Genomic DNA, 144,179 nt, shown 5'->3' with positions numbered 1-144,179 from the left:
GCACAACACTGTGTGTGGCTAAAAACAACAGCAAAGGAGCTGACCCGATGGTGAACTTGAAAATGTTGAAAGAGTGACATCTGAATAAACGTACCTCAGGCTGGACCCTCCTGCTCCTTCTCCAGCAGCAGCCCCGGAGGAGGCTAAACCCACAGCAGGTTGAGGAGGTCCCGTCTTCCCACATAGCACATCTCCCCCATGCTGTCGCACCCGCAGCCCACTTTTACCTTCAGACGCTTCCTCCAGGCAGTTAAGGAAGAAGAGGATTCCAGGTAGTTTTGACCTTCAAGACGAAACATCCCTCTCTGATTCCCTCTCCATTTTTAGGTCTCCATCATCTTCTTGTTAATCCAAATTTGCTCCTATTGCAGAACTTTTTCTGCAGGTCCTTCACAGTCTTCTGCTGCGCTCTGGACTTCTCTGCATCACATCTTTATTTCAGCTGACGTCCTGAAGCCTCTCTGCTCTTCCCTGACAGTTTCCTCACATTTCTCTGCTCCAGAACGCCGGTGACAGACAGAAGGAGGATGCTGTTGCTATAATCACTGAGGAAAGAGCACTCTGTGGGTTCCGCTGCCAGTGACGCTCAGGTGGGACTCATCTGTGGACCCACCCTGAGCTGGAGGAAAGCAGCAGGGGGCCTGGCACTTGGTTCCCCGTCAAAGATGCTTCTGTGTTGGGGGTTTGGGTAGACAGACACACACGACCAGGGACAGGTGCTGTAGATAAACATCCCATCACACTCCCAGGTGGTGCTCCTCACAGGGCTGAGGAAGTCAGACGAGCAGGAGGCGCAGCACTAATGGGCCTCCCATGTGGCTCCTGCAGACGCCTGCGACTTTTCTCCGGCTTCGCGCTCGCCTCTGTATCCTGGAGACAAAGCCGGTGGGATGTCGTCCCACCTCCCCACCCAGCCCTTCCATCTCTTTTGCTGCTTTGCACAGCCACAGCCCGCTGAGGGATGCTGCGGTCTTGCTGACAAATAGATGCCCCCCCCCTGACTTTCCCCTTTCTGCAAACAGCAGCAGAAAAAAGTTGATTTGAAAGCAGGAATAAAAGCAGAGGAGGGTTTTTTTTTTACTGCAGAGTACAACACTAAAACTACTATTTGTTAAATTTTCTTTAGGATGACCAAACTATTCCTAAATGCCACTTGTCTATTTAACCTGTGGTTATCAGATGGGTTACAGAGCAGCCTTTAATCTGACATGATGTTTTCATACCAACAGACACTCCAGAAATAAATGCGCGGATCTTTTCTCGCATACGTTCCAGCTTCTCACTAAAAATATGAGCAGTAAATCAACATGTTGCGGTGACAGGAGAAATCTCGCTATTCTTGTATCGTGAAGCAGCAGGGTGTACTGTATTTCATTACTGCCACGTCAGCCAGTTTGGACGTGTGGATGTACAGTAGCTGCTGCATCTCTTCCCGTTGGGTCTTGATTTTGAAGTCATCAATAAATCAGCCTCGCTTTAAGTGCTAACAGTCACTCAACCTGCTGATGCCTCCCACAGGTGCAACTGCCCTGAACCATAAGGCCAGATTTGGCTCCACTGCCCAGCAGGTGGTTTGGACGCACTGCAGCCGGACAGATGATCCTTTTCTGAGACACCGTGTTGGCTCTGGCAGGTGTCACATAAGGTAAGATGAAGCGAGTCGGACGGTCATCCAGCACAGACAATGTGGGCAGCCTGACCTGGCTGGCCATCGGCAGATCGCGGCATCTGCAGGTTTAGCAACACAGCAGGTCTCTCTGTGACAACATGTCAGATGTAGGTCAGGTTCGCAGGTTGACACGCACGTACACTTAAACACACACAGCGGGCAGACAGCGATTAAACCGTGACTCCCACGTTAAATGTTAATGGGGCTGGAAATAAATTTAAATGAAGTGCATGTTGACAAAGTGCTTGCTGTAATGATTTCTTAGCAGTCTATAAAAGAGAACCTCGGATGATTGTCCTCTCTGAGGCTTAAAAAGTTCCTTTCCCCAAAGCAAAACGGAAACATTTCTGGCGGATTATGCATTCTTCTTTTTGCAGGACTGACCTCCTTCTGTTTCAGAACAGCTGGGTAATGTTTGGGAAAATCTCTGCACATGTGCTGGTGGGTGTCTCAGGCAAAAATAAAAAAAGGAAGCCATCCTCTGGCCATGACTAAATCTTATTTGTGGAGATTTTCTCCCCAACGGAGTGGGGAGAGCAAGAAAACAAATCAACTCCTCAAACAAGAATACTGCTGCAGCCAGTAGGATTATAAGCATCATGTTTTTTTTTTTACAAAAACGTTTCAATGAGTCTGCAAAACACCGTCCAGAGGCGGATTAGATGTTTACAGATCATCTCTGACTGAATAAACAGAATTAAATGTTTGCTCTTTCTCAAGGTTTTTTGCTGTTTTTCTGCTGCAGACAGAGATGGTGACAAAGTTCATCTCAATCAATCTCAGTGTCCTGGTTTCACTGAAGAGTGGACCGCAGAAATAAAAGTGTCAGAAAAAAAATGAATGAAGGCATGAATTATGACATTAATCTAAAGCGCACAACGTAAAGTTTCATTTTAATGCGGAAAATTGCCAACTCCAATCATTTTTTGATCTGTCATAAAAGCGTTCCCAGTAGCCTTTTAAATATAATTATGCTGTTTATTTATCAAAATCAGAAAAAACCTGTCGTTTTCTAGGACATAGTTTCTGCAGAGCGGCAGGAGTTTATTAGAAATTCACCTCTGGAAGTAAGCCTCCGCTGATATCCATCATCCCTGTGATTACATTCTTTCTCGCTAGCTAAGGACAAGCAACAGTAGAGCTATCCAGCTGGACAGTTCTGAGCCAGATGCCATCTCAATTGATGTATGTATTTGTCTGTGAGTGGATGCATCAGAATGGAGCAGAGCAGGGAGACTTGGGCCCGCCCATCTCTGTTGCTTTCTTCAATCTGCTCCTTATTCTTAATAAAGAAACACTCGAAAATACAGTTTCAATCCTAAATTCTTGTATATATTTCCTCAATCATGAGAAAAATGCTACAAGAACATGTTAAAAACACCAAAAACAAATTTTCAAAAAAGATCTTCAAAGCTTTCATACAATGAGGAACTTTTTTTTTGTAAACTCACAGCCTCTTTTATTGTGAAACTTAATGCATTTTACTTAAAATATGTTTTCAGCTTTAAACAAATGAATTTGTCAGAAAACCCCAAAAAAATGAATGCAGAAAATACGTTTTCGCTTATTTTTTAGATAATCTTATTTATGTATTTGTCCCACACATGTACTATATTTATAACGTTAAAAATACTTTTTTTTTTCTTAAGCTTTAATTCTTTGATATAAAGTCATTATTCCACATCAAGTTACATTTATTCTATTTCACAAAAAACCTCTTAATCCTAATTTTTACAATATGTTGTATATGTCTGGCATTTAGTGCAGTTGTAGTTAAACCAAACCAAACTATGATACTTCCACCAAATTAATAGTTTAAATGGTTCAGATACAGTTTATTGAGCAAAGTTTATCTCTAATAAAAAAGGTGTTTTTTCTTTCTTTCTGTGCGTTTGGAAATATTTACAGTTTAAATTTAAAAACTATTACTCAGGAATTTAGCTGCTTAAAAGTCATCCTGGACATAATGGACATCATTTACTTTGCTGTCCACATTGAACAACTGCAAAAAAAGAGAAATAAATGTGTATTATCATGTTAATATTACTGCTAATGTGTGCATAAATTTAAGAATGGATTTAAAATGTGTGGCTGATGGAATTAGATCAGAATTAACAACAAAAATACTTTTTTAAAGGTTCTTTTTTTCATTCTAAAGAGGATTTCTAAATGATATAAAAGCTTCAAAGTACCACAGCACACATGGGGTGAGATGCTCTTAATCTGAATGATAAATACAGCAACAAGTGGAACATTTTAAGGATATTATACATTGTGAAGAACAAAGATCAAGATCCCTCTCACCAGACAGTGAGCTTTATTTTTATGCTCCACAGCGTTTTCAGTCTTACCTCATCCATCCTCCTTTCATCTAAGATCTTCTGCTTTCCTGTGTTGGAGTGAGGCTGGACCCACGGCCCCATGTCTCCTCCTTCCCTCCACACAGTAGCTCTGATCAGATGAAGTTGGAGACCAGCCTGTGAGACAGCTGGGGCAGGTGTGGAAAGTAAATTCCCCCACTGCTGTGCATATCAGCACAGTGTTAACCCCAATGCCCCGCTTTCTGCCCTGCCAGGTTTAAGAACCTGAGGATGCAGGTGACGTGCATGCATCACCGGGCCTGTGCATGTAATGATGGCTTAACATGTCTAGCACCTTCGGTGCAACACACTTTATCTTCAAATGGCGTTTATATTGCATGCCGTCTCCTAAAAATATCCCAGCAACAGGGTGTAAGTCGCCACATTTCATTTTCCATTTTTACCTCTCCCAGAATTCCCTCCCTTGCTCAGCTTTCCTCTCTAATTGCCAGAACTGAATGTCATGGTTGCATCAGTTCAGGGATTTTCCCTCATGCTTCTCAAGCATCTGTGCTGCCACGCTGATGGACAAAGACGAGTCCATCTCCTCTTAGAGAGAAAAGGTGACACTCTCATGTCGCCTTTTCAAAGCAAGCTTTTGTCGTCTTGGCTACAGAAAACCCCATTTAATCAAATAACACGTGAGGCAGGTGTGGATTATGAGATTTGCACGTCTGAACGCCAAAAATAAGAGACCAGACTGTTCCAGCTTGGAGAGTGCAGCTAAAAAAATGAGATCTGTCCAGCTTTATCCTACCAGGTACAAGACATCTATTAGATAATTAACAGACATCCACTGTAGATATCTGCTGGATGTTTCAGACAAATCTCTTTCAATACTCTGTTAAAGGTCTACCAATATTGTTTTGAACGATATCCGCTTACAGAGGCCTCCTACACATCTACGCATAGCCGTCTAATCTTTGGATATTTTTAGATCCTATGAGGGTACTTTATTTAAAAATAATACCAGACGTGAGAGAAATACTGCAGTTTTACACCTATCCATCTTCAGAAGCTGCTAAATCCATTTCGGGGTGGACTGTTTATGAAAACTGGAGCGAGTGAGTCTGACGTCCCCCATAGAAAATGTTTTACTTCGAAAGAAAGTCGATTCAGTCCGTCCGTCCCCCCCCCCCTGATATGGCCATGGAGCAAGAAATCATCAGTAAACGATGATCGGTCCAAGTCGGTCTGAGTCATCGTTTCTATGGTAACCACGCTGGCCAATCAGGAGTGAGCTTGTTGACAGGCCACACCTCTACCACCTGAAAGCGAGCTACACGAAATCTATCAATCGAATCTTTGAACATTCGATGTGAGACCAGTTCACCTGTGAAGCATGTTTTTGGATCACCGTTACAATGTAAAGCAATGTTTAGTATGATTGTTTTAGATCGATAGATAAAAACCAAATGACTCATAAAATATAAAATTATGTAATTTTTAACGCACATCTGCAAATGCCCCTTTTAGTGTCAGTCTAATAATTGGTTTAATGCTACAAAGCATTCAACCTATTGCATTCAACCTATTGCATCAGTTCAGGAACCTATTCTTTTCCTGCTTCTCTCTTTATTATAGTATTTTCCACCATCTCTTGATGCTTAACTCCTACAATTTATCAGCTATTTGAACAATTTAACTATTCAAATGTTCAGCTCCTTCAGCTTTTTCCAGCGTTGACTTTTGGTCCTTCAAATCCTTGAACTTTTCAAGATATTCCAGAATACATGGGGGAATCCTTGAAAACCTTTGTTTTTTTTATGTGGTGCAGATGTTCGCTGGTTTGATACCCGGCACTGGCATTTTTCACAAAAACATCTTTTTTGTTATTGTGCTGTTTTCACTTTATTTATGGTCAACTTTGATAATTTCTGGGGGTTTTGCCAATTATTACCCTTTAAGTTTCATTTTCATTCTGGAAAAGCAGCTCCTTCTCAGTATCTTCTTCACACTAGTCCAAACACCTGGAGGTTTGGTTTTCTGTCCCTCATAAATCCAAACGCTCACTACTTATTCGACTATTGACATGATGGTGTTTTTCAGCATCATGTACCTCATGGTTCCTCACCACACCGCACATCCACAGGTCCAGAAGCTTCCAAATTTTTTCAATTCAGAACAGAACCTTTGAGGAACTCTGTGTTTTTCATGTCAACTTGGACACTTCTTATGCTTTTTGCATCCCCGTCCTTCACCCTCTTCACAGCTGCGAGCCGTTTCAGTGGACCTCTATGACCCGGAGGGGGATTGAGCAGGTACAGATAGAGAGCTGCTGACCTGTGCGCGTCCTGCAATGGGCGTGGATTCCCTCCTCATTTAGTACTCTCTCTCCAATGAAAATGACGTTTTGGGTGTTTTTAACATGTATTTCACTAAGGACATTTAATAAGAAAATTTAGTTTAAAATTGCATTTCAGAATATTTCTTTTTCATATCAAAAAGATCGCATTTGTGAGGTAAAAAATACGCTGGACGGGCCACAAGCTCCCTGCTCTGCCACGTTTTGATGCACCTGCAGACAAATAGATCCACGAACCGCTTTGTTTATCTCGTCTGACTGGAATCTCGATCAAACCTGTACGGTTGGATTGCTGTGAAGCCATTTTTTTTGCACTACTAATGTTAGGTTTGGGGGACTGTAAGCTAGCGGGAGAGCACATAAACGGAGAGCCCTCAGTTATGGATGACGGGTAGGGGGGCGGGGTTGCTCCACCAAAAGATGATCTTTAAGGACAAAAGTGTGACTAAAGCAGAGACCTATCAGAACCAATACTCCAGTAAAAAACAAAGAAGAAAACTTTTTACTGGAAAAAAAGACTTAGTTTTGCAGTAATAACATAAATAAGTTTTTGAAAATGTCCCATTTGTCTGTTTAAATGATTTGATCATCAGAATTAAATGAAACTGGCTTTGAAAACTTAAATGACTAAAAATGTGCAACTGAATCATTAATCCTGTTTGAATCCTTTTCTTCACTCTAAAACAAACATTTTATTTTATTCCAGATTCTGTTCAGGTTGCTTAACTTTATCAAAAGGTTGTGCAACAAAATATTAACTTATGGGAACCATCATTTTTGTCCAGCCCTATTCACTAGTTTTTTTTTAAATAATTCTGTTAATAAACAACTCAAAAGTAATGGCTGATTTTGATTATTTAAGTAAGGGTTAATGGCCGACGAAGTGTGCGGTTACTACTTTTTAACGCACGCCGTGGAAAGGACGGTTGCTTCCGCGAAGTGCGTTAAAAAGTAGTAACCGCACACTTCGAAGGCCATTAACCCGCTTATACCATGGTCACTTACAAAAGCAATACATAATAACCAGGTTTTAGTCCTTAATTCTTGTTTTTTTTTTCGATTTGGATCACTTTTCTCATAAACAGCGTACTATATGTTACGTGCGCCGCATCACGTAACATATAGTCCGCGTCGCGCAGCACCACCGCTGCAGTCAAGATTCGGCGATATATATATGCTGATCGTCCCGATGGGTTGAATAAAGCATCAATTCAGAGGGAAAGTTAATCGCTTACCGCTTGTTTTTGCCCAGATGATGAAGCAAAAGGTTGTTTTACAGAAGCCGGCGCAGTGATACAAATCATTTAAGCTAGCCGACCGGAACTTCTTTTTTCATCGTGCGGTTATCAGGTTTTAACATACCCAGCAGCCAATCAGAATCGAGTATTCAACCGGACCATGGTATAATTTTCAATAAACTTTTATTTGTTACTTTTGAACGTTTCAAGTCATTTCAGTGAGCATTGTGGACTTTCTTTCTTTAACTGAGGGGGTACCAACAATTTTGTCCACCACTGTAACTTAGCTGAACTACTTTGCAATGAACCCTTTTTTTGTGTGACAAAATGAATTCAAACTCAGCAGAACATTAGCATTTCTTATGGGATTTGAAAATATAGATGAGCCTCGCTCATCAATATTTCATCTTAATTACAAAGATCATAAAAGTGAAACCCCACAGTAAATATTTGAATCGAATCTTGCTCCTTGGGAAGGAAAAGCTGTTGCATTAACATTTTTAAACCTTAATGTTTTTCTCATAAACTGAACTCGTTTGACACGACTTTAGTCTCTACTTGTTAAAAAAAAACAGGTTGTTTTAACACTTATGAGGGAATTAATGAGTCAACCTCCTCTTATATAATGGAGCTTTAGCTAAGACCAGATTGCGCAACAATACTCCTGAGCCTATGGAGACGGAATGAGAGGCTCGACGGGGGAGGACGCTGGCGGTCCCCGAGCTGCATGATTCACTGTTAAAGAAAAAGCGACACTTGGCGGAACCAATCCATGCACTCATTAACCAAACTCCCTGGGGGGGCTGTTTCTACCCAGCATTCCTTGTAGTCCAGGGGACGTTTCTCAGACCGAGTGTCTGCCGTCACCTGTCTTCAGCTCCCTCCCTTCCCCTGCGGTCTGACCAGCACCGGCCTCGGCTGCGCGAACCGGACCCTGTCCAAGGCTTTCATGATCCTGTGAGGACCGTGTGAATAAATCATCCGTGGTGCTGAAGGTGCTGCCATGCCTGGGACTATTTCGGAGCCACATTGAGGCTCGGACGTTGACAGGCGCTGGCCATGTGACCGCTGCTGCTGCAAGCCTGCCGGCGGCACACATCACACAGCTGTGCTGAGTCAACAATAAAAGCGTGACAGCACATACATGTCCTCATACAGAGACAAATATGTATGTTGGTTCTAACATATCTCTTGCAAACCCACTGATGAGCAGAGTTTGGCCAGAGCCCTGAGCTCTCTGACAACTGATATGCAGCAGAAGGGAGCTCTTCCTCTGAATGACCCGCTTTAATTCAGTGGGTCAGGTGTCAAGTGGGGACAAAGCTGTGATGAGAAACCCAATCAGGCCCGGGCTCATCAGAATTAAAGGGTGACACACTCCACAGTGGGCGGCCCAAATGCATGGCTCTGCCCTGACAACCAATAATCCTCCACAGGTCTGCATCTAACGCCAGAAGAATCTTCCTCTGCTGTTGTTCAGGTCACAATTTAGAAGTTTTTGAAAATATGCTTTCTCTTGTAATTGTTTGTAGAAAATTATGAATAATTTATTTAGCCTTTTCTGCTGTGAACAGAGACAGACCTTAACTCATTTATTGTTGAGTTTTTGGAAGTTTTTTTGCTGCTTCTCCTGTAAACCTGCATTATTTATCATAAGAACAAATTAAGATTTTTGGTATTGAAAAACTGAATTTAGTACTGTCACATTAACAATTTTTAATTAGACATTTTAAATGTAGAACAATTAAATAAATATTATTTCTATAATAAAAATATATATAAAAACAATTTTTGGTTTATAAACAAAAGAAAATAATAGAAGGAACTTAAGTATGTATTTGTTTCCCTCTTTGTAAGCAAATTTTTCTGCTGTTGTCCACAGTTTTTCATGTTTAGTCTTTCAGATTAATGTAAATAACAAGAAAACTATTTCAAATAAGGTTTGACTACTATTAAAACTCAAAGACTTTCTGATAACACAAACTTTTACAACTTGACTGGAGCATATTTGCCTTCTAAGGAACTTTAAGTGAGGACTCCTCATTAAGCAGAAAACTAAGGTAAAGATGTTATTTCAAAAGGATTTCTAAAAGAAATCCAGCCTGTAAACTGGGTTATTACTTAGCAAAACCTAAAAAAAAGATTTGACAAGCTGTGGATCCACATTTTGAATATCAATATATGATATCTAACTCTTCTTTTAAAAGAAAAAACTTGAGTCACTGACATATATTTTTTTAATGCTCTAAACTGTTTGTCAAACATGAACGTAACAGAACTCTGTGATAAAAAGATTCAATAACAAATTAGTGATTCCAGTGGAAGAGACTCAAACAAAAAAAAGTGTGCAGACGGCTCACTTTAATATAAATAGAGTAAAAAACAATTGGAAAAGAAGAAAATGAATACATTCTAGCCGCTCAACATTACAAGACGTGTTTATTAAATTCAGGTTGTTTTCCTGCCAAAACTTTGATCTCCGTCAGTTTTCAAAGCTAGAAATCGCTTTTTTTATCATAGCTAACTCTTCGCTAACGACGCTTTCCTAATTTAAACCACTTTTATGGATATTCCCAGCTTCTAATTTATGCAATTTGCTTTGTTATTCGCTTCTTGGAACCCACTTTGAGCCCGAGTGAGCCTAAAGCTCCAGAACCAGAATCTCCTCCTGACTACCAGAAACAAAATTATGTTCTGTTAAAAAAACATTCTCAATTCACCAAAAACTACAAGTCCCAGATCCCCACCCCTTTACAAATGTCCTCTGTAGAGAACAAAAGGAGGTATTTGAGTAATATGCAGTGGATGGGAGATATTTAGGTTCAGAAAAGTCCTCTACAGAGGACACACTTGCATTGCCGGCAGGCAGTAGGATCTGCCCATGTGCGGCTGAGCTGAGAGCTCTCGGATTTTTCCAAGAAGAAAACACGATGGGGGTCACCTGCGTGTCAGAGCTGAACACCCACCCGGGGGTTTAGTAGTTTTCCTCTTGGGAAAAAATGGGAACAGGACACCTCTCAGATGGTTTAGAGATCCTGGCCAGGAACATCACAGGGCAGGGAATGTTCCTTCATAAATCACCTCTGCTGAGCTCGCACAATCGCTCAAATAACTTTTATTTTACGGCTGTGAGATGAAAGCAGGGTGTCTGGTTGCTCGGAGGCGTTCTGTCACCCAACAAAAACACGGTCAACGCATCAGCATGGAAAAGGTGACATGCGGCTTAAGAGCAAGGAAGTAAACAAATCAACAACAAGACAAAAGAATGTTTAACCAGCTCCTTACTGAAGGAATTCAGATGATATAAGCATCAGTTTAAGCCTAAATAGAATAGAACAGAATAAATATATACATTGAAAAATGAAAACCCATTCAGAAAACAAAGTTTATAGTTTCTGCTCCTGTGGATTTTCTGTAAGCTACAGGGACATCTTGTGGTCATTTCCTGTACATCACATTCTTGTCTGTTTCACAGACCCACTTTGCTGATTTTTCTTTAAGCCAAAAGCAGTGCAACCTTAAAAACTTTAATATACAAAATTTATTGAGTTATTCGAGATGATGTTCAATTTCAAAAGATTTTGTTCAAACTAGAATTTCTTAACTCTAATCAGCAGTGTGTGCATTTTACTTTGAAAGCGAGATTTTGTGCGACTCTGCTTAGTGCAGAGTTGTTGTCTAATTCCTTTAAAGATTAGTATTTGATTCTTATTTCACACGTATTCAGGTGTAACTGTCTTAAAAGTCCCACTCCAATTCTATTTGGAAACATTCCCGGTGGTCTTTTCATTATAATAATGCTGTTTTTAGCCAAAATCAAAGAACCTGTGTTGTTTTCTAGGACATAGTTTCTGCAGAGCAGCAGAAACTTACAGCCCCTCACATCTTCAACCTAATATTACCAGTATAACAAAAATGGCGAGCAATACTGGAGTCGTACAGTTTTAATTGGTATTCCAGCTCAGACAAGAAAAACAAAGACGTTCATGGATCTATTTATTTCCATCCATCAGGATGGAGCAGAGCAGGGAGCTTGAGTTACGTCACAAATACAACGTTCTTAAAACAGCTTTTTTTTGTTTAAGATTTAAAAGAAAAAATACTATGTAGTTACATTTTGAGATTATTCTTTTTCATTTATGTTCATCATCAGAAAAATGCCACAAGAACAAGATAAAAACACCAAAAACACAGTTTTCATCAGAGTGGGTCTTTAAATGCTTTTGAGCAAATAAAGACGGAATATTTTTATTAATAATGTTTATTTAGAATAAAAAGCACCGGTTACAGAAAATGGTTTAATGTTTCCTGTTTTCAGCTTATTCCTCTGTATGAAAGCACCAGATGAATATTAGAATTTATGACCAAAAACTGAAAGATGTACACATTTTGTCTCAAAATCTACAGAATATTTAAATACTACGAAGAGTTTTACTTTAGAACAAGAATCAGGCGTATTTCTTTTATCTTCAAAGAGTTTTTAATCCCTCTGAGAAAGAAAGGTTGTCTTATTTGAACCTTAAACCAAAGGATGAAAATAATCTGTAAATTAGAAATTTTTTGAACGGACATTTCTATGAAGAATATACAAGAAAGTCTGAATAAAGATGATTGTGGAAGTTTTAATGCAACAAATATGAGCAGATTTCTTTGTTCTCATTTGTTTAGGATGTGACAGACCTCAGATTAAGGTCAGAGCACAGACTTCTTGTAAACTGAGAAATAATCTGATGGGCACAAACATTTTAATAAAGAAGTACAGTTTTTTTTTTCCTTTTTCAAAAAAATATCAGCTTAACATAAAACTTAATGCTTGCAGGGAGTTTCCTCTATAAAATAAACTATTGATCAATCCCAGCACCCAGAGCAAATTTACCTGGTAAAAGTACGGGTAACAAGCGATAGAGCATGCTTGAACATTAAATTTATAGAGGAGAAGATCATCTGAAAAACCTAATTATAGCTGTGTTAGGCTCAAATCCTCATATTTTTTATTTCATTTATCTTAAAATTTAAAAAAAAGAAGCTATTTTTTGTGCTAAACATTTACAGCTTTGGTCTTTTCATTTGATACTCTATATTTTGTTCAGATAAATATGCATCTATATGGTTAATTTGGCTGAATAATGTATGAAGACGTGAGTTTTGCCTCCAACTTGTCATGAGACTTTGCAAAGAAGACGACGTGGTGGCTTGTCTTTAAAAAAAAACAAGTCAGATCTGGTCTTGGTTCAGGCCTGAGCAGATCAAACCAGAACGATTTGATGTCGGAGGCTTTGTTGAACATGTTCATGTGGGAACTGCCGAGAAAAAAGGCCTTGTGGTTAAAAAAAAAAAATGACACTGCTGACACATTTTAGCCCAGATGTTTGTTGTGATGTTTTTCAAAGCCGACAGCATTGGTGGAGCTGGAACCTGTGAAGGACAGAAAATGTCATTTTTTGACAAAAGTATCTTTTTTTGGGGTCACATTTTTTATTTATTTTTATTTTCAAAGCCTTTACCCAAGTAGTCTTTGTAGTCCTTGAAGTACTTGTGTCTCAGACCGCGAGCATCTGGAACAAAAAAGAACTGAATGACAAAAATCCGATCTCACAGAAGCTGCACCCAAAAAGGAAGCAGTGTGAGTAGAATGTGGTAATAAAAAAAAAGAAAAAGTGTTGTTTGTCATACCAGAGTTGGCCCTCTGCTTGATGCACTGGCCTCTGTTTGGGATACCAGCTTCAGGGTTTCCCGGGTTGATGATGTGGCACTCATAACCTGTGGGGCAGTGGAGAGGCTCGTCTCCGTCTTCTGTTGTACTGCAGGCCTCAGCTGAGGAGCAAAACGCACAAACCATGAAGAATACACGGCAACAGAAAAAGTAGAATCAAGAACTTTTGTGGATTTTCGTTTAATTTTTATTACTTCCATCCATCAATCCGTAGTTTTTATCCACTTTTGTATAACTAGGGTCTTACAGGTTGATATGTTTTATCCAATATAGTGCAGTATTTTCGTCTGTTTCTTTTAAGACTTGGTCTTTGCTTTTTTCCGGTGGTATTTGTACATGTTTTTTTGTCTCTACGTGTTGGATTTTTATTATAAAACAAAAAAATAGTTTGAGCTCAATTTTTGCAGTAAAAAATTGACAAAGTTTACCACTGGGAATAGAGCTTTTTTTGACAGTTTCAGGTCTATTGAGGAATGAGAAATATCGGAAAAATAGAAGCAGTTCTTAAGGGATGGATGTCAAGCATCGCCAGAAAAAACAGTTTTAAAGAAGTTAGTAGAAAAAAAAGCCCAGACTGAAGACCTGTAATATTTAAGAAAAAAAAAAAAAAAGATTTTTTTGAAGAGGCTTGCATAAAAACATGTCATGAAATACTTGTGTGCAGCTTTTTTTGTTGTTTTCTCACATACATACAATAATTTTTGCTAAAAAAGCATAAAAACTTAGCATGGTGGACAAAATTAAGCTTTTTATTCTCAATAAGTTAGAAAAAAGGATTGCGTCATGCTCCAGAACCAAAATCAGAGACAAAATCTGACTTTTTTTAAAATGTTATAAAAAAAACAATTGGTAGAATTCCAGGGTACAGGGATGTGCAGTGGTTGGCGCTCGAGAAGGCCCTGGTTTAAATCCCAGCTGGGTCCTTTCTGTGTGGAGTTTGTGTTGTGCATGCATGGGTTTCCTCTGGCTTAACCTTATGGTCCAAAAACATGCCTATAGCTCCATTGGTGTCTTTAAATTTCACCTAGGTGTGACTGTGTGTGTGCGATTGTGTTGCCCTGTGACAGACTGGCAACCTGTTAGGAGTGTACCCCGCCTTCACCCAACAGTAGTGACCCCGTGACCCTGAAAGGGATTCAGCGGGTTCTGAGGATAGACGGATGGAGTAGAGGTCCTAAATCTTAGGATGAGGTTGGATTGGAAAAGCCATATGTGGCATTCATTGATTTTCTGACTCTTAGCGTGTCTACTCACCCTGCAGAACCTCCTCAGGCCCGTCCAGCAGCCAGCCGTTGCCCCCCAGCCATCGAGGCTTAGGCTGCACCAGCCAGTCCAGCACTGCTCCAAACACAAAGAAATTCATCTTCTGTTGTTGAAATCAAACCTTTCTGGAAACGTAGAGCCAGTTTCCCCTGATCCAGCTGACCTGGCGGTGGCTGAACTGACTCCAAGCAGGCGTAGATGCAGCCGTTGTAGCAGCATCGCTTGTGGCGCTCGCACTCGGAGTCTGAGCGGCAGCCAGGAACCTCGCAGGCTCGCTCGGGCAGCATCTGCGGCGGAGGTGGACATCTGTCATTCTTCTGGTGGTGGGTGGACTGGGGATGACCAGGGTACTCGTAGTCCTAGTCATACAACAGAAACAGAGGGTCAAGGGTTGTTTTTCCTCTATTGTGCAAAGATTTTTATTGTTTTCTGTATTTATAGGTGATATGAAGAACATGAGAAACAGGAGCAGTGGTTTTGCAGCACATAAATATATATAAATATACAAAAAAGAGGTGCGTGGCAGCTAACGGGACGTTAACTTTAAGAAAATTATAAGAAAGCCTCTTTTCTCTCGTGACAAGTTTGAAAGTAAAGAACTTCAGTTTGTTTTCTTCCATTTAAATCTATTACAGTTTTAAACTAACACATTTTGTGATGTTTTTTTTTTATTTTTCTTTGTTTTAAATGAACAGGTTAAATGAGATGTGGAAGCTTTTCTGTTTGTCTTTATTTTCTGTGATTCAGATCCTCTGAACGTCTCTGCAGAGGAAAGATGCAAAAGTTGACGAGCTCGACTCTTTGAAAGTCCTTTTCTGACCTAAACTCTGGGTGATTAAAGATGAGCTGAATTTGTTGCGTCTTTGACGGATGTTTGGTCTCTGACTGTGGGTTCAAAGTGCTGCTCAGATGTAGGGATGCCAGGAAAAGCCTTTGTTTGACTGATCCTTCAACACATAGAGGTCCACCACAGGGAGCAAACAGGAAGTGACTGCAGTCTGGAAGGAGGCCCCGTTCATGCTGCAATCACTGTTTACAGTCTGACGTTTGATTTTTCCTACTTGTTACCGAATGTGAAGTAAGCGGCCCTGATGTGTGGTAAAACCTTGGAAGAAGCTGAAGTGTTTGTTAGCTGTTTCAAATGGTTAAGGTGTCATGTCTTGTTTTGTTGGTTTAGTACTTAGTGCTATTTTCAAGAGTGATGTTAACCTTTATTCATCTGCTACCTTTAGGGGGCGCCACAGTGAATCCCATCTGCTTCAGGCTAACTTTCTCCTCTGCATCCTCCTCACTCACACCTGCTCTACATCCGTGAACCTCCTCTTTCCTGGTAGCTCCAACATGCTCACCGTCCCTCCTCTGTCCAAACCATCTCCATCTGCTTCCCTGGATTCATCGCCAAAACATCTGCCATGAATTCTGAGGAATTCATTCCTGATCCTTCCCATTCTGGAAAATCTTCATCTCTGCCTCCTGTTTCTAAATCCACATCACAGCGGCTCTCCACAGCCTTTCGCACAAACACCATTTGTTAGTGCAATTGACATTAAGGAAAGAACAACAGTTGTTGCTCCTTACCAGCAGACAAAAGTCTCTGACTTTAATTAGATTAATGAATGGGTTACACAAAGTCTGCTCTGATTGGATAATTACATAACGAGCACAGTCCCCTCCCCTTGTCTCATTTCCGATCGGTGTCTCCTGCAATCCCAAATGTTCACGAGTGGCCTTCCTGTTTGTGTTGCAGTATTGTGTGAATAACACATAAAGGGACTCTTTGGTTTTGGCAATAACAACAACATTCTAACTTTCCAGTTAGAACGGCTCACTTATTTCCCTTCACTCTCCAGGCAAATGTGCCGCCTGTCCTCTGTTTTCATGCCGCTGCATGCTGAGCCGCCAGCGGTGCTCTGATCCTGAGCTTTATCAGACGGTCCTGCTCACATCCCTGTGATGTTCCACAGTGTTTATTTACACTCCTGTCTGCCCAGCCGTACAGGCGCCGCCAGCGGGCCTGTCTGTGATGTTCATCTGCTGGCACATCACTTCCTCTCCTCTAGAATTCTTTTCTTCCCTCTGCATGGTGTTGAAAAGCAGTGTTTGTGTGTTGTTAGCCTTCAGTAGCTCCTCTTTTTCAGTCTTCTGTCTTTTCTGTACTTTCGTGAAGCACACAGAAGGAGACCTTGTCTGGTTCCACGACTGCTCCTAAAGCTGGGATCAGGCTCTTTTCTGGCTAAATCCACAGAGCCTGGTCAAATACAAAACAGCTTCTACTTCCTATTCCAGCTCAGTGATGCACATGTGCTCTTACATCCTCTTTTTTTAATATTTAGTTTTTTTTTTTTTTTTTTTTTTTTTTTTTTTTTAACTTGTCCTGTCCAACAGCTAGGCAAACAGATGAGAGCTGAGGGCCTCTTGTGTTGGACATATTTTATTCTAACAAGAGGGGTTATTCATCTTCAGACAAACCAAAGGTATGTCTGAATAAACCCCTTTTGTAATTGAGGCCAAACTTTATTAATTTCAATCATGTTTGAAAATCTTTGGTGTTGGACCGGACGGAAAAGGAAAGAGGGGAACAAGAGAGAGGGACGTTAGAGAGAGGGGGGGTAGGAGGGTGATAATAGGAGGGGAAGGGGGGTAAGACCATGAAGCAGCATAGAGCAGGCAGGTTTACTGGTTGTTTATCGTTACGGTACGGTTCAAATGTAGTACAAAAAGGGCGGGGCCTGTTCACACACACTCAAATATTATCAACACACCTGCTAGCTGCAAAAATGTCCACATGTCAACATGTACACAAAACAGATAGTGTTCACGAACGCATACTTATGCCTTTAAACCAACTAGTGTGAAATCTTTCATTCATTCAATCATGCAAACTATTAGTGCAAAGGTGAGCTAACACCTGTGCTCAGGTGAGTGTTTATGTTCTTCTAAAATGGATGGTGGAATGTGAAAAGAAGGAGGAGGAGCGCCCAGCCACCCCCACACCCATACCCCCGCCGCAGCAGCAGCGGCAGCCGGAATTCCCCCAGCGCCACACGGGAACAGGCAGGGAACAACCGCCCCCCGGGCGACCAAGACCGCCACCCAGGCCAGGGCCAGCAGGACCGCCGCGAGGCCCCCAGAGCCAGAGAGCAGGGAGGCGCAGAGGGAAAGAGAGCGCCGCCCCAGCCCAGCCAGGAAAGCAGCCCCCCGCCGCGCCGGAAGAGCCTAACGCAGGGCCCCACCGGAGAGGGACGCCCACAGCCCCAGACGAGCACCCCACCACCACCCAGGAGTTCCGGGCATCCCCCCGCCCCGACCCCAGGTACGAGCCAGGACCCCCCAAGGGAGACCCGCTCCGCACTCCAGGCAGCCACCCACCCGGCCCACGGTTGGTCCAGGTAGGAGCAAGGCAGGGGCCCGCCGCCCCCGCCCAGGAGGGGGGAACCCCGGGGAAAAAAGGGCGGCCCATAAGGGATGTTATAAATATGGCCCGACCAGGCTCGGCCATGTTGGAAGTTTGGCGGGGCCCAGCGCCCAGGGGCAAGGACCAGGACCCACCCCCCAGGGACACGAACACCCCCGGCTCAGGTGTAATATGAACCCCCCCACCGTGCGGAGAGAGCACCGCCGGGCCCAGGGAGCCGGCACCCAAGGGACACGGCCGCCATCGCCAAGGGGCCCACACCCCCCACCAGGGACGGGGTAGGGGACAGATGGACCCAGGTCCCACCTTCCTTGTAAAATGTGTGTGCGTGTATGGGTGTTTGAGAGGGTGTTTGTGTGCATGTGTGTGTGTTTATGTTTGAATGTATATATTGAAGGGGGAGGGGTGTGTGTACTAAGGGGGGTGCAGTTAAAATTGGCGAGTAGGGCACTAAGGGGACATCTCCTGATTACTCACAGTGATGTCCCCTCACCCTCCACACCAAGGGGCCCTAAATGTCTAAGGTGCGGTTAAAATTGGCGGGTAGGGTGCCAGGAGGACATCTGCTGCTTGCTGGCAGTGATGTCCAAGCACCCCCCCTACCAAGGACCCTACGTGTCTAAGGTGCAAATAAAACCGAAAGAGGGGGGGCCCACTCCATACGGCAACCATAGGAGGGGGGCCACTCCCAAGTAGCCCCCCCCCCAAGGCGCATCGCAGGCTAAACCCCCCACCCCCCTCACCGTAATATGAGGTTATATAAGGAAGGGGGTAAGTTTTTTAACAAACAGATTAACACATGTCTTGCCTACAAGGTCGGCAACACTAAGAGCCATCCAGACCCTTTTTTTTACAGACCACAACCCAGAAGGAGCAGCAAAGTCTTACATCACCTTTATAAATTATTACACTATTTTGTATTTATGTAACTGTTATTTTACTATGATTATAACTAAACTTTTGCTTTTTGTGCACAAAGAGAAACGTAAATTACAAACAGAAACCAGAATTGTTTTTAAACAGCTCAAGTGGAAAAAGGGAATTCATCTTAGTAAACCTCAAGTCTGCTTTAGCGGGCTGGTATCTGTGGTGGCCCTGAGGTGCAAATCACACCAACGAATCAGTTGATGCAAAAACTTCACATTGACAATTAAAAAGCCATCATAAAACTGTTATTAGTAAGATGCATTTGTAAAAAGTCAAACATCAAAGATTAAATGTCATCATTCAATCAGCAATGTCCCATAATACCACGTTTTTAGATATACTTTTTTATTTGTTGCATTTCTTAACCTTTAATTTAGATTTCTGAAAATTGATTTTTTCCAAAACATTTCCCTTTTATTTATTTTTTAATTTTTTTGCTTTTATACTAGTTATTGTAATCTTTAAAATGATTTTGGGTTTAGTGCTTTTTGTTGATGTGATTTGCCCCTCAGGGCCACCGTAGGTATCCTTCTCTTCTTCCAACTATTGTTGTTCACCTGACTATAAACAGATCTTCACTGGTTAATTATCCAACAGAAAAAAGTGGATAACTATGTCCAAGTGAAAAAAAATCCAAATAAAACTATGTCCAAGTATATACATTTTTTCTTCAGGACATTGCTGCTTCAAATTTATTCTAATAATGAAAAGATCTTACAGAAGATGGAAGAAAGAGAAAAGCGCCACATGTGGTTCTGCAGACCAAGGTGGCGGATCCCTTCAGAACCAAAGGGAGATCGGGACGTGAGAAAACTCAGCTTTTTTTATGAAATACTTGAGATGAACCTGCTCTTCTGTCCCTCTCTGAGCTCCTCTCCATAACCCCTCCAGCTCAGTACCAAAGGTCAACTGATCAGGTCAAGAGGAAGCTCAAAAAGGGAAATCAAATCGTTTGTATAATCCACACATTCTGGTTAAATGGTAGAGGAAAATATCTATTTTTTGACCAGCGAGGTTTTTGCAACTGAAAAACAAAAAGCATGTAGTAGATTCTCTCCCTCATTGTTTTGCGGTGCATGTTTCCAGCTTTATTTCTATTCTGCTCCAAACCTGAAAAACCAGATGGTTTGTGCCAAGTTTCCAGACTGTAGAGCGATTGAAAATTGAGGTTTGTCATCCAAAATCTTCAGCCCATCATCACTACAAAGACAGTTTCTCTTCTAATAGCAGCTTCGGGCCAAATCAAAGGAAAAAAAAAAGAGAGAACAGAACTCACAGCTGGTCTATAAGTTTTCTGTTTGGATTTATGTAAATGTCTCAGTGCTGTTGGCTTTATATAACTCAGTACAAAAATGCATGGACAGTTTCTGCAGGAAATCTTCCTGCAGAGACTTCACTCATAATGCAGGACCTGTGCAAAAGTTGTCAATATCCTCTGATTTGGTAAAGAGAAAACATCTTTGGTGATTATTTGCATCGAGACAACTTATAAAAACGAAACCCGTATGTGTTTAAAAAAATACGTTGTTGTTGGTTAAAAGCTTTCATTTGTAATCTAGATACACAATCTCCAATATAAGTTTGCCAAACATATACGGTGCAGGTCTGTGGCCTTGGCTTGTGCTCCGTTCACCAATTTTCTTTTCAAGACTCGCCATTACGTTAAATTCTCGGCGACTGTAATTTTTCTTTCCGCACGGCTCCTTTATGAAAAAACATTGAGGGTTTGCATGTGTGGGAATGAAAAAAATGAGCAATGCAGAGATGAAAAAGGTTCAAACTGCATCTCCACAGCCTTCTCAGCGTGTTCCAATTACAGCCGCTTTGAAGCAGAGGCCAGGAAGACGGGGCTTCTGGCTCGTCCCGAGGAGCGTGTGGACAACGGAGGTCGGTGCACACGGGCAGGCGGGGAACGGGCGGAGGGATAACGATTTCACATCTGACAGGAGTATCAAGATGAGACAGAGAATGGGCCAGTCGGGGCATAAACAAGTCAGAAAGTGAGAACATTGAGGCATGAAAGGTTGCAGCGAGGAGATGAAAGCAGCACGCCACAGTGAGCCCTTGTTAGAGGCGATCAATCAGCTCAACTGAGCTGAGTTAACACGCAGAGGCCCGGTTCTGCAAGTTCAGTTCCTCCCCTAATAACACACTGCACAGACCCCATCTCTGTCTTGCACACCAACGGTGAATTTCCTGCATACCCCACAATTACTCATATGGAAACTTGGAAATTAGCAACTTAATTCAACCTGTTGCACTCCCCGCACTTCTCGTTGTAGGAACTAGAGGCACAGATGTACCTTTTCCATGTGGGTTTGAAGCGATATGTCCAATTTTATGCAGTGCTCACATTTTTTTGTAAAAATCCCAAAACTTGTGGACGTTCTTGGTTTTTTATGCATTTAAAAAAAAAACAGCATGAGAGCATTTAAGTATAAGACCAACGTGAACCTGCTGCATCGACGTCCTGCTTTGATTTAATGCAAAAATTCACACAAAGTGTGTAGCAGATACTGCATTTATGCAGTTCAGCTACATAATTAGTTCTTTCACTTTTTATATTCAGAAAATAATAAATCTATTTTACATATGTAACAGCCCCCATTTATAATGGGGTATTTATTGTCAGCTTATTTTGACTTTCTGTATAGATCATTTCCAAATGTGTTCAATGTTTTTTTTTGTGTGTTTAGACTCTTGGATCAATTTATGCTTTTCTCTCTCGTTTTTTTCCTTTTCCTTTTAGCTAAAAGCCTCAGCTCCACTTGACCAATGTCTCACCTCAGTCCTCATGCCGCTCTGAGGTGTGAAACATGCCTCTGCAACAGAACCAGTTTTGTCCTGCGGTGCTTTGAGCTTTCAACCACTTTTGCTTTGGGAGACAGTCTGAGCCACATGGACAGAAATCCACATTCTTCCAAACCGAAAAAGAAAGTCAAATAAAGTGCCTCACCTTATGGCTGAGCCCTCTTTTCCTCATTCTTCTGGCATAACTTCCTGTGGAGAGCACCAGCAGGGACAGCAGCAGCACCACAGAGCCTGGCATGGTCTGCGTCCTTCACCCAAACTCCAGTCTCTCGCTCTTGAAGTTCGTTCCCCCTTTATCTTCTTCTCTGATCCCAGAGTTTGTCCTCTCAGAGCGAAAGCGTGGAGTCTTCAGTGCTCATGCAGCCGGTGATTACACAAGCCTCTCTCCTGCCCCAACAGGAGCTGCCTTGATATCCGGCTGAGGAATGATGTCGATGGGAATGACAGAGAGGCGAAGGGGAAGGGGAAAGTCCAGAGGAGGTGAATAGAGGCGGCGAAGGGACGGGAGCTGTCTGGTAGCGCTGAAGCTGTCTGCTGGCACATGGGAGAGAGGAGGGGAGGTGAATGCAGGGAGGGGGAGAGCGTTAGAGAGGGCAGTGTGGGCGAGACCTCCCCTTTGCCCTCTTCTTGTATCTAAAAGCACATCTGGTGCACATTTGTCAGCATTGTTATTGTGCAGAGGGGGCATGTTTTAAAGAAAAAAAAAGTTTTCTTTCACAAGCGTCAGCTTCATAAAAAAGTGCAGCCGTTTATACTCCCTTAGGGATTTTACGGCAGGTAAACACCTGTAAGGGTGAACCTGTCCGTGCCGTTTTGTAACTTAACGTTTGTGCCGCAGAGGCTGCAGTGTGATTTCAGAGCCGCTGACCCATGCAAAATGAAGGCATGTGGTGCATTTCAGGGAATAGGGGGCCTCTCTTTCTCCGTCTTGTGCTTCGCTGGTCTTCTCTTCTTGCATATCTCCCAAGTTGCTTCCTCTCAAACTAGGACACCCCCCCCCTCCCCACCACCACCACCACCACCCCATCCAACCTCAACGTTACCTCAAAAACCATCCCCTCCCCTTCGCTCCATTCTCAGTGTCTTGCTCTGAAAGAATGCTAAGCCTGCACAAATCTGCGGCTTTATTAGTTTTACAGGAGCAGGGCTCATGTCACCAAGAGGCCCCCGGCTTCATTTACACAAAAGACAGAGTAAAGAGAAAGAGAGGATTGGAGGGGGGGGGGGGGGGGGGGGGGGGTTGTAGCAGGACGGGGATGGCGGAGGCTGCATGAATGAGTGTGGAAATCAGATAAGTGAACCAGTCTACACAGAATTTCTTATCAAAAACTTGGAGATGTGCTTTGAAGTGATTTATCCTTTAGGTGACCCTGTCAAGATACTGTACAAGTAAATCCTCTTATAGTCCCACTCCAGTTGTCTGTTTTCATTTCCATTTTTAGCCAAAAGCAAAAAAACCTGTGTTGTTTTCTGGGACATAGTTTCTGCAGAGTGGTGGGGAGCTTACAGCCCCTTACACCCCTAACATTAGAAAAAGATGGAGAGCAATCCTAGAGATATCCAGCCGAACAGTTTAGATCCAGATTCCAGCTCAGGCGAGGAAAACAAACACGGACAGCCGCAAGTGGATGCATCAGAAATGGGCGGAGCTTTTGGAGTATTTTCTGCGTATTTTTTTCGTCTGCTCCTGATTCACAATGATTTGAAAAAAGAAATACTCAAAAATGCAGTTTTAGGCTCAATTTTCTTTGTCCATGTCCCTCATGATTATAAAAACGTCACAATAACAAGTAAAAAACACAATTTTCGTCAAAATGGGTATTTTCATTGAAAGATTGTAAAGAAAAAGCTAAAAATAAAATAACAGGTTTAAAGAATTGTGAGTGCTCCATCACAAAACATTTTATTTTACTTTTTGTATTAAAAACCTGAGATTAAAAAAAATACAACAATCTCTTTTTTAAGATGCAGCCTTTTTTCAACATTTTCTGTGTATCCCCTCCAAACTGTAAAGATAGATCTGGAGGAAAATGTCTCCCATCGTTCTTCCCGAAAGCAGGAAGGCGTCTCCGACTCTGGCATTCTTTGAGGGGAATGGAATTTTCATGCCTGTTTTACAGCAGCAGCTGGAATGCTAACTTCTTTATCCTGTCTGGAATGCATGTCTGAAATGGAGTTTTACTAAAAGGAAACAATTCATGTACAGATGAGAGAGGACACAAGCTAATTGGTATGTTTAAAATCCAAATATGGCAAAGACAAGCTAAAGAAATGAACATAGAGACACGTTTGTCCTTTTTATTTCTCAGACTGGTGTTGTGAAAAGTCTGAACAGGTGGACACGTAACAGATTAGAGAGTGGAGGAACCCCTCAGAGATAAACGGGGCAAATTGATAATCGATCTGTTCCGCTTGAAAGACGCTTCTTTCGTCTGACAGGTTCTCCCTGGAGGCTGAGATGGACTATGCAGGATGGAGGGCGAGCCGGTTTCGTATCAAATGCTCCTCCTTTGTGACTGTCGGGATGAAGTCCCACCTGAGTCGTGGTGCAACAGTGTGTCGGTGCTCAGAAATGGGTCAGACTCAGAACTAGGCAGGTGTTCCTTGGCAGGTGATGTGCACGTGAATGTGTGCAGCACGTGTGTCATAATGGAGCCCAGCTTGTGCATATGCAGGAAACGTGGCCTTCAAGGACTCGCAGAGATGCTTCCAGAGGTTCTCCAGAACAATGACAGCTTTTCAGTTCGTTGGGCTGATTCATACGACAGCTTCCACCGTTTCACCAGAAAAGGCCCTAACCAACACGTGCAAGGCATTACATTCAAGTAGCATTGTAGTTTTTGCCACATGTAGTCTGCAGAAGCTTACGGTCAAGGCAGCGCGGAATCACACTGCTGGAGGAAACACGTGAAACAACGGAAAAGGGAAGAAAGCGCAACATAAATGTGAGTCCGATGGGCGAAAACCACAAAACTGAAACTCCTCCGAACTCTTAACTGCTGAATATTTGTACTTTTCTGTCACATAATGCAATGTCATGCTAATTAGGGAGATGTAGAGTAGCACTTTGAAAAAAAACATTTTTTTACCCAGCATCCATCTGAGCATCTGGGGTTTTATTATTTTTCCTCCCTGCTACCTGAAAACCCTCTTTTATCACCTGCCAGTTGCACTTTGATTCTCCCAATCTCTCCCATGTTCTTTCAGTTCTTCCCATCTATTACCCAGACTCCCTTTCTTTTCAATACTTTTTTTTTTTAAAGAAAGTGTATCTCTCGTGTTCCCTCTTTTTTTTCAGTTTCATTTCCTCATAGAACTGGAAGCATCATTTCCTCATCCATCCATTGTGCCATTCCTTTTTCCAAGCGTACGCTCTCCTCCTTCTTTCACCTCACTCATAGATGGTCTTCTATTCCATCCATTCCTTTTCCTCCTTTCTTTCCCATCAAGATGTATTGACTAGTAGTGAAACTAGCTTAAGCCTTAATCATATACATCTGTACAGGGGTCGATCCGTACACATTTTTCACCAGAGAGGGTTTTTTTAAAAATAAATTACATGCCCCTGCTTTATTTTGTTCTGGAAATGGAAAAGGCAAACATGTAACAAGGTAACTGAAAATGTAAAAAAAAGGCCTTAAAAAGATCCTCATTTCAGTGTCACAATACAGAAGCTCTTTAAGGTCCTTTGTGGTAAATCAAGGCTGTCATTCTGGGGTCAGAGGTCAAACTGAAAAGTCGCAGGTCAACTCTTACTGGTTGAACTTATGAAAGTTCAGCTTAGCAATGTCTCTGATATATTATGTCCTCCTTTCAGCATTCATGCAGTATCTGTAATTTGTCTCCAATTTATTGTGACTTTTGTCTAATTCCTTTTTTCACTTGACTTAAAAAAAAAGATTCATGAGAAGAATTAAGCGCAGTTTAACTCACATAATTAATTGTGAGGAACAATTAAAAAAAGTGTCTCGTTTCCATGAATCCTATTTAAAAAGTGAGAGCATTTGGCTTCAATGCAGTAATGGGATTCATGAGCAGCTGTTGTGTTTATCCTTGACGTAATCAGTGTGTTATGCTTTGTAATCCAGGCAATAAAACAAAAAAAAGGGCATAGAAATAAAAATAAACTTGACGTAAATATTGTCCTCTTGATTTTTGTAAATGTTTTGCCAAAAAACATAGAGAAAAATTAAAAAATATATAGCAGACTAGAAAACAAAAAACACATATGTGCTTTTCTAATGATAAAAAACATTATACGAGCTTTCAGTTATTAGTTCGGCTTTTTAAAAGTGTGAAAACACAGTGAAGTTGATAACACGAGTGTCTTAAATGTTTGATAGTTCAGATTTTTAACATAAAATAAAAGAAAAATCGAAAAAAAGAGTCTGGGATTTATAAGAAAAAACAAGATCATAGCAGAAACTCAAAGAAAAAAACTCATTTTTGGGCAATAAAAACTTTTGATGCCAAATTCTTGCGAGCTTAAATCTTTTGCTGGGCTTGGACAGAGATCAACGGACTAATAACTTTAGTTTCACATCTGCCTTTTCCCTGAGTCCGTCAGTATTGTTTTGGATCAAATCACATAATAATTTCCAGAAGATGTCCCCAAATGTTCTTCAGAGTCGGTCTTTTCCTGACAGCTCATGCCAGCAGAAAACCAAACGCTCACAAAACTTTCACGACTGAATCAACACTTTAGGATCAGGTGAAAGACTTTCTTGCTGGATTTAAAATCTCTTATTGCAAAAAAAAAAAGGTGTTTTAACATCTTGTAGCATTTGTCTGTTGCTGGAGGACATATAGAAAGAAAATTATCCTCAAATTTGAATTTCTGAGTATTTCTTTATTCAAATTGTTGTGAATCAGAAGCAGACGAAAAACTTTTGTTGGAAAAAGAGCTCATTTGTGACGCAGAAAATAAGCTGGGCGGCCCACAACCTCCATGCTCCGTGGTCTCAGCAACGTGGAGGAAAGGGGGGCGGGGTTGCTCAACAGCCAGAGGTGAATTTCTAATGAACTCCTGCTGCTCTGCAGAAATTGTTTCTGTATAAAACGACTATTTTAATATGGCAACACTTTGAAAATAGACCAGAAATAGATCAAAAAAGGATCAGAATGGGACTTTAGCCCTTGTGCTAACTTATGGAGTCCAGATGACCCCACCCTTACACTGACGTGTTCTCCCTACCATGACAAAGGTGGATAAAGGTGGAAAGATTTCATGCAATCCATGGACACCAGTGAAGATCATAAATCATTGAAGAAATAAGGTTCAGAGCACTGTCTAGTGGGTCTAGATGACCCCACTCCCAACGTTGAAGTACCTAGGATAGAACAAGGGTTAACTCGACAAAAACCACCTTGTGTTGCCGTTTTTCTACAGTAAATCAGTGTTTTTTAACCTTTTTTGAGCAGAGGCAGCAGGGCTCGACATAGCCATTTGCCCGCTGGCCAGGGGCCTCATTTATAAAACTTTGCGTGGAATTTGCGTCAGAAGTGGCGTACGGATGAAACACAGGACGTGTTTTCATATTTCACAGAAATATTTGGATTTATAAAACCGTGCGCACGCACATCCTACGTATCTTTCCCTTAATAAATCACAACCAATTCTAAATGCAGCTTCTCCGGCTTCATGACACACCCATAGTTGCCCATAAATAGTCCGTGAAACGCCCAGAAATGAATATTCATTGATTCCGAAACCATGGGACACACCGAGAGGAAATAAAAAAAATGTAACTTCACTCAATGTGAAGTAGAAGTTATCGTTGGCGAGGTGGAAAAGAGGAGAAAAGTGTTGTTTGGAGGGCACAGTGTGGGCATTACTAATGCCAAAAAGGCACGTGAGTGGCAGACGGTGGCAGACGCCGTAAATGCTGTGGCCTCACAACCTCGGACCGTGGCCGAAATAAAAAAGAAATGGTCAGACATCAAAGTCGAGGCAAAAAAACGTCTGGCGCTGCAGCGCCAGAGTGTGCCTGCCACGGGTGGGGGTGGGGGGTGGGGTGGGGTGGGGGGGAGGGACGACACCGGAGCTGACCCCTCTTGATGAGAGACTGGCGGCAATAATTGGGGAATCCCTTTAAAGTGGAGTGGTGACTGAGGCGCTGGGGGACACCGACGCGCCAGATGCACCGGGTGACACACCCCCAAAAGCCCGCAGAGGTCCAAGAGGACGGCTTGAGGAAGTCGGAACCGGCTCATAAGCCACTCGTCCTCGTTTGCCAGCAAGTCTTCTTGCTGTCTAAAGATGCGTTCACTCCGAATTCTTCCATTTGCCACATCTTCTAAGAGCGCAAGATCAGCCATTGTGCGTCATTACGCATTGTGATGGGGCATTTTATTTCCCTCCATTTAATTACATCTGACAAGCTACAGATGTCGGTAATAATCCACGTGGAAATGGGAAATTGATCAGCGCAAATGTAATTTCTTGTTCCTTTCTGAATGGTTGAAACATACGCCATACATTGTTTTATCAAAAATAAATCAAACTAAAGGCATATGCATGAATACCATAATTCTGTAGCTTATGAAGAAATGTTTTACTATGAAAACAACTTTCCCCAGTGGACAATTAGTACGTCTGTCTGTCTGTCTGTCTGTCTGTCTGTCTGTCTGTCTGTCTGTCTGTCTGTCTGTCTGTCTGTCTGTCTGTCTGTCTGTCTGTCTGTCTGTCTGTCTGTCTGTCTGTCTGTCTGTCTGTCTGTCTGTCTGTCTGTCTGTCTGTCTGTCTGTCTGTCTGTCTGTCTGTCTGTCTGTCTGTCTGTCTGTCTGTCTGTCTGTCTGTCTGTCTGTCTGTCTGTCTGTCTGTCTGTCTGTCTGTCTGTCTGTCTGTCTGTCTGTCTGTCTGTCTGTCTGTCTGTCTGTCTGTCTGTCTGTCTGTCTGTCTGTCTGTCTGTCTGTCTGTCTGTCTGTCTGTCTGTCTGTCTGTCTGTCTGTCTGTCTGTCTGTCTGTCTGTCTGTCTGTCTGTCTGTCTGTCTGTCTGTCTGTCTGTCTGTCTGTCTGTCTGTCTGTCTGTCTGTCTGTCTGTCTGTCTGTCTGTCTGTCTGTCTGTCTGTCTGTCTGTCTGTCTGTCTGTCTGTCTGTCTGTCTGTCTGTCTGTCTGTCTGTCTGTCTGTCTGTCTGTCTGTCTGTCTGTCTGTCTGTCTGTCTGTCTGTCTGTCTGTCTGTCTGTCTGTCTGTCTGTCTGTCTGTCTGTCTGTCTGTCTGTCTGTCTGTCTGTCTGTCTGTCTGTCTGTCTGTCTGTCTGTCTGTCTGTCTGTCTGTCTGTCTGTCTGTCTGTCTGTCTGTCTGTCTGTCTGTCTGTCTGTCTGTCTGTCTGTCTGTCTGTCTGTCTGTCTGTCTGTCTGTCTGTCTGTCTGTCTGTCTGTCTGTCTGTCTGTCTGTCTGTCTGTCTGTCTGTCTGTCTGTCTGTCTGTCTGTCTGTCTGTCTGTCTGTCTGTCTGTCTGTCTGTCTGTCTGTCTGTCTGTCTGTCTGTCTGTCTGTCTGTCTGTCTGTCTGTCTGTCTGTCTGTCTGTCTGTCTGTCTGTCTGTCTGTCTGTCTGTCTGTCTGTCTGTCTGTCTGTCTGTCTGTCTGTCTGTCTGTCTGTCTGTCTGTCTGTCTGTCTGTCTGTCTGTCTGTCTGTCTGTCTGTCTGTCTGTCTGTCTGTCTGTCTGTCTGTCTGTCTGTCTGTCTGTCTGTCTGTCTGTCTGTCTGTCTAATTGCACCTATACCTGCTCCGCCAGACGGACACACTGACGAGAATATCAGTTTTGTACATTATTTCGTTCTGTTAAATATATTATTTATGAGGATGAATTGCACAACATGCCAATATTGCAGAACATATTTCACTTTTCTTTTTGCAAATATGTGTTCATTTGAATTTCTGTTGTAATTTTCATTAGATTTTTTTTTGTTTATTTCACTGCTGATCGATCAAACGGGTGTTCGTGTAGGCTGTTGATTGTGAGACTTACTTTGTGAAGTCTTCATGTTATTTATGAGAGGTAGTATTGTCATTTTCACTTTCACGTGTTTCTTCCATCTGCCGACGGTGTCGCCGATTCTCATTTCACCCGTTTTTGTGCGTACGCCTGGGTCAGAGCTTGCGTGAAGGACCGCACATTTTCCCGTCAAGTTAGCTTTTTATAAATCTCAATTATTGCGTAGAGAGTGGCGTACGCCTTCTTTTGTGCGTACGCAACGTTTATAAATTATGCCCTGGTCCTGTTTCTCGAGCAGTACGGACCACAAGTATTTTTCACTTGTCCGCTCGGGCCTCTAAAATATCTAACAGTTAATGTATTTTTCACCTTTTTCAATAAAGTATATTTTGCGAAAATGTGTAGATTTTACCTCGTCTTCATCGCTTTGAAAGTTTGATGTCCGCCATGATTGTTCTGATCACGTGGTGCGCACGCTCCGCAACAGCGAACAGTGTTAAGGCCCCGTACAAACCGGGACGAATTTCGCGCGCGATTTTCGCCGACGTTTAACGCCTCGTGACTAAACAAAGGGCACCAACGAGAGTGTGCACACCAACGCGAAAAAACGCCACGCGTCAAAGCGTCAAAAAAAAAAACGCCTCGGGTTCGGTTTTTTTCGGGTTTTTTTCGTCGAAATCTGTTCGACCAATGAGAACGGCGCTTTTGCACACGTGTCTGGAGCCTCTGAAGTTACAGTAAAACACAACTTGGGGGCGCTCAAACACAAAACTGCCTTGCTGAGCACACATACCAGCGAAGAAGATAGACGCCGAGTTGCATCTACACAGCCGCGAAGAAATAATGACGGACATTCTAAAATATCCCCGAACCAAGCACCAGTTGGAGCTACTGGTGCTTGAAATATTCATGTTTTCTTTGTTTGATTCTGACAAGCGCGTAAATACTTGCTCTCATTAGTAGTATGGACAGCAAGATATTTAATGAATGCATTGAAGATGAAACTGTATGCACTAAGCTTTAAGCTGAATGTCATAGAATCAAAGGCAACTCCAAATACCTGAATCTCAGACTCAAATGCAGTAAAATGTCAAAGTACTTCATTTTGTTTTCCTTTACAACACTGTAAGCGGTAAGTATTTCTAGTCAAAAGCTGAATGATCTCAGTAATTTAATCTTATTTAACTTTTAAATTATTTAATTTAATTAAGTAACTTAAGTAACTAAAAAGTAAATGTAACTTTGCAACTTTAAACAAGTAACTCTGCAAATTTGAACAACATAACAGTAATTAAGGATCTAAAAAGTAAAAAAAAAATAAAAATAAAACTTCTTAACTATTGATTACGAGCAAATGTGAAATAGCAGTGATTAGAAGCAGCATGAAAACTTCTTCACTAGTGTTACCTACTACACTGCAGCGCTCTCTTCAAAAAATCTGAAACAGACTAGAGCAGATTTAAGTTGGATATGGTCTATTTTCAGTCATTGAAAAGTGTATAAATAAGTGCTAGATGTCACCAGAATGCACCAAATTGCACCATATTAAAATTGTCCAGGGGGGGTGTGCCCTAAAGTAGCGGCTTCCGTAGCTTGGGTGCCGCCTGCGCCGGCGGGTCACGCTGTGCGCGGTGTCGGGGCCAGTAACTTTCAGGCAGGGCCAGTAACTTTCAAAAACTGCTGGCCCTCTGGGCCAGTGCAAATTTCTGGGCTATGTCAACCCCTGAGAGGAACAAAAATTTGTAAAACATACTTAACCCTTTAGTTTGTATTAACAATACTCAGTCATTCTCATCAAAGTATTTTAATCAAAAATCAAATAAACATAAAGACATAAAGGTAAAACATTTTTTTTTTTATAATTATTCGTTTTTCTACCTCCTCAGTAGGAATCCTGGGCCTGTTCGGATGAACATGGAGCTGATATCCTGGAAATGTGAAATGTTTTTTTGGGACCAAATTTGATTAAATGTAATAATTGTCCATATTATTGTTTTGGAAAAAGAACGGCAAAAACGGCTCAAATATAATATTTTCCTCCACATTTTTTTCAACGTTCCATTTTTCTTTTCCGTAGCTCTATTTGAGTTCCTCATCTTTGTGCTCTCTTTCCTCCCACATCTTCTAATTTTCTTCTTTCTGTCGCCTCTCTGTATCGTGCTCTTCAACACGGCAGTGACTAACAACTCAGCATTCATCTCTGTTTTCTTAAATGTGCACACAGACAAATATGCTCCAGAGGAGATAGAGTGAGACAGAACGTGAAAGAAATCACAAATGTGTCATCGACCCTACTTAGACGTCTCCATCTGATCTTTCTGGGATAATATGAGCTTTTTTTTCACCTTTCTTGCAGACAGGTGTTCCTCCATACATTTAGGAGCCTAATTTTCTGAATTTTTGACTAAATTGAGACGGAAAGACAAAATGTAGACTTGCTGACAGGCCTGTTTTACTCTGCAAATATATGTTGTTGTTCAGTTAACCCTTGTGCTATCCTATGACCCCACCCTTCCATTGACGCGTTCTCCCTACCATGACAAAGGTGGATAAAGGTGGAAAGATTTCATGTAATCCATGGACACCAGTGAAGATCACAAATCATTGAAGAAAAAAGGTTCAGAGCACTGTCTAGTGGGTCTAGATGACCCAACTCCCAATGGTAAAGTGCCTAGGATAGCACAAGGGTTATTCAAACTTCCAAATATTGCTAACCCGTTGGCGGACCAATATTTAAAACAAGATTCCGATTTATTTAGAGCAAAATTTAACTACGTTTTTCCATATAGAGAGTGTACACTTAACCCATGGGTCACAAATATTGTCACTATGTTTTTGGATATTTGCGTCCACCAGGACTGCTTGTATGGGAATAGCGAGTAAATTCTCCTCCATGTCTTTCCATATAGGTTTATAGTTCACATCACACCAATTAATCACCGTCTTCAAGAAGCATTCTTTTTTAAATCTAACCTGGAATGTTCGCATAAGCTCAAACGGTTGTTTTGTGGCCGCATGTGTTTTGTTTATTGTGCTCCAACCCTCCTTAACTTCTTTGTAAGCTGCTTTTAAACCACTTCCTGGTGATATGTGGACTTATCAGAGACGACGTGTGCTGGTGTGAGTTTGTGTGTTTGGTTTTATTGTGGAGCTTTGATGAAACATGGATTCCGTCTTTGTTTCGGTCTGAAAGATCGAAGCCTGGTGGTGTTGTGAACAGATGTCGTTTTTGAAGGTTTCTCTCTGCTGTGTGTGTTTTTGGGGTGGTGGATCTTGTGTGTGTGTGTTGTGTGTGTGTGTATGTTGTGTGTGTGTGTATGGGAGGTATTCCAGTGTGGGCCACTGTTTGCATGCTTGCACTGAGAGTTTGTTATATTTCGGTTTGTGGAGGGTGACGTGTTTATTTTTGTGAGTTACTGGATATTTGATTCATTCTGGATTCAAAATGTGTATATGAGGTCATTTTTGATTTTGGTTGAAAGATGTTTTTTCTTGATGATTGCGCATGACAAACACAGAGCTGGAAAATCACAGGAGAGCTTTGTTCACTGGATGTGAGATGGAACTGCAACAAGTTAGAAAACGGTCATTTTGTCATTTTCAATTTTAACTGCACACAGAAATAAACACTCCAACACACACACATGCTCACTAAGACACATAAGGAAGGTGGGACCCCTTCTCTCCCCTACCCCATAGCAGGCAGGGGGAACCAGGCCCCTCGGCAAAGGCGGCCGTGTCCCTTGGGTGCTCACTTCCTGGGTCCGGCGGCCCTCTCTCCACACAGGGTGGGGGATCCCTGAGTTCTCTGGCAACGCCATGAGCCGCGGATCACACCACATCTGATCCTGGGGGTATCTGTGTCCCTGTGGTTTGGGTTCTGGTCCTTGCCCTCGAGTGCCGGCCTTCTCCAAAATTTCAACTGTGGGTGAGCCTGGTTGGGCCATGTTTACAACACTCCTTATGGGACCCTCTCTTCTTCTGGGGGTCCTCCTCCCGGGCAACAGGGATGTTTATTTATTTATTTATTTATTTAAGCTTTATTTAATAGGGACAGTGCACATTAATGAACATCTACCAAACAATGATAGGCGTAAACATGCTGGATTATAGCAATGATGCTAATTTGCATCCATAGTCCCTAGGCAGGAAACATAAAACAGGACAAAACAAAAGACAGAATCACAGATACAATAAGAACACAAGAAGGTGGTACATTATGAGAGTTAAAAGTCAGTGGCTACAGGACTGGTTTGCTTTCAGCCACTGCTTGAGCTGTGTTTTGAAGGTCTGTAATGTTTGACACTCCCTGATGTACAGTGGAAGACTGTTCCACTTGTTTGTAACACTTGAGTGTGTGTGGACAGGCCCCGCCCCTTGTAGATGTACTGTACATCTGAACCTGACTGTAATGAGTATAAACATCCAGTAACTTGTTGCTTTATGATGCTTTATGATCCCCGCCCCAACAGTTATTATGGGATTGGAGCATTTTGTTGCAAAGTGTGAACATTTTCAATTTTTACATTTTCCCACAATATGGGAAAAAACTTATTGGAGCGATGTTCATGAAATTTCATAGACGTCACCAGCTTTAGTCTACAACCACGACCTTTGACCTCAACCAGGGGCTACCATCTTGAATTTTCAAAAAAGCAGATCGCCTCCTATTTCCTCGAGCATCATTAGGAAGCTGCCTGGAAAAAAAGAAGGTTGGTTTTAAAGTTTGTAGGCGTCACATGGCGTTAGCATGGCGAGCATGCAAAAGTGGCTTCTCCCTCTTGCTCATCCCTTTTTTTACTCGAATATTGTGGAAATTTAATGCATGAGTCACTGTCTCAAGATGGACAAAATGATGTAACATACAATATAAACATATAAGGGATGTGGGCGTGGTTAACAAGAAACCTCTGTTGACATAGAAATCCAAAAGTTTTCTTTTCCTAAAAATTTCCTCGACCAGTTCACCCCCCCCAGACGACCAAAAAAAGAAATGGTTGCTATGGAGATTAAACCAACAGGAAAGCCGCCATTTTGAAAAAAGTTTTTTTTTTTTTTAAAGTAACCTGTTCTATGCAGTCCTGATTAGGGTGACAGCGGCAGAAGGGGTTGGTGAGAGGCGCAGATCCTCCCCTCGCGGCTCTAATTTAGTATTTCTTTTATATTTTACTTTAAATTGGCTTGATGTTCCATTTGGTTCTAGTTTTTGCTCAAACAATTAAACACATTTTTGAAAAACGTTTTTTTTTAAATTAAAAATAACATAAAATTGTACGAGCTGCTTGGATTTTGAGCAAAAAGCATCATCTCCACTTGTTCAATAAAGGAAGACCTGAAACAAACAGGCATTCATCGGTCTACCTAAATGACTCCACTGCTCTTAACCGAGTAATCTTATTTATACAAAGGAAGATATTCAACATGGAAGCAATTGTTTTTTTTGTTTGTTTCCGGAGTAAAGACCAAATCAAATTCCCTCTGGAACTCTAAGCCCTTCATTTTTTTACGGACTTTCACCGTATAAATTTTACTGATGCTGGAAGTTCAAGGCAAAAAAATGCAAAAAAAGACGACATGGAGATGGTATGTTTGGAGAAACTACCAGCAGAAAGTGTCTTTGGAAAACAGAAAAACTGTTTACCACAACTGAAAATTATTTACCTTTGACTCTTGGGTCTAAAGCGTCCTGTCTTTTTGAGACAGGCTGTTTTTGTAACACAAAGTCTTGACTCCATTCTGACTAAAAAGGTACTTTGAGATGGCGAAGTTCCTGCAAACTTAAAAAAACAGAAAGAAAGTGACCTAATTAAAAGGTTGAAAGTTAAAGGTTGACACAGTTGGAAATCTACTTTTATTTATAATAATAACTAACATTTTAATTTACTTTAATTTCAACTGAAGATGAGTCAATTATTGTACAAGAAAAGATGTTTTTACCCCTTTTTTGTTTTTTCAACTCTGGCGATACCAAGGAGGCTTCTCGGATTTTGAGGCTGGTTTGACTTTTATTTTGTTTGTTTTTGTTTGGGTTGCAGAAATGAACAGCAGCCAAAAAAGAAGGAGAAAAAAGGGTTGCTATCTAAATTAACATTTGGCTCCTCCATGTTTCAAATCTTTAGCTTCCAGCAAAACTTCTGTCAACTTGACCAGTTCTAGAGGATTTCTCTTTTTTTGTGTGTAATTGTTCTTTGTAGTTTGATAGAGTTGATGCTGTGCATTTATAGTATAACAGTCATCTATGGTATGTCTGTCCAAAGTTTACTATAATTTATAGTTTTCCTTATTTTTCTACTATTTATCAACTTCAGTTTTCCTGACAATTTTTGTCACTGATATGAACACAAATCTAGATTTTTTTTGTTGCTTGGTGTTGAATCATAATCTTTGTAATCCCAGCAGCAAACATTTCTGAAAGGTTCGTGTAGAAAATTGAACGCACCCGGATTTTCTCAAATTGCTCTAAACTTTGAGTGAGATCTGCCAAAAAAAGGTTTGCATCTTCACTGACCTGAAGGACGTCCACTTATTTTCTGACCAGATAATTCTTCAGCTGTTTGGTGATCCTGATGATGATGATTATTATTATTATTGAAAAAACATGTTTGGGAATTTTTAAAGCTTAGTTTAACCTATACGAAGCCCATTGAGACGACTCTTGTTGTGTATACAAATAAAATTCAATTGAACCTAGCTAAGAAACCAATTTAGGATTTGGCCAAAAAAGAAAAATATTAATGGAATCCTTAAGGGGCTTACGGATCATATTATTGAAATGTATTGAAACTAAATTTAAAATGGCATCAAAGCTTTATTCTTATTGTGTTTCAGACAATCCTACTTTGTTTGCTCACCACTGGGAAGACTGCGGGTTGCAGTATCAGCAGCTCTACACTGGGGGGCGCCAGAGTTCACCTTTAAACTTTGCAAATGTAGCAAAAAGAGGGTTGTTCATCAACAAAGTGTTTTTTTTATTACAGTGCAGTAAAACTTTCTTATGACCTTAACATTTTTTGTGACATTATGCAATAAGAAAATTTACACTATAACCAGTGTACACCAACAAAAGCTTTATAAACAAAATCTGCACAGAAAGAAGAGTTTAACATCAGACTTTGTGGTAAAGAAGCAGCACCCTTTACATGTTCTGTTCGAGAAAAACCTGCAGAATATTGTTAGCTACCAAAAGAGAGACATTTTTTCTGTTTGAGTGGTTAGAATGCTCCAAAAACGTGAACGATTCATTCATCTCTAGAGCTGTGTTGCTACAGTTATTTATTTGCATTTTTGTTGCTATTTTAAAATCAAAAACCTGAGAGTGTTTTCATGTCATGTCCACATCTTTTCCTTCAACTCTGAAACTTTGTCCCAATTCCTCTGTTTCCATATCGCTGAAGATGTTTTTTTTTCTCTGATCCTTTTGCATCATGAGATTTAAAACGAGCAAAAACAAAGCGGAGGTGAGGAGGGCCACTCCAGACATGAGGAAACCCGTCCCATAACTGTCCATTTTGTCAATAAAGAATCCTGAAAAACAAAAGCAGACATTAGTCACATGAAATGAACCATGCAGTTATTTTAAAAATAACGTGTATATTGAACACCTGCTAATAAAAGCACACCCCACGCGATGACACAGACTGTCAGAAACCAGACTTTTTACGGCCCTTTCCTCTTTTTATGGTCATAAATTGGCCCTTCTGTTTATAAATTGCACACTTGCACAACTGCATATTTGCACACTGTGACTACCTCTCATCTGATGTGTTCTGTTTGTCCTGAGCTGCTCGAATCCTGTTACAGTTTACATTTATTGATAATAAATGACGCTGATGATATTCTAACACAGCCTTAGGTTTAAGACCCTCAGAGTGCAAAAGTTTCATGGAGAAAAAAAAATCATTTTAAAGAGCCTCCATGTCAGAAACGGAGCTAAAAATAGAGCACTGCCTTGCTTTGCATCATTTCTGGTTCCGTTAACAGCGAACTATATGTGAGGTCACTTCCAGCCTGGAGCATTTAAGAAATACAACATTTACATATTTACATGAGGTGCTCCGCTGTGGAATTAACCAGTTAAACTAAATTCTGGGAGGAAAAAAACATAGCACTTTTAAAAAAGAAGGAATTTAGAACTTTTTATGATTTACTAAATGACATGCGTGACAGATTTACAAAAGGACATATTTTTGCGGTTGAGAACATTAGCTTAAACAAAATCGATTGCCTAATTATTCAGTGCTTTCTGCTGGAGTCGCCTCATTTTTCTTGTAAAGGCTGCTTTGACAACAGCACTTTGTTTTTACCCTCAACTGCTTTGCCTCCATTCAAAACAACCAAACTTTGAAAATGAGGAAAAACTTTGCACCGCCCTCATTATTCTGGTAATTAAGACAGCAGAGCAGAAGGGCTGGTGCTTTCGCCGGCACTTATGTGTAATTTGAACACATTACAGTGTGTGTGCTTCCACCATGTAATGTACTGCTGAGAGGTCATGGTCATTTCACATATTTCTGACATTTGTCACATACGACGGCCTCCTCCTGACCGTGCAAAAAGCGATATTTTCTGCCAGAGGTGAAAGTTCTGCACAGAAAAAAGCGAGAACTCGCATTACTCTTCCCTTCACTGCGTTTTTCTCGACGTAATAGACCAGCCTCATTGGACATCCATAAAATAGCTTTACATGAGCCATCCAAGCTTCAGATGTGTGAATGTGTGTCATTTTCCACCCAGTTGGAAGGGCTCCCCCAGCTTATTTACTGCTAGATGTGGTCAGAAGCAGGGCACTTTCTGCTGGGGCTGCCAAAGGAAGCAGCTATTTCCCAGGCTGTACTTACTGTAATTGTTTAGAGGATTGGGATTTGAACGTGGATCCATTACGACATTCAAATTCTTAGCTGTTTCTATGGCGGGGTTGTTGATAGAATGTGCTGCAGCAAATGAAAATGTCACTGGAGCAATGATTCCAGAGGAGTTTGGGATTTTTTGGGATGGTTTGAAGCAGAAAGAAGATAACCAACATCGCCTTGTGTATATTAATGGGCTCCAACTTTGCCAAACAGCCCTGTAAATGCTGACTGTGTCTGTCAGTCAGAGGTTTTAAAACATCTATCATGTAAAACGAACAGAATCCATAATCAGCTAGAGTCCCCTTTTGTTTGGCTCATTGTGCTGCAGATCCAACACTGAATGATGACTGAGCATGTGTATTGTCCAAGGTTTAATGTGCTGGAGGGACAGCGTCAACAAAATGATGGACTGCAGATCAGGGTTTGTTTCCAAAGCTCTTAAAATAGAAATGTTTGCATTTTCTAAATGAATGCAGTTGCTGGATAATCTCTGTTGCTTTGAGTTTATTTCCAGCCTGCACCAAACTGCAGTGAATCACAGGGGAATCTCTATCAAAGTCTCAAAGCTGGATTTCACGTCTCTTTGAACTGTGCAGTTGGCTGACTGAGTTTCCCGTTGGATCTGGAAGCTCACCAGCGATGGGCGGTCCAAGCAGGCCTCCGCTGCTGCGTATTAGCATGAAAAACCCCAGCGCACTTCCGAGCCTTTGGACGCCCACTACCTCCGGCAAAACTGTGATGTGGATGGCAACTGTTGCTCCATACACCAGGCCGTGAGCCGCGCTGAAGGCAACCAGCTCATAAAACGTGGAGGCCAGTGGGCAGAGGAGCAGCACAGCGCCGAGCAAGACCACCGTAGCTGTCAGCTGCTGCACCTGGATGGAGGAAGAAGACAGGTATTGCATCAGTATGTCAAAGGTCACATGAGAAAGTTCAGGCAAATTTTATGAGAGCATAAAGTTAACATCTGCTGCTGGTTACCTGTTCAGACTAGGGTCTCGATTTAAAGAGCAGTAGAGTACATTTTTCACACTGGATTATTTATTGGTGTTTTAATCCTAAAGTCTTATTCCTGAAAGTATTTTACCAACTTTTCTATTTGTACATGTGTTAGGCTTCAGTGACAACTGCCCTTACGAGGGGGAGGGGGGACACAGGTTGTCAACTGATAAGAAACAGTCAAACCTGCATGAGGCTTGCAGGTGACCTGCACGAAATTTCAAGGTCGTAGAACTGCCACCACATTATGGGGAGGCGTCGGCAAAATCTTCAAGATTTCAATGCCGCTGTCTGATTTTTGAAAACTGTTGGCGTGGTCATGAATGTTGACGGCGGCAGTCAGGGAGCTGTCAGTCAGTCGGGGATGAGGCGGCCACAAGGCAGCAGCAGCTGGATTGGCGAACCAACAATGGCTCTTATGATGTGTAAATGTCACACACAATTTGACGAAATCCTTTTTTGTGTTCCCTATTTTCATTTGGCCATTTTACACAAAATAAATACATGAATTTTATAAACTTGTGTTACAGGGGTGTCAAACTCAGTCGCACAGGGGGCCTAAATCCAAAACATGCTTTAGGTTGCGGGCCAAACCAGATAAACAGTTAATATTAAATTTACACAAAAGCTAAACATTTAAACCTTTAAAACTTAATGTTTTGAACATAAATCTGAAAAAAACCAGGAACCTTAATCCAGAATAAATCAAAGTAAACTCTAAATATTGTATAGTATTTTTCCCTCCAATAGATTCTGTCAAAATTATACAAATATAAACATGCTGCAGAACAAAACAAACAAAGCCTGGCAAAATTTATTATTAGAAATAACAAATCAAATTATTCCGTTTTCTTTGCTTTTTTGGCCATTTTTTTTAGAGCTGGACTCCTGTCATCATTTTTAGCAATAAGTTCATTTCTGCTTGGTGTGTGACGTCCTGTGTGTGTCTTTGTGAAATGCATCAGAGGGATTAGATTTTTAAAAACCTGTTATTGTGAATATAATTTTTAGGTCTTGAAAAAGTTTTGTGCAACAACAGTAAAAATCCTCCAAAACGCCTCAATGCATTCATAAAGAAATGATCAATTTTTTATTTATTATCTCAAAAAGCACAGCTGTTTTGCTGCCTGCATTACCTGCTGTCTTTATGTCAAAAAGGTTACTAACACTACATAAACAAAAGGCAGACGTAAAAAAATACATTTTATATGGAAAATAAAGAATCAAAATGTCTACAATAGTTAATAAAGAATAACATTAATAGCATCAGCAGAGTAAACTAAAGGCACGCAATAATCCAGGTGTTGCGCAATTGAGGCTGTGTTGCTCGCTCTCTGCGCCCTCGACCCCTCCCCTTTTTCTCCACACACATTTGCGACACCTTCTCAAAGACAGGTGAACGTGCAGCTGCAGGGGGCGCCAAGTCGCATGTTTCAGGCCGTTCCAAACTCTGCGACATAACAGATAATAGGAAACTAAAAGTGGCAAAGATTTTTTTGTTTTTCCAAGCACTGACTGGCCGCCCCCTTTAAATTGCCCGTATGGGCAATTGCCCGGGGTGCCATACCTAAAACTGTTACTGGACTGCCCCCACTGATTACAAATGCTCACACATGGCCACCTCCTAAAAACATGCATTTTGGTTGCCGCGCAGTGGCATTTTGGGATATGTGACCAAGGCGTAACAGTGACTAAGGGTTGAAGTGGGTGAGACACAAGCTTGTTGTATGGATCTTTTGTTTTTTTGATGCCTCCAAATCCAGTGGGCTGTGCAAGAAACCTGTCAGTGCTTTTTATGTGATAAATGCATGCTCCCTCTGTGCAGAGGGCACTTAAATGTAGCGTGCACACCCTGTGCGTGTGGGATTTGCTTGCACGTTACTAACAACTAAAGCAGCTGTGTCACAACTTTTTGCAGGGAGTATCAGATTTGGTGAGGTGGAAATGTTTGTGGGCAAACCTTCTGGCCAGCGTCCTTTGAATTATTTTAATAACATTAACCTCTTAAGACCAAAGCTTGTGTGTACTCGTGCCTCAAAAGTGTGTGTAACTTACATTACCCTCACCAATACTTCACAATACACTTACCACATGCATTATAACGCTACACTCCGATTTCATAACATCCCTTGGGGTAGCCTTGCAGGAACTGCAAGACACACCTGCGCTCCCCTTAAGATGCAGCCGCACTTTTCTATGACCTTCCTCGGTCCAGACAACCCAAAACCCACAGTACCGGTACGTGTGCGTGTCACTAAAGCTTAAGTAATGCTGTGTGTCTATCAAAATATTTGTCAGAGTAAAGAATTGTTGGACATACCGTCTCCACCAGTCTCAGGTTTGCCACCCAGCCAAAGACCACTCTTCCAATCAGGTCCAGCACAGCAGAAATGGACATGAGAGCAGCTGCCTGGTACTCCTCAATGCCTTTGCTGCGAGCGTATGGAACAAGGAACAGAGATGGGGCAAAGAAACCCAGAGCGGCAAATACTCCAAACATAGAGTAGATCATGAATCGAGGGTTTGTGATGAGGGTATAATCTACATATTGCTGGACTCTAGTCCTTAGATCTCGTTCCCTTAAACTGGTAGAGTCTTCTGCTAAACTGGGTTCCACCTCAGTATCATCAAGACATTTCTTAGATGTTTCCTGATTGGACTCCTCTGTGTATAGTTCTTTCTCTTCTTGAATACTTGACTTAACCTCATCCAATATGTCCTTTAAGAGCATCTTCCGGGACAGGCCATCCTCCTCTGCCTTCCCTTCATTGACACATGTGACGTCTCTGGTGGATTTTAAGGGTCTTAGTAGCAAACCGCACACACACAAGTTTAACTGCAAGGCCCCCATGATTAGCAAAGCACCCCTCCAGGAAAAGCTGTTTATCAACAGCTGGAACATGGGGGTGAGGATAAAAGTAAGGATGCACTCTCCGGCGCTGGCCAAGGCATTTGCCACCGGGCGTCTTTTATCAAAGTACATGCCCAGCATCGTCACTGTAGGGGTCCATGTCAACGCGTAGCCAAAACCTGGAGGAAAGTACATAGTGTTGAGCACCTTTGGTGTTTGTAAAAGAGTTGGTGTGTTGGTGTGATTGGATGTTACCATTTAGGAAGCCTACTGTTAAGTAGAGTTGAACCAGGTTGTTGCCAAAAGACCCAAGAATGGCTCCTACACTGCATATGAGTCCGCCTGCTATCACTACAGAGCGATGGCTGTAGCGGGAACTCAGAGCCGACGCCAACGGCGCTGTGGAGCACAACCAAAACATAGACTTGTTTCTCTGACCAGGTGTCAACTCAATTTGGCTGCAATTTCATGAAAGTGACCACTACGATCTTCTTTTTGTTCTGTTATTCAGAATTTTTCCACTTTTTAAAAAGCAGTTACCATAGCAACTGTTCTTTTGTAGGACAACATTTCTTTCATTGTTCCCAAGTAGAACTCTCTAGAGACTCATGTTCCAATAGAAAACAAAGTGGTTACCTGCAACGTGAATGGTAGCCACGGCAATTGAAGTGATCCATGATGTTCCAGCCGCTGTGGTTCCAAAGTACTGCTGGATCTCTACATAGAAGACACCGAAGGACTTGACCACCCCAAAGGTCAGGCCGAAGACAAAGAAGCACGAGACCAGGATGAACCAAGCATAACCGCCGTCAGGTGCCACTGCCCGTTCCACCTGGACTTTTTTGTTCCAAGCTTTCCCTGGAGGGTCCATGTTGAATTGTTGAGTCTGAAATGAACATCTATCTAAAAAAACATACGAGGATGTCATTCAAGGTGCATGTCTGCACTCCAGAATTCTGTGTGGTGTATGGCACATAAAGAAGTTGTGTGTTTCATGCAAGGATGGAAGGGCAATGACCATCTGTCTCTCCAAACAGAATCAGGAGGCCACACTATTAAGATGGGTCACTGACAACTACTCCTAGATTGCCAGAAGAAACTTGAAACCTTTTACGTGACAGTCTGGAAAGAAGGAGTGGTTGGAAAGGCCAAAGGGGTGGAACTGGGATCCATTTCAAAACTGTTTTTAGATGTTTGGATTTTAAAAATACAATTAAAGCTTAAGGATTAAGTCTGATAATAAAAAAAAAATGTGGATACTTTGAAAGTATTTACCTTGAAAATGTTAAATTAGAGATTATCCGTGTAAATTTGACCCAAACTACAACAATTTGAGCAGTAAAAAGTCCAAAGCCTTTATAATATTACATTTTGCTATGTTCTTAATTCATGTTGGCTGCAATGTTTAGGGAATGGATTTGCAGCTCTTACGCAACAGCAGCACAAAAGATGACAGGACTAAAAACAAATGATCAGGTTACACGGCAACCTCAGCTGTCCTCTGTTACCCTCATGTTTATGCAATCAGTCATGACACACAAATGTAAAAAGCAACCCCCGTTACTTTTACCTCTGTTAAGTATTCTCCTCATTCTGTCCCTTACAAAATCAGGGGACATCCACCTATCTATAGCGAGAAAGACTGAACGCTTGAAACATCAGAACGCAGACAGTCTGAGTCCAGCTCAGACTCTCTGTCTTATTGTCAAGTAGCTTTACGTTAAATTGCTAAAGATCGCAGCAGAAGAGTTAAATAAACACTGCTATTTTGGAAAAATCTTAAAAACTTCTTAACACTGAAAATAACATCAGAGCAGATTTTAAGTTTAAAAAAGTACCCAAATGACGTAAAGTCAATAAAATGCACATAGAATTTATATTCCGACATTTAGGAGATGCATTTGACTAACACATGAGGTTAGTAAAGAAAAACAAAATCAGAGTCAAACTACATTAAGCGGTGTAGAAAAATTTGGTTTAACAGCAAGATATGCTACGAAATATCAGAAGTTTTTTGTTTTTATTATAGGGACATATTAAGCTGCTGAGATGTTCTTCACATAATATATTATTTTGGTTTACAGTTTTTAGAAGGCAATTGTGCACGTATGCATCAAAGCGAGATAGTTCGCCCCAAATCTTAGGTGGGTAGAAATATTATTTGGGTCGTTTTTGAGCTCTTTGATCCAGACACCATCTAGAAACAAAAGTTAAAAAAGTTCAAATCTGTCATCAGACATTGAAATCTTGGTTCAAACCAGCTTAAGTACAAGGACAGCGACCCTTCTATGTAAGCGCTATTACTGTTCACTCAGCTGAACAGCAGAAATAATGTGCTGAAGTTCTGCTGCGGTCAAGTCAAAGTCCAGAGCCTAAATGAAATGCAACGTTAGGATCTAAAAAGAGCTGAGCTCTCAGTTTAACACTCTGCTTATGTAGTTTAGTTATTAGAGAACATTGATTTGCTGCAGGGTTACATGTGTTGTTTGTACTTCACGGGAATTCGCAAACAGGCCCATGACCTGTGGAGCTGAACGTGTGCGGACTCGCTCACCTCAAATTTGCCATCTGACACATTTTAATAGGACTCAGATGTCGCAGCAGCATGTCAGTGAGGAAGTGTTTGACAATCTACAGGCAGGTAAAGAAGTCATTAAGCATCATGACGTAAGGAAGCTGCCGCTAAATATTTCATGTAAAAACAGTCAGCAGAAGGGGAGGAAGAGGAGCTTCCCCTTCTTTTGTCTTAGCTAAGAAGATACTTGCTTGAGTCGGGACAAAGTTTTTTCCTCCTTTGATATAAGGAGGAAATTTAATTAGCTCTGTTACAGCAGCTCAACTTCTGAGCAAAGTTCTGGAAACCACTTAAGTTAATCTGTGCTTTTGTCAGTAAGGGTAACAGCAACTATTCCCCATCCAGTTGGTTAAATTAATTAAATAAATACTTCTGTTCTTGCAGAGTTAGGTCTTTTTGTTTTAATGTGATGAGAACCACATCATGCAAATAATTAGAACAAGGTTGATTGAGCATCGAAGGACTGTCAAGCCCGAACGCAAAATTGAAAGTGTATAATACTAATCAATGTGATTCAAAGTAAAAGTCACAGTTTTATACCACCTGGCATTGTTCTGCTTTACCTGTTGAGGTCAGTTTGAAAGCATCCTGCTCCTCTTTTCAGGCCAGCAGCTCTCCAGACTCAGCCGGACATGCAGGTTTTCCCTCACAGGCAGGCAATCAGGGAAGGGGTGGTGATGGTAAAACCACGCTCAGCTGGAGGTGCAAGTCGTCCTCACAGGCAGCTGCGACAGCAGGGGCTTTAGGAGAATATTAAGTAAAAAAAAAAAAAAAAAAAAAAGGGTTGATGTAACACGTGGCCAGCTTCCTCAGTCTGACCTTTGAAACCCGTTTTCTCTGTATTCCTCAGTGTGTCGACATGTTGATTACAGTGAGACGGACGTAGGTCAAAGTTTTATCAGGACTTTTGTAAACGTGCACGTGTTTGTGCGTGTGATTCAGTCCAATGCCAATAAAAAAGAGGAGTTTTAAGGACAGATGTTATCAGGGATTCCCCTGCCTAAATATAGAGTGATAAGAGACGTAATGAGATTACTTTCTTCTGTACAGAGAGCTTTTATCACATCTAGTAAAAACGACTGAGAACAAAGATTAAGACTGATACACTCAGTGAGTTAAGTAACCGGGATTTTTGAAGATGCATTTCTTTCTAAACAACCAAAATTTCAGTAAGCTGTGCACAAATTTTATATCTGTCTTACCAAAAAGGCTTTTATGCTTCATTTTCATTCATGCCTTTCATATTTGCACATTTCATCAGATGCAATCATTTTAATCTTGTTAGCAGGATGATGCCACTTTCAGCTAATAAAAGAGCTTTTGTAACCCTTGTGCTATCATAGGCACTTTAACATTGGGGGTTGGGTCACACTAAACAGTGGGCTGAACCTTTTTTCTCTTTAATGATTTGTGATCTTCACTGGTTTCCATTGATTAAATGAAATCCTCTCCACCTTTATCCACCTTTGTCATGGTAGGGAGAACACGTCAATGTAAGGGTGGGGTCATCTAAGATAGAACAAGGGTTGAAAACAGTTCATCAAACAAAGAAAAAAAAAATCCCCAAATGTTTTAGCGTTTCTTATTTTCGACCTAATTTCAGGCTAATCCCACTTTAATTCAAAACTCTGGTTAACAAGTACAAGATGAGTGCAGGCAGGAAGGGATCAAATAGGTTCCAGCGACTTGTTCAGCATGAAGCGACTCGACGCAGTTGGGAGCTCAGAGAATCCTGTCAGAGGTGCTAAGTTTTTCCGTGATCACCCCAGGTGGCTCACATCAATCTATAGATGGATCGCAATTTAAAATTGTCAAATGTTGGATTTGAGGAGCAAACCTTTAAATATATTGCTCTTTACAGTGATGTTGGTTCCGGTTAGACATCATTGTGAAGTTCTGCAAAATGTGGCAAGTGAGTGTTTTATTTCTGGAGCTTGATTGTCATGGTTAATGAATTTTAAGGCCTTAGGCGCTACCTGCCCATGCCCTCGCCACCCCACCATTAACACCTTTTTACCACCCTCACTGGTTAAGGGGCTCCTTCACACCCGTCACTCTCCTGTTCTGCCCCTGCCACCCTGGTCAGAGCTGCGCGTTACCATTTTTTTTCCCATCTCCATAGCAACAATTATATTTTTGGGTCGTCTACAAACAGGTATATGTCATTTTTAGAAGAATCAGCAAAAGTTAATTTTTGGATTTCCTTGGCAACGGAGGTTTTTGTTAACTACGGCCAAATCCCTATTATTTTTATATTGACTGTCATATAATTTCATTCAGCTTTAGCCAACGAGCTATATATAACATTTTCACAATATTCCAGGACAAAACGTGTAAACATCAGGGGAACATTTTTTTCCTAAATAGCTTCCCTAGTGATGCTCAAGGAGTTAGGAGGCGATGGATCAAAATAGCTAGAAAGAGTTCAAATTTGTACCTGTTTTAAAGGTGGTTTTATTGGAAAAATTTAAGATGATGGCCTTTTCCAAAGGTCAATGAGGTATTACTTGTCATTGTAGACTGTAGCTAGCGGAGTGTGGCCCCTTTGCTACGTTTTCAACAGGTACTAGGTGTGTAAAATATTATGGTGAGATTTTCAGTATGTGGCGGTAGTCTATTTCTTTTGCATAAACTCGCAGTAAGAAAGAAGAATTGTGAAAATAATCTGATGCTTAAAGTTCAGGACATAAATAAACAATAGTTTCGTGGAACTCCACACTTCTACCTGATTTCTTTTAGGTTCGTGCAAAGCTGATTATTGACAAAAATGTAAAAAACATTGTCTGTGCTGGTACAACACTTTGACTTAATTATAAGTTTCAGGTTCATAAGGTGAAGTTAGTTCCTGAAGACCGGCCATGTTTACAGCACATAGTCTGAGTCAGCAGTCAGCTTTAGGAACAGTCTGGGTTTCTTCAAGGGAGCCTGACATTCTTCACGGTCAGTTGGTTATACAATAATGTTCCTCTGGAAGTGTCAGCAGAATACCAAACCAGGGAAAGAGGGCACATTTGGGGCATCCAGCGGGCATCTGACAGTCAATACATGTCACGTGCACACCTTGTGCTTGTGGCAGTCGCGCGCAGTCACTAATGGGCCAGTATTCGCACCTTACTAACGACTGGAGTGTGGCGTGTAAACGTATGACTGCATCATCTGTATGTCACTAGTGCGTAAAGCTAACAATATCCTTCCGAATATTTCATGATATACTTACCACACGCATCACAAAAGGTAAATTCCGATTTCAAGATGTCCTTTGAGGTCAAAGGAAACAACAACATACTATATTGTATCAATATTGACATCCCAAAAATGTAGATTTTCTATTATTGTGATTATTAATACCCTCCGTTATGTGTCCCATAATGTATGCAACTTAGTATTAACATGTTTGAATTCAATTTATATAACAATTATTTGTTAGTAGGCTGCCAGAAGTTAGGAGCTGGGGAAGGTGTGGTGCGCTGGGGTTCTGTCCTCTTTTCTTATTTACTTCTCCTCTCCTCTATTCTTGATCCGTTTGGTGCAGTGTGATTCATATATTGTCCCTCTGTTATGAAGAGTGGTTTAAAGGCGTTGTTCTGAAGTTCGCCACTAGAGGGCGCGGCCGTTTTTTGAGTTAATAAATCATAATTTGTAAGCAGAGGTGAACAGAGGAGCAAATGGCGATGTTTCCAGAGCAATTCAGTTTAATTAGCTCGTGTGTGCGTCCATGAGAGCGGTGAGCCCATTTTTTTGTGTTTATATTAGGGTAAAATATGTTGTTTATTGGTGTGGATATTTTCTGCTAACTTAAAAAGTTAAGCTAGTTTTGGTTAGAAGTTTATTGGATTTATTTAGCTCCTATTATTATCATAAGTATTCTTGGTATAATATTTTGAGTATTGATGCTATCGAGGTTTGTGGAATGTTTGTAAAGTGCAGATATAACAGGCTAAGTTGTTATTATTAAGAGTTATTATTATTGAATTTGGTTTATTATAATTGTATTATTTGTTTTCTTCATTCTTTGTTTAGAACCACACACACATAAACCCAAACCAGAAATATACATGTGCTGGACTGTAAAGCCAAACGCAGATTAAAAAAGGAACAGAAAAAGTCATCCTCTGGTCTGTCATTGCTTGGGAGAATACACACACTTGACCAGTGTGCTCTCTGCGATCATCCAAATCCGAAACCCTTAGTAAAGACTGAAGTCTTCAATACAAATTCTGGTCCTTCGAGCCGGATAGGTTGATTACAGAGAGAGAAGATGGATTATGATCCCCAACAAGAAGGTGCACGTCCTAAGAGGACAGTGCGTCCACCAAGATGGATGACTGATTATCAAACATATGCACTCCCTTCTTCTGCTGGTTTGGAACAGCATCGATCCAGAGAGGGTTATGCCGAGATGACACCCCTCATCCAGACTCCTAGCCCCACTGGCGCTGTGGGGCAGGCACCAGTTTTCCCCAGTGTCCCACAGGAGTTCTTAAACATAGTGCAGAACCTGCAGGAGGACAACAGACGACTCCAGATGGTGGTTTCAGACATGAAGAGGCAGATGGATCGTAACGCTGCTTTAAATGCATCAACTAGCCTGCAATTTAAACAGCGACCAGAGGGGGGCATTTCAACTGAGGAAACTTGGATCTCCACAGGTCTGCCCACACAGTTGTCCTCCCTGCAACCACTGCAGCCCAATTTACCCCCCACAACCGATGCAGAGGAAGAATGGCCGTTACCTCCACCTCCAGTGTTCCTGCCAAAGGACTTGTATGACCCCATGGAGGTACAAATGTTTCAAACTCCACAGCCACCAATCATTACCCAAGAGCTCAGCCACCACTTACAAGGATTACAAATACAACAGAAATCAACTGCAACAACTGCAGCTCCTGCATTTCAATCACATGCAGCTCAGTCCACACCTGTATTGCAACCTCAATCTGGACCTAGTCCAGCTCCTAGCATGCAGTCACAAGAAGCAGTGTTGGCTCCCATCATGGCCACAGCTACAAAGGAGAAAACCTACAGGGGACCATTACCCTCAATCCCAGAGTTCACCAGAGGTGATCCAAGACAGTTTGCTAGATTGAAACTTGCTCTGGACAATATTCTCCCAGCTGATGCCACAGAGAGATTCAAGTACCAGGTGCTGTGTGACCATCTTAAGTTTGAGGAAGCTCTACTCGTTGCTGACTCATACAGTAACTCACCTCGTCCCTATTCAGACACGATGGCTTCTCTCACAAAACACTATGGTCAGCCGCACCAGCTGTCACTACACAGAATAGCAGAGCTGATGGATGAGCCTAACATTCGTTCAAATGACACATCAGGATTCAGAAAATTTGCATTAAGAGTTCGTGCTTTGGTGGGCATGTTAGAGCAACTTGGAGATGATGGACACATAGAGCTGCAATGTGGGTCTCATGTAGCAAGGCTTGCTCGTAAGCTACCCCAAGACCTGCGTGCTGCTTTCCGTCGTTACCTCTACCCACAGAAAGATGGAATACCATCACTAAGAGACTTTGCAGAGTGGCTGGAATATGAGCTGGTTATCCAAGAAGGTGGAGATAATTCAGACAGAGTAGAAGAGTCCCTTAGAGATAGAAACAGCATCAAAAGAGATAAGAGAGCAGCTAAGAGGACCACCACTGTTCTGCATGGTGCAACACAGAAAGGCGCTCATGAAGAGCCCTCAGCTACAACCTCCACTGTGTCAGAACTTCAAGAAAAGCCCAAAGCCTACTGCCCTTATTGCAAAAACACACTGCACTTCTTAGACCAATGCAGCAATTTCAAGATCTTGACAAAAGACCAGAAGTCCACTTGGATTAAATCCAATAATCTATGTTGGCGGTGCGGGCGGCATCATCAGGCTGCTCAGTGTCGACTTAAAGTGCAGTGTAAAATATGCCAAGGGAAACACCTTGAGGCCTTACATGCGGTGAACCTAAGAGCCGCTGTACCTAAACCACCAACAGAACGATCTACTGAGATGGAGAGGTCATCTACAGATGTGCTCTATTTAGACCGTCGAGCTGGCTGTAATCAAGTACTGTTGAAGATAAGCAAAGTGCTGCTGAAGAATGGTAAACATACATTGGAGACGTTTGCCATTTTGGATGATGGATCAGAAAGAACAATCCTTCTTCCAGAGGCTAAGCGAAAGCTTCACTTACAAGGCACCGCAGAGAGTCTCACCCTGCGAACAGTAAGACAAGGACTAAGAACTTTGCATGGAGCATCTGTGAAGGTCAAGGTCTCTTCAGCCAGCCAACCATACAGAACCTTCTCTATTGAGAGTGCTTTCACAGCTGAGGACTTGGGGTTAGCGGAACATTCTTACCCTGTGGAAGCATTAAAGAAAAGGTTTAAACATTTGAAAAACGTCCCCTTAGAGCCATTTACAAATGCCAAGCCATTACTTTTGATTGGCTCTGACTGTCCTCACCTCGTCACGCCCATAAAACCTGTCCGTTTGGGCCCACCTGGAGGTCCAGCTGCAGTCAAAACTAGATTGGGTTGGACACTACAAGGACCAGTTCCCTCACCCCAGCAAACTGTGCAACCGCAGCAGTGTCTCTTCCTTTCAACCGTTTCTCCACAAGCAGAACTGTTCAGTCACATTGAGAAGCTTTGGCAACTTGACACTCTACCATATCGAAGTGAGAAGTCAGTGACCCGATCTCGAAAAGAAAAGGAAGCTGTGAATCTGCTGGAAGAAAAAACGATAAGAGTGAATGTAGACGGAATACACAGGTATGCTACCCCCCTTCTTCGCGTCAGCCACATGCCAACACTCAAAGTATCACCTGAAGCAGTCCTGCCAAGTCTGCGCAGTACGGAAAAACGCCTCAGCAGAGATCCAGAAAAGGCACGAGTCTATCAAGCGGAGATGACAAAGTTAATAACAGCAGGCTATGTCAGAGAAGTAACAGAAGAGGAAGTGAGGACATCAAAAGAGTCATGGTTCATCCCCCACCACATGGTAACACACAACGGAAAGAACCGTGTTGTGTTCAATTGTTCATTTACCTACAGAGAGAAGAACCTCAATGTGCTGCTGCTACCAGGCCCAAATCTGGGGGCCTCTCTTCTTGGCGTCCTGCTGCGCTTCAGAGAACACTCCACCGCCATTAGCAGTGACATCAAGGGGATGTTTCACCAGGTAAGACTATTACCTGAAGATCAGTCATTGTTACGTTTCATCTGGCGTGACCTGCAGAGACATACTTACCCTCAGGTGTACGAATGGCAGGTGCTCCCCTTTGGGACAACATGTTCACCATGCTGTGCAATCTATGCACTTCAGAGACTTGTACATGAAAACAGTAACCAGGGAGATTATGTGCGTGACTCCATTGAGAAGAACTTCTATGTAGACAACTGGCTGCAGAGCTTTCCATCTCCTGAAGTGGCAAAAGACCAGGTGGAGAAAGTGCGCTCCCTATTATCAGAAGGAGGATTTGACCTAAGACAGTGGGCCAGTAACACTCCAAGTATCATCAGCCATCTGCCAAAGGAATTCAGGTCAGAGAGCAGCGAGCAGTGGCTGAATCATACCGATATGGATCCTCAAGAACCGGCTCTTGGTTTGCGTTGGATGTGCAACTCTGACACTCTGCAGTACAAGTCCCGACAGATGGGGAGCAGCTCTCCTACGATGAGGAACATCTACAGAGTTTTGGCCAGTCAGTATGACCCCCTTGGTTTCCTTATTCCTTTCACCACGAGAGCTAAAGTACTGGTTCAGCAGTTGTGGGGCAAAAACCGTGAATGGGATGACCCACTGTTACCAGGTGAGCTGCTCTCTACATGGATTGAATGGGAAGAGGAGTTGCAACAGCTGGAGAACATCAGTCTACGCCGTTGTTATTCAAGCCCAGAGATGGACAAAGCAGACAGTCAGCGAGAGCTTCACATCTTCTGTGATGCCTCCCAACAGGCATATGGCAGCGTGGCATACTTACGAACACAAGATGTTGCTGGAAACATTGAAGTTGCCTTTCTCACTGCTCGCTCCAGAGTGGCTCCTAAGCGGCAGTTGTCTATGCCACGCCTGGAACTATGTGCGGCCCTGACTGTAGCTCAACTTGCCAGCCTGCTGACTAAAGAGCTCACTCTGCCATTGTCCAGAGTTGTTTTGTGGACAGACTCTACAACTGTCTTAACATGGATTCAATCTGACTCCTGCCGTTTCAAAGTATTCGTGGGAACTCGGATAGCTGAAATTCAGGAACTGACAGAAAGCCAGTCGTGGAGATATGTGACGACTTCGGAAAACCCAGCAGATGATCTGACAAGAGGAAAACGGTTGCAGGACCTCACCAGTCAGTCCAGGTGGGCCTGTGGACCCTCATTCTTGCAGCTGCCTTCAGATCAATGGCCAGATCATCCATTTTTGCCATGCGCAGATTCAGAAGAAGAACAGCGAAGATCCACAACTTGCTTAGCTGTTTCTACTGACCTGAAAACTCTGCCTGATGCCCAACAGTTTACCAGTTTTGATCAACTGGTGAAAGAAACTGCCAGGTGCCTTCACGGGGCGGCTGGTGACAACCTCACAACAGAGCATTACAAAAAGGCTGAGCTTAGTCTTCTGATATCTGCACAAAGAGACAGTTTTCCTGATGAGATTCAGTGTCTGACATCTGGAAAACCAGTCAGCTCCACCAGCCGTTTGGTTACATTGTCTCCAGAGTTTGATGAGTCACTTCAACTCATCAGAGTAGGTGGCCGACTCAGACGTTGCCCTGATTTGGAAGAAAATGTGATTCATCCAGTTGTCATGGACCCAAAACATCCTGTAACCAGACTACTCATTCGACAGGCTGACAGTGATTTAAAACATCCAGGAGCAGAGAGATTATTTGCAGAGGTGAGAAGAAAATATTGGATTCTCCGGGGCCGTGAAGCAGTAAGGCGTGAACAGCGCTCCTGCCCCGAGTGCCAAAGATGGAGAGCACAACCAATTACCCCGAAAATGGCTGACCTTCCTCTGTCACGGCTCAGACTCAACCAGCCACCATTTTTCTCTACCGGTGTAGACTGTTTTGGGCCAATGCAGGTGAAGATTGGTAGACGGAACGAGAAACGGTGGGGCCTGCTATTCAAATGTTTGACAACTCGAGCTGTTCATATCGAGGTACTTTCAAGCATTAACACAGATTCCTTCCTGATGGCTTTAAGAAGATTTGTCTCTCGTCGTGGGAAACCAGCTGAGATCTTGTGCGACCAGGGCACTAATTTCTGTGGCGGAGAACGGGAGCTACGAGAAACATTCAATGGTTTACATCCCACATGAGAAGCTCAGCTGGCAGAACATCAGATAAAGTTTCGTTTCAACCCCCCGAATGCTCCTCACTTTGGAGGATCCTGGGAGCGCGAGATCAGGTCCATAAAAGTGGCTTTAACCTCTTCGCTGGGTTCTCAAGTAGTAAGTGAGGAAATCCTACAGACTGTGTTGATTGAGATTGAGGGAATACTCAACTCAAAACCTTTGGGTTACGTTTCATCAGATCTGGCTGACCCAGACCCCATTACCCCAAACCTGTTGCTGATGGGGCGGCTGGACCCTTCTCTGCCACAAGTGATCTACCATGACTCAGAGCTTCTTGGACGGCGACACTGGAAGACCTGTCAAGTGCTGTCTGATCGATTTTGGACTCAGTTCATACGTCACTATCTCCCAACACTGCAGACCCGTTCAAAGTGGCAGAAAGACACTTCTCCCCTTCAATCAGGAACTGTAGTGATGGTAGTTGATCCCCAGCTGCCAAGGGCCTCATGGCCTATTGGAAGAATCTGCAAGACATTCCCAGGAGCTGACGGTTTGATCCGTACAGCAGAAGTTAAAGTAAAGGACCGTACATACATGCGACCAGTGAGACGCCTCATCCGACTACCTGCTGACGCGCAAACAAATGAACAGTAAACCCTGCAGCAAACTTGCTGTGCAAGTTTGGGGGCGGCTGTTATGAAGAGTGGTTTAAAGGCGTTGTTCTGAAGTTCGCCACTAGAGGGCGCGGCCGTTTTTTGAGTTAATAAATCATAATTTGTAAGCAGAGGTGAACAGAGGAGCAAATGGCGATGTTTCCAGAGCAATTCAGTTTAATTAGCTCGTGTGTGCGTCCATGAGAGCGGTGAGCCCATTTTTTTGTGTTTATATTAGGGTAAAATATGTTGTTTATTGGTGTGGATATTTTCTGCTAACTTAAAAAGTTAAGCTAGTTTTGGTTAGAAGTTTATTGGATTTATTTAGCTCCTATTATTATCATAAGTATTCTTGGTATAATATTTTGAGTATTGATGCTATCGAGGTTTGTGGAATGTTTGTAAAGTGCAGATATAACAGGCTAAGTTGTTATTATTAAGAGTTATTATTATTGAATTTGGTTTATTATAATTGTATTATTTGTTTTCTTCATTCTTTGTTTAGAACCACACACACATAAACCCAAACCAGAAATATACATGTGCTGGACTGTAAAGCCAAACGCAGATTAAAAAAGGAACAGAAAAAGTCATCCTCTGGTCTGTCATTGCTTGGGAGAATACACACACTTGACCAGTGTGCTCTCTGCGATCATCCAAATCCGAAACCCTTAGTAAAGACTGAAGTCTTCAATACACCCTCTTTCCCACTCCCCTCCGGGGGAGCGGGAGTGCTTCCAGATTCCAGTTGGTTCGTCTGTGCTCCTGTACTTGGCTGTGGGTTCTGCTTCTGGCTTGTCTCGCGCCCCCAGCCGTCCCCCAACTCCAACTGGATGAAGCCCATCTGCTACACTATTTAAAAACATCCTGGTACGTCGCCTGTCCATCCTAGGAGTTTTTTAGGAGTTTTTCCTTATCAAGTGGGAGGGCCTAAGGGCATGGATGCCCAGTTTACCTTAGTCTGTTTAGTTTAGTTCCAACTATTTTATTTTACGACTGATTTTATGTTTTGTACATTTACCGAGTGTAGCCCGTTGAGACAACTGTGTTGTAATATTGGACTATAAAAATTAAATGGAATTGAAGAAGACACACCTGCGCTCCCCTTATGATGCAGGCACTGTGACCCTCCATGGGCCCGGACAGCCCAAAAACAGCCCAAAAACCTGCAACACCCATGTGTCCCATGTGTCAACCCTCCTGTATCCCTTGTGCTATCCTAGGCACTTTACCATTGGGAGTTGGTTCATCTAGACCCACTAGACAGTGCGCTGAACCTTTTTTTTTTCCAATGATTTGTGAACCTCACTGGTGTCCATGGATTACATGAAATCTTTCCACCTTTATCCACCTTTGTCATGGTAGGGAAAACACGTCAATGCAAGGGTGGGGTATCTAAGATAGCACAAGGGTTATAGGTGCATGTGACTAGTGTTTGAATTTAAGAAGACTTTGTTCACAGCTGAAATTCCTTATTATGGCACTGAAGGACAAAAACAAATCAGGTTTTTGTAATAAATTAATTATTCTTATTCTCAATTCGCCCAACATTCAGGGATAGTCCATACTAGTGCAGATCTTTGAGAAATTTCATCTTACATAATGTTTTAAGTATTTTTACCTTGAGGGAAAAAAAATCTTCTGACACTTTGCACAAACCTGAAGGTCTTTTAATAGATTAGAGATTTTCTGGCATTAGTGATGAATGTGAGACACAGGAGGAGATGACTGGGGAAAGAAGGAGAGAAACACCTCTTAAATAATGCATCTGTGCATCTAGGGCTTGACAGTGTGTGCAGGGACTGGCATTGTTAGTTTTCAAAGGAAGATGGACCTCTTCTGATGTTTGTTTTGAAGCTTTGTGTGAATTGTTTAAGACCTCAGACCTGCAGGAAAGATATTTGGAGATTTTTTATACACCATGTAAAATCCATAGGCAAAAAATGTGTGCTGTTTCAGTGGAATCGGAAAAGAAAACAACTGGGTATGATGAAGATCAAAAGTATTTCATAGATGCTGATTCAGCATTAAAATGTAATGCTTTGGGAAAAAGCATCTATCCATCATCCATCCATCCAAAAACACCAACCTGTGCACAGCCTGGATTGATTACAAGATAGCCTAAGACTGAATGCTTGGAGCTGTACAACATCAACAGGACTCAAAGAGCCTTCATAGAAAACTCAATGAAGCTGTGGAAAACCACCCTTGAAGCCAATGGGAAGCCACTTGCACAAGTGTCCATCAAATATGGGATATACCAAGGTGATGCTCTGTCCCCACTGCTGTTCTGCATAGGTCTGAACCCCCTCAGCCAAATAATCAACAAGACTGGCTATGGATACCGACTCAGAACATCAGTGACCTCCTCTACATGGATGACATCAAGCTATATGCTAAGAGCGAGCGTGACATTGACTCCCTGATCCACACCACCAGGATCTATAGTACTGACATTGGGATGTCATTCGGGTTCGAGAAATGCAGCCGGATGGTGACAAAGAGAGGCAAGGTAGTCCACACAGGAGGGGTTTCACTCCCAGAAGGAACAATGGCAGACATTGAGGACAGTTACAAGTACCTTAGACCTGTTAGACTTAAAACATTCCTCTTTGGACAGGCTTATTGTCAGACTACTTAGTATTCAGAGATTATTTAACTTAATGTTAATTTGTTTAAATTAAACTTAATAACTATTTCTTTTAAAAGGCTGCTAGAAATTGAAGCTGGGGTAACTATGGTGCACTGGGGTTCTGTCCTCTTTTCTCTTCTACTTCTACCCTTCCTCTCCTCTATTCTTGACCATAATTTATCATTTAGTTCTCCATGCCTCTGTTTGGTGCAGTGCGATTCATGTATTGTCCCTCTTTTCCTCTCCCCTCCTGGGGAGTGGGAGTGCTTCCAGACTCCAGTTGGTTCATCCGTGCTCCAGTTCCTGACCGTTTACCTCGCCTTTGCTCCTGCTCCTACACCTGGCTGTGGTTCCTGTCTCCGGCTCGACTCGCGCCTTTGACTGTCCCCCCCAACCACGGCTGGACGAAGCTCGTCTGCTGGACTTTAAATGTGTAGTTGTAGATTTAGATAAGTAAATTCTTCTCTTTGAGTTCTGGTAAATCGCCTGTCCGTCCCGGGGGAGGATCCCTCCTTCATGTGGGCACCCCTGAGGTTTTTTTTCCGGAATCCGTTTTTTTGGGAGTTTTTCCTTACCGCGAGGGGGGGTCTAAGGGCAGGGATGCCAGTATAGCTTAGTCAGTTAGTCAGTTTGTTAGTTCATTTTAGTATTTTCCTATTGAACTCTTTGTATTCGTGATCCTTTTGAGTTCATGTTTCACTTCGAAGCCCATCGAGACGACTGTTGTTGGGATTTTGGGCTATACAAATAAAATTGAATTGAATACCTTGGAATTCCACAGGCAAATGGCAACCTGGAGCAGGCAACAAGGAAAGCTGCAACAGCTAAGAACCTCCAACGAGTAAGGCAAGTGCTGAGAAGCAAGCTCAATGGCAACAATAAGACCCGGGCAATAAACAGCTACGCACTGCCAGTTATCAGATACCCTGCAGGAATAATAAGATGGCCAAAGGAAGAGATACAGACCACGGATGTTAAAACACGAAATGCAGGGAGGGTTCCATCCCAAATCCAAGCAAGCACCCTGAGAGCACCCTGAGAGTGTATGCTAGCCGCAAGGAAGGAGGCCGAGGACTAGTGAGCGTAGAAGCCACTATCCAGGATGAAACATCCAAGATGCATGAGTACATCAAGCTCAAGGCCCCAACTGACAGTGTGCTCAGTGAGGACAGATCCTCATGGGAGGACAAACTCTGCATGGGATGTACCACCGGACCATAACTGAAGTGGCTGATATCAAGAAGTCCTACCAATGGCTAGAAAGGGCTGGTCTACAGGACAGCACCGAAGCGCTCATCCTGGCAGCTCAGGAACAAGCCCTGAACGCCAGAGTGATAGAGGTTCAAATCTACCACAATCCCATGTATGAGTCTGCATTTTTTCTTTTTACAGCAGCAATAAAAAGATATTGCAATGCATTTTTCTCATTAGTTTTATTTGAGCTGTAGACAATTGACCTTCAAACTACTTTGAATCAGTTTCTGTCAGTCTTCAAGGCCTGCAGGTTTTCTGTTGCTGCTTGAACATATCTGACTGTCATTATCAAGCTTCTGCAGACTTTAATGATCAGTGGAATTTGGGGGATTTAAGCAGGGCAACAAAAGCAAATAAGTTTGATGAGCTTTGAAGACTGAGTTTGGAAAAAGGTGATAAATTACCCCCCCCCCCCCGCAAAAAAAAAAAAATGTCAAAAAGAATAAACAGAACCCCACAGCAAAAGGAGATTTGTTCTCCGAAAACATTTTATTTTAGTATGGAGAAGTAAAACAAAGCTTGATTATTCAAAATTAAACCGAATTACAAAAAGCTTTGTTCATTGATTTGATTCATTACATGTATTAGTTTGTGTTTTAGTCCTTGAATTTGGGTAAAACACTGCCTTCAGTTTGCTGTTAATGCAAAAATGTTATAACTTTATAAATAAAGTTGCTCACTGATAATCCCTGGTTCTATACAAACAGGTTTCTTAACTAAACAAAATTCGTTTTCGAATGGAAATAAATAAAAAACAATTTAACATTCAATTAATTCCTGTTAAATTAATAAAAAGTAATGTGATCGTGTGAAATCAGATCAACTCAACATTGTGACAGTGAGAGTTCTTGGTCATGTTGGAGACTGTCCCCATGTGGAATAGAGACTAGCTTTGGAACACAGAGATGCTATAAAGAACAGTTACATTCATCCGTATGTGGGTTGACCCGTACGGATGCCGGCTTATGGGTTGGGTGCTGCGTAGTGGGTCGTAGAGAGGTGTGGCTGCACCTTAGCTGGAGTGAGGTTCAAACAGCCACTTCAAGAAAATGGAACGTACCATTGTCGTGGTACCTCCTATGTGGTAAGTGTGTCGCGACTCATTTCTAAGAAGAACGTAAGTTTGATGCACTTATGTACGGCTGATGCTGTTGTACAGTCAAGCCTACGCCACAATCTAGTCGTTGGGAAGGTGCGAGAACCAGCTCCTTACTAGCCGGTGTGAGTGCTGCACATGATCCATAAGTGCCTGCAGGACGCACAAACTGCACTATGATTGTTCAATTTCCTCATTTCTAACAGTCAGGCTGCGCATACTTCTTATGGGCACTAATGGGCTCTTTGAGGGGGTTAAAAAAACTCTCTGAAACGTTTGCATCTCACCTAATTCATCCTTAAGTTTTGTATAAGTGTCATGCTGTCTTTCATCGCATGACCATAGAAACCAATGTGGGTCAACAATTTTGCGCTATGGTTTCTGACGGTCTACAATCTTAAAATTTTGTGTGGGCACCTGGCGTACCCCGAACAGGTTTTCCCCCTTTTCCCCCTGCAAACAGCTTGTCTCCACCCAAAAGGGCAGTTGTGAGTAAGGCATGAGGGGACGACAACAATTAAAGAGCCAAAACGTTGACAGTCAATTTGCTCCGGGGTCAAAATCCTGCTGTCTTTCAAACATCTGTCTGCTCTGCTGCATTTCTGTCAGCAGATGAGGAATTAATGAAGTAAAGAATTACAAAGAAACGTCAAACTATCAAGCTCATTATGATTTCATATTTTATTTTACGTCTGTTTTTCTGCTATTTTCATGGTAATCAGATTTTTTACCAACTCGTGGGCACAAAGATCCAAAGAATTAGTGATGTGTACTCAGCCACTTTGCATATTTTTCCTTTTTGCTGTTTATGACATCTAGACGGCTTTTGGCAAAGCATTAGCTAAAACTCTTAGTGATTTGTTAGTCTGCATTTGTTTAATTTTCAGATGAAATGTTGACGTTATTTCATCTGAATGACTTTTAGAACGCTGAACAGGCATCAAAAAAAAGTTTCCCTGCTAATGAGAGCCAAAGCAGACTTTTGTTGATGGGGAAAATGAAGTGGCTGTTTCTGACAGCAAATCAGCAGCAGCTGAATAAATGCTGGCCTCTAGCTGTGTAAAGAAGAACCAGCGGGACGTCACATTTACATTCTCAACAAGCCATATTTGTTGCTAAAACAAAGCAGCAGAAAAAAAGGAAACATGCTTCTGAACAACGTGCTTCTGAATACTGATTTCCCTCGAATGTGTCCTGCAATCTGGCACACATTTCGCCAAAGTAATTACCATAAAAGCGAACATGCCATGTTGGCAGAATGTGATGCAATCACACATTGGGTGTTGTGATGAGCCAAGGTCACTGCAGAAAAACAATGTAATCACACGACGATGGAGGCCATCAGCGTCTTCTTCTTTGGTTACTAACGGAGCTGAACGTCTGGCAAACGGATTTCTATGAAAAGGTTAGGAAACAACAAAGAATTTGTTCAAATGCTCTTTGTTGTTTTGATTAATTTGCAGAAATCTCTTGACCTTGTGGCTAACTGTGACCATTGAGTGTGACTCAGTAAATCAAACATGGGAAAACTGCACATGATTGATTTCTGGAGCTCTCACTAAAAAGATCTGCAAACCTTTACTCAAAGGGGCAACAAAACGATGTTTTTAGGGGAAAATTTTAGGCTTCTCAGGTTCTGTCTGTCCTCTGAGACCTTTCCAGTATTTCAATCCTCTTCTTCAAATAGAAAAAAAAAGTCTTAGTCAATAATGATTTGCTGCTTAAAAACCAAATCATGCACAGACTCACTCAGCACTCCACAGACAGCAGCTTCCCTATAAGTCGCAGAGATCTTTTCATCCATCTCCACGAGAACATTTGGTGGCCGTTTTGTTTCCCTGGGAGTGATTTATTGTTGTAGATGAGGACGAGAGCAGGGAAGCCTTCCTCAAAAGAGGACCTGAAAGGCCTAAATTCAGCAAATAACCCCGAAAAATAAAATAAATAAATTAAACCAGGCCCAGAGTGGGAGGGGGTTGTTTTTTTGAAGTGCAGTTTTTAAAGAACTTCAACAGATGCAAAAAACAAAAATTAATGGAGACATTTTTAAAGGAAAAGCCTTGTGTCCCAAAAAGTATTTCCAGAAAGGTGCAGAAACAGCAAAGGATGCTCACACCTTTGTGTCCTGCTCTTCTTCGTTCTTGCTTCAGGCTGGCATTTTAGTTTGTGAAAGACATTTCTAACTCACCTTCTGAATATTTGAGTTTCCTTCTCAACCACAAAGACTTTATTCCCCCACTTTCCTGCCTCTCTCTTCAAAGTTTGACTGTTTTCTTACCTTTTGGAGGCACTTTCCTTAAAACAAGAAGAATATGTGGGCCTTCGCAGACGGCACGGTTCCTGCTGCAGACTGGATGCAGCCAGCGGATTGTTTGGAAGGCAATACAGCCACCATTCCCAACCATTTATGGAGTTGGCGTTGTGCTAAACTCAATTCAGCCGCATTTCAATGTGAAAGGATGAACTCCTAAAAATATCTGAACTGGCAAAAAAACTGCAGAACACAATAGAAAGATATAGTGGCTATTTTTTAATACATTACAAGTAAAGAAAGGGAATTTCTCCTATGTGACTGTGTTTTTTTCTGCAAAAAATATGCAACATGTGACAGAAAATCAACATTTTCCTCTATATTTGCATTCTCGGCTCGTCCAACAGAACACATATTTGCTAAATCATCTAAATCAACACAAATTATATCTATTATTCTAATTGTGGAAGATGCATGTTCCAGATGGCAGCAAACTGAGATTGATTCTGTTTTACAGTTCAATAAAAATGCAAAACCAGATGGACAAATTTAACTGTCCAAAAAAATTAAACAAACACTCCAGATTAACACCACAAATGAGCTCCATCTTTCCCTTTAACCCTTTTGCTATCTTAGATGACCCCACCCTTACATTGACATGTTCTCCCTACCATGACAAAGGTGGATAAAGGACACCAGTGAAGATCACAAATCATTGAAGAAAAAAGGATCAGAGCACTGTTTAGTGGGTCTAGATGACCCAACTCCCAATGTTAAAGTGCCGTGGAAAGCACAAGGATTACAGCAAGGCTTTGATGCCCGGAGGAAAGGGGGCAGTTACAACTTCACGATAAGCTCTTTAGGTGCAGGTGAGTCAGAGATTAATCTGTTTTTCTTTAAATAATGATTAAACAAAACTTTCTTATTTTCATGATAAACAAATATAAAGGAAAAATCTGGTTTAAAAAAAACAAAACAGGGATACATGTATATTAAATAATAGCAGGAAGGAAAAAATATTTGTCACAGTAAAAAATAATTTTTTCAACAACAAAAAAGAAATGAGAGTAAATAATATTTTTTTCTCCTAGTTTTAGTTTTAACAATGACAGAACTGAATTTTACAACAGTTTTAGGGCCAGTTTTTTAAAAACATTTTTTTTTGTTTAAAATTATGACTTTAAAGTTCAAGTTTGTTTTTTTTTTTTTTTTTTTTTTTACTTAATTCTAAGTCTTTTTTCCCCTCTGCTGTCAGTTGCTATGGTGACAAACAAATTTTCCACGTGTGGGATCAATAAAGTATCTCTGATTCTGAAAATTACGAGAAAAAAGTCGTAACTGTTAAATTACAAGAATAAAGTCTTACATTTATTACATTTAGTAATAATCAATAAAAGTCATAGGCTAAATGTAATACTTTAAAACACGTACATTTATGAGAAAAAGTCTTTAGCTTTGCTCAAAGAGGAATCATGTGTTTTGTGAAGCTCTATTTCTGAACAAGTTAAAAAAACAAAGAAATTCTGAACGTTTTGGTGACTCAAAACCGCATTACTAATAGTTTAGCCGTTTCAGGGTTTGGTGTCAGTAAGTTTCATATGAGAGAAAAAAAGGTATAACTGTTAAATTACGGGAATAAAGTCGTACATGTACAACTTTAATAGTCAAAGGTAAATTTATGACTTTTTTTCTTGAAAATTCAAGTGTTTTAGGAGAAAAAAAGTGGTAACAAAACGTGAAATAGTTTTATTTCCGGATAAGTTTCAATAACAAAGAAATTCTGAACCTTTTGGGGACTCAAAATCAAAATATTATTAGTGTAGTCGGATTTCCAGGGATCGGTGTCAGTGTTTTGTATGTAAAGTAAGGAGCTCAGAGACACGTTTGGGTGTAGAGGTCCGCTGCTTTGTTCTGCCCTTTTTTATTCACAGGGTAATGAAAGAATTTGCTTTGGAAAAACAAACCGATCATTCTGTTGAAAACCTTAGGTATACAGCCTAAATCAGATATCATGGGTAACTGAAGGTTTTAAAACTCATCAAACATGGTCAAACACAGTTGTGATCATCAGATGTTTTACACAGAGGCGATGACGTTTGAAAAACTGTAAATTTCTCTATAAAAGTAGAACTCTTGCCCTTTGGGGGCTTCTGCTCTTCTTGCAAACAGCAGAAAAACAGGTTTTGTGCAAAACTTGAACACTGAAGCAACCAAAAAGCTTTGTATTATGGTCTTTTTCACTTATTCATTACATTTGTTTTTAACAGTTTTGATTGTTTAACTTTGCTGTACAGCACTTTGTTCAATCTTTAATTGTGTTAAAGTGCTTTATAAATAAACATTATGATGATGATAAACGTCTGACTCACAGCTCTCAGAGAATCATCCTGGCTGCTCCCCAGTTGTCCTTTGGATACATTTAAGGTGTTGTCAATGCAATCTCTTCATGTTCTATTCATCCTGGTTTAGGTCAAGTGGGCAGAAGTCCAAGCAAGGGTGCCCAGATCCTCCTCCTCCTCCTCCAGCAGGAGGACACTCACCCGTTTTACCATGTCTCTCGCAGATGTCCTGCTGGAGATGCTTCAATAGGTGATTAAAAGTCTAGCAGCATCTTCCTCAGATCTCCAAATGCTCTCAGCTGACTCGCCTCCGTACGAAGGAGCAGCTTGACTCTTATCTGAGCTTCAAATCCTTACATGCAGATGCAGCCACCAAGCAAAGAAAGCTAATTTTTACCACCAATATTCACGGTCCTGTCATCGCCAAAGGACGAAGGCCTTTTCTTTCAGCTGCTGCCTGAACCTCGCTGTCCCTCCTGTGAGAGATGAACCCACCACAGCGTGGGAAAGAGTGAATAATAACCCAAAATAACTGAGGATCAACAGATTTACAGAATAAATAAAGGTAACACATGAGTAAAGACTAGTCTCTGTCTAGTCAGAACTGTTCAAAGTTCTTCATATTTGCTTAAAAAAAAGGAAAATTAGAAACTTGTTTTTATTTTTCAGAATGAAAACTCGAGGAAGGACTCGTGAGGTTTAATCCCTTCATGCCTGAATATATTTTCAGCTATGTATAAATGTTTAAAACCTTTTTTCCAGTTTAAGGGGATGCTAAATAGAGTCCTGGATTATATGGTATGCTGCAATTTAGCCAGTTTAGCAACATACGAAATGAAGGGATTAATGTTCTGCTCTTTGTCCTACTGTGCCTTTGGAAACTCGTTAACGCAACTTTTTCTTCGGACAAAAGCTTCTTCGCAGCTAGTTCCTAAAAGTTCAAATATGAGAAGAAGAAATCTAACCTAAATATTTGGACTAAGATAAGTACGACTTAGTTTTAGGACGTCGAAGTGAGTATACAGTCCAGCAAGTGAACGGCATGTGCAGCAGCAGACCGACTTCTTGTGCACTCAGTTTGGTCAAACTGTCTGGGCTTTAAAACAGGTAAACTGGATGTTTAATAAGTTACAAATGTTTGGAAGCTCCTCTGTTTGATTTACAGTTTATTAACGTTTTATTCATACCGAGAAGGAGGATCTAAGCTAAGAGGCAGGGATGCTCAGTTGAGTTTAGTCTGTTTAGTTTAGCTATTACCTATGGAATTCTATGACTTTACGTTTTTATGTTTTATATTTATTACACAAAATACCTGTTTGAAGCCCATTGAGACGACTATTGTTGTAGTATTGGGCTATATAAATAAAATTGAATTGAATTCATTGATGGTACAGGATCTCTCTGCAACCCGTTAATGAAGCCATCGATATCCCTGCAGCTGTTCACTTCCAATCCTTTCTTCCTCCAACAAGGTCTGTGTGATGCTTCCGTCTGAAGAAGCACAGTTTTCAGCATTTTCTAAGTTCTTCTGCTAATGGAACAGACTATTTTCCTTCGTCTTTGTTGTTTTGTGTGAGACGGGGCGCATGTAACACTGTTTAGTCACCATCGGTGTTCTTGTGCGCATAACAGTTACATGGCTTAACCCTTGTGCTATCTTAGATGACCCCACCCTTACATTGACGTGTTCTCCCTACCAGGACAAAGGTGGATAAAGGTGGAAAGATTTCATGTAATCCATGGACACCAGTGAAGATCACAAATCATTGGAAAAAAAAAGGTTCAGCGCACTGTCTAGTGGGTCTAGATGACCCAACTCCCAATGTTAAAGTGCCTAGGATGGTACAAGGGATAGGGTGACAAATGGAGTGCTGGCTATGCGAATGAAAAGTCCAGAATGAGGTAGCGGTCCTCTACACCCAAACGTGTCTCTGAGCTCCTTATTTTAAACTCCGCATTACAGACACCGAACCCCGGAAAGCCGCCTACTCGAAAAATATTTTGATTTTGAGTCGCCAAATGGTTCAGAATTTCTTTGTTTTTGAAACTTATCTGGAAATGAAACTTCACAAAACGCTCCACGTCTTTTATCTTGTAGCACAGCTTTGATAAATAGACAACTTTGATGTGTTTTCTCATTACTTTAGTACTTTTTTTTTTTCCTCGTAAAACACTTATATTTACAAGAAAAAAAGTCAATAACCTTTGACTATAAAAGTTGTAAATATACAACTTTTTTCCCATAATTTAACAGCTATGAATTTTTTTTCTTGTCAATTTAGGATTTTAAAGCTGTAATAAATTCTTTTTTTTTTTTTTTTTTTATAAAACGGCCGTGAAAGTCTGTTGCAGATAGGTTTTTCTAAAAAAACAAACAAAAAAAAAACAAATGTTTCAAAGTCAACATGTTGAATGGTGCCTTGATGTCGCTCCTCGGTGCGTGAATCATCTGGTTGATTCGTCACTGAGAAGGAAACCAGTCAGAAGCTCCATGAACAAAAGATGCAGCGAAGGAACTTTGCCATCCATCAGTGATTGACAGGGATTTATTTTGGCAGCACAGGTGAGCAAACATGCAAAGTTTTCTTCAAGTCTTCCGATCCTGGCACTTGTCAGTGAAATAACGAGGCAGACCAGCATTCTTGTGCAGCAGAGACATCTGACAGAACATGCTAATGTCAGCCTACTGCCTCTGAGCTGTTGTGTTTTTTTCACAGCTAAACTGAGATTTTTGACAGTGTTTACTTCTTAAAAAGACCAGAGGCCAGCTCTTGTACTAAAAACTGACATTTAAGCAAACCAGAATGAAAATAGTCTCCTAATATGCATGAATGAAAATGGTATTGAGAATGATTTCAACCTTCATTTTAGATTGGTGCCAGAATTTCCGACCCTCAAGAATGTCAGAAATCTTGCTGGATTTTCCAGATTCCTGCCATCTCACCTTGTCGTGTCATCCACTTACACTTTGGTCTTCTCTTATTAAAGCTTCATCATCCCCCCCAGTGAGGAGCTTTTCTCATCTTCATCACCCTCCGTCGGTCGCAGTGCTCTGCCTTTGTGTTTGTAACTCTCAGATAGTGTTTACTATGCAGCTTTAGCCAGTATAAGCAATGAAAGAGGAGTGGATCATCAAAGTGAAGTCGACATGATCTAAAGGGCAAACTCTGAGACTCAGCACATAATTCATCCCATTACAGGAATGATGAATGTGCTTGGATTTATGTAAGATGACAGATAAAGAGAGCATTTTCTTCTCTGTCCCTCTTCATCGCTCTGATAGTTTATCTGTGCTGTCTGCTTGTCTGTTATTTACTGTCACTCTGAAACCTGATCCTTCTTCCGCTGGCTTGTTGTTTGCATCAGTGTATAAAACAGACTTCATACAGGTGGGCTAATAACTTAGCAGAAATGTCGGAAATAGAAATCTTTAAACATCCACCAAGATGAAAATTGTGTTTTTGGTGTTTTTTAACATGTTCTTGTGGAATGTTTCCGATGATGGAGGACATACTGTATATAAAGAAAATTAAGTTTAGAACTGCATTTCTGAGTATTAATAGTGTTGTGAATCAGGAGCTGTGTGAAAAAGACCGTATTTGTGACGCAGAAATACACTGGACAGGCCACGAGCTCCCTGCTCCACTCCATTCTGATGCATCTTCCACTTGTAGACAAATAGATCCTTGTACGTCTTTGTTTTTTTTTTGTCTGAGCTGGAATCTGGATCTAAACTGAACGGCTGCATAGCACCAATATTGCTGCCATTTTTTTTGTGCTGCTTATGTTAGGCTGGAGATGTTAGGGACTGTGAGCCAGCTGGATGGTCTGTAGACAGGGAGCTCTCAGAAATGGAGGAAGGGTCAAATTTCTAATGAGGAATGATGTCCCAGAAAATAACACAGGTTTTAGGATTTTCCCTAAAAACGGCATAATCATGAATCATTGAAAGAGCACTGGGATTGCTTTGAAAATATTTCCAAAGGTGATCAGAGTGGGGCTTTAATTTAGCCAGGCTGTCTCCGTGAACCAGGTGGATTTTTGTGGGGATTTTCAGTCTTTTTTGCTGTCTGTCTGCTTTAATAATAGGATCACAATGAACACAGGGGTCCCCCAAGGATGTGTGCTGAGCCCCCTTCTCTTCACTCTGCTGACTCACGACTGCACCCCAACATCAAGCTCCAACCTCTTCATCAAGTTTGTGGATGACACAACAGTGGTGGGTCTCAACAACAACGATGAGACCACCTACAGAAGAGAGGTGAGCAGGCTGGCTCTGTGGTGCAAAGACAACAATCTCCACCTGAATGTGGAGAAGACAAAGGAGATGGTTGTGGACTTCAGGAGAACTCACACCCAGCACGCTCCACGCATCATCAATGGTGCTGCTGTGGAAAGGTGAGCTGCACCAAGTTCCTGGGGGTGCACATCTCCGATGACCTGTCTTGGAACCACAACACTGCATCACTGGCCAAGAAAGCCCAACAACGCCTGTACTTCCTCCGCAAACTGAAGAGGGCCAGAGCTCCTCCCCCATCATGCAGACCTTCTACAGGGGCCGTGTGGTACGGAGCCTGCGCCACGTCCTGCCGGAAGACTCTGCAGCACGTTGTGAAAACAGCTGAGAAGATCATCGGCGTCCCTCTCATTGGCCTCTTGGACATTGATCACCCCCGCCTCACCTGCAAAGCCATCAGGATTGCAGGGGACCCCTCCCACCCATCCCAGAGTCACTTCCTCCTGCTGCCATCAGGGAGGAGACTGCAAAGTCTCCAGGCCAGAACCAGCAGACTCAAGGACAGTTTCCTCCACCAGGCGATAAGGAAACTCAACTTCCTCCCTGCCCTCCCCCTTCTGCCCCCTCCAATCCCTGCTACAAACTCACACTGAAAAACTTTCACAGCTGTTCAGAACATCATCTTCACCAAAGACTGCCATCACAGACTCATCTACTTACTGTTCTTAGCACTGTTGTCACTTTAAACTGTCACTTTAAGCATCTCATTGCTCTTTTGCTCTGTTTAGATTGCTGTTATTCTTCTTCTTAACCCTTGTGCTATCCTATGACCCCACCATTCCATTGACGTGTTCTCCCTACCATCACAAAGGTGGATAAAGGTGGAAAGATTTCATGTAATCCATGGACACCAGTGAAGATCACAAATCATTGAAGAAAAAAAGGTTCAGAGCACTGTGTAGTGGGTCTAGATGACCCAACTCCCAACGTTAACGTGCCTAGGATAGCACAAGGGTTACAACTGTTTTTTTCTCTATTTTATTTTATTATATCATTTTATAAGCTGCTTGGCGAGAGGAAAGTAATTTAATCTGAGCTGTATGTCTTGTGTAGGCAGCATATTTAACAATAAAGCTGACTTTGACTTGACTTTTTGATCTGCATCCGCTCAGGAATCCTGCGGTGGGAATCCACTGTGAAGCAAACAGAAGGGAGCGAACACCGATAGCATTTCATAACAGAAAGGGGAAATTTGTTAGAACAAAGAGGAAAATTGTCATTTTAACCCCAAGACAAAACAACATGGGCTAACAGAACATATCAATCTGAGAAACCCGCAGAAAGAATGGGAAAAAAAGCCTCTAAGAACAGAGTCCATGTTGCGGTGTCTGTCATGCAACAACATGTAGTGAAACAAATGATCTATCAGACTCACTTCCAATTAAAATGTTTCTTTTTCAGTCTGTGAAAATATTCTTTGCAAATACCAGTTTTAAGAGTTTTTCTTTCAGGCCATACAACGCCACTTGCAGCTTTACGTTTTATGTTTTAGCTTCATCCTGTTAGCTTACTGACACTTTTTAATAGGATCATTTGGAAATGGGGATAAAATCTCACCTCCATTGACTCACCTGTGCCAGTGTTTGCAAAATGCAGTGATTTCATGTTAAAAAAAAAAAGACGTCCTAAAATCTATTAAATGAGAATAAACTAACATTAACTCAAAATGAATTTCCACCTCTGGAACCTTTTTCCAGGAATAAATCCCACTGGGAAATGGGAGGCAGGTCATTATTACCAGTTGTGCTGCATAATATTTACACTGTGTATGCTTATGTGATATGAAAGGGTTTATTTTTCAATAAATGGAGCTTAAAAGCTTCATAAATAATATCAGTGCCTACACATCATCTGTGAAATGTCTTAGCCTGCATGATAAAGGTTTTGTTTTTTATTTTTGAGATAATAAAACCAATCAGAGACAGATTTGTGTCACATAATAAAACTGACTCAACTAAAAAAACATTTCAGTGTTTTAGAAAAAGGGGATGTTGGGTTAAAGGGCTTGTTTGCAGATCAGTTTGTCATGTTGGACTTTCATTTGGCACAAATTCAATCCCATGTTGCTCCTGGCCCTGAAAAGAGCACCAGTACTTTTTTTTTTTAAACAACAATTTATATGCATTATGTTATTCTTTTTTTGTGTGTAAACATTCTAAATAAAGCAAAATTAGAAGCTCAAATCAGAGACAGTTTTCTGTGTTGCAGCTCAACATAATCCACAGGGAAGTCAGCGTTTGCAGCTTCACAGTCAGGTGTCTCGGGTAATGACGCGCTCCTTGGTGTGTCACTTTGCAGCAGTCCAAAACATGCATCCTATGAGCACGGTGGGAGCTCTGCAGTGAACCCAAATGGGTCTGCTTATCAGAAATTACAGCTATATACTTTTACAATCGATCTATCGCGTTACCATGGTGACTGCGAGGCTGAACTGCACACAGCAGCAACTAGCAAGCTATGATGTTATTTCATCTTTTTCTGTTAATAATAATTTTTCTAGAATGGCACATAATTAAAAGGTCAGAACAAACATAACAAAAATAAAATTCCTTTTGATTGTGAAAGTCGCACAACTTGGAATTTTTCACATCCACTTATGAGGACAAAAAAACACAATCTTTCCTCTTCACCCATAGGTTTGTTGTGATGAACACTAAAAGTCAAGTGCTGGATAATAAACATTACAACCTTCGCTCAGACAACCTAGCACTTAACCGAAGCCTGTGAAATGCCATCAGAAAGAACAAGAGGACGGCTGTCAGTTTCAATCTGCAGGGATGGAAATCTGTGAGATGGAAAATAATCCATAAAAATGTTTTCTGGGTTTGAAATTTTACTGGGTGCAAATCGATACTACATCAAACTTTGGAAAAGTTTGGAAAATGGAAAAGTTCTTAATGTCTAATATATACCTGTAAAGGTACAAAGATTTGAGATTTGAGTTTTGAGATCTTTTACAGTATAACTCCAATTATGTTGTAAAACTTTTGAGCATTAGAGGAGAAATTAGGCATCCTTTTTACCTTTAAGTAAAAAATCCTGAACACCCCTGGACATGTCCATCAACAATAGGAAAAGGTAGGGATTGACTGTTTCTCAGCAAGGCTCAGGAATATATTTTTCCTCACAAATGATCACCAAGATGTTTTTCCGACTCACTGAAGTTTGGAGCGAAAAGTTTTGACTTCAGTTTTGTACTTTGAACTTATTTTTTTGTACCCATAGCTTACAACTTGAAACTTTGTTAAAACACAGACTGTATGTGCATTTATTTAAATGATGCACACGTAGGGGGTCCACGGTGCATGCATGTGCCGATCGGTGAGAGGGATACCCACTGTAAGAATGTAATCATGTTTGGTTGAGAGCAGTACAGAGCGCTACCCTCATCCTGCCATGATTGGATAGAGATTCTAGAAACATGATTGGATGATCAAAATTCGACACTCAATGGTTCTTCCATGCCTGCCACATTTGGTGAAACATGTGTTGCAGGTTTTGTTTTGCACCTGTAGCATGAAACTTGAAACTTTTTTTTTTAAATTTATTTTACAAAACATAACTTACAAGTACAAAACAAAAGTCCCAAGTCTAGCTCCATCCTAAAGACCCAAACTGCAAACATTTATAACATTAACCAAATTACAAATACATCCATCCATCCAACGATCCTTCAATCTTCAGAACGTCTTTTGGGGTCAACAGGATGCCGGAGCCAAACCAGCTACTGTTGGGTGAAGGCAGGGTACCCTCTGAACATCAGTCCATTGCAGGGTCACACACTCACATTCGCCAAGGGGCGAATTTTTGGACCATGGAAACTCACAGCTTTAATCATCATCTTAAATTGCTTTTCGGCTTTGCTATAAAGGAAAAAAAAGCCTAATTGATGTATGATTTTGCATAACATAGCTGAATGTCATTTGTATTCTAAAAAAAAAGGAAAAATATTTGGAAAAGATCCAAACTACCGTCTGGCTTTCTAATGAAGGTTCATGTTGGCTCTGCTGCAGAAAACGAAGGTCCTCACAAAAACTGCACCTTTGATGAAGGTCATGAGAACAAGCCAAAAAAGGTTTGACTAATCCAAATGAATTCATGCACTACAGTGCATCATATAGTCACACCCACATATTCAAACTAGACCCAAAGAAGTTCACTATCTCTTAAAAAAAATAAAAAAAACTCCACCAAACTGGATGTTCCTGTTAAACTCCACACCCCCGTCCTTTTGAAACCTGCTACCCTATGAGACGCACATTTGCAAGTCTATTCATATATCCTTCTTAATCACAGCTACAATCCCAAAGGACTTCCCAACACCCACAGCATGGGAACAATGTATGCGAGCTGCGACCTCTTCAACCGTCAGACTTTGCAAGCGAGAAATACTCCCACTTTACACCCCTACTCCAGCGCTTCAGTAGGTGTGCACCACAGCATTTGTCTGTATAGGAGAACGCGTCATTAAGAAGGGGGGAGGAAATAACTCTACAAATGCTGATTGATTTGTTTACAAAGTTTAACTTCTGGAATACATTAAACTCATATTTTAGCTTAACGTCTGGTGAAAATATTTTATCGTTATGTCAAGGAGAGGCACAAAGTCCATGGAAAAAAGAAAAGAAAAGAAGAAAGAAAGAAAATTGCAGGGCAAAAAATGCAACGCACGTTGCTATTTTGGAAAGGACATTGCAAAAATCCGACGATCAGCGTTCAGCAGAGACATGCAAACAACTTTTAGCTGCAGAAAGAAAAAACATTGAATCCATCCTTTTCAAGAACAGCTTCTCTGAACAAATTAAACCAAAAAAAAATAATAAATTAATAAAAGAACAATTGATCTATTTACCATTACAATAAGTTAATTTAATGCTGTGTTGGCAACATCTGCAGTATATTTTATTTACTATTTCAGAAAACCTTTGCTTATTACTCTTTTTAATTTGTGTCCTTGGAAAACAAATTGCTTTATTTTTTTAAGCAAACTCCTGCCAAAATGATTAATTGCATCTTAACAAAATCTTTTCTTGGCTCAGAGAGCTTATGTGTCTCTCTAAAAACACACGAGTGGACCAATAATTAATTTAACACGAAATTATAAAAATAAAATAGCAGAAATTTTCAAAATTGTAAAATCAAGCAGTAATAAACCTTTTAACATTGTTCTCAGTTGTATGCATATTTTTAATTATGCTGTGCAAGAAGCTAACTTTATATGAATTTATAGCAGTTTTATCTATTGTCATGTAATAAATCTATCAATGACACAATTGCAGTGAAGTCAATTATGATGCCTTACATAGTGGGATGCAAAGAGATGCAAACGTACAATATTGGACAAGAAGGGAAACAGTATTTTATTAGTTTCTCTGTGTTACGATTGGCTCTAGACCGTAAAACATAAGAGGGAAGACGAAACCGGTTTTAGCACTCAAAGTATTTTTACTATACTTAAACAATCCACATAGCAAAGTATGAAGATGTGGTGTTGCACGTGTGTCTGGGAATGAAGTGTATGCTTGTAAAATGGGGAAAACAAACAGAACCAAATAGCGGACGATCTGGCTGTGGCAGGAAAACCAGAGGATGGGGTCTTCTGAAGAGCTCCTAAGGTGATCATTTACATCCTTCGCATGATTTCTAAATACCTTTGCAGGAGGAGAAGAAACCGAGCAGGAACACAGCCATATGGCCCATGGCCGTAACATTCTGCATGTCTGGAAATACAAATAGCTCATTGAATTTTCTGCATGACAGAAAATGTGATGTTATATTTTTTCATGTAACATTATTGCTAGACTGAAGATCTATTCTTTTATTAAAGCTCTAAGTTTGCCCTTACATTATTGACCTTTTTTAATCTCAAAAGACAAACAAGCAATATGTTTTCAAAGAAGAAACTTTGCTTTGGGAAAACACATGGCATGCACTTTCTTAGTTTTATTTCTGCTACAAGAAAGATCAAGTGTTTCTGCACTGAGAGGAATTTAGGAAGGAAAGCTGGCATGGGGCCTGAGGGCACAGCCAAGTCCATTCCAAGTCAATTGGTTTGTGATTTAATGTTTAAAAACATATTTCTTCAAATCCCTGTCACTGTGTTAGAGCCAAAAACTGTAAATGAGAACTGGACTGATCCCCGGACGTTAAAACTTGAAGTAGTTCCAAGGCGCCAAAATCCCATAGACTTCTATGGAGAAATAACTCAGTCATTCTATTGGTCAGAAGAACCATTCTTGCTCTGATTCCCCTTTTTTTTTTTTTTTAAATGTTCTTGATTATCGTCATTTTTTTCACGACAATTTTTCTGTAGTTCAACTAATTAAGTGACCAATCACATGCCTCAATAAAACAGGTGGTCTCACGTCAGAAACATTTGATTGTCAGATTTCGTGTAGCCCACTTTCAAGTATTAGGGGTGTTGTCTACCAACAAGCCCATTCCTGATTGGCGAGAGTGGTTGCCATGGAATTGTTGACTCAGACCGACCAATCCCTGCTGACTGACGTCGTCTGTATTGCAAAGAAACTAGGCGTAGCTGGAAATATATAATTTTACAGTCAATGGTTAAAACTCCTAGAAGTGTATATTGTGTAGGTGTTAATGGCCGACGAAGTGTGCATTATCACAAATTAACACGACAGACGGCTGCTTCTGCAAAATGCTTCAATTCTGATAATGCACACTTCGAAGACCATTAACCAGTTTATACTATACCATGGTCACTTACAAAAGAAATAAACATTCAACCAGTTTTTGTTACTTTATTCTTGCTATTTTTTCGGTTTGGATCAGTTCTTCACCAAAAGTGGACTATTTGTTACGCTCCGACCACCTATCTCGTGTGCAGTGGCAAAAGAAAGCGATATATATATGCTGATGGTCTCGATGGGTTAAATAAAGCATCAGTTCAGAGAGAAAGTTCCCCTCTCACTGCTTGTTTTAGTCCAGATGATGAAGCTAAAGTTTGTTTTAAAGAAGCTGGCGCAGTGATATAAAAACATTTATGCTATGTGACCGGAACTTCTTTTTTAGGCGTGCAGTTATCACTTTTTAATGCACACCCAGCAGCCAATCAGAATTGAGAATTCAGCGGGACCACGGTATAAGTGCTATTAATGCACATGAATAAAATAAATTGTGTTGAAAGGATGAAATGTTACTGTATAGCTGAGCAGAATCATAAACAAGAGATTATTAGTGTGTTAACTAAGAAAACATAAAAAAATAGTTTATTTTGATGCAATAAAATACATTTTGAGCGACACACAAATCTTTGCTAATTCTCTGGGTGATGTATGTGTGCTGATATGAATGCAGACTGATGCATGGATGTGTTTAAACATTTTTCTTTGCATTTACAGGTTTGACCTCATACCATAGTAAAGCTGGGTATGTATTTGGATAAATACATTAGTAAACGAATAAGTAAATATTCTCACAACCAGCCAATAAATAAATAATTGCTTGTTTTCATGATAATATTGATAATAATAATATTTTTTCTTTCACCATGGATGCATGTTTGCTTGTGGAATACAAATGTTGATCGATGAGATCAAACTGGAGCTTAATACCAAAAGCAACTTCAAGGTGACCAGCCGTTTTTATCATTTATTAAAGAAGGTAAAAGCATGTTTATAGCCCGCGTTGCACTTTTATCACCAACAATAACATTTATTACCCCCGCACTCTCTTTTGAATCATGACCATTGCAGTTTTAAGCATCCATTTCAAAACATTTTAATCTTTATCTGTTGAGCACACAGATCTTAACAGTGTGGAATTTATCTAGATCATATAATCCATGATATGGTTTTAGTATCATAGATTGCTGCTTCAAACCTGAAAGCAGCAGCAGCAGCTATAGCATATAAGTGTCTTTGATTCATATTCATAGAGATTCAAATAAGGTTGCATAATGTTGGAGCTAAAGTTACTTACATTTTTTGAAAAAGTAAAGAAATTTAAAGACACCAGATAATCAAGAAGTTGCCTTTGCCTGAGGGGGTTTTAATCCCAACTTTAATCTAGATTACGCAAACATCTGGCATGTTACCGCATCCATCCATTTCCTTTTTTTTGGTGCAGCAGACCACGGCTTCAGAGAAAAATGGAGATCTGGTTAGGAAAGCTGTTGCTGGAATGAAAACAAGAAGATGCAGCGATCAGAAAGGGTTATGCAGGTTTGTGGAGATGCATGCCGCCTTACTGAGTTATAGCTACATAGAAATAAATTATGTAAAGAATGGAAAGACGACATATTTATTAGTCTCTCTGGCTGATGCATGGCAGGACTCAAATGTAGCATCCCTGGAAAATCGAAATAATGGTTACACTAAGACACAAAAAAAGCCCAAAAACTGATTTCTCTGAGTTAACTTGCTGAGTTTTTTATTTGCTGGATTGTAAAATACATTATATAGCTGCGCAAACTTTACTTTTTCTAAGTTAAATGCTCTTTTTTCATCTACATTTGTAGAAAAAAAACATTTGCGGTCTATTGACACGCTTAACTTGAACTTTATAGCAGAGAACAAAGCAACTCCTCTTTATTCAGTCAGAGAATCCCATCACAGGTAAAAGAGATTTACATTACAGGTGAGTCAAACTACTGGATTGTTTTTTTATTTCTTCTCAGAAAATGGCTTTAAGCTTCTCAACACCTGCATTTTATGGCATAAAGGTAGAGCACATATGAGTGACGAAGATCAAACTATATAGGCAGCATATCAAAAGTAATGAGAAGTAAAGAAAAACTTGGGTTTGCTTGTGTTTCACAGTGGAAGGAAAAGCAACTTTGGATATCCGTATTGCATGTTGGTGGAAGCAGCTTATCTCAAATATTGCTGCAGAGGCTTTGTGGTCAGACAAAAAGGATCGTCTGAGTTAAAGGGTTTTTTTCCTTCAGGTTGCACACACCACGAAGAGCCGAAGAAATGTCATCTGTCTTAAGACATACACAGCGAGCCCCTTTGGGCAGAAGATATATACCGTATTTTCCGGACTATAAGTCACCCTTTTTTTCATAGTTTGGCAAGGGGTGCGACTTATACTCTGCAGCGACTTATATTAGAAATAAATTGAAATAAATACATTGTTAACCCTCCTGTTATGTTCATTTGTGAGGAACAGAGATGATGTTCCTGGGTCAATTTGATGTATGAGGTATGTAAAGTGACTCAGAGAATCAGCAAACTTTTTTTACAGTAAGATCTTGAAGGCTAACAACATAATATTCTATTTTCCAATGATTTCATAGATTCAGAAATGCAATAAAAGTGAAAACTGTTTCTACAAAAACAGGATGAAAACAGAGTATTAGTTGGCCAATGATGCTTCATGAATGGAATAAATAAATAAGTTTGAGAAAAAATTACTGTGAAATTATTAGATAAACAGTCTGCTATGATTGTGTCATATAAGGTTGTGAAAGTTAAAATGCGACTTATAGTCCAGTGCGACTTATCTGTGTTTTTTTCTACTTTATAATGCATTTTTGGGCTGGTGCGACTTATACTCCGGTGCGACTTATAATCCGGAAAATACGGTATATATTTTTATCCTATGCAGCAGAAAAGAACTCAAATCTTCATGGAAATGAAGCTCTGAGTCGGTCAGTTTGAGTTTTTAAAAAGCTTTTGCTGGAAGGCTGTGGTTATTTCCTGCAGCGTCTCCCCTTTTTACCAGCAGAGTCACGGACTCCAGTAAGGCCAGCTTCTCTCTGTCGGGAACAGTTCCACACGAAGCACAGTCGTCCTTGGCTCCTTCATCGCCCCCGTCCGGCGGATCTTCTGCGGTAGCAGCGGCTGCAGCGGCCTCGCACTCCTCCTTGAACAAGCGGTCATGCTCCATCTTCAGCTCCTGGTAGGAGCGGGAGAACATGTGGAAGATGGAGGTGGCCGGGAAGGCCATGATCAGGATTCCACTCAGAATGCTGCTGAGGGCCACCACCTGCCCCGGGATGGACCTCGGCACCATGTCGCCATACCCTACGGTCGTCATGGAGATGATGGCCCACCAGTAGGAGGCGGGAATGCTGCTAAAGTCATGGGTGCCTGTCAGCTCACTCTCTGCCAGGTGGACCAGAGGGGAGAACAGGGTGACGGCCACGCAAAGGAAAAGCAGGAGGAGGCCAAACTCCCTCGTGCTGCGCCTCACCGTCAGCCCCAGCGTCTGCAGGCCAAGGGAGTGGCGTGCCAGGCGCATCACGTAGAGAATTCTCAGCGCTCGCAAGATCCTCAGCACCAGGCCCAGTTTGTCCAAGTAGCCCTTACCTCCTCCGGGCCTGTCGTGCTCCAAGGCCTCATCCTCCTCTGTCACCACCAGCGAAACGTAGTAGGGCAGGATGGCCATGGCGTCGATGATGTTCAGCGGCCCGCGGAGGAAGTCCAGCTTACTGCGCGCCTGGATGAAGCGCAGGATGAACTCCAGGGAGAACCAGGCCACACACACTGTCTCAATGATGAACATGTTTTGGCATTTGGCAGAACACTCTCCCTGAGGACAGGAAGTGGGAGGGGTTTCGGGTAGGTGAAACAGGGGTTGACAGATGAGGAGGGAGGTGTGAGAAGATGGAGGGAAGACAGAAATCCTCAGGTCAGATAATCATCTGTAGTAATCATGACATAATCACGGGCTAAATTCATTCAGTAAAGCTGCTGAGGGTTAATGCATCCTCACAACCCATCAATTAGTTCATTTAGGAGGATTTCAGAGATAAGTAGAGGCTGCGACAAAACAGAATTAGGACCGTCCTCCAACTCCAGCATCAGAGAGGAGCAGGGAAATAATGACACCTCTGACGGAGGCGGACATTTAGAGTGATGAACACTGCAGTGACTTTGCAGATACAGTAGAGGAAGTAAGTATTTGATTCTTTACTGATCTTGTAGGTTTGCCTACTTGAAAAGAAATTGACAGTCTGTTAACCTAATGGTTCAATTGAACAGTGAGAGTTAAAAAAAATAATCACAAAGAAATCCAAGAAGTGCCTTTGATCTCCTAGGAACCATTCAGAGCTCTGGTTCACAAATACCAGTTAGATTCTCCTAATCAACCTGTCACCTGAATTGAAGACACCGGTTTGAACTAATCACCTGTAGAAAGACACCTATCCAGTCTCCAACATGAGAAAGACTAAAGAGTTTTTTGTGGATTTAAAGGAGAAGATTGTAGACCTGCACAAGACCAGAATGGACTACAAAAGCATTAGCAAAAAGCTGGAGGTTAAGATGACAACCATTGGTGCAATCCCAGCTGGCAAGGCCAAGTAGGCACCATATGGTTTAAAAGTGGGCAAAAAATGGGTTTGTCCGCAGTTTCCGTGTTTGCCCACATTGGCTCAAGTGGGTACTCAGTGGGCTGGCTCGCTACGCTACCCTGGTGGACAGCATAGCTCGCTTTGCCGGGCACTGGGCAGCGCCGCTCGCTTGCTCTGCCGCACCCTGGGCACCATGTGGGGCCACCACGAAAACCGCGGACAAACCCATACGAGGCGCAGACTTCAGGCCCACTTTTAAACCATATGGGGCTCCCACTTGCCAAAATACAAGAACATGGCCATCAATCCCCCTTTAGGTGTGGCGCTCCAAATCAGATCTGACCTGCTGGAGTTTCCATTACCATGAGAACAGTGAGAAAGCGAAGAAGCATAGCAAGGTCGGTCATGGAGTGGCCTAGCCAGTCTCTGGACCTTGATCCCATAGAAAACCTATAGAGAGAGCCGAACCTTAGAGTTGCTAAGCAACAGCCACCAAATCTGAATGACGTAAAAGTCATTTGTAAAGAAGAGTGGACCAAAACTGTCCGATTCTGGGAGAAATTATTGAAAATGTTTATTCCCCAACATGGAGGAAGTCATTTCTAATGTATATCTGAAAGTTGTTGTGGAGAGCATTTGCAGAGGGAACCGGTGCATTTGTTTTCCTTCTGACGGGACACTTCTTCAGGCAACACTCTCTGTCCTTATCTGGGCTTTCCCACATTCGTAATTCTGAACAATTTTGCGGTGTTTTAAATTCAAACCTCCATGCATCACTGAATCCCTGTTTTATTCATAAAGGATGTTCCTGAGTTTCTTTTTATCTTTGTGATTTAAAAAAAGAAAAATAGCATGCAGACCACAGGACTTGATGTCTTTTGTTCAATTTGCGAGGGTTTTTGTGTCCTCTGCGCCTCCTGTCTCAAAAGACTTCTCCTCATTTTTTTCCTGTTGGCTCAGCATTTATCTTTTCACTCCGCTACCCCACTTATTCTTTTTTTAGTTTGTCCGCTCTCCAGCTCACCTGCCACCTTCTCCCCTGTCCCCTCCCGCCTCTGTCGCCACCTTCTAATCACTCATTCTGCTCCCTCTTCCATTACCTCTGAGGACTCTCTCATCCTTCATCCTCTCACTCCTCTCGTCCTGCGTTAAACCCTTCATTCATTCAGGGATCCTCTAAGTAAAACACCGTTCCTCCATGCAGCTGCATCCTTTGGACAATTCTTCCACTCCCCTGTCTCTCATTTATCACTTCTGGCCTCTCTGCCTTTCCCTTGACCCCGTCTGAGTGTTTAAACATCATTTGTGGCATTACAGTGATGCTTTCATGTCAAAACATCCCTATGTTAGATTGGATCACTTTGGAAAAATGAAAAACAAGTGAAATGAAACATTAAGTTTCATCAGGATACATTCTATTTTTTTATCCCACACATATTTCATTTTGTCTATTTATCTCAGAAAACTGAACTGATGTCAATGGAGACCCGATGAGAATGAAGATCCAATGAAAGTAAATAAGTAGAATTATAATCCAAATGGAAGGAAATTATTTCTAATAAGTCAACAAATCTGCACTAATATTCTACCCTGCTTAGCCACAACTATTTATTTGGATATTGACCCACACATATGTGTGTGTACTGTTCATATTCAATCTAATTCAGTTTTATTTATACAGCCCAATATTACAACACAGTTGTCTCACACCGGTAGTTGTACAAAGTATAAAATCTGTCATAAATAGCTAATTGCGTAACTAAACTAAACAGATTAAACTAAACTGAGCATCTGTGCCAGTCCCCTCTAATCATTAAACAAGCGTCTTCACTTTCCACTTTTAGAACTGGACTAAAAGCTCATTTTTATAGTCAATGTGAGATTTTGTTCTGCTTTGTTATTATGTGTTTATTCATTTTTTTATTACAAGTTTTAATGACATAAGCTTTTAATGTACACCGCTATGATTGACTTTGAGTTCATGGTAAAGCCCTAAAGGTATTAACGTGGATATGATTATACAAACAGAGAAGTGAATGAACCTCCTTTTCAGACATGAGGTTGTTTTGTTTATAAAACTGGCGGATTCAAAAATTTAGAACATTATTTTTCTTGAATTCAATTTTTTTTAATCTTAATTCAATTAAATTTTTTATATTTTCTTTTCATATCCACAAATATTGAACAAGTTGTAATGCATAGAATTGAAAGGGAACACAAGGAAGAAAACTTGTTTTTATGGCCCTTTTACATTTTTTGGATGAACGCAATTTCCGCGTAAAAAAAAATGAAAATAGAAACATATATATTGACAATAAAAATTGTTTTCAAAAGGTACTTTAACTAAAAAAATTTACATATATACATTTATGCGCTACACCATGTAGGTATGTTTGTGGTTTGCATCAAAGTATTGAATAACCGAGAATATTTCAGACATTTTTTGTCTTCTTTCTAATTTTCAAAGTGGCGATCTGGTCTGAGAGCTAAATGCTGTTTTTGTGCAAATTCCACATCATAGTAATCTATTCTCTTGATTCATTTTGCCGCAAGAGCTATGCTGTATATCAATAAAAAATCTCCAGTTGTAATTTTATTTTAAAAAAAACACGTTCTTATTTCTTGTATTTGAATAGTCTTCTAATAACCCATATTTTTTTTATTTGTACTCATTCTATTGTAAGACAAATGCATCAGATGACTGTAAAATGTATTCAAGAAAATAAAAAGTTCAGACTAAAATATTTCAGCTGAATCAATAAAATTTAAATTAATATTGCATATTTTTCACCCAAATTTGTAAAGGAACTATTCTTTATGCAGATTTATTTGCACATTTTTTGCAGTTTTATATTTTCATTTGCATAGTTAAGTCATGACTTAGTACTGCATTTAAAAATAATTTAAATGAAAATTAAAGTAAATGTATGTTAGTAAAACTTCAAAGTTTGTGCATTTCATCTGATATCATGTATGTAATTCCCTCTTTTTTAAAATGGGGAAAAAATATTTTATGTACACGGTTTTTTTTGGTTGTTTTTTTTTTTTTGCTGAGCTGCACTTTCAGCAGTTGTCATGTGCAGCAGACCACAGAGTAAAAAGTGGAGCCATGATGTCTTCATCTTAACAGGCCATGATTTCTCCAGAGGAATAAGGAACTGAGTGGGGGATATTTCTTCTTCAAGCAGATTCAATTTAGGAAAGAAAAGGACAGATTCGATACCCCAAAGGTCTCATTTATAAGACGCAACACCCTGATAAATCAGATATTGACCTTTTCACCGCTTGTCTTCAGTCTGACCTGCATTTCCTCATTCCTTCTTTAGTCCAGAACCTTCAGAGGTTGCTGGTTGAGTGTCATGCATTAATCTTTGTGTTAAGGCTGCCACATACACTTCCCCTGGTCATTCATTCCCCTCTGGACTGTGTGCTGACTTTAGGCTCCTCAGAGCTTTGGGACAGCGTTCCCACTGTCTGCAGAACAGACCATCTGTTACGGCTGCAAACTCCGACCCACTCTGAAAGCACACAATGCCACACAATAACCTCCTGCAACAACAACTATTTCCCTGACATCTCCTCCCTGTAATTCTCTGGAGAGTAAACGTCAGCGGCAGCTCATTTCAGCACCGACACGGTTTGATCCTAAAATGAGCTTCTTTATTTTCAGTATCAAGTTAAAACCAAGACCAGGAATCACTGCGTTTGCTATTATACTGTACAGTATTGTGATGTCCCTCTGCAGGGCTGTCCCAACTATTTGCAAGGAGGGGCTTAGTTTGTGAGGCGAAAGAGTGTGATTAATTTCCTAACTCCTCAAGGAAAAAAATAAATCTAAACATTGTAACAAACCATGACAAACACTGATGTTAAGGTGATTAAGAATTTGCTAGTTGCCAGACTGATTTTTGTTTTTCCCAAACTTCTATTAAGCTTTTTATAAACATGTGACCCTAATCATGTATTTGCCTCATTTTCTGGTAGGAGGAGAGGCAAGAATCGACTTTACAAATGGGTTCGATGGGTTTCAGAGTCATTTTCACACATAACAGTTGAAAATGTAGAAAAATATCCATGAAACCCTTTTCATATTAGCATTTTTACATTATTTCTGCTAAGCAACTCCTGATGTTTCATGTGACAAAACAAATAAGAGTGCAGCACATTTATAAGGACATCCAGAGTTATTAATCTTAAAATTGCAATGAGGTTTATATATAAATACTAACATCTACATGTAATATAGAGCACAAGAAAGCAAAGACTCTACCAGATTGACGAATTTATTTAACTTCAAGACCAAAACGTTACATGATTGAATCAGGTCCTCATTCTATTGTTTCTAACAGGCAAGAAACACATTTTGTAATATTTCAGTCTTTTTCTGAAGTTATTAACAATAACCAAAAAATATTTTTTGCAATTTAAGGAGTTTGAATCTCATTACTTATGGATAAAATGATAGCTAAATTATTTGTGCATCCTGCAGGCATCAGCAGAGTTGAACCCTTAACTTATCTGCTGCTGGTGAGCAGTGACCGTGCAGCAGACAGAAGCTGCATATTTCAGGGGCCAGGGTTACCTGGTGTATCAGCGGTTTGAAGTGTAAATGTGCCTCTTTGCTGATGAGCCAGAGAAAGCTGCCACGACTTTGAAATGAGAATATTATTTAACGTCCGGATCAGATAAAGCTTAAAATTCAGAAAGCCACCCTTCATGTGTAGAACCGACACTGTTCTGAGTGATAAGGCCAGGCGAGCGTGTGCTTTCCTAATCACCGCACGATTATTAGTGCACTCAGTTTAAAATTGGGTTATCATTCTTGGCAAGGCTTCCTGGTGTGAAGGTCTGACATTTACTTGAATTCTATAGCTCCATCAGTCCATCTCTCAGTCACCATATCTCTCAATCCCATTTCGGCTCCGACTTTTTACATGACGGTTCTGCAGCCTCGAGCCTTTGAGTGAGTCTGGTAGAACCGGCAACAAAAGAAAAGACCTTGAACAAACTTTATGCCAATGAATACTTTTTTTCCCTCAATGCTTGGAGCTGACTTTGCTCTTGCTGTTATTGCTTAAGCCTAAATAAGGAGGAACTATAAGGAATCAAGGGGTTGAGTTTGATCTCTTTACGTTATTGTGCCAAAGCTGAAATCATTGAGCACTACATGCTCTGAAGCTTTATTAAAGGGCCTGCATCAAATGACACCTCCTTTTGTTCCAATCACTCCTATGCACAAATGCAACAAATGCGCAGAACATAAACAATCCTTAAACTGCAATCATTTTCTCTCCCGATGATAGACTGTAACTGGGGCTAATTACAAAGCACCAACACACGAAAAGCATGAAAGTTGAAGATGAACGGGTTCCACCTCCGTGTGAGGCGACTGCACAGGTTGCAGAGCGGCCCATCATTTACAAAGACCAACAGCTTGTTCATGCACAAACTCCCTAATGGAGAAAAATGAAAAAGATACAGCGAGTAGAAGCGATTAGAAAGGAGAGTGGGCGGATAAGTGGTGCAGAGAGGTAAGGGAGAGAGGGAGAACAAGATAACTCGATGAGCAAAAGACATGGTGACATCTGAAACACGGAGATCCCTTCACACTCTGTACGTCTCTAATCTCCATCTGTCAGGAGCTCGCACACACAGTCAGATATAAATAAATAATGACTTTCTTGCTTTGTATCTCTGCAGCCTCTCCTCTGCAGGACATCTTTAGCAAACATGGGTGACTGTAGTTAAGTGTGGCAGCGTCACAAAACACAAGAGCAAAATAGTCTTTGACTAACACAACATTTTGGTGTGATGAGAGGAGGGATATTTTGACAGAGAAAAATCGGATTTTCAGGTGATTGACACGTGCTGCTGTGTTTGGAACCTCAGCTGTATTTATTGTAGATATTGTCTGCAATTTTCAATCTGTTTCATCATTTCTTCTTCTTTTTTTAGAAATTCTAACTTAAACCGTTACACACCTGTCCAGCAGGTGGCCTCAAAGTCTTCTCATAAAACACCTGCTGTTAATTACTATTCAGCACTGACCTGCCTCCCCATCTGCTCCGAAGAAATCTAACTTTTTTATGGCTTACTTGATGGATTGTTTGATGCTCAACATCTGGATTATTTTAAAAAGTTAAAATCTAGCAACAAAAGTTATGAAAAAGTTGTTTATTTGAGCCAAGCCAACTGGGAAATCAACCGATTCCTAGTGTCATTTAAATGTCTTAAGTTCCACATCTGGACTTAAAGTCTTTGTTTCAAGAAAGAATATTTTGAATATTTTGTTACAGCATTCCCAGTGGCCTTTTAAATATGATTGTGCTGTTTTGGGCCAAATCCAAAAATAACGGTGTCATTTTCTAGGACCTAGCTCGCGCAGGAACAGTTTGTGGCTGGAACTGTTAGCACAGTAGACCACTGCTATTAGCTGCTTAAAAATCCAACTCCTTTATGCTGAGTCAAGCATGGAGGCTTTGATTCCATTTTTAAACGTTTTTGGAACAGTGAAATAAAAAAAAAATATAAATGTATAAATCAGTTTTTTCAAAGTATCGACTTTTGTATGGAGAAAATGCTGCTCTGTGTTACAGCTTTGATTAATTCACCTTTATTTATTCAGTGTCAAACAAGTACATTAAAACTCAAAATAGTAAGACACCTAAAATGTTTGAACAATTACAGGTAAAATATAAAATAAGTGACGGTAAAATAACAATTATAATAATCATTACAGTACCGTAATTTCTTATGATTTCATCAGAAATGTTCAACTGTGAAGGGAAACACAATAGGTTTATACTGTTTTCCGCACCTTTTCAAACTTAATATTTAGAAAAGACAATCATTTTCTTATGAAAAGTCTGATTTATAATTTATGCTTTTTCTTCAGAAATCTAAAGGAACAGGAAATAAAGCTGTGTTTCCATCACACATATGCACAAAACGTTGTCAACTTTCTAGTAATGTTGACAAAACACAATATAGCAAGTACACTGTTTCCATTGCATCAAAATTATGCGAACAAACACAAACCAACTCACGCAATTTCATTCAAAAACACGGCGATGGATGTGAACAAGACTTTGATTTACAGCAGACGCAGTCATACTCATTATCATCCATCAAAGGAGACGTCGGCGTCTACTTCAGGCCGTGGAGCGGCGAGCTCCTGACACCTGGGAGGGGCAAGAAGCGTATCCCCATCCGGTTGTTCGTCACGTGACTCATTTAATTAAAAAAGAAAAGTTTCCATGCGCCTCAAAAACAAAGAGCAAAAACTTTTGTTTTTTCGAAATTGTCATGTTTCCGTTATGCTAATTTATCAGCAATTTCATGGTCAACGGAAACAGCCAGTGAAATGCTCAGCCGTCATGTTGTGTCCTTGGATCAGGAATTTTACTTCTCAAACCCCAGAAGTGAAGCCACATTTTTGTGAACAAAACTACCCTTAACCAATATTGAAAACATGAAATTCCACTTTAGATGGGATTTAGAATATGCAGCTCTGAGGCGCAGGAAAGAGTCCTTCATGAAGCCAAGCTAGAGCACGCAAAAAAGTTAGATCCCAAATTACAACTGCCCTTAAAGGCCACAATTCAGAAATGAAGAAAAGGGTTTGCTGATTCACTTTATGCAATTCCGCACAGTTCAAAAGAGATGCATGCCAACTACGAGCTCTTCTGACACGATCCTGCAAAGCTTTCATCTTCAGCAGCGTTCTGCCAGTGGAGCTGGACAGCAGAGGAACACAAAAGACAACAAACTTTGTTTTCTGTTTCTGGTTGAAAGTAGAATCAGGAGTCGTCTCAGTTAAGAGTAAAACTTCTCTCTATAAAATGTATCGTACATTTATGGAAAAGTACCTCCCAGATACATCTGCACATGATTTTAAAGTGATTATAGTTTCCAAATCAGGTCAACTGTGTCTTTGTGAGATGTCAAAAAGGAATGTGCAATCCCGTACCAAGCTGTTTTTTATTTCACCATTGACGTTTACATAAAGGATTGCGTAGAAAAGCTTCGTTTAGAACAGAAAAAAATCCCTGCAGCTCAAATTAAAACCAAATTAATAAAGGTCTGTCTTGGTTTAATTAAACTTAATCACATAAAAAGATTTTGTCCGCTTAAGATTCAAATTGGAAATACAAAACTGAAAAAAATCAAACACAAGTGGCTCATATAGATAAAGTTCAATCAATTAAAAAATAGTTTAAAACTCATGCTGTGCAGACAATGTCACACTTTTCGTGTTTTGGTAATAAATAAGATGCAAACTTTGTAACAAAAATACACTAAAAGCTGATGTTTAAGTGCTTCCTGTTTTACTCCTGCTTCTTTTCAAATGTTTTTTTTTTACTCTTAAAATTTTCTTAGATAAAAAAGCAAAAAAGGAGCTAAACTGTGGCCTGGAACTTTTCACTCCCCACCTTTTGATGCTAAGAAAACCCCCTTATCACCTCCCAGATGTCCCCAAGGAGCACACTTTTCCAGCCCCCCTCCTCCTCCTTCAGGATAGAACACCAAACACACATTTCTGCTCTTTTTATAATCACAGCAGATTTGGTGGCTCATTGACACTTTTATGCTTCTTCTCAACACGAGTTCACTTCGGAAACTTTTGGGAAAAATTGCTAAATTCATGCAGAGTCCCTTTGCTGTTTGTCTTGTGCAAATGCCCTGGGACATAATTGCCAAAAATTAAGCCAAAAAGACCCCCCCCCTTAATCTACGGCGTTACCGCCATAAAACGGCCACTTGAATTTCTCCCAGAGCTGGAATGGGACTGAAAATGAAAACGGCAGAGAAAACCTGATGAAGCTGCTCGAAAATACTTTGTCACCCGACTAGAATATTAAAGACATGAATTAAAGGAATGTTCTGAGAGGGAGAAACACACACATGTCCATCTGGGAAATGAATGACAGTAAAGCTGGAGAAAGTTAGCATTAAAGTCCTGCACTGACGAATGAGCAAATAAAACGGCGCCGTTGGCGAGTCTTTGACATTTGAACAATGGCGAGATGCTTCTCTTCGGAAGGCGTGCAGGCGCTTCCTTTCAGTTGGAGCCATGCGACAAAAGATTTAAATGCAGCCGATTATGGAAGTATGACGATAAAATGATTCATCAGGCAGACAGCCCTCTTTAAATCCTTTAGAAAAGGTTTGACACCCGGGGCGTTTACTTCCCACTCCTGAATATTACAATATGAAATTTATTTTTTTCTATTTTGGGGAAAAATGAGGAACAATATTTTAGGTTATAGATATAGTTAAGATTGAAAATTTATCCAAATTTGTTTTGAAAACCCCATGTACTCTCAGGGAGGGATATCAGCCTATGTTTTATTTTTAAATTGATTTTTTATTTTCAAGTTGGCTGATTTAGCTGTTTTTTTAAATGTATTTTTGCTTTATTTCCAATAAAAAAGTTAAACCAGTTTTACAGCGAGACAACAGATTTCTCAGCGATTTCTCAGATTTCTTTGCTCAGTGATTTCTTTAGCCGAAGTAACAAAATAAAATGTAATTAAAGAATTTGAGCTTCAAAAAAAAGAAATTTTTTTTAAGAAGTTTAAGCCTTTGGCCGAATCCAAATTTCTTACCTACCCCTCTGACCCCTCCCTAGTGCACCAATTGTAGGGGCATTTGAAGCTGTAGTGGTGCCCAAAAGTGTTTTTTTTTAAGGAGGAGCGACTTAGGTCTGGGAGGGTGATACGTGTTGCGCACTTAAACTTAAACTTAAACTTAAGTATTCAGTTTGTGTTATAAAACAGATGTTATGTATTTTCTGAGCGCTGGCAGCTATGCGTTAACTGAGCCCTCAGACAACTATTGATGTGGCAGTAACGTCCCAATTTAAACACACTTTCATATCTCTTGGAGGGATGAATGATAGTGTAGAGAATTTTACTCATATTTATGTTCCGGACCGCAAGGACCATTTGGTTTTCGACGTCTCGTTTTGAAAACGTCAAAAATGAACGGGAAAAAAATTCTCTTAATGAAACCAAAACACATATCCAAAGGAAGTTTTAAAATCTTTATGGCTCGGTGGTCATTTTGTGGCAAAATGTGAAATGTGGCGAATTTCACACACACGCCACCAATTTAGCCTACAACCAAAACCAAAGTTTAGTTGACCTTTGACCTTGGAAAGAAGCCACCATCTTGAATTTCTAGAGCTGGCATACCCGCGCGTGCCGCCGGCAGAGAGCGAGGGGCGACGTCAGCCGCTCCGCGCCCCCTCCGCGGCGACCAGCGCGGGCCGCGGAGGGAGCGCCGAGAGGCAGGGGCTGGGACAGGCGGTAGCTCGCCTTCGGCGGACCGCGAGGCTTCTTTAAGCATTGCAAAAATAACAAAAGCATTATTTTTACACGAAATATAAACAATGATAATGATCAAATATGTTTTTCTGATTCTTTTATTTTTAATGGCCTTCCACTTTGGTGTTGTGCCACCCTTTCAAAGTCTTCTGTCCCCCCCCATACAAAATGTTCTAGCTCCGCCACTTCTCAAGAACAACTTAAAAACACCAAAAGTAACATTTGCATCAGAGCGGATCTTTAAAATCAAATGCTTGTTCATTTTCCAACCACATCAATTTTGTTATGCAACATTTGTTTTGGTTGTTCAAAAACACACACAAATCGTTTTATCCGATTACTCGATTAATCGATCGATTAAGTGCTAGATTAATCGATTACAAAAAGAATCGATAGCTGCAGCCCTAAAAGTAAATCAGGAAATATACCGTCTGTGCATGATATTAACTCTGCAAGTTCAATGAAATATAAATAAAGAGAAGATATGTTGACCAGAAATAAACCCAACTTAAACTGTAAGTATATTATAGCAGAACTATTTGAAAGTTGGCAGAGCAGCATGTTGGGGCAATAATGAAATGGCTGTTGAACTTGTATTAAAATACACAGATGCCAAAGATTTTGATGAAAATTCATATCAAAGTACAGAGTTAGCACATTTAGTCCAGCTGCTTACTTTGCAGAAAATCTAACTTTTACTTGCCTTAAGTTTTCAGAATGTTTGACCATTTGCTGTTTTCTTCGCATTACACATTATATCCACCTATAGAAGAAACTGAAAGGCAGTTTTAAGTCCAAATATTGGATTTTTTTCTTCAGGAAATAGTAAAGCCACAGCTTTTTTTAAAGGTCAAAATTGAGGGATGTGCACCCAGAGGACATGGAGAAAAGAAAGGATGAGCTTTACAAAAAAAAAGGCTCCTCCAAAACCAAAAAGCACACCAGGGGTCTGCAGAAGAAAGGTAAAAACACCAGAGAGGAGCAGACGGCAAAAAGAATGAAGAATAACTTTATCTCATGGTTTTATTGCCTGCATCTAACATTCAATGCAATCATCCTTTTCTTTTCACATTCAAAAGCAATTTTCTCCTTTTCTTTTTCTCCCATTCTGCATCTTTGACTTATTTTACTCCACTTAAACCCATTACCCAAAGCGAGGCAGGTGGAGGGGCAGGATGAATACTAAGAGCGAGTGAGAATCCGTCCACAAAGCCAAACATCACCGGCAGAGCCAGGTGAACCGAAGCCGACAGGATTCCTGCCGCTCTCATCTGGGCGTGCGGGTCCAACTCTGCGGCTGGAGATCAGGACAATAGTTGGAAACGGGAGCGAGTGCAGAGAGCGGCACAAAAAGCAGCAGATGGTTCTGTTTGCTTTTGATTGAAGCTGCCGTTCTTTGATTGCAGACAAACACTGACAAACGAGGGGTAACACACAACTGAGCGTCTCAACAAATGCTCTATAAACAGGCTTCTGACATTCCTGTTACACTGTGACCAGTTTTACAAAACCACTTGTTTTTCCCCTCATTTTTTTCCAGACTGTTTTAAGGTGTCATAGAGGTATGTTTTTGGTTGCATGTGTTCAGAGGAAAGGGTGTTGACAGGGTTTGGAAAGCAAACAGGCTCCTGAGATGTGTCGGCCCCAGGAGAGGGTTCAATTTCCGTAGTAGTGTTCCACTGTCACTGCGCTGTTTACCTCAGCAAATTCTAAGCAACACTATTTGTTTCCTTGAACTACGTCTGCAGACATGATGCTGTACATCAGCACAACACAATGTGTATTGTAAATCCTAGGACTCGTTTAAAACCACAGAACAAAAACCAGGAGGAGGCGGAGCCTTCAGCAAGTCTGTACGGTTAAATAAACAGCATGATGTGCAGGTACTCTGAAAACTATTTAACCTTTTCTTCTTTAGACACTCAAGATATTTGACCAGGTTTTTAAAAACCACTCCAATGAAAGTGGTGTTTTCAACATGTTCATGTGGCTTTTTTCTGAAAATGGAGGACATGTATAAAGAAAATTAAGATTAAAACTGCATTTCCGTGTATTTCTTTATTCAAATTGTGGTGAAATGGAAGCAGATGAAAAAACGCCATTTTAAAAACCTTGTAGTTGTTGCAAACAAACTACAATCGGCAAGTGCTCCGCTCCATTGTGATGCATCTCTTGTAGACAAACAGATCTTGGTTTTCCTCGTCCAAGCTGCAATCTGGCTCAAAACTGGACGGCTGGATAACTCCAATATTTTCCCCATTTTTGTTGCACTAGTAATGTTAGGTTGGAGGTAAACTAGCATTGTGTAAACAAAGAGATGATAGGAAAGAAGGTAGGCTTTCTACCCACCAACAGTCAAAGGTGAATTTCTGACGACCTGCTGCTGCTCTGTAGAAACTACAGCCTAGAAAATTACTGTTTTTTTGTTGTTATTTTGGCTAAAAACATTATAATCATCCTTAAAAGATCACTGGGAATGCTTTAAAAAATAAATCAAAAGATGATCGGAGCTAGGATCTTAAAAAAAGGATTTAATTATTAAATATAAAAAAATCTTGATTTGAGATTAAAAAAAAACTAAAATTTAACAGCAAATTTAAGAATGTCATTTTAAAGTTCAATAAATGTTAAGGTAGGCTGGCATTCCTTGCCATTGTTTTGGAAATTTAAAAAAAATTGCTAGTTATAATAGACCAACTTTTACTAAGTTTCTCATTTTGTTCACGTATGTTCTACAACAAGTCTTTTTTTTTTTTGCCCCTGTAATCAACATAAAGTATAATAAAACTCAAAAAATACAAACCATTTGCTTAAAAAATAAGTACTATTGGGCTGTAGAACATTCAGTTTGAAGTAATTCCATCTTACTAGTTAACTTTTTTGACCTATTATTACCGTTTCATCTCTGTAACTCTGTTTCTACATTTTTATATCTTATAATTAAGATTTATTGTTAAGTAAAAATTAATGCTGCATGGACAGAAAATGTAAAAACTTTTTAGTGATTTTCTTAAGCCTGGTGCTCTTATCCTATTTTTTCAATGAACTTATATATATAAGTGTGTGTTTTCTTTAAAGGGAAGTGAAATAACTCAGTTTTTGTTTCTTCTTTGTTTGTATATTATTATATTTTACTTTGCTTTATTCTCATTTTTACATTCTGGAATCAATCATTCTGAATCTAAGTATGAATTTAAAAAGAGATTAAGGTCAAAACAGAAGTCTTTTGTAGGTTCAGTCATGCAAATCCATGCATTGTCATGCAAATCCGCCCATTACTCTCTGACTGATTGTCCAAACAAACAAATATTATAAACCCCATCACCTCATGGTGGAGGTAATGGTTCCACGGCAGCATCTGGCTTCACCATATTTTCTGACTGTAGGCTAATACACAAATATTTGATCACACTCTGTAAAATGTCAAAAATCAAGAGCATTTTTCCATCCTGCAGGTTTACATGCACCCACGGGACTCTGCCCAATTCTGTTCTCAAGCTTTTCCATCTGTTCTCCTCTGACTGTCGCTAAGTACAGGAGTTTTTCTGGCAGGGATATCAAATATCCAGCCTTCAGCTTTTGCATCTCATTGGGCATTCATGCTGCCACCTCCCTCCGAAGGCTTGTTGAATTCTCACTGACTGCCAAAGAGTCTAAATCAGTACAGAGGAGGTAATTCTATTTGAAAAATTAGTACCCTGCGTTTGCATGGACTTACACCTTGGTGTTTCAAAAACAACATTACCTTATTAGATGCTTTTATTTACTATTTTAAGCCTGTCCCTCCACTGTCTCCTTTTTACTAAACTGGTTTGGCAGCTTTCTGTGACTAAAGTGGTGAAAAAGTCTGCGGAAACTACACACTAACCACCTGCAGCATGAATAGAATAATGGAATTAAAACTAGGAGGATGAGTCCGTGGCTTAAAGAAGACAGTTTACATCCAGTTTTCCTCAAGCTGACACAACACCAGAGGCCAGAATAAACAGGAGAATCAGGAGGAAGAGCTGCTCCGCGGCATGTCAGCAGGTGGTCGTCCTCATAGGAGAATGATCCTACAGCTGTGTTTCACCACACAAACATATTTAAACATAAATGAAAGCATGCAAAAAATGCGTGAGCGGAAACTGCAAAATACGTGAGCGGAAACTGCAAACTGTGTTCACATCACCAAACTGAAGTTGCTAATACTAAATACCAAAACCTGCTATCCGGAACCTCATCCAGTTGCCACTATGGACCGATCCAAAGTACAAAGCTGAAATAATACCCAAGCTGAGGATGACATGAGCTCAACCTACGGACACGTATAGATCACGTGATCTGCACGCGATCATAAAGGAGCCAGCACTCGCACCTTACTGACAACTATAGTGCAGCGTAAGGATGCCATACGACAGCATCACCCATACATGCATATGCACAGTAAGGAAACAGGTTTCCCTGTATAATGAGATGCTTACTCTGCTGTCTGCTCTGAATGCCAAAAGTTTTAAAGGTTAAATCAAATAAATATAGGATAGGATATATACAGGATATATGAAACATTCACATCAAACATAGAATATAGCAATCAGTAAATGACTAAACCTATAAACAAATCAGCTGTTGTGCAAATTCAGTAACTGTGCAAAAGAGACTTTCATGAGCTGTACAGTGTGAAACATATGGATGTTGAATATTGAGGTGTGAGAGCATTAATAATAAACAAAGAATATGTGCAAAGGTGTTGTTTGTTGTTACAGACTCCTGTCAGCTGTTAAAACCCTTGTGGTATCTTTGATGACCCCACCCTTACATTGACGTGTTCTCCCTACCATGACAAAGGTGGATAAAGGTGGAAAGATTTCATGTAATCCATGGACACCAGTGAGGATCACAAATCATTGAAGAAAAAAGGTTCAGAGCACTGTCTAGTGGGTCTAGATGACCCAACTCCCAATGGTAAAGTGCCTAGGATAGCACAAGGGTTACGGAGTCTGATAGCAGAGGTGAAGAAAGAGTTCCTTAGTCTTGTAGTCCTGCACCACTCCTGTACCCCCTGGACCCCACGTGAAGACCACAAATTTTCTCACTTTTCCACGTATATTCACATATGACCAATTTTCATCCATGCTTTATGCGCAAAATGTACGTAGTGGCTGTGTGACATCGCCTTAAGATGCAGCCGCTCCTCTCAACCCAACACCAACACAGGTCAGTATGAATGCATGTTAATAAAGCTTCCCTTTGTGGTGTTTAGAACCCAAATGTAAGAGAGAAAAAAATATACTCCTATCACTTCAGATTATATTCTATTATTTGTTTACTTTTTGCAGTAGTTGCCTTCAGATTATTTCAAATGCCCCCAAACCTCCAGATGTCATGCAGTGTTCAATGAACAAAGTATCAAACTGATTTATTATCTTTCATGCATATCTTTGGATAAACTGTGGAAAATCTACTAAAAATGAAAGTGAAGCATTTTGAAAATCTCCTTTTTGTAGAATGAAAAGGTACCGGATGAAGTGGACATGCTACCGTCCAGTCTTACTTAAAAGGCAAACACAAAACTGCAGACTGAGTGTTTCATTATTCAAAGAGAGAGGTATCAGTTACAGTGGATTAGTTCATTTTGTTCGTTCATGCAGAAGGACACGACTGCCACTGTGTTCCTATGTGCACACATTTATCTCTACTCCTGCACGCCTGTGTGAGTATCTGCTTTGAAGGATATGCTGCACCAATTTTATTATTCATATATTGGACAGACCTCGATGAGCAGCCAGGGCTTCATTATCTCATGCTGCTATGGGCGGACACATTTCGCAGGACGCACACGTTTGTGGCAGCCTCCCACAGGGACACTTAACGGACTGTGATGACAGGGAATTTTGTATTTTACAAATTTAACTTTTTGTAGAATATTTGCTCTGATAGGAAGTGTGGAATACTAGCTTTACTAGTTTTCTTTTCTTCAAAGCACGCAAGATACTTAATAAACTCAATTAAAAAAAACTATGGAGGGTGAATCTTTTTCAAGTTAGAAATAATCAGATCAATTTGCTTAAAAAGAAGATCAACAAAAAAAGATAAACACTCACCCTGTTTTCCTCTTCTCTGAGGTCCGGCATGGTGCTGATGCACAAACTCACAACAGTTACAGCCACCATGACTACAGACAAGCAGGCAAAGATCTTCCCTGGTAAGCCTGACTGGGGGTTCTCCACCATGTCCCTCAGCCAGTTCATTACTTTTTGGTATTGTGTTTCCTCCACTGGAACCCTCTGCATGGCATTCCTCTTCCTGCGCTCCTCCTCACGCCTTTCCTTTTCGTATACTTCCTCGATGCGCGTGTACATCTTCCTCTTGCAACAGCGCTCCATGTAGGCCATCTCCACGCCCCAGTAGTTCAGCTCATCGTGCAGGGAGAGGATGCACATCTCTCGCAGAAGGCGCAGTTTCCCCGCAGCCAGGAAGTTGAGGATGACCCTGAAGGCAGACGGCGAGCGGTCGAAGAAGAACTCCTTCCGCGCCTCGTCGTAGTCATCGCAAACACTGGCGATGTCCTCGAGAGACCTACAGCCGCACAGCCGGCCGAGCCGAGTGAGAGGAAACTGTGCCAGCGTGCTCCAGGGGAAGGTGTAACGGTTTCCCCCCACATTTATCACTGCTAGCAAGGCGTGATCGATGGACAACAAGTCCTCTGGCCGACGGATGAACTGAGCTCTCTGGTAGTAAACACCCTGAAGTTTAGAAGAACAGAAAGCATAACCGGTTAGTGAGTATGTGTTGGGTAACTTACAGTAAGAACTACAAAGCTTTAAAGATTCACTCCGATGAAAACCGTATTTTTAACATGCAGCTTTTTTTCATCATGGAGGACATATATGAAAAAAAAATTCAGCTTAAAATTGCATTGCTGCAAACGGAAGTTTGTACTTGTTGCCATATCAAAGTATTTCTTTATTCAAGTCATTGTGAATCAAGAGCAGACAAAAAAAAACTATTGGAAAAAGCTTGTAGAAAATTAACGGTGTGCCCCAAGCTCCCTGCTCTGCTCCATTCTGATGGATCCATTTGTAGACGACTAGATCCAGGTTGGAGGTATAAAGGGCTGTGAGCTAGTGAGAGAGAAAGCGTAAACAAAGAGGTGATGGGAAATGGGAGCAACGGTCCCTCCCACAACTTAGAAGCAAAATTTCTCATTTCTAATTAATTTCAGCAAATTCTAAAGCAGAAACTATGTCCTAGAAAGCAACACAGTTTTTTTTTAATTTATGCCTTAAAAAGGCATAATCATAATGAAAAGACCACTGGGTGTCTTTTCGGACTCATCTGACGGACTCATCTTTGAAAATAGATGAAGAGATGATGGGAGTGGGACTTTAATTGTAGTTCTGTTACAGCTTAAAAAAAGTACCTTAATGGTTTCAGTCTCTGGGATCTCCGTGAAGATGCGGTCCAGGCTGCTGTCATCACTGACGGACAGGTTGCTGAAGTCATGGTTGGCGTTGCTGATGATGGGCATGGCGGCATTTGGAAAACACGCGGCTCCAGAGTGAGCAGCTCAGTGCGCGTGACAACAACAACCTCTGAGCTTTGAACTGCCGCTGCCTGGATCCACTGCAGACAAGGTTCAAAGAACTAATGCTTGTCTTTTTAAGTACTTTTTCTCAGGGGGCAGACGAGTTATGATTCTTCTGCACAACAAAACAAAAACTAATAGAAAATGACCCGAAACCTCCAAACTGAAGGTCAGGGGAGTTTGTACCGATTTGTAAATCAAGCTTCAGCATCAGATGAGTGGGTAACCCTGTCAGGGAGCCTGTCTGGAATAGAAAAGCCCTGATAAACCAGCTGAGTTGGGATCGATTTATGGCTGATAGCTGCAGAGGATGAGTCAGATATCCAAACGCACAGCGTTGAAGTGTTGAGGGACTGAAGGGGATTCTGCGTGTCGCTGCGACGGGATAAGGGAGGGCTCACACGAAAGGTGGCATCACGCAGGCACTGAGAGGAAAAAAAAGGGAGAAATATGTCAGAATGAGCTTGTGTGACACAAAATACAGCGAGAAAGGACAAGGATCAGACAGACAAGAAGCTGGGAATTATGGGAAATAAAAAATACTACTTTTAAACAAGGACTGTTAACTTTTCTCACACTATATGCACTTTGTCAAGACTTCCCTATTCTGTAAGTGGATGGTGGTCAGACCCAAATAGACAGCAGAGGAATTAACAGTTAACATTTAAAAGGACAGCTTGGCTCGTTTAGTGAGTTTCTTGGGAAATTTGTAGAAATGACTAAAAAGAACATTTGTGCTAAGTGCTGTTATTCATGCTCTTATAAATGATTGGCCATTATAATTTGGCAGTGGCAGCAAACACCAAAACAGAGTCCAAAATAGACTTTTTGGCACAACTGCCCCTACAAGAGTTTTGGCAGAGTGAGATGTCACATTTGCTCACAACGGTTTTAGTGTTATTGGTTCATACTTCATTGTAAGAGAGTCCAATGATGGGACTGCTGACAGAAACTAACCTCCAGCTCAATTATTTTGTACTTGGCTGTCTGGAGTTTGTAGGCACTCTGCATACTAACGATGTTTGCTTCATTCTTACTTTTTTTTTTTGGGGGGGGGGGGGGGGGGGATGTGTTGTAAGACAAATGTGTCAAGTCTCATTTGGATCAACAAAACTCATCGGATGGGAGAGTCACGCGTCTTTTAATGATCAGTGAAACTTTTCACATCTACTTAGTAACAATCAGTTGAATTTGGATTTTACAGCTTGCGCTTTGCTTCTCTTGTGGGAACTTTTTCAAACAGGTTTTCTACAACGATGGTGAAGATGCGGCTCACTAAAAACTAACTGTAATGACTTTGGCTAATTGAACCTCAAGAATAACTAGGGATGCATCAATTCACTCTACCCACAACCCTGTTAAAACCTTGACTTTTGGGGTTTTGTAAATTAATTTTTCAAAAGGAAAACAACAACAAAAAAGTAGAAATTAAGAAACTTTCTTTTGAATTAGCAAATTAGCAAGCCATAACGAAGAAAAACCTTTCAGTAGGCTTTTTTATACAACAACCTGAGGCCCTTTGACCCCTCCATTGTGCCTTTCTGGCTGAATAATAATAAAGTATGCTTTATTTTAAAAATAAACATAATTTTTGGACTATACAACACATTAAGCGAAACAAAGCAGTCAGATAAGTCAAACTTTATTTAAGATATCCCTCCAACAGGGTGCTAAACAATGAGTTATGTAGGATAGAGACGGTGCGCTACGAGTTATGTATGCAAAGTTGGAAACCATATTGGAAAAGGACAGATGCCCCCTCACTGCTGTGCGTACAAATGCACAAACATAGCTGGAAAAACAAGGATGTGATTTTTCAAGTAATTTATTACCATCAGCTAATAAAGGAGAACTTAATAAATTAATAAATACATTTTAGGGAGATCTGAGACTATAGCTCATTGATCTTGACTACAGTACCCACAATGCACTAACAAGCCATCACACAATGCCGGTTTGTAGTTTACCTAAATTGAACATTTTCACAGATTTTTGAGCGCCATGTTCCACAGAAAATCAATTGGAGAGAACTAAGCACAGACAGATTTCATACTTTAGGTGCACTGGATTTTTTTTTTAAGGTGGACTGTCTGTTGTTAAACACATTTCAAATACACCATTTGGTTCAATAAATCCAATAAGAGTCGCTTAATTAGCTCTGATTATATTTTAGTTTTTCAGATTTACAAATTTTGGGCTGAGATGCACCAACAACAATAAAATAAACAGTGTATTTTTTTAAATCACTGCTGACATTATACAACATCTACTACTTTAAGATGGCACAGGGGGGTGTCTTTTATTTTGAAAGTAAGCCATGTAAACCTATGTCAAAACTATATTAGTTTTACAAAACTATACTACTTATAATCTGTTTCATGTTTTAAAAAAAATCTCTTAATTTTTCTATTTCATTTATGCAAAACACCAGTAGTTTATCTGTATTTATCGATATAGTAACATAAATACAAATTAGTGTCTTATTTTTCTAAAGAGAGAGGTTTAACTTTGTGGCTCCAACCGAGTTCTGGTCAGTAAGTAATATCGACCAGAATGGCTCCAAGTGTTGAAGGTTGCACAACCCAGGCTCATACTAACCCTGGGGCCTGTTTCAGAAAGGAGGTTCAACCAACTCTGAGGTTGAACTTGAACTCTGAGTTGGTCAATCGAGAGATTAACAACTCTGAGTTTTCTGTTTCAGAGAAGCTGATCCGAGTTAGGTCAATCAACTCTGAGTGGACTGATTCGGAGGTGAGCGTGCGCACCGCGACTATAAGAAGCCATTATCAATGGAGCGCAGATATCACGACCACCATGGTCGTGATGGTAACCGTTTTTCACGGTTACCATCTCTCATGGCAACCGTGAAAAAAAGAGGTCTGCGTATTTTTCGCCAGCTGAACTTGACGTGCTGCTGCAGAGTTACAGTGAATATGAGCACATATTCCGGAAGAAAAGCAACACCGCTGCATCTGCAAAACAGAGACAGTTAGCGTGGGAAAACATAGCTGCTCAAGTTAATGCGCAAGTTTGCATTTAAATCAGTTAGAAAATATTGGCTGTAATAACTTTTTAAATAGCGTAAGGTGTGAAATAAAAAATGGTGATATATAGGAGTACTTTTGAAGTGTTATTCCTGGTGTAAATGCATGAAATGCTGCATAGTGTACAGAACCAATCTGGGGAAAAATGCATTTAACGTCGGTAATGTTTAGAGGACTTTTCTCTTAACTTTCCCCTCTTGCAAACGTTGGTCGGTTTAATATTAAAACATGCAATTGTGTTTTAAAAGTGAACTTTTGTCTACTGTTGAACCTTTCGCTGCGCGAAGACTTCTCCTTTCTTTTCTCTCTTCTTTCCGACCGAAGGTGGTCAGAAGCGCAGGGGAGATTTTCTTCAGGGCTGAAGGGAATTCTCCTTCGGGGTTCACTTCCCGTTGGAAACCCTCAACCTCCAGAGCGGATTAAGAATGACTCCAAAACAGTTATTCTGGGAATGACACCTTCTCTTTATTTAACTAAGTGCTCCGTCCTCCGAACACACAATATATTTCCACGCACACACCTCCGCTCCGTGCTCAACCCCCCCCCCCCCCCCCCCCCCCCATCTGCACCTGCACTCGCACCCCGCTCAGCACACACACGCTGCAACACTACCTTTGTATTGATCAAGTGGTGTAGGTTTATACGGGATTAAGAAAGTAAGCAGTACTAGCAAATTGTGTTTCCAAAAAGTAATTGTTACATTAATCTAATTCAATGTCCCTGATTTCATTTTCATGTAGATGCAATCCTGCAGGAATTAAAAGAACATGGCAGCAGCTAAAATGAAGTATAAAAACATAATTCAAACAGGTCAAATTTGAGCATGTCATGGATGTAGGCTTTGTTGACAATATTTGACATATGAAACATCTACATAGCAATACATATCTAATGTTGTTTTCATTGTATTTATGTAATTGACTGCAACGAAAAACGGTAACGCTCAAACAAAAACGTATGGGGAAATGACAAAAAATCGAGTCATCTCAAAATCCTCGTACGAGGTAAATATAATTCTCTAGGAATTAATGCAGCCTCCTCGTCTATTAGGTCCTCCAAAAAAGGACAAGCCATTCTTGTCACTTGTCTCTGTGTGACGGAAATGTGGGCAATGAAGGTTAAAGCGTAAAATACCGCTTCGTCTTTAAAAAGGGGAGGGGACCGGCAGAAACCTTGAGTTTGGAGAATAAAACCTGCTCCCGACCAGGTTAGGTTCACAGCATAAGTAACCATGGATACTGACTCCGAGTATAAGTTACCTCTCTTTCAGAAACGGGTTTGACTTACTCTTCTTTCTCTGGTTTAACAAACCTCCCATTCTGAAACAGAAAACCCAGGGTTTCCCTGATTTCAGGGTTAATGCACTCAGAGTTTACACTTAACCTCCTTTCTGAAACAGGCCCCAGGTGTAATGGAATAAAACAATAAATGATAACATTTAATGTCACAGAGACAGACGATTGGATCACTTCTTAACCCTTGTGCTATCATAGATGACCCCCCCCTTACATTGACGTGTTCTCCCTACCATGACAAAGGTGGATAAAGGTGGAAAGATTTCATGTAATCCATGGACACCAGTGAAGATCACAAATCATTGAAGAAAAAAGGTTCAGAGCACTGTCTAGTGGGTCTAGATGACCCAACTCCCAATGTTAAAGTGCCGAGGATAGCACAAGGGATAATCAAGAAGCAGAAAGGGACCTCCAGCAAAGCAAAGATGCACATCCACAGGAGGAACTCACAACTAATTAATTGTTTCAAACATTTATGAATCGGAAAGCTGAATGAAAATTAGGAAAGGTGCATATTTTTGCACAAAATTCACAAGATATTTGCACAAAAAAGTGCATAAAATTCCATAAAAAATCCTCCATAATTAATGTCTTTGAAATTGAATTTGAAAAAGTCAGTAAAATAATGACTTTTACATATAAATTATACTTAAAAAGTACAGATAGTTTTAATATTTCAAACATGTTTTGTTTGCAGAGGGTATCGCCGTTAAACCTGATATGCAAAGAGAATAAAAAAACAGCTGTCTGCTTTTTTATGTTTTCACCTGGAATTCTAATGAACTGAATTCTGTAACTTAATCAGTGAATGCAGAGACTGAAACAAACAGATCAGTTTTGTTCTGGGGTTAAATCAGTAAGAATATTGCTGGTACTTTGAACCATCAGCAGGGACCTGCGTGTGTCTGTCACGCATAGGTCTCATCCTCACCCTCAGGTCCACTGCGTCCTCATTTCTGTCTGGACAACTTGCAAACACGCAAACGAACGGACAGCTTCCACACGCGCACCACTCCCCTGGTTTCATGGTTAAATGTAGGATTTAACGAAACCACGTGAATGTTTGATTGCATGACTTTTACCTGGTTACACAATAACTTAAATATTAAACAACTCAGCGTGTCCCACCAGCGTTTGCAAGATGAAACCCCCTCCGCGGTTTTGAGAATCATGAGAGCCCCCGCGGTATTTTAGATGAAGGTGATGAAGCAGCCTTGCGGACATCAGCATAACTTTGGGAGCTTACCATCCAGCGCCCCGCAGATGTGCTAGAAATTCCCCGTGCGCCTCGCGGCTCCACCGTCACCACTTCAACTCCTCACCGGGGAGGCAACAAGCAGTCTGTGGCGCCACAAGCCACGGAAGCAGGCGCACTCCTCCGACATCCGCATCCTCCGAGCCGGCGAGGGGAGAGTCACCACACCAGGATGGTTTGGTGCGCGCAAAGAAAGTGTCCCGTTACAGCCCGCCTGGCGGTGCTGCAGGAGGAGGAGGTGGTGGGGGGAGGAGGGAGGGAGAGAGAGGCGCAAGGGAGGAGGGGAGTCGGTGCCATGTGCTGCGCAACGTTGGAGACTCCGGGCAGCTCAGCCAAGCTCAGCTGTGCGTAAAGGTGACCAGGATGTGAATCCACGTCCGGAAATGTGAAGAGCTGTGGGCGGACAGTGACTCCTGGACCCCTCTCAACAACCCTGCGGCTGGAAACACAGCTGACATTCAAGGACGTAGAGGAGATCTTCACTATTAGCACTCCGAGTGCTTGGCGCGCAACAGAGGGGGGCTTTCCCCCCTCAAATTACCTTCAACAAGCCAATAAGTGACAAGCACAATTTATCCAATTGGTACCTTTGCCCAACTTGACGAGTCTCATTAAAATGAAATGTAGAGACTTAATGTGTGTCTAAGTGGAACTGTTTCATTTAACCGGAGTATTAAAGTGGATGCATTTTGTTTTCCAGAACCTGATGCGAAAATATATGGAAGCGATTCTGTAGCATAATTAAAAATAAAAGTCAAAACCAGAAATGCTTTTTCATTTTCAAAATGAAACTGCATTTTTTGACTCAAAATCAAAAGCAATCCACCAAAATGCTTTTTCATTTTCTACTTCAACACAGCTTATTCTGTCACTTAATTAAAATGATAAAGAAAATGGTATTTGACATTTCATTTTCAAAAAGTTCTCTGGTAAATGTGTAGCAAAATTCATTTAGAAATATCTAATTTGACAATTAAAATGGATTAACAGAAATACTTTTTAATTTTCAAAATGAAGCTTTAACCAGCTGTTGTTGTCACATCAAGCTAGATTAGGGACCTTTTTTTCATTCCTTTTTCGAAAATTACCCAGAAGTTCCTTTAAATCTTTCACTGAAACTATTTTGTCCTCAGAGTTTGAACTGAAAGATGATTGTAATGCAAAACAGCAGCACCCGGTAATCCTCCTGGACCAGGCCAGATGGCATGACACATAAATAAGAACCCACTGAGAGCCAAATAAACATTCGACTTCCACAGATGGAAGGATAGAATAAATATCTAAAAGATGCAAAAGCAGCTGGAAAAACGTCGTTGCTCAATGCAAGCTTGTTTTTTTTTTTCATGGAAAAAGTTGACTTTTCCGGCTAAACATCATCTTGTTTGCTGATTCATCTACATGGCCTCTTGCTTTGTCCTTGAGAAGCGCCTCATTAGGCTGCATGTGCCGGAGGAAAGCACAAAAAAACACTTTGTTCAGACCTTTTTGGCTGCAAGCAGATCAGACAACACATTAGTGGAAGAAGAGATGGAAACTGGTGGGATTTGACACGAAGACACGAGACAGGTGGGGGGTCGTGGAAAAAGAGGAGCCATCATTATTCATTAACCCACAGCAGGGTCAGTTATGTTTGCAGGAAGAGATTAAGCCCCAGCTGGAGGAAACACACCTTTTTTGGTTTGGTTACCCAGACTGTTTCACCAGTTTGCTTACTTTTCACTGAGTTGCAGCATCTCAAACTATCCCCCATACTCTGCTGTCACCCAACCCCACATTACACCGGAGGCCAGACAGGCAAACACAGATGCTCGAGAAAAAACACAAAGTTTGCTGCAGCCCCGATGGCAAGCTCTGGCCGGGCGGATTAAGAGTTTAATCCTGCAAAGGGGACTAAGATGAAATCACGGCAGCCGGTGTGCCGTGATCTTATGAGCTGTGGTTTGACGTGTGTGCAAGGGAGACGCAATGAGTCACTCTGCTATTTAAAAACCGTGTAAAATGCACAATTTAACACTGATGGCCACCAGAATGGTTTCACCAGATGGTCCCGTCTAATTTTTAACTCCTTCAAAACTAGCTCCTGTTTCTTTTGATGCTGCTTTTCAGTGATCTCCTCGGTTTGATGTCAGTGCGCGCGCAGGTCTTGATCAGGTGGATTTCCCTGTCGGTGGACGGTTCGAGCTGACATGTTAACTCTGCCGGGATGAGATGAAGCCCAGACAGAGTGGGCAGAGACACAGGTCGACAGAGGACAGACTCCACAGAGGATAAGGTAAAAAAAGAGAGCATCGCTGAGAAAGGAAACTTCTCTCAACTGGCAGGGAAAGGGGTGATGATGAGGAGGAGGAGAAGAGTATTCTGAACTCAGGAGGGGGAATAACCAGGCGGGGACAGGTTGATGAAACACTGGGGTAATACAAAATGACATCATATAGGATCCATTTCATAGTCTCCAGAATCAGATTATTTATTTATTTATTTTTTGGAACAAGGCTAATAAAGATGTTTATGTGCCTGTTTGAGCAAACAAAACAGCAGATATATTTATTCTGAAAATGCCACTTGAAAATCTTATATCACAAAATTGGAATTAATTTATTTCAAGTAATCCAAACAAAAATACCAAAGAAGATAAATATGTATACACACAGGACATATAAAAGGCTAGGAGCTTGTATTCTCTTTCCGTTAGCAGCTCCTCGCGTTCGTTAATCCTTTTCTCCATCTTCTGCTGTCCTGTTTTGCATTTGCCGGCCGGCTGCTTAATGGAAAGGGAATAATCTACTACTGGAAGTGATGCAAAAACTTTACATTGCTAAACATTGTTGTAATCTTTATTGTAGTAATACAGTTCAGAAAAATGCTTTTGGACCATTTCATGTATTTAAAATGTCCAAATTAAACCAGTTATAAATAAATGTTAAAAAAATCATACAGAATAAGATTTATATTACGTCACTTTCGGGATTCAGGACGTTCCCTTTCCATCAGAAGCCGTCTCCGCTTTCATTGTTGTGTTTCTGGATTTGTTCATTTGTAACGGGATTGATTTTGTGATTCGGTATTTGCACACAAATTTGCTTTTGTGTTTCAGGACTCTGTAAATTGTTCCAGGACTTGCCGTTGTGTTTCTTAAAGTAAACGTGTCTTGCATCTCTCAGCCACCATAAGAAACGGTCAAATACAAACTGCGGCCACTGTGTGCCTCCATTCACCTTTACTGTGAAGTCAGAAGAAGATAAGAATACCACATTGGACTGGAGTCCATCTTGTAATCCTCACTAAAACTTTAGCTTAGTTGTTATAGTTTGCTAACATTTTGTTGGCTCAAAAACAGCATTTCTGTGTTTTGAGTATATGTTGTTTAAAACTTCCAATTATCAGTTGTGTTTGTTAACTTTCCAATAGCAAAACAACGTGATAAAAATACCAACAGGGACCACCATGTTCAACAGGATAATGCTTCATGGGCAACAATAACGATGGAATAAAATGGTTTTTCTTTTGAAATATTTTTCCTTGATAGATTAAATTATTAAAACAACATTTTTCCTGCTTAGAAGATAAAGTTTTAGAGGCAATATTATTACAAAACCTGCAAGTAGAAAGCTCCGTCAACAAAACAAAGACTGATGTTTGATTTACAAAATCCAAATGGGTTTTGTTCATGTAAAAATATTCAAACTTGTGCACCCTCCAGAGGCCAAATTACTCGAAATGAGCTAGCGTTGCATATCCTATGCAGCTCAGGGTGGAATTATTGATATTCAAAGCAGGTTCACTGCACCCAACCAGGCTGCCTTCAAATTCTCTTCTACCATAAAAGGGATTTGTGTACAACAGGATGCCAGGTGGTCAGAGCACAGGGAAGTTTCAGTCCTCAAACTGAGTCCATCGTTTAGATTAGCATGAACTTTGTATTTTATTACTTTGTATTTTATTTCATGCCCTCTGTCCAGTTTTTTCCCCCCACGTTGTTTTACTGAAAACAGTTGGAACTAGTTCTCTCATTGAAATGCGTCACAATGATATGAAATCTTTAAGTTGGTCAGTTGTAAATCAATTAAAAGAGGCAAAACGATGAAGTCATTTGAAACAAAAAGCAATTAAACCCTCTGTTCTCCCCTGATTATTAAATAGATACAGGTGGAGAATATCCTGATAAAAACCCATGCAGCAGTTTAAGCTTCAGTGGTGACCTTTACTTAGTGATCTTACAAGATTTAAAAGAGAAATTATGATGATTTTAAATTTAAAAAAAGAAATGATCCTGCAGATTCTTCTGAGGCAAGAAAAGTACATTTCTGCAAAACTCAATGCTTGATCAGTTTAAAGTCTTTCTTAAGAAACATTGTGTTACTCAAGACAACAAATTCAAGTTGAAAAAGTAAAAGCGATGTGCCTCTGTACCTGTGAAGAGTGATGTCCAGGTTGGCACCTCTCCTCCGTGTGCTGGTCAGGGGTTCCCTTGGTTGCTGCTCCGATCAGATCCTGGGAGTTTTCTTTCTGTAAGGAGTTACAAGAAACAGTAGCAAGTGGAGATGGGTAACACGATCCCTGCTGACTCTCATTAGCCTCTCAGGTTCTCTCTTCAGCATGCCTCTCTGCTCTGTCTTACAGGCAACACAATCCCATTATCGGCCTCTGCCATCAGGAGCTCTTGATGGATGGAAAAAATTGCAAAGGCAGGAACAAATCTAAGCAGGTCATCTGCTATGACCACCTATTCATTAGCATTATCTTAATTGAAAAAGTGTTAGCTGTCGTTGTTTTAGTTGCATTTACAAGTCTATAGGACGCTACTACGGTGGCCCTGAAGTGCAAATCACATCAACAAGTCAGTCAATGCAAACGCATTTGAAAGATTACAACAATTAAAAAAGCAAAACAAATATTAAAAGTAATATAGCACTGATTAGATGATGACATTTGTTTGCTATATCTTCTGACAAAATTTTACTTTAAAGCCCCACTCCAATAAAAATCATGTTTTTGGTGTTTTTAACATGTTCTTGTGGCATTTTTCTGATAGACAGCATCTTTTAAAAACAAAATCACATTTCTGAGTACAATGTTCCCTTGTTTATTGTGGGGGAATCCTTCTATTAATAACTCACTACAAGTGAAATCCTCGATGTGGGATTATAAATGTTTTAAGGATGTAAGACATCGACTTGATGCACTTTTCTCAGACAGAAGTGAACATTTTACACTTTCTCCCCTTGTTTAAAGAGTCAATCAAAATGCAAGTGCAATGTAAAATAAATAAACAACAAAGCATACAAAGTTCAGCCGAAAAAAGTCAGCTAAATGAGTTTGCCAAAGGTGTACCGCAATGTAACAAGAAAGAATTAGAAGCAAAAAAGTCCTGTTTGAAAAAGATCATATTTGTGACGCAGAAAATACGCTGGACAGCCACAAGCTCCCTGCTCTGCTCCATTCTGATGCATCCACTGTCAGAAAAAAAAAGAAAAAAAAAAAAGAAAAATAGATCAACGTCTTTTAGAGAAAAGAGCTGGAGTCCAAATCAGAACTGTACGGCTGGATGGCTCCAATACTCGCCCTTTTGTTGCATCTGCAATGTGAGGTTGGGGGTATGAGGGGCTGTAAGCTAGCGGGAGAGCACGAAAACAGAGAGCTCTCAGCAACAGGGAGAAGAATTTCTAAAGAACTCCTGCAGAAACTATGTTCAAGAAACCGACAGAAGTCCTTGGATTTTGGCTAAAAGCTGCATAGTCATACATAAAAGACCACTGGGAACACTTTAAAAATAGATCCATTTTCTGTAGAATGTCTTTGCGTTGAGTGATTTGTCAATGTGATTGGCACTTCAGGGCCACCGTAAAATGCTGCTTGAATTTTGTTCTCAAACTTGAAGTAAACTTTAGAAGAATAGTAGTCTTTTTAGAGGGTTACCTAGAAAACAGGTGGACTAACACTGCTAGCAGCTAATTAGACTGGAATTGATTAAGTAGATCTGTCAGCAACATGGTAAAGTAGCAGAGCAGTTACAGAAGGTGTACGACCAGGCTTGGACTGCTAACACTGAAGAAGAACAAGGCTGAAAAATACCCATTTAAGGACTACCTAGAAAGAGGTATAAACTGGCTTTCCTCGTTCTCGAACATTGTGACCAGGCAGTGCGGGTAAAAGGTGTGCTTTCGTCGGAACAAGGTTCCCATCATTGCCAATAAACGTGTGCAGTGGGAGCTTTTTCCTTATTTGGCGCGCTTACATCGCAGCGTGAAACTGTGGATGGCATGCAGCTGCAGCACGAAGCATAAACACCTGCAGCGTGTGCTCGCTAATCTGTTGATACAGAAACCTAAATGAAATCGTGAGGCTCTGGGAACGCCACCCAGCTGCCGCGGACCTGATCTTCATGTGGGCTCGTCAGTAAAGCTGGCTTTAGCCGTGTTTTTACATGAATGGAAACTGCAGATTTGAGGCAGGGAAGAGAATGCAAATGAGAATCCCATTGTTCTTCTCTAAAGTACAGCCGACTTTGGATCAGACCTTTGGTTCTGCCTCTGTGAGATCACTTTGAGTTCTTCTTTGTGTAAACTATAATTGGCTGACTTAGCGCCCTCCTGGTCTTGCTCTGTCTGTGCATTCCTTTTCTCTGACAGCATGTGTGTGAGAAGCAGCACCTAAAAAGCCTGATGTGTGAGCGTTCGCTGCCCTCACTGTTAATCAGACTGTCGCCTCTAAACATGTCAGCATGTTATAACACAGGTTGGAGCAGTCGTTCTTTAAATGAACTGCCCCCGGCTTTTTCACGGGTGAGGGAATGCGGCCATGTTAGCTCGGCCAGAGGCCACAAAGGCAATCAGCCCCGACAGACGAGAGGATCAGAAAAAAAATGAGTGAGGCTGCGGAGAACATGCAGAGAGGGGAGACACTCTTTTGGTTTATTGAATCCCTCCATCACAGCGCAGCAGCCACCAGCGTACGCTCAGAGCTGATTGGTATGACAGTGATCTCACACACCTTTTTGTTGTCTGTCTCTGCAGTCTGGAACGGATCAGCAAGCCTTTATTCAGCCTTGATATGACAACAATGTGCCTGTGATTATTTCTGACGGCACCATCAGTCTCATTGTTGCCAAACATCAAGTGGGGAGCAGATTTTGATTAAACAAGGTAGAAGTTATGGAGTGTTTGAACAGGAACAATTGCAGATTTTCTCTGTACTTCTGTGAAACTAGTTACAGAATTTTGAGAAGACCACATGCTGGTTTTTCTTTCTTATGTAATTTTTATTCCTTTTTCAAAAACTTAGAAAGATAAAAAATAGCTTTTCTGTACAAGCCCAGGCGAAAAACAACTAAAATTTTCATTTTTAACATGCATTGCATAACACTAAAGTCATCTAAATAAAAGCAAAGTGAAAGTTTGTTTAGTGCAGGGGTGTCAAACATACGGCCCGCGGGCCGTATCCGGCCAGCCAGGTGGTTAAGTCCGGCCCACACATGAAGAGTAAAAATCATAAGGATGGTTAAAAAAGAAAGCAAGTTTCAAGTCCATTCTTGTGGCGACTTGTGATTTTTTAAAGAAATAACCGAAATGCGCAATTCCGTCACTAGGGGGAGCAAAGGAAAGGCAAAACAGGTGAAACAGCATATCTCTGCACGTGCCAAAAGTGAAACCTAACAGCTCTGTGTCTGGGTAAGATACACTTTGGTTCCTTACCGCTGTTATCTTGCTATAAGGATGATCAGTAGCAACTCCCTAATGACCAAAATGTTGTCAAAAAGTGGAGTGGAGTGAAGAGATTTCCAAGAAAAATTTCAGACAGAGTTTTTTCTTTCACTAAGTTGAATGCAAAACCCCCATGCTTGTCATGTCATCAACAGGTTGCAGTGTTCAAAGAATATAACATTGAGCACCACTAAGAGATTTACCATAAAGAAAAGTTTCTGGATTGCTTCAGTGTCAGATGTAAAATATTCAGTCTGTATAAAATTAAATAGACCAACTTTCTTTTAATTGAAATTAATTTTATTCGAGATCCATTGGCCCCAAGTGATTAGGCTACTATGTTGGTTGAGGCATTTTTTCAAATTGAGTAAAAAAAACTAAAACAAAGCTGTTATTTTGCTTTTATGTTATGGTCCGGCCCACTTGAGATCGGACGGGCTGAATGTGGCCCCCGAACCAAAATGAGTTTGACACCCCTGGTTTAGTATGTCCTTAATGTTTACAAACTGAGGTGCTTTTAATTAGCCCTTTCACTCTGTATGTTGCTAATTAGCAATGCACAATTCATTCCAAGACTCCACCTAATTTAGTATCACCTAGAAGGAAAAAGCTATGAAGAAAATGTCCTTATATAATGGGAAACAAAGTCAGGCGTGAAGGTTTTTTTTTAAATATACCTAATAAAATAGACTGCATTTTAGAAAAGCCAAAAAAGTGTGAAAATATGTTCACATACTTTTTTTTTTTTTTTTTTAAACTTGTCCTGTCCAACAGCTAGGCAAACAGATGAGAGCTGAGGGCCTCTTGTGTTGGACATATTTTATTTTAACAAGAGGGGTTATTCATCTTCAGACAAACCAAAGAAGGTATGTCTGAATAAACCCCTTTTGTAATTGAGGCCAAACTTTATTAATTTCAATCATGTTTGAAAATCTTTGGTGTTGGACCGGACGGAAAAGGAAAGAGGGGAAGAAGAGAGAGGGACGCTAGAGAGAGGGGGGGGTAGGAGGGTGATAGTAGGAGGGGGGGGGGGTAAGACCATGAAGCAGCATAGAGCAGACAGGTTTACTGGTTGTTTATCATTACGGTACGGTTCAAATGTAGTACAAAAAGGGCGGGTCCTGTTCACACACTCAAATATTATCAACACACCTGCTAGCTGCAAAAATGTCCACCTGTCGACATGTACACAAAACAGATAGTGTTCACGAACGCACATACTTTAACAAAATGTTATAAAGACAAGATGCCAGCAGTGACAACAGAGAAGCAATAATTGGGGTCCAAAAATAGTCATTAAATCATATAAAAAAAAAAAGTGGCCTTTTTGACCTAAAGACCACAGTTATCCAAGCCCCCCTCTGGCTAAAATGACAGTCATCACACTCCTGCATGTGTGGCAGTTGTCTCTAAATCTGCTCAGAAGCTGTTTGGTGCGTTACTCTTCTAATTCAAATTCTTAATACTGAATGAAAAGTCTGTTGTGACTCGGTCATGGATTTGAACCTGTGATGTCCTTGATGCTGAGAAGACACTCCACCGCTAGGCCACTGAGCAGGAACTAGATCACTGAGCTGTATAGAAAAAGCAAAAAAAAAGAAAAACTCAGATATTTAACACTATTGAAAACCTCAGGTGTTGAAACATTAAGTGTTTTACAACAGAGAAAGGGTAATATAATAAATAAATAACCAAAACAAATCAACTTTACCACAGCAAAAATAAATAAATGAATAATAAAAATGTAGAAGCGAACTAACTGGAAGGTCACTGCTTTTTTTTTAAATTGGTTGCAGAATTTATATCCAGAAAACTGATTGTGAAAATAAGTTAGTCATCAATGGAACAGAAGGAAACCACGCACTTTGCGTGTGTGTGTGTACATTTATGCATGTGTGTGTACATGTGTGTTTGTGTTTAGGGCATTAAGACTAAATGGAAAAAGACTTTGTGCAGAACTTCACATGATTCATAAGGCAGAACCATTTTTTACAAACCCCAAAATGTTCTGTTCACTAACCAACTACGACATCTTACGATGGCCAAACACTTCTGCACTTCAAGCCAATGCAGCTTGGAAACGGATGGAGGGCTCCATGTATGATGAAATAAAACTGTTAGAAGATGTTGTTTCCTGCCCAGCAGACGGCCTCTCGGTCACCAACGTAAAATCATGTTTGGATGGCAAACAGCTCAATAATCTATCTGATACATTCAGACTTTTGAGTGCCTGTAAGCCGGGCGCTGTTTGCTCAGATAACCCGATACAAACATTGACTTTATCCACCATGAACACATAAAAAAGCTTCACACAATTGTCACACACCTGTGGCCAGAGAACAAATTGGGATTACCACAAAGTGCATGACCTGCACATCATGAGTAGCATGAAGTTTTACTTTCAACAAGAGCAAAAAAATAAAAAATCAGGGCGCACATTTTTCTTAACCCTTGTGCTATCCTAGGAACTTTAACATTGGGTCATCTAGACCCCACAAGATTCAATGATTTATGATCTTCACTGGTGTCCATGGATTACATGAAATCCTCTCCACCTTTATCCACCTTTGTCATGGTAGGGAGAACACGTCAATGTAAGGGTGGGGTCATCTGGACCCCAGAGGATAGCACAAGGGTTAATAGCGTGAAAAATATGTGGTGGACATGAAGGGAACTGAGCTTCAACATTTAAACTTTCCAAATTCCTTCAAGGGATCATCATGGCACACTTGTGCTTTCTTTAGGTTATTCTATAGAAACAGGCATTAGTTGGTTGATGTTGCAACTTAATGAAACTTTTTAAATGGAACAAAACTATACATTTTACAGAAACCTTCCAAAGTGAATTATTACCTAAACAATGTAACTGACAGTTTAACTGAGATGATTCTGGTTGTTCTCAGAAACCAAACCTTAGAAAGCTATATTATTAAAGCTATGTTATTAGTGAGATAATAGATGCTTATTAAAGGCTTTATTAATATTCATGTTTGCGTTGTGCATCAATGGCCTTTAATTTAACACTCAACAAACAAGTTTTTAATCACATTTTTTTCCTGTGCAGACAACTCAACAGTACAAGAAAGAAGAACAATTTGGGGTCAATTAAACCAAACTGTGTTTATGTCAAAGTGTTTGGCATGTTGCATGCACGCACATGCACGAGCACACACACACACACACACACACACACCCACACGCACACACACACACACACACGTACGCTCCTATCAAACCCTCTCGGCTTCCACAGATCCCTCTGCAGCCCTGCACTCGGCCGGAGCTCAGAGAGCTGCACTAATTAATTCCCTCCACAGAAAGTAGAGTGAAGAGTGGAGTAAAGCAACTCTGTGTGTGAATGTGTGTGTGTCTGTGTCAGCCACAAGCAGAATAATAAGAAAAGTGAGACAAAAGAAGAAGGATGATGAGGAGAGGGCTCAGCCTCACACCTATATGAGCTTCATGGGATTCCCCGGAAGCTTCTCCTATGTCAGCGGAGTAACTTGTAGAATTTCAGACCGAGCTTCTCCGTTGAATTTTTTTGTTTTTTCTTTCTTCAAAGTATGAAGTTGAGTTCACATCTGAGACCCCTTATCGCATTCCTCCTTGCTGTGAGGCTGTATTTGGAATTCAGAAACTACTCGGGATCATTTTTTATTTACACACAGTACCTTTGCCCTCTAAAAACATGTATCACTCCAATACTCCCCAGAACCAACTGCTGTATTAATCAGTCTACTAAGGAATGTTTTTGTTCCAAGAAAGTGAAATAAATTCAAATTGAGTATCCAAGATGATGAAAATATTCACTTTTTTTGGAGAACAAAGTCTGGTTAATATTCCATGTGTGCAGAAAAACCCTGTAGCTTTAAGAAAATTCTATTTCTTGCGTTCTGCAACATGTTCTTGACCCAACTGAGCTTTCTCTCTTTTCATTAAGAATAATTGTGCGAATGATCATATTTTGGAAGTGTTTAAAGTAGAAAAGCGGAGTGTAGCTGTATAATTACTGAAGTATGACGGACAAAATCCCTTACTACCCCCCCCCCCCCCCCTCCATCCATCTCCTCAGAACTGACAATAAAAACTACTTCCTCTTTAGGTTCAACATACAAACCGAGATCTCTGCCAAGAAGAGCACGCTGTGCCGTATTGTTGGAATGTAGTGTTGTTTTGTTGTTTCAAAGCTGGGAGCGTGTACGTGGGCTGTAGTGGGAGCCTCTGAGGATTTCACAACTTCTTTGCTTGAGATTCTTGCCAAGTATGAAATGTCGAGGAGACCTTAGGGGCTCTGTAGTTGAACACATGGTAGAAAAAAAAAACATTTTCTTCTCTTCTCCACCAGACTCGACCTCACTGACCAACATTTTACTCAAACTAGACATGGGGACAATAATGTAATAACATTTTACTATAAAAAGGCTTGCCTTCAAAGTAAAATGTATGTGCAAACAATCCAAGTGAACCTGGTGATGTTTGATAACCCATGAATCGTACACGTTGAGCCCTGTTGGCAGTCAGAAGAAAGGGAGGCACAAAAAAGCAAAAACCAAAGTCTTCCATGCATAAAAGTTCTAATGCACTTTTAACTAACAAGCCAACACAACAGGCAATGCAACTTCACTTCTGTAAGGTGTCCACTAACTAGTAGTGTAAAGTACAATCACAACAGGAAACAAAAAATCCAACACAACCCTTAAAAACCAGAAAACAGAAAAGTCTAAAACATTTCTACCCACAATGCAAAGAGGCAAGGCTTCTGCTACCTATATGTTTGCAATCTAAACACAAAAAAAAGGTCAATTAGTATATGGTTGTGTTAGTGCAGGAATATAATTTCCAAATGTGTCAGATGTAGATCAATGCAACAAGCACCCGATGTGTTCTCTTCTTTTCCTTTTGACTGCAGCTGGCTGTTTACTCTACTGTCTTTGACTTGAACCCAGAGAAATTGAGTGATGATTATTATTTTGAGCAACAATATGGTGAAAAACTCTGCCAAAATGTTAATTAAAAAAATGGAAAAATAAAGACCCACTCTGATCATCTTTCAAGCCATTTTAAAAGGGGATGGTGGCATTTTAATTATGATTACGCCGTTTTAGCCCAAATCCTCCAAACCTGTCATTTTCTAGGATATAATCCTTACAAAGCGACAGAAGTTCATCAGAAATTTACCTTAAAGTTGTGGGCAGGACTGTTGACATGGAGTAACCATGCCCACACTGTTGAGAGCTCTCTGTTTACATGATCTCCTGCTATCTTACACCCCTAAATTGACATAACCGGTGCAACAACAATGGTGAGCAATATCAGAGCTATCAAGCCGTCCAGTTTTTTATCCAGATTCCAGCTCACACGGGGGAAATCCAGACTGTCATGGTTCTTTTTGTCTACAGGTTGATGCATCGGAATGGAGCTGAGCAGGGAGCTTGTGGCCCCGCCCAGCGAATTAAAACTGCATTTTCGTCTTGATTCACAACAATTTTAATAAAGGAATACTCAGAAATGTGAATTTCTGCATGTATGTCCTCGATCATCAGGAAAATTCCACAAGAACATGACCGAAGTCAAACTACAACCAATATAAACAACAATTATAAAGTTACGACAATTTAAAAGTATGATAGTAAAATACAAAACAAGTAAAACAGGGCCTTGTATAAAACATGCATCCGTCCGAGTGGGTGTTTAAGGCATTTTCCAGACACCAAAAACACACGCATCACAAAAGCCTGACAGTGATCCTTTTTTTTTTTTTTTAGTTAGAAGCATCCTCTATGACCTCTGCTAACCTCAGAGAACGCAGTCCTCAAAGCTTGCCAGAACTGTCTGCAGAAGTGAGAAAAACACATAAAACGATGTTGAATTCACTCAAATTCTTTCAATAGTCAAAGGAAAAGCTGCAGAAAAACAACCTGAACTGACACCTCACTTACCCATTAATCAGCATTTCACCTTTTCATTTATTGTTTTTTTGACCTTATTTCTCAGTTTCTTCCAAGGTTTTCTCTTTTTTTTGTATTTTTATTAAACCTTTTAACTTTCTCCCCTCCAGTTCTCATTCACCCAAATTGCTCTGGGAAAAAAAGAGGCCGCATTAAACTACCATTAACCTGCCTTCATTGTTCAAACTTTAATGTCACAGAGATATGATGTGACAATTCAACACATGAACTTGCAGAGCAAGTCTGGGAGGCAAAAAAAGACTTCGAAAGACTTGAACAAAGAAACACTGATCTGCATGAGGGCGAACTGTATCGCTTCAGAAAAACACGTCAAACAACTAAAACAAAACGTTTTAATGGTCCCAAGATGTCAAAGGTTTTTATTTACTTTGCATGATTCATAACCCCTTCTCTCTTTTTCACAAAAGCAAATTAGATTCTGCGTAAATCCTAAAAAAAGAGAGCATGTTTATGAAAAGGATGTAAAGTAGGATGCAGTAATTGGCCTCTATAACTTTTAAATTCGGAATGCTTGTGCTTTAAGAGGTTTTACTCACACAACCAATTAAAATATGCAAAAGTAAGATCATGACAGGCTTTGTTCCAAAATCAATTAACAGCAATTTTTACTGAAAATATCAGGCAAATAAAGATTCTGGCTCAAGGCTAAATGCCATGTGGAGCTCTCTTCAATGTGTGAATCACAACTTTTCACTTTGAGGAGAGAAGTACACAGATAAATAAAGATAGACCTTCCCTACGCCCCCTCAGATGCAGTCATATTTTTGCCCCAGCTTCGTCAGTCATCAGGAAAAACCATCCACCTTCAGTACGTCGCCTGAAGCACAGAAAAGACAACAACTCAAAGAAAACAGACCTATCCTGCAGCCTGGTCTGCATTTTCCACCACTTCTAAAATGATGAGGAAGATGCTGCTGCCATGTTTAGCGAGTCACAACCAAAACATTAGACTTTCATTATAGGCATATAAATACACACGTGTACTCTGCATATACACTCACTTTAAACAGGGTTCTGGAAACATTCCTCTGCGAGTTTGGTCCATATTGACATGACAGTACCACACAGCCCAGATTTGTCGGCCGCACATCCATGGTGCCGATCTCCCGTTCCACCACATCCTAAAAGGGATCTATTGTCTTGAGATCTGGTGACTGTGGAGGCCATTTGAGTCCAGAGAACTCATTGTCATGTTCTAGAACCAGTCTGAGATGATTCCAGCTTTATGATATGGGGTGTTTTCCTGCTGGAAGTAGCCATCAGATGACGGTACACTGTGGTCAAAAAGGGATGGACATGGTCAGCCACAGTAGTCATGTCGGCTGTGGTGTTGGAACCATGCTAAATCTGTACTAACGGGACCAAAGTAGGCCAAGAAATTATCCCCCACATCATTATACCACCAACACTAGCCTGAACTGTTGATACGAGGCCGGATGGATCCATGCCTTCATGTTGTTAATATTCTGACCTTACTATCCAAATTTGGCAGCAGAAATGGAGACTCGTCAGACCTGAAAACATTTTCCAATCTTCTGTTGTCCAATTTTGATGAGTCTGTGTGAATTGTAGCCTCAGTTTCCATCCGGTGTGGTCTTCTGCTGCTGCCTCCAGGTTGGACGTGTTGTGTTGACATCTCAATTAACCCTGCTTATGACGAGTTAACTGAGATGCTTAGGTGTTAAAGTTTTAATATTTTTTGGCTGATTTGTCATTTAATGTAGATTTCCGGTTTTCCATTTGTTTTTTAGCTTTAAGCAAAACAGCACATAGCCTAATAAAAATAAAGTATTTCAATAAAAAAGTTATGCCTCGTGAAGCTTTTTCAGCGTATTAAAAAATATAAATATGACTTAAAAATGTTAGTGTCTATAAAGATAAAAAAGCCATACAATAAATAAATAGCCGGAAAATGTCTTCTTTTGAAAGTACGAACAGAAGGTGAGAGACACGTATATTTCATAGGTTTGATCTCATTAAAAAACAAAAAAAGGCATCAAACTTCACTTATATTTTATGAGGTAATAAAATACATTTTTGGGACATTTTGTAATTACTTGATAAATGTAATTTTCTTGGCTGGAATCATCCCTTTGTTCTGATCAATCGAGGATATTAGCAATCTAGCAAACAGCAGCTCATCACAAAGACTGGGAGAAGTTGGGACTCCATACTAACGAGATGGTTAGATGTTTTACGTCTTTGAATCTGTGCATTTCTGCAGCATACAGTCACAGCAACGTCTGCACTTTGTGGCCTCTGGAGGCTTTCAGCACAGAGTGGAAGTAAAAATGCATGGAGCACCCCCGGTTCATGTCCTGACAGCGTTTCTTTGCATTACCAGGCCTCTGATCACAGATCTGTGAGTAAATGGTAAAGAAGCTGTGTTTGCTACCTTAACCCCCCCCCCCCCCCCCCCCTCAATCCATCCATTGAATCCTTGGCGTGAAATGGTGAAACGGAGCCAACACTGACACAGGCTTCTGCTTTCAAGCCTCAATGCTTGAGCACGACGGGAAGCTGTTAAGAAGCTCTCAAACCCACCCAGACCAGTGCTCATCATTCCAGGACTTTGTGGCTGGAGAGGCTTATTAAAATCAAGAGTTGATGCTTTAAAGAAGTGTTTCTGCAGCAGGATGATCCCTCCTTTAACACACATACGTATGCAAGAGAAGACACATGTATTCATTAATTTCTGTTTCATCTTTTTCCTGCTGTTAGAAAGCCTTTACAACTGTCCAAGCAACGTGAAAAGCAGAGAATTATTCCTTACGGAAGGCAACAAGCGTGAATGAGCAGAAACTGATGGAGCAGGAAGAGTCTTACACTCCTCCAGTGCGCCCCACAGATTTTCCTCAAGTGTTATCACAGAGTGTGAGGGAGGCTCTGCTGAAAAAACCAAAGTGAAGTTCTCTTCTTTTCAGCTTGTCTGGGCTTGTCGAGCCATCGTTAATAATTCACACTGGGAACAAGAGGTCCATAAAGGTTTGGAATGATACAGAAGAGAGAGGAGCTTGTTAGGTATGTGGGAGGAGACTGAATATTCCACTTTTTCCGGACTCCTCAGACTCTTTCTGTGCTGGAGGATTGTTTTCAGATTAACCACGAAGCTGAATGAGGAAAAAGAAAAAGGAGATGCCGTTTTATGGCAGCGGCGCATGTTATGAAGGGATGCAAGTTCTACATGTGGGCAGGTAAGTCACACAGAGGTGAGATTGGGAAAAGGTCAAGCAGTTGTTTTTGAGCAGAGAGCATCCCCAGAGTCTCAAAGTGTTTGTGTGTGCTTGTAAGCCTTGTTCCTGTTAAAGTGCACGTCTTTTTTTTTTTCCATATATAGACTACACTAAACTAAATATAAACCAGAAGTGCGTTTAGATTTTGCATCATTGAATGTTATCAGCTTTCTTTGTTTCCATCCAACCGATTTCGTGTTGGTTTTTTTTATAGTGATGCAGCGTTTGGCAAACCTGACAACAACGAGGAGATTCCAGCTGGGATCTTTTGGTTTGAAAACTGTGTCTTTATCTCTGCATGTTTGGGTTATGATACACCCTTCTGCTGAATTCAAAAGGCCTAAAAAAAGAAAGAAAAATAACTGGATAAATGGGTATCAATGTGCCTGTTTGTCCTGCAATTGATAACTGAAAACTGGTGTCTAACATTGGCCAATTCACACTTTTTACTGCTTTATTTTAGTGCTCCTGTTAGCATTTAACAGTTGCCCTTTGTTAATCGTTTAATAATGTACAAGAGTCTTAAAAAAGATCAAAGTATAAAGATCTGTAAAGTACAGTGGCCCAGATGTCCAAATCACATAAATCACTCAACGCAAAAACATTTTAAAGATCACAACAGCAATTAAAAAACAACCAGAAGAGAGATCTTAATCACTGATTGGATAATGAAGAAGAGAACAAGCAGAAGAATGTTTCACCTGAACTGTGGTAAAGAGTTGAAACAATCACCAAACAGAAGCTGTCAGAACAGAATGCCATCCCAAACTTCCTGTTGAAAAGGTCAAAAAGCATCATAATCCAATCAGTGATGTCCCATAACACCTAGCTTATTTTATAATTTTTGTTTTGTTTTGTTATTTAACATTTCATTTTTTATTCTGGAAATTTCCTTTTCAAAAACGTTTCCTTTTTATTTCAATTCCTTTTCTTTTTTTTGTGGGAAATTTGCTTTGATTTCTAAAGTATAATGTTTTAAGGTTTGTTTTGCTTTTTTAACTGTCGTTGTGATCTTTAATCACATGGGTTGAAGGATTTGGACTTGAGAGCCACCGTAGTACAGTATAATAATCAATGCAGCACAGGCCTTACATACAGAACCCGTGACCTGACATGGGTAAAAAAAAAATAACAAAAAATAATTCCCCCCAAAGTAATTATTTGTTCACACGTTCTCAAGAAATAAGTAGTTTCCAGGAAATAATAATTCATTCATAAACACGGATGTGAGCAATACTTGGATTTACAGCAGACACCTTCACATTTCTGTCTGTCTATATCTCATTACAATACATTGAAGATGTTTCAAGATCGTATGTAATTATTTTATTTGTCTATGAATTTATTTTACCCATGTGTGGTAATTACACCTGTTAAAGCTGTGAAGCCACCTCTAACAGCACTGATGCAGTTCTCCAACCTCACCTGCAGCGTCCTCAGCTCTGAAGCTCCTGTTTTGCTTGTTACACATAAATGGAAGCAAAGGAATACTTTGGTCTGTGGAGATCAAGGCTTTGATGAAGGTGTTTTTTTGTCTAAATCTATATTAAGCTCTGTGCTGAGGGGTTCTTGGCAGGCCAAGGCCACATTAAAGTGGCACAAGCCCTTTGGCAACACAGCCCTCATCAGCATCCAAACTTCATAATAAATGTCCAGTAGTTAACAAAACTGGGGGAAATGATTTGTTTTAGTTTGCCTACTACTGTATATTCAAATAATAACATTTTATAACAAAGAAGAATAATAAGGAATATATGATGATAGCAAGGTATTGTTATTTACTAGAAGTAAAAAAAGTATTAAATAACTTAAATTAGCTCAGAGTTTACCAGGAAGAGGAGAATTTTATTAACAGGGATATAAAATGTTCTTGGGTTAAACTATTTTCTGTGGATTTTAAACTGTGTTTGCTCAGATCGACAATTACAAAATAAAAAAGCACACTCACCAACTTGCATCTTGATATAGTAGTAAAGAATAATTAAGAAGAATTAAGTTCTGCTGCAGCAAAGAGCTGTCTTTTTTTTAATCAGCAAAGCAGATAAAAAAATCATTTTTACACACATGCACCAAAGGAACTTATGTTTTATTTAAACGGAATATGAACGAATGAATAAAACCCTATTTCTATAGCATTTTACAATGCCGTCAGGGTGCCAAAGGGCTTTACAATAAAATAAAAGAATAAAAAAATGTTTTTTAATTGAGCAAATGAAGAACATAAATTTTAAAACAACAGCATAAACTTATGATAAATCTATCTATCTATCTATCTATCTATCTATCTATCTATCTATCTATATCTATATATCTATATATATATATATATATATAAAAAAAGAAAACTGCCCCTCTCACCCTCCGCGGGTGGTTTCTCCTCCAAGCTTGGGTACTCTACCAGAGGCCTGGGAGCTTGAGGGTCCTGCGCAGTATCTTAGCTGTTCCTAGCACTGCGCTTTTCTGGACTGAGAGGTCTGAGGTCTTTCCAGGTATCTGTTGTAGCCACTCCTCCAGCTTGGGGGTTACTGCCCCAGTTCTTCTCTGAGTCCCTGGTATTTCTCCAGTGTCTCATGTTCCTTCTTCCTGATGTTCCCATCGCTTGGCACTGCCACATCCACCACAACGGCTTTCCTCTGTTCTTTATCCACCACTACAATGTCTGGTTGGTTTGCCATTACCATCCTATCAGTCTGGATCTGGAAGTCCCACAGGATCTTTGCCCTCTCATTCTCTACCACCTTCAGAGGTGTTTCCCATTTTGACCTTGGGGTTTTCAGTTCATATTCTGCACACATGTTCCTGTATATTATTCAAACCCTTTGATTGTGGCGCTCCATGTATGCTTTACCTGCCAGCATCTTACATCCTGCAGTTATGTGCTGGATTGTTTCAGGCGCCTCTTTGCACAGCCTACACCTTGGGTCTTGTCTGGTGTGGTAGATCTGAGCCTCTATTGCTCTGGTGCTCAGGGCTTGTTCCTGGGCTGCCAGGATAAGCGCTTCAGTGCTGTCCTGTAGGCCAGCCCTTCCTAGTCATTGGTAGGACTTCTTGATATCAGCCACTTCAGTTATGGTCTGGTGGTACATCCCATGCAGGGGTTTGTCCTCCCATGAGGATCTGTCCTCCAGCACTGTATCCTCTGCTCTCCATTGCCTGAGACATTCACTGAGCACACTGTCAGTTGGGGCCTTGAGCTTGATGTACTTATGCATCTTGGATGTTTCATCCTGGATAGTGGCTTCTACGCTCACTAGTCCTCGGTCTCCTTCCTTGCGGCTAGCATACAGTCTCAGGGTGCTGGATTTGGGATGGAACCCTCCATGCATGGTGAGAATCTTTCGTGTTTTGACATCTGTGGTCTGTATCTCTTCCTTTGGCCATCTTATTATTCCTGCAGGGTATTCGATAACTGGAAGTGCGTAGCTGTTTATTGCCCGGGTCTTATTTTTGCCATTGAGCTGGCTTCTCAGGACTTGTCTTACTCGTTGGAGGTATTTGGCTGTTGCAGCTTTCCTTGTTGCCTGCTCCAGGTTGCCATTTGCCTGCGGAATTTCAAGGTACTTGTAACTGTCCTCGATGTCTGCTATTGTTCCTTCTGGGAGTGATACCCCTCCTGTGTGGACTACCTTGCCTCTCTTTGTCACCATCCGGCTGCATTTCTCAAGCCCGAATGACATCCCAATGTCAGTACTGTAGATCCTGGTGGTGTGGATCAGGGAGTCACGCTCGCTCGTAGCATATCGCTTGATGTCATCCATGTAGAGGAGGTGACTGATGTTGGCCCCATTTCTGAGTCGGTATCCATAGCCAGTCTTGTTGATTATTTGGCTGTGGGGGTTCAGACCTATGCAGAACAGCAGTGGGGACAGAGTATCACCTTGGTATATCCCACATTTGATGGACACTTGTGCAAGTAGCTTCCCATTGGCTTCAAGGGTGGTTTTCCACAGCTTCATTGAGTTTTCCATGAAGGCTCTAAAGTCCTGTTGATGTTGTACAGCTCCAAGCATTCAGTGATCCATGTGTGTGGCATTGAGTCATAGGCCTTCTTGTCATCAATCCAGGCTGTGCACAGGTTGGTGTGTCGTGACTTACAGTCTTGAGCGACTGTTCTGTCGACCAGGAGTTGGTGTTTGGCTCCTCTGGAGTCTCTACCAATGCCCCTCTGTGTATTACTCATGAATTGATCCATGTGCCTATTTATCTCGGTTGCAATGATGCCTGACATGAGCTTCCATGTTGTGGAGAGACAGGTTATTGGCCGGTAGTTGGATGGGACTGCACCCTTTGAGAGATCCTTCTGGATCCGGATCGTTCGCCCTTCTGTTAGCCATTCGGGGTGAGTCCCATCTCTTAGCAGCTGGTTCATTTGTCCTGCCAGGCGCTCGTGGAGTGCGGTAAGCTTCTTTAGCCAGTAGGCATGTATCATGTCAGGGCCCGGTGCTGTCCAGTTCTTCATACCTGAGACTCTTTCTTGGATGTCTGCCACTGTGATGGTTACTGGATTCTGTTCTGGGAGGCTGCTATGTTCTTTTCTCAGAGAGACCAGACACAGGGCATTGCTGTTATGTGCTGTCTCTTTCTCCCATATACTTTTCCAGTACTGTTCAGTTTCTAGCCTTGGTGGGTCTGCTCGGCTGTTTTGACCCTGCCACTGAGCGTACACTTTTGCAGGTTGAGTTGCGAAGAGCCTGTTTATTCGTCTGGCTTCATTGTCTCCTGTGTACCTCTTTAGGCGGCTGCTCAAGGCTAGGAGCCTTTGTGAGGTACATATCTATATATGTATATATATATATATATATATATATATATGTATATATATATATATATATATATATATATATATATATATATATATATATTAATATATTATATAGATCTATCTATATATATCTATATATATCTATATATAAAAGAGATAGACTGGAATTAAATAAAACAAGTAAACTTCAATTAGATTGGATCTTAATGTAAAGTTTTCCTGTAAATTTTGGAAATCAATAAAAGAACATGTTTTTGCCTAAGGACATTTTAAATCATCCTATTTTATTTATTGCTTTAAAATCATGTTGAGTTTTTTTAGCCAGTTAAAGTCCTTTATTTAAATCAATCAGCATGGTTTTCATGGGCTATGGGCTTCAGATGTTCAGTGGGAGAATTTTTTCTTCCACAGAAATTTGCCGCTTTTCCTCCATCCAGCTTTAAAAAAAATCTCCACAGCAGGAGTCAAGGTCAGCGTGGTAACTGCTGCTTTGTTCGTCTCTCCCATTGTTTTTACTCTTAAAGCGATCCTTTCTTTTCCATATTGATCCTGTTTGTTTGCCCCTCCATGACCGTGGCTGGCCCCCCGCCCCCCGTCAGCTTATCTTTACCATCCATGCTGCCATTACACACAAAATCATTATCAGCTTCTGTGTAATGTCATGTCTCTGGGATGGTATCGAAGGGATTGAGAACAGAATTCACAATGATTGGATTCAGTTGGTGAGGGATTTTATTTCTCCCAGTGGATTTTGTTCAATTTGAAGCACAAAAAGCCAGAAAAACTCAACAAACGGCGTGGTTTATGATCACAAGAGTTTTTCGATTAAGTCATGTCTGAAAAAAATGATCAAAAGTTCAAAGGACAAAAGAGGAGAAGAGCTGAACGGCAGGAATCCTGAATGCGGAAACAAACAGGAGATTTGTGGAATTCTGGAACGTCGACATGTCAAATAAAACATGTGGCACATCAAAGTAGAAAATTAAAGGTTCTTGAAGCTTAATGTTCGCAATGTCATCAATATTTGTTTATAAAACGGCTGTATTTATATGCAAAACCGCACAAGTCCACACACAAACAGACACTTAAGCGTTCTCTGCACAAACCTCCACGCACACATTCATAAACACACAGACCCACAACTGTACGAACTAAATATACAAACTAACTCACATGGACACACACATGTATGCTAACACATGGACAGACATGTGGTTTGTCATACATCTAGCATGTTTGCACACAAACAAACAACCACGTTTCTCCAGAGGTGAGCAGACGTGTGTTCAGGTGAGTTTACTAGATGTGCAATGATAATTCTGAATGTACACTGGTGGACAAAATTGTTGGTACCCCCCTCAGTCAAAGAAAGTCCACAATGCTCACTGAAATGACTTGAAACGTTCAAAAGTAACAATAAATTAAAATTTATTGAAAATGAAATAATCAAACTCAGCCATTACTTTTGAGTTGTTGATTAACAGAATTATTTAAAAAAAACAAATGAAATAGGGCTGGACAAAAATGATGGTACCCATAAGTTAATATTTTGTTGCACAACCTTTTGAGTTAATCACTGCAATTAAACGGTTTCTGTATTTGTCAATGAGCCTTCTGCACCTGTCCACAGGTATTTTGGCCCCCTCCTCATGAGCAAACTGCTCCAGTTGTCTCAGGTTTGACGGGTGTCTTCTCCAAATGGCATGTTTCAGCTCCTTCCACAGATGTTCAATGGGATTCAGATCTGGGCTCATAGAAGGCCCCTTCAGAATAGTCCAATGCTTTTCTCTGAGCCATTCTTGGGGATTTTTGGCTGTGTGTTTTGGATCGTTGTCCTGTTGGAAGACCCATGACCTGCGACTGAGACCAAGCTTTCTGACACTAGGCAGCACATTTCTACCCAGAATGCCTTGATCATCTTGAGATTTCATTTGACCTTGTACAACTTCAAGACACCCTGTTCCAGATGCAGCAAAGCAGCCCCAAAACAGAACTGAGCCTCCTCCATGTTTCACAGTAGGGACAGTGTTCTTTTGGTTGGATGCTTCATTTTTGAGTCTACCAACATAGAGCTGATGTGCCAAACCAAAAAGCTCCAGTTTGGTCTCATCTGTCCAAAGGACATTTTCCCAGAAGCTTTGTGGCTTGTCAACATGCATTTTTGCATATTCCAGTCTGGCTTTTTATGATTTTCTTTCAACAGTGGTGTCCTCCTTGGTCGTCTCCCATGAAGTCCACTCTGGCTCAAACAACCACGAATGGTGCAATCTGACACTGATGTATCTTGATCTAGGAGTTCACCTTTAATGTCTTTGGAGGTTGTTCTGGGTTCTTTGGATACAGTTCCAACTATCCGTCCCCTCAATTTGTCACCAATGTTCTTCTTCCGGCCACATCCAGGGAGGTTGGCTACTGTCCCGTGGGTCTTAAACTTCTGAATAATATGTGCCACTGTCGTCACAGGAACTTCAAGCTGCTTAGAGAAGGTTTTATAGCCTTTACCTTTACGATGTTTGTCTATAATTTTGTTTCTAATGTCCTGGGACAATTCTCTCCTTCACTTTCTGTTGTTCATGTTCAGTGTGGTACACACCTTTTCACTATTTGTCTCCCTTTAAATAGGCAGACTGACTGATTATGGGTTTGAAAACAGCTGTGATGTCAATTAAAGGACATACCTGAGTTCATCATGACCCCCTGGGCAATTAGCTCTCAGTCTTTTAAGGATGTACCATCATTTTTGTCCAGCCCTATTTCCTTAGTTTGTTTATTTAAATAATTCTGTTAATCAACAACTCAAAAGTAATGGCTGATTTTGATTATTTAATTTTCAATAAATTTTAATTTATTGTTACTTTTGAACGTTTCAAGTCATTTCAGTGAGCATTGTGGACTTTCTTTCTTTAACTGAGGGGTACCAACAATTTTGTCCACCACTGTAGAAGGTAAAGGTGTAAAATTTGGACCCCGGCAATAAGCCTAGGGCGGGCAAGGACCCAGTGCCCCATCAGAACCCCCATGGAATCGTGGCTCAAAGACCTCCATCCCACAGACAAACTGATAGCAGCCACTCAGATGGCAGTGCAGAGACCACAAGAAGACCCACACTATAGGATGGAGTTTGGACCATCTGATGCCTGAGGTCCAGTCCAAGACCTCACAGATGCCCCTTTGTCTCCTCTCAGTTTCCTCATGTATGTTCTCCCTGCTCTAAATGTTCTTCAGACTTCTGCAGCTGCGTTTACGCTGAGAACGTTTTTGTCTACGTTTCGATATTTGTTGATCCCAGCTTGAGTGAGTGAATCTGATGCATTCATGGAAAATGGTTTACTTCCAGCTCCAAAAAAAACAAATTCAGTTCAGGCGCTGATACGGATGCCGCCAGATTCCGTCAGTAAGCAGTGATTGGTCCGAGTTGGACCAATCAGGAGTGAGCTTGTTGGAAGTCCGAACTTCTACAACTTAATAGCAGGCTACGCGATGTCTGTCAGTTCAAACATTTCGAACTTTGGACGTGGAGGGCCAGCAAGCTCCACCTACTTTTATTGAGGCTTCTGATAGGTCAGCTATTTTTCTTTAAGGAGAAACGTCCTTATCATTTATTAAATATTTCATGCAGAAATATTCTTGTCAGTATTGATCAAATGTTTGGTCTGACATTTAAAATGGGTCATAAACTTTTAAAAAAATTATGAAAAATGTTTAAGCTCGCAAATAATGTTTAAAGACAAATTTTTTTAATGACTTTTTATTCTTTTGTGCATAAATCCATTTATAAAACAAATATTCAATTACTTTAAATCATGTGTTAATGTCAAAGTCTGGAAAACAGTTTTTACATCAAAGTGCATCATATCAGAGTCCACCATGTTTATGGTTTTGTGATCATTTCAACTTTATTTTAAGAAAATATTTCTTTTTCTATCACTTTTATCCTCTCCTCGAGGCGCTCAGATAACAAAAAGTTGATTAAATCAAAATAGTGAAAGGATTGCTGGGATATAGAAACAAAATCAATTTAAATTGGATTTAAAAATAAGTTTGAATGAAATAAAAAATAAAAAGTACTGTGATGGGTATTGCAGAGAATGTTTTTAAAATGTAAAATTTGATTTCTGGAATTTGATGGCATGGAAGGAACAGCAGACAAAAGGCCGAAGATCTGAAAGAATAACATGGAGGGATTCTCCCCTTTGTCAAAGACTGTCACGATAAGCGGATCAATAGCAGTAGATCCGTGGTCCTGGTGGTCTTTATTCCCAACTGAAAGCCATTAATCTTTTTTTCCTTGCAGTAAATTCATTTTATTCTCATCAGCTCATCAGGAGGTACATAAGACTTTTGAGAGTTTTAGAGTTTTCGACTGTTTATTTTCTGCCTGTTTATTTTTATTTCTTTTCTTCCCTGTATATTTTTCGTCTTGTGTTATTTTATCTCTTATCTTATTTCCGTGGTGCTGCTACTACAACCAAATTTCCCTTTCGGGGATTAATAAAGTTGATGTTGAATCTTGAATCTTGAATCAGAGTGCTGCCCGACTAAAACCAGGGTGTAGCGTACATTTAGAAGTTTGTCTTGAAAACCTTTACATACTGCCACTTATGGAATAAGCGAATGAATAGAGCAGATTTTCACTGATGTCACTACAGGAAAATGATTTTAAAAGTGACATTTTGGGGAGACAGGCATTTGTTTTGCCTTTTTATTATCAAAGAGATTTATTATTAAAGAGATTTAGTAAGAATGACAGACTTTTATTCTCTCACTGAAACTGAAGTAATAATGCAGAACCGTACCTGATGGAAATCAATAGCTCACAGAAAATGGCCCTCACAGACTTTCAATTTATTTTTATTATCCCTCCTGCATTTTAGATTTGATCTTTTTCCTAGTTCTTCTTCTCTGCCCTTCACATGGTGTCTTCCGGTCCTATTGACCCGTGTCCTCCAAGCCTCCATCAGCTATCTCCCTCAGGGTGAGGCAGAGGAGGGACCCTTTACCCTTCCATTTCAAGAGAAACACCAACATCTGGGTCTATGTTTTTGCACCGGCATGGAGGAGGGTCACACACGGCAAAGTCACCGTCAAACATGACGTTTTTGGGCAGACAGATTGAAAGAACAAGGCGAAGTTGAAGATTTTTTTATTTAAGTAATGTAAAAAAGAAAATAATTTTTTCGAGAAGTGCAATTCTTAAAAATGCAATTGGTGAGGTTCTGGTAAACCAACTTCAATTTGTAAAGATGGGTACAAAAGAAGAATCTTTTTAAAATGTTGTCACTTAGGCCCCCTTAAAAAAAAACATTTCATTTTGACAGATCAGATGAAGGTAAAAAGGTGAAAAACAATTAATGTGTATATATTTAAACACATGAACAAATTTGTTCATAAAAAGGGACAAGAAATTGTGTTCATTAATTTTGATTCAATGAATATTACATCTTGTTTTTTATAAAATTATGTATTACGAGAATGGAAGTGGCTTTCATTGACAACATTTTTCTTTTTTGTTGCGGATGAAGTTAATTTATTCAGATAGTGTTTGAAGTTTAAAAAAGGGTTATCATACATTTAGTTCATACAACACACATCGCTGTGATTCAACCTTCAGCCAATTGCTAAGCCTGACTTGGTAGAAGCAAGCTTGTGATTGGATGTCTTTTTGCTTACATCACACGTAAAAAAAAAAAAAAGAGTAAAAACAGTAGACGGGAAGAGAAACTGACAATATTGGACAGAAACCAATCAATTTTATTCCTTTAACAACAAACGTCTTGTTTGTACCTGCAGTTTTCTACTGATACTGCTGTCACTCTCAGTAGCCACTACAGACTCATTTTTCGACACATATCTACATCTTTTGCATCCCTATTTCAAAGGTTTTTGGAACAGCCTTTTAATCTAAAGTTTAGAGAACAGGAAACATTACTTCTGCTTTATTTTGAAAAGTTTCATCAATCCAGGAGTGCGGTCACAGTAAACAGTCAGGACACGCAGGTATCTGCAGCTTTTTTATTCTGACACTGAAAAGCGGAAAGCACGCACAAATTCAATATTATATTCTGAGACTATTTGTGAAATAGATATGAAAGAGACAGACTGGAGACCTTTCCAGGATGTCCCTGCCTTCGCCCACGAGTGGCCAGGATAGGCTCCAGCAGCCCCGTGACCCCGAAAGGGAAAAATCGGGTTTAGGAGACGAATGATGATGAATGATATAAAAAGAACTCTATGGTTTAGATGTTATGTAATACAGTTATTAAGCATCATATCCTATTTTATTTTTACATAACTAGTTGCAACAAAACTGATTGACCCTACATAAAAATACAAACAAACACTTTTACTTAAGACATACAGTTCTGCAACTTCTGCCATCTTTCTTAACCAATTAAAGGGCTGGCTGAAAATGAGTGTATTCAGTTTTCTAATCTTCCAGTTGGACTTACAGCACAGATATAACGGTTTCATCTTATAACCCTAAAAGCTCGGCATAAATTGGCGTTATCCTGGCCCGCACCTCACAAAGGTGACCTTTGGTTAAATCTCCATCAGCCCGTGATCTATGATGTGTTATAAAACCTGAGCTCATCAAGCTTATGGCGGTCCCTAACATGCAGATGACGGAGTCCAGTGCGTCTCACTGATTGTTCGTAATGGAGCATAAAGTCTATGGAGTGTGAAGCTCTGCTGATGGTCACTCAGCCCTAAAACCCAATAAAAATGGGAGGAAATCAGTTTGCTGCTAATAGCTGGATGTGACCCATTTGGTCGTTTTCATTTTCCTAGACATGCCAATCATTATCGACCCCCTTCAGACTACATTTTGATGGCAGTAGGTGGAGGATAAGTTTCTTTGTCATAAACTCCAGTCCACACAAAAAAAGTCGCTGTAAACACATTTCCTGAGTGCAGAAGCGTCCACCGCAAGATTAACAGTCTGAGAAGCTGTAATACAGTTCAGTCTTTAACTGCCAGGCCTGATATGGATTCATTTAAATCTAAATCAAGACCTAATAAAGTGGGAGAGTTGGGTGAAAAGGAGGAGTGTTTTTTTGGGACAGGAAAAGAGGAATTGATTAAAATTATTCCACAAATGTGGGGAGCAATAAAAGCAAGGGTACTGACCTCAATCAAATCTTGAAATAATTGCGCCGAGACCAGTGGAACTGCGAGATGTGATGCTCTAATGACTTGCAGCCCGGGCTGGGGAGGACCGAGGAAGGAAAGACGAGTTAAAAATGCAGCTGAAGTTTTCTGGGAAGCTTCCCTGACGGCTTCTCTTCTCATGGTAGTTTGTCTTATTGACAAGAAAACATCTGACATGTGAGTGTAGGCGGATGAATAGATGTATCTACATGAGTGAGGGGCTTGTGTGGCCTTACATACCAATGAGTGAAAAGTGGAGAGCTGCAGCGTGTCAAGAGCCAGACACACACACACAGTCACACACTGCTTCCTCCCGGTAAACACGCAGCAGAGAAACCTTCAAACAATGCCAGCTAGACAGATGAATAACAAAAAAAACAGCTGTGTGCACGCCAAAAAGGTGGACATATAACAGTTTCTCATAGGCAGAAACACGTGGAAAACATGTAAGAGGGTGCGTTGGCTGGTCACTTTTCTTTTAGTGGAGACCAAAGTCTGGTTCTACAGCTCATTTCCTTGGATTGAGACAAAACATGGAAACTTTGATTCACCTGGAAAAATGTTATCATTCACTTGCAGCCAACAGAGTCAATGCAAATGAACTATCCTGAATCATCAGATGGAAAATGGCTCGGACAAGTATGGAGCGGCATGAAGGTCCAGGTCCTCTCTGATATTCCAAACAAAAGACAATCTGCTAGCACTTTGTATAAGTCAGGTGTTTCTCTGATATTTTGACTTGACTTTTACTTGTTTTTAACATTGCTGCCTTTAGATAAACAGCTGTTGTAACTGCATGTCCTGAACATTTAATTGACTCTCAAACGTGCAATGGGAAAGCAGATTTTTGAATGAACTCAAAACCAGTTTTGCAGGACGGTACTGGTTTGATTTTTATGGCCTCCTGAATTCAAAGTCAAACCAAATGTTATTTTTATAATTAATAATTCTATGGTTGGTCAAAAGATTTTAGACGTAAAGTCAGCCCTTGTTTATCCAACACAGTTTGCTTAAAGAAGAAAGTATTTTATTAGAAACACCACATTGTAAAAAAAAAAAGAAATTGAGGAATAAACTCTTAGTGTACCAAGATTATAACTATGTCCTGCTCTGAAATATTGAAAACACATCTCTGCAAGCAGAATAAATGTGCAACGATGAGTTTTAGGACGCTTTGAGAGAGTCCTTAACTAGTTTCAAACAATGCCTTGTGACAATGTCTTGTACTTGTATCAAATGTTAGAAAAACTAAAAATAATTAAGATGCACAGGTTTTATTTTAAACATAGAAAAGATTGAATTGTCGTCTTACATTTTTCAAATGCAACTGTTTTTTTTCTTTAGGAGAATAAAGGTGATGCTTCGCAGACAAGACACACAACCTTTCTGAGGAAGACTGAAGTCATCATTCAAGTCATGTCAAGGAAAATAAAAAGCGTCATCCAAGTGATGGATTTCGTTTTGTTTAAGCATTGCTCAATTCAATTCAGCTTATGTATAAAGTGCTGCTTCACAACTGAGGTCTCTAAGTTTTATTCACAAAAAGCAAAAAAAAAAAAAGAACACCATAGAGATCTTATTTCCAGTTAGTAATCCAGATTATTTCAATAAATCCATTTATCCTAACATGCTAAAGGCCTACATATGGCAAGTGACCTGAAATTAGGCTTCATTGTAATCTGAACAAGCAAAAGGAGACAGTGGGGAGAAAAAACTCCCTCTAAATCAGGGGCTGCAACCTTCAACGCCTAACGAGTCATTCGGGTCAATTTCACACCGACCACAACCCAATAGGTGCCACAAAGCAGAACTTTATGCTTTAGAAAAATAAGACACTGATTTACATTTGTGTTATTCTTGCTATTATGATATATATAAAACAGCTGTTGCTTTATTGCAAAAATAAAACAAAAAGAAAAAAAAATTGCCTTTTTTTCCAAAACATGAAATAGTTTATAACCTTTGAAAGAGGTCACATGATTTCCTTTCAAAATAAAAGACACCCCGCACCACATTTCAAAGCAGCAAATGGAGGTAGCCTAATGTCAGCAGTAATTAAAAAAATATGTAAAGATTATTTTACTGTTTGTTGGGTAAATCTAACAAACTAAAAATAAATTTGAACTAATTACGTTTTTTTCAAACCACTTAAAAATATTTAATTAGTTCAAAAGTAGAAAATGTACTATGATCCGTTGTGCTTTAAGTAGGAATTGTGGTTGTGTTTACTAATCTCCAATAGATTTTCTGTTATACTCAAAAAATCAGTCAAAATGTTTTAATTCGACTTGTGATGCGTACTCTCCTTCAACTGTTTCCGAATGACTTAAATGAAGTTTGAATTAGTTTAATCTTTTAATGTCCTATTTTCCTTTACAGAAATCAAAAACCTTTTTATTTTTCTTAACCAGAGAGCCACAGAGGAGGGGGTAAAAAAAACCATGCGTGGCTCCGGGGCCTCAACTTGCAGACCCCGGATCTAAATGGAAGGTTAGGAAGAAAGTTGCAGGAGAACCAATCAAGCCATCTGCTGTGACTCCTAACAGTGAAAGACACGTTTTACTCACAGAGACCAGAGCTTCAACTCTGCAGAAAAATAAAAAGCTAAGGCAGCATGAAAACAACAGTGAAACGTAAAAATAAAAATTAAAAAAGCAAAAAAAAACCTCCACTTTTATAAAAAACAAAACACCACCGTAAAATAATGAACAAGTACAAACTGTTTTCCACCTGTGGCAAAGGTTCTAAAAATTGTAACCTTTACAAACTATTTTAATCAGAGTTTCAACTGAAGTATTTGGACAGGTGCCTATACAATGTGTAATACTCTGAGGTTTGGGGATTTTTGTAGTATCCCCTAGAATGTGATCAAGAAGCCCTGAATGTCAACTACTGTCCCTACAGAAAGAGTTGGATTCAACTGAAAAAACTGTTCACTCTCTTTTCCACAATGTCAGGTTTCAGATGCTTTCTGAGATTATCGTGTTCAGCTGCATTTCCCATCATGTCTGAGTCTTCCATCTATTGGATCTTTAATTGGTTTCTGAAAGGGTTCTTGGTTTGATGGAGTCTTTTGTGTCTCGCTGCCTGCTTTTGTTACAACCTTGTCCAAATCTTTGATTTAGGCTTTCTTTTTATTTTAGTCTTCTTGCTTCCTTTATTAAGTCCTCCGTGAGGAACCTCGGGGCACCTCTACATCCAGTTCCATCTCTTCACTCTCACAATGGGTCACTTGTTCGTTCTTGTTTTTATCATTTAATAAACATTGCCAATTTGAGTGCCGCGTTCTGCGATGGAGATGCTCATCCACGCTTTGATTTCTTCTCGTCTAGATCATTGCAACTGATCTTCACATGTCTTCACACTCCAGCTGCATGTTCTTCTAACCGGGGAAATTTCGTATCTGGATACAACAAAGAAAAGTCGTATCCAAAACTAAGACAAGTTGTTTTCAAAACAGACATGTTCCACCAAAAACCAAGTCGTGTTCATATTTTTCTGCAAAGTTATGTATAAAGTATAACTTTGTGTTTCTTGTTGACAGATTCCCAGGTACCCGTACCTGTCTGTCTAAGACATTGGATTTTGTTCACTTGCATTAAAAAGCCAAAATTCTTGCCATAAATTTTGTTGGATTTTCTGGAACAAACAACCCAATTTAGTGTAATTAACTTGGTCAAAAGAAAAACACTTCAGATAGAGAAAAGGAACCTACACATAAGAAAACAAAGAGTCATTTATCTGGTAATCAAAGGGTCATCAGTCCCCTAAACGTTCCCATTGATTCTAATGAGCAAAGCTACCCCTTCATATGGATAAAACACTGTTATTTCATACATCTTAGTCTTCCTCTCTAGTTTCCTCTGCAGTTCCTTATCTATTTACTGGAAGCTTCAAATCTCCTCCGGCTCCACCTCAACTGCACCTCATATCCTCCTCCTGAGTAACTAGACACCTCAGTGCTTCATGGAGATGAGGGAAGAAATAACTCCAAATAGCATAAGAAGAAAAGAAAAAAAAGAGGCTAAAATGTGTTCCCTTTACTCGGCTAATGATCCAAAATAAAGTTGAAAAAAAAAGAAGCTATTTAGCCATCTGTGGTTCCTGCCTGGGATGGAAAAATGCCAGTGGAATCAGAGCAAAACACGCAGCCACATGGGGGAGGATGGTCATTTACAGGCAGCTAAATCCGTTTCTTTACCCACTGAGAGGACTGAAAAATGACAGTTATAAAACACACCGGCGCAGTACTGCTTCTGTAGAATAACTCGTGTTGAGGTCAGAGCATGAAACGTCCTTTACATTTAGGCAGTGATTTACTGCTGGACCTGCGATGCTCTCCTCTGATTGCAGTAGCATTCTGACTTCCTGGTCGGGAGCCAGATCATCCATCAGAGCAGTTTGATGTTCGACCTGATGGGTCATTCCCTCCTTTTAATGCCCCGAGGAGTTACGTTAGCCCCCACCACCACCATCTGCCAGAGCCCGGCCTGTTTCAGTCCTGCTCTGATCGAGCATGAGGAGGAAACATGCTCACAGCCAGGACCTCAAAGATTACTGAAGAAAGACATGAATACAAACTAATAACTTCAGGTCTTCAAAAATAGCTTAGATCATTTTTGAGACCCTTTATTTATTTTTTCTTGGTACCAAAGGACACACAAGATAAAAAATTACCTTCCCGTAAAAGGACTGTGACAGAAAATGAAGAAAAACAACCTGACAAACACAAGTTCCTCTAAAGCAAAATCAACTCAGTAAAAGCAAGTCACAAAACACTAGAATAAAGAGAACACATCACATTAAAAAAGGAGCAACAATGAACTAGAGGTATCTTAGTAGTAGTAGTCTTTTTTATTTTGGACTAGTGAAAACAAGTGTAAAATAACAAAATAAGACAAAAATGAGACAAAACTTATTAAAAAAAAAAAAATTAAAATAAAAGGCAAGTGAATTATATAAAACAAAACAAGACAAAATTATATAAACACAAGTCCAAAAGGGAGTGAGAAGAAGAAAAATCTTATAAACTCTCACCCCCTTTACCTTAAATCCTTACTTTCCCGACTAAGCCCAGTACTCCCACCATCAAAGTCCAGTGCCCTACCCAAGTGTATATGTACATATATACATGTAACTTTCATTTCCAAACATGCATATGAATAACAAAACATTCTCAAAGTATGCAGAAATGCGCAACACAACAGGAAAAACTATTATTGGTTTCATAAAATATTTTGAGATCTAAAAACATTGGTTATGAAAAAATTGCAGGGTTGCAGAAACCTGAAAAAGTAAACAAATCAACAATATTGATGTGTGCTGAACGTCCATTTTCAATGCAGTTAAAAAATGTTTTTTTTCTGTGATGGATGGTGGATCGAGTCAGCGTTTCTATGGCAACCACTCTCGCCAACTAGGTTGCTAAATATGGCGGCTTGGTCTGTGGGGGCCTCGTTGATAGGGGTGTGGCCTATCTGTTGAAAGGCCAACTTCCAAAGTAGGCTACGTGAAATCACATATCACCGTTGGACATGGGGGCCAGCAGGCTCCACCTACTTTTACTGGTTGGACATTTTATAACTTGGATAACAAAAAAGAAAAATTGCTATAGAGGTCTATGGGATTTTGGCTTCTTGGAGAAGCAGGTACTTGTTGTTTGGAGTGCCAGAGGGAGGGGTCACTCAGTCCAGTTCTGTTATACAGTCATGGAAAGAACTCATCATTATTATTAACCCCATAGATGGTCAGGTCAGTTATATTCAGCCAGAAAGCTTTCTATCTGTTTAACATTTGGCAATATAAACTGTTTTGAGCATCAACAGTGCAGAGTGTTTGGATAGTCAAGGTTGGACATTGTGCACAGATGCCTGTAGAACAAAGCAGCACACAAAATGCTTTGGAAAGGCTGCACAGTGAAACAGACACAGGAGGAAGGACAGAACAAAAGCTAAAAGCACAGGGTGAAACTGGAACTCTTTTCTGTCACAACAAACTACCAACGGCAAAGTAAAATGATTATTTTTGTGTTAATGTTTGTACTAAAATGCAAGTATCTACAAAACTTACAAATGAAAACTGTAAAGAAAAGGGAAAGAAATGTGGATAACTCAATCCATATGACATGTTTTTCTTGTGAACTCCTTAGGGAAACACCTGCTGTGTTCACACTTGTTCACGCTCTATACTGGAGCCGGGCAGGGAGAGCTGCTAGATGAGGATCACTGTGTTTACACCAGAAACAAGAGCCAACACAAATGTCAAAGGAAAACTTCATGAAAAACAACTCAGAGCTGTATTTTGTTATGCATCATCTTTAAAGTCACACTCCAATTTATTTTCAAAGCATTCCTAGTGATCCATTAATTGTGATTATGCCGTTTTTAGCCAAAAAACAAAAACAAAAAAACTGTAGTCTTTCAGAACATAGTTTCTGCAGAGTGGCAGAAATTCACCTCTGAGTTGTGGGTAGGAGTTGGTAAGGAGTAAGCCTACCCCCATGTCCCATCATCCCTTTGTTTACACTCTCTCCTTCTATAGCTTACAGACACTTACATCCCAAACTAACATTAAGAGTCCCACAAAAATGGGAGGAGGGAAACCAAGACGTAAATCCACAAGAAACTCGTGGATTGCCATTGCCGCTTCCACGCCACATCTTTAAGCTTTTTCTAACAGCATCGTTTAGAATAAAGAAATAATGAGAAATGCTATTTTAGGCTTAGTTTTTTTAATCTATGTCCTCCATCATCAGAAAAATGCTACATGCCAAAACGTGATTTTTCATGGGAGTGGGTCTTTAACCCGAGGTAAAAGACCTGTTCCATTTTTTCTTTCCTACTTTAATTCTTTTTTTAAACAGTGGAGAGGTTTTTGTCCTTGTCTGTCCTCTGCAGTCTGGGACCTCAGAAAACTCCCATCACCCATCCTTGTTCCTGTTTCACTATGCACAGCTTTGCACACATGACGCTCAAACATCCCGACCTAAGAGCTGATCTCGCTGATCCAAGCGCAAAGTTATCAGGTTTTCCTACATTTACCAAAAACACACACTGACCTGCTATTTGTCTGCTCCTCTGATCTCTTTTTTTCTATCACAATCTACTCTGACCCTGACATTTACTATAATAATCTGTGGTTCACATTTCATTTGAGTCTTTTCCTTCTAATAGCGCTGCTCCAAACTTTAAAGTCCCTCCAATGCCCATGACATATCTATATCTGACCCATAAAAGGCTTTGAAGGTAATTTCCGAAGTCTCCAACATGGACATAGGCAGTGAAAATCTTTTGAAGGAGGCATGCAGCTCACCTGATTCCTTTACTAAAAACCCATCTGTCAGCTTTAGACAGAAAATGAGATGAGTTTGACCTCTGTCACTCTGTCTCTCCTGCTTAGTCCATCTTTCATCAGTGTTTACTTAAACCTCAATGAGAGAGTCAAACAGACAACCGCATGCCTCTTCTGATAAGTAAAGGGAGAAGAGAATGCAAAGACGCTGTTGAAAATCCACAAAATCCCTCAACTGGAACTGTGGACGCCACCCAGAAAGAGATGAATGATGGCTGATCTCAAGCTTGTCCTTATAGGGATTAATCTGAAGTGATGCAAGACGGATTTTCCAAAACAGACAAATCTGGATTATGGAGTTCAAGGTTATATAAATATGAGATAACTTTTTGGAAAGAAGTGCTGCATTACAGCATCTGATGGATGCAAATCTTGTTTTACATCAGCTCGCTGGCAACAGTAAAGAATGAAGCTATGAGCAGCTGGTCAGAATATGCTATGGATGAGTGTTAGTATTAGGAAAATGCTTAGAAAAACTATGAAATAGGTGGAATTTTATTTCTGAATAGATTATATTTTCTACTTTGCTTCATACAGGGGCTTGGAACTGGGGCGGGAATTCCAATGCACCAGCAATCAATCTCATCAACCTGCCGGTCTTTAAATCTCTGCATCTGGCTCAAAATTGTATGGCTGGATAGCTGATAAGATTTATTAATGGTGATTTGAACAACAAACTAAAGTCAACCATTAATGCCGTAGCTCCACCTACAACAAAAACAGTGAAAATTAAGCTGTGGCACCGTACAGACGCAAAAAAGATAAGAGGAAATTGGATTTATACAAATATAATATGTGGTGAATATTAAACAAGTATGCACCCTGTGTGTTCAATGCTCCACAACCCCCTACTGTAACAGAAATATTTGCCAAACACAAGAGGCCTTCAGCTCCTGTCCATTTAAAAAGAATATACAGGAGAGCAGGGCAGAGGTGGAGGAAAAACCAATTGTTTATCTTGAAACTGTAAAGATGCAACATGAATCACAGTAACAACAAGTGAGAACCTTCAACCTTTTTAACCCAATAATACAAAAAGTATCGTAAATTCTTTTTCAAAATGTAATATTTTATTAAACAGATTTCAACATGTCCCTCAAGATGGCGTCAGATGCTGCACATGAGAGCTTCGAAGACCACTTCAGGAATAAAACCATTGCTATTCCAACCTTTTAAATAAAGTTTGTTTTAATTTGATACCATTAGCACAAGAAAACAAAGGAACTTTAAGTTGACTTACACTAGACTTGTATTATGTGGTCAGTCTGGTTCCATGCTCAATGGATGCTTAAGTGCTGGCAGTATTGATCCAGGAAACATCAAATCTAGGAATAAAGACAAAGATTTAATTGCTGCCTGACTTCCTGCCACCACCATAGATCATTACCATCAATAAAGAGCAGGTCAGGGTTATTGATGAGTTTGTGAACCCTCAAATCCAATACTACCACTGCCCTCTGCTGCAGGCTTTTATCTGCCCTCAAGAGGAGTGGGAAGAGCCGCACATTTACCAACATTTTAATTGAGTATTTCCTCCTGTCAAAGACCTGGCCTCCGTCCTCATCCCATGTGGGTTTGTCTTCAGGTTCTTCGTTGGTAGCTTAACCTGTATAAAAGGTGGTATTGGCCTGTAATTTAGGATGGGGCCCTGTTTGCATAGGTCTGTATAGCCCTTAGGGACCCCATATTTTTTCCACCACTTAGTGTGTACATCAGTGAGTTCATCATATCAATGAATTTCCAGTTTGTAGAAACTTCTAACCAAAGCGGTCCATCAGTAACCTATGTGGGGCCCATAGACACACAAACAAGAAGTTTTTACAAATGCATCTGTCTTATTTCCATCTAGTTGGCATCACCTGTAAACTAGCAATACCTTGAAGGCAAATTGCTTAAATATAACAGAATTTCCTTCAATCATAAGAGACTTTACTGAAAAATCTACCATGCAAAGGTACTAATGTCCAAAACTTTAAAAGCTGTAAAGGCTGTGAATGAGGGAAGAAGGGGGGACTGAAAAACTTTGGTAATTTAAAACCACATCAGGGTTTGAAGCAAATAAGAATCTTTTACTACAGCGTTCACTTAAGTTAAACATCATAAGACTGTTTTTTTGCTTCTGCTTACCAGCCTCTGGGTTAGGTCATGATTTGGACAAATGTTTGTTTAGCTGCTTGGCAGCCATTTTGAAAAGTTAGTTGAAACCATTGTGAGTGAAAGGGGTGTCTTTCTCTTCTCTGGTTTAGTTAATGTGAAACCTCCCCCCCAGAACTGGTTTGAACCAACTGAGGGGGGCATAACACCTTTTTGTTCAATGAAGAGGGTGAAAAAAAAAACTTTATCCCGACTTAACAATCCAAGATTACTGAAAAAACAAAACAAAAGTTGTTGAAGAACCACCGTTAAAAAGAGGTTGTTTTTTTTTACATGTTCTTGTAGAATTTTTCTTTTGACTGACATGTATAAAGAAAATTAAGTTTAAAATTGCATTTCTGAGTACTTCTTTATTCAAATGGTTGTGAATCAGGAACAGATCCCCCAAAAAAAGCGCGTTTAAAAAAGATTGTATTTGCAATATAGAAGCGACAACTGTGGGCCACAAGCTCCCTGCTCTGCTCCATTCTGATGCATCCACTTGTAAACCAATACCTCTTCTGTTTTCCTCGGCTGAGCTGTCATCTTGTTCGAAACCCTACAGGTGGATAGCTCCAAAATTGCTTGCAATTTTTTTTGTACCAGTAATGTTAGGTTGGGGTTGTGAGGGGCTGTAAGCTAGCGGGAGAGAGTGTGTAAACAAAGGGACCATGGGAAATGGGGGCGGGGTTATTCTGGACAAGGGTCATACCTACAACTCAGAGGCAAATTTCTATTCAATTCAATTCAATTCAATTCAATTCAATTCAATTCAATACACTTCAATTCAATTCAATTCAATTCAATTCAATTTTATTTGTATAGCCCAAATTCACAACAACAGTCGTCTCGATGGGCTTCGTATCAGTAATTGAAAAAGTAAAACATAAAATCAAAAGGATCATGAGTACATAGAATTCAATGGGAAAATACCAAATTGAACTAACAAACTGACTAAGCCATACTGGCATCCCTGCCCTTAGACCCCCCTTCGCGGTAAGGAAGAACCCCCACAAAAAACGGATTCCGGAAAAAACGAAGAAACCCCAGGGTTGCTCACATGAAGGAAATGATCCTCCCCCAGGACAGACAGGCGATTTACCAGAACTCTTAGAGAAGAATTAACTTACTTAACTCTACAACTAAAGTCCAGCAGACAAGCTTCATCCAAATGGTGTTGGGGGGACAGTCGGGGGCGCGAGTCGAGCCGTAGACAGGATCCACAGCCAGGTGTAGGAGCGGGAGCAGAGACGAGGTAAACAGTCAGGAACAGGAGCACGGATGTGCCAACTTGAGTCTGGAAGCACTCCCACTCCCCAGGAGGGGAAAGAGGGAAAGAGGGACAATACATGAATCGCACTGCACCAAACAGAGGCATGGAGAACTAAATGATGAATAATGATCAAGAATAGAGAACAGAGAAAGGATAGAAGTAGATGAGAAAAGAGCACAGAACCCCAGTGCACCATAGTTACCCCAGCTTCAACTTCTAACAGCCTACTAACAACTAATTGTTATTGTCGCTCTGCAGAAACTATGTCCTAAAAAACAAAACAAGTTTTTATATTTTGATATAGACTGGGTGGTGGCGGTAATTCACTACAAAGCTGTCTGCCTTTTGCCATTAGGCAACAATAGAAAGATAAGTAGAGAGGGAGGGTTTATAAATTTGGAAAACTCTGGTCGGTAAAAGATAACATTAGCTTTTCCTCAAAAAAGCTCAGACTGGTCACTTGAACACATCACTTTTATTTGCAGGTTTAAAACATTGTTGCTTTAATCAATTCATTTTGAAATTCCTTTAAAGTCCTTCTATCTTGAAGCCTGACATTGTAAGGATGATGTGTAAACAGCTGAAATGGATGAAGAATTGGAAGCAAAACTTGAAAAGCTGATCAAGTTTTAAAAATTGGGAATGCTATTCGGGTAGTTCATGCAGCAGCTGGGAAAGGATCCAGAGAATTTATCATGAATACTGATGACTATGATGAGTTGCACGATTGCGTCCCCTTTTCCTCTTTACCAGGGTTTTTGTTTGAGCCCTCTTTGGTAAATGGTAAATGGCATATACTTATATAGCGCTTTTTAATCTAATGGAATCTTTAACCGATTCCATTTATTTCACGTCCGTTAACAAAATAAAACATCGTTTGGTAAATGCGAGTTTACCAAACTCATAAAGTTTTATGAGTTTCATAAACTGACGCAGATCTCTTGAATGTATGAAGGGTACACCACCATGTGACTAAAATGACTTTGCTTCAAAATGAAGTTTGAGTCTTTCAACCGGGAAGGGGAAAAAGAAAAAGCACATTTCGTTCTTCCACAGGCCTTGCTATTATTAATAAATGGAGCAGGAAAGAGCGGGCCAGCACATTACAGACCTGGTGAGCAGGTGGACTATTTTAGCCCACCTC

The 144,179-nt window shown here is 40.5% G+C and overlaps 5 protein-coding genes and 1 long non-coding RNA gene across 16 annotated transcripts in view; 2 read left to right on the top strand and 4 right to left on the bottom strand.

The window, feature by feature from the left end:
- The window catches only part of dyrk4 (dual-specificity tyrosine-(Y)-phosphorylation regulated kinase 4), a 20,473-nt gene extending 12,810 nt beyond the window's left edge, over nucleotides 1–7,663 (bottom strand). For 2 of the 6 annotated variants that reach the window (XM_020704265.2, XM_078949043.1), the window contains exon 1: nucleotides 7,570–7,663. In XM_020704265.2, coding sequence (XP_020559924.2) covers nucleotides 7,570–7,638 — 69 coding nt within the window. In that variant the 5' untranslated portion in view covers nucleotides 7,639–7,663. Of the gene's footprint in view, nucleotides 1–94; nucleotides 200–4,020; nucleotides 4,158–7,569 lie in introns of those variants that run through there. The other 4 variants (XM_078949040.1, XM_078949041.1, XM_020704263.3 and 1 more) reach the window with 3 other exon arrangements.
- The window catches only part of LOC105354276 (uncharacterized), a 40,658-nt gene extending 16,154 nt beyond the window's left edge, over nucleotides 1–24,504 (top strand). The window contains exons 3-4 of one of the 2 annotated variants that reach the window (XM_078949051.1): nucleotides 1,519–1,645; nucleotides 24,141–24,504. In XM_078949051.1, the coding sequence (XP_078805177.1) occupies nucleotides 1,519–1,645; nucleotides 24,141–24,294 (281 nt within the window). In that variant the 3' untranslated portion in view covers nucleotides 24,295–24,504. Of the gene's footprint in view, nucleotides 1–1,518; nucleotides 1,646–21,639; nucleotides 21,773–24,140 lie in introns of those variants that run through there. The other variant, XM_078949052.1, reaches the window with a different exon arrangement.
- Nucleotides 11,502–22,336, bottom strand: wfdc1 (WAP four-disulfide core domain 1). Of its 2 annotated transcripts, none has more exons than XM_004069843.5 (6): nucleotides 21,847–22,336; nucleotides 14,712–14,907; nucleotides 14,540–14,623; nucleotides 13,246–13,386; nucleotides 13,077–13,127; nucleotides 11,502–12,987 (listed from the first exon to the last, which is right to left on the bottom strand). In XM_004069843.5, exons 1-6 carry the CDS (start codon nucleotides 21,937–21,939, stop codon nucleotides 12,929–12,931), a joined length of 624 nt encoding a protein of 207 aa, XP_004069891.1. In that variant the 5' UTR covers nucleotides 21,940–22,336; the 3' UTR covers nucleotides 11,502–12,928. The 2 variants fall into 2 exon arrangements, with proteins under 2 accessions (XP_004069891.1, XP_078805176.1); XM_078949050.1 differs by having other exon boundaries at nucleotides 14,712–14,835; nucleotides 21,847–22,258.
- Nucleotides 24,505–36,585: 12,081 nt separating the features above from the next.
- Nucleotides 36,586–45,860, bottom strand: si:dkey-246g23.4 (monocarboxylate transporter 13). Its single transcript, XM_011476482.4, has 6 exons — nucleotides 45,479–45,860; nucleotides 42,977–43,243; nucleotides 42,596–42,739; nucleotides 41,810–42,519; nucleotides 39,125–39,365; nucleotides 36,586–37,165 (listed from the first exon to the last, which is right to left on the bottom strand). The coding sequence occupies exons 2-6, from the start codon at nucleotides 43,209–43,211 to the stop codon at nucleotides 36,963–36,965; spliced, it is 1,533 nt and encodes a 510-aa protein (XP_011474784.1). The 5' UTR covers nucleotides 43,212–43,243; nucleotides 45,479–45,860; the 3' UTR covers nucleotides 36,586–36,962.
- Nucleotides 45,861–77,081: 31,221 nt separating this feature from the next.
- Nucleotides 77,082–141,815, bottom strand: kcng4a (potassium voltage-gated channel, subfamily G, member 4a). 4 transcript variants are annotated; one of them, XM_078949037.1, is made up of 8 exons: nucleotides 141,757–141,815; nucleotides 140,870–140,954; nucleotides 107,877–107,972; nucleotides 98,206–98,297; nucleotides 98,059–98,116; nucleotides 97,708–97,910; nucleotides 96,389–97,030; nucleotides 77,082–79,214 (listed from the first exon to the last, which is right to left on the bottom strand). In XM_078949037.1, the coding sequence occupies exons 6-8, from the start codon at nucleotides 97,813–97,815 to the stop codon at nucleotides 78,345–78,347; spliced, it is 1,620 nt and encodes a 539-aa protein (XP_078805163.1). In that variant the 5' UTR covers nucleotides 97,816–97,910; nucleotides 98,059–98,116; nucleotides 98,206–98,297; nucleotides 107,877–107,972; nucleotides 140,870–140,954; nucleotides 141,757–141,815; the 3' UTR covers nucleotides 77,082–78,344. The 4 variants fall into 4 exon arrangements, with proteins under 4 accessions (XP_078805163.1, XP_078805162.1, XP_023811837.1 ...); XM_078949036.1 differs by adding an exon at nucleotides 132,259–132,336 and having other exon boundaries at nucleotides 97,708–98,297; nucleotides 141,757–141,782; XM_023956069.2 differs by lacking the exon at nucleotides 141,757–141,815 and adding an exon at nucleotides 112,673–112,740 and having other exon boundaries at nucleotides 97,708–98,297.
- LOC110015272 (uncharacterized) lies at nucleotides 120,196–133,842 on the top strand. Its single transcript, XR_002290453.3, has 3 exons — nucleotides 120,196–120,329; nucleotides 120,583–120,639; nucleotides 133,624–133,842. It is a non-coding gene; the product is annotated as an uncharacterized LOC110015272 (long non-coding RNA).
- Nucleotides 141,816–144,179: the final 2,364 nt, after the last annotated feature.

This window comes from Oryzias latipes, chromosome 6, assembly GCF_053564925.1.
Source record: "Oryzias latipes strain Hd-rR chromosome 6, Olatipes_Hd-rR_3.1".
In the NCBI taxonomy this organism is placed as follows: domain Eukaryota; kingdom Metazoa; phylum Chordata; class Actinopteri; order Beloniformes; family Adrianichthyidae; genus Oryzias; species Oryzias latipes.
The sequence above is the reverse complement of the archived record's forward strand: the minus strand, read 5'-3'. Positions and strand labels throughout refer to the sequence as shown.

Excerpts from the sequence above, each read along its gene's own strand:
- kcng4a (XM_078949037.1), bottom strand. The coding sequence starts at position 97,815 with ATGCCCATCATCAGCAACGCCAACCATGACTTCAGCAACCTGTCCGTC. Across the intron at positions 97,031-97,707 it reads CAGAGACTGAAACCATTAAG|GGTGTTTACTACCAGAGAGC; the intron begins GTACTTTTTTTA and ends TCTAAACTTCAG. Across the intron at positions 79,215-96,388 it reads TCAGAGAAGAGGAAAACAGG|GGAGAGTGTTCTGCCAAATG; the intron begins GTGAGTGTTTAT and ends TCCTGTCCTCAG.
- wfdc1 (XM_004069843.5), bottom strand. The coding sequence starts at position 21,939 with ATGCCAGGCTCTGTGGTGCTGCTGCTGTCCCTGCTGGTGCTCTCCACA. Across the intron at positions 13,387-14,539 it reads GCCTGAGGAGGTTCTGCAGG|CTGAGGCCTGCAGTACAACA; the intron begins GTGAGTAGACAC and ends TTTGCTCCTCAG. Across the intron at positions 12,988-13,076 it reads GGACTACAAAGACTACTTGG|GTTCCAGCTCCACCAATGCT; the intron begins GTAAAGGCTTTG and ends TGTCCTTCACAG.
- si:dkey-246g23.4 (XM_011476482.4), bottom strand. The coding sequence starts at position 43,211 with ATGGACCCTCCAGGGAAAGCTTGGAACAAAAAAGTCCAGGTGGAACGG. Across the intron at positions 42,520-42,595 it reads AACAGTAGGCTTCCTAAATG|GTTTTGGCTACGCGTTGACA; the intron begins GTAACATCCAAT and ends ACTTTCCTCCAG. Across the intron at positions 39,366-41,809 it reads ACCTGAGACTGGTGGAGACG|GTGCAGCAGCTGACAGCTAC; the intron begins GTATGTCCAACA and ends TCCTCCATCCAG.